Below are 139,793 nucleotides of genomic sequence, written 5' to 3'. Positions count from 1 at the left end.
GCAGAGGGGCTCGGATTTGCCGCCTGAGTTTTCATTTGACCCCGGGGGTCTTGCAGCGGAGGGGAGGCGGGAGACTTCCGCGCGTGGCGGGGCGGCGGAGCGGGCCGGGGCGCTAGGTGGCAGCGCGGCTCCGTGGCCGGGGGAGCAGGTGCCGCCCCGGGGGGCGGGGGCGGGGGCGGGGGCGGCGGCTCCGCCCGGCCCGGCCCGGCCCGGCCCGGCCCGGCGGCGCAGAGCCGCGGAGGCTGCCGGCGGGCGCTGGTCGGGGCCATGGGCGCGCTGCGGCTCGTGCTGCTCCAGCTGTGCGCGCTGGCCGCCGCGGCGCAGACCCGCGCCCAGGTAGGGGGGCCGCGGGCGCGGGCGTGGCCCCGCCACACCGGCGGCCGCCGCGCGGAGGGGGGGGCGCGCCCGGCTCCGCCGCGGGGAGACGCTGCGCACCACGCGCGGGCGCCGGGGGGACGGGCCCTTCGCCGGCGCGCGGGGAGTCCGTCCCGGCCCGATGGGCGCGGCGGAAGGGGGCCGCCTGCGCAGGCTGCGCCAGGAGCCGAGAGCCGAGCCGGGAATCCTGCTGTCAACACGCAGCGGCTGCGGGCCGCGCGGAACCGCGCGGTGGGCGCTTTGTTGCGGGGCTGTGGCCGCCGCAGCACTTAACCTCCCTGGCAGCCGCACAGGCTTTAGCTAAAGGAGGGCCCGACCGCCGGCAGCGCCGGGGCGGCGTGAGACCGGCGTCAGACAGCGTCCTGGCTCGGGGGCTCGCCCCTGTTTGCTGGGCTGACTGGGCAGCAGCGTTGTAGTTTGTGTCTGCAGAGATCTCCAAGCGAGCGAGGCTGCCCACATGGGGCCAAGGCTTCCCTTGCTCTTTGGGGAAGGACTTGTCCTCAGGGGCTTTTTGCCTGGGTCCCCAGCTGTAGGTGCCTGCGCTGCGGCGGTGGCTATTTCCATCGCCAGGGATGGGAAAATCTCCCTCCCTTGTGCCCCGGGCTCCTAATGCTGCCCCTTGCAGCCGTCCATCCGTGGGCTCCCGGCGCGTCAGACAGCAGGTGTCTGCACGTCTTTGGCAATCCAGGGGAAGGAGAAGGCTGATTCCAGCGTCTCAAGCCATGCATTGCTGTCAGTCCGCAGGACATGGGATTTTTGGCTCACTTAGCGCAAGCGTCTGCGGAGTGTGGAGGGTGGGAGTTACTGCAGGGGAAACTGAGGCAGAAGAGGCTTACCCAGGGCCATGTAGTCAGGTACCAAGCCCAGATTTCTCTGCCCCCTGCACTGTGAGCCCTGGGATGCACACAGCTAAAAGTCTGCGTGTGTTTGGACTTGCGCTTCCCCCCGGCGCAGGGATGCTTGAGTTGCTTGTTGGAGAGCACCCAGCATTGGGCCCTGCACTTACCAGCCCTATTATTAGACTCCCTTTACATCAAAATAGAACGGCCTGCGTCCCAGGACACTTCCTTTGTGGGAGTGCTCGCTCGGGGGAGCAGGGAGGAGATGGCAAAGGTCGGCGTGGGAAGAACGGAGCCTCTCCCACGCACGCCCGACTCCCAGGCTTTCCCACTGACTTTCACTTGGGAGGTGCCGGTCTCAGGGTGGTGCAGTCCCAGCCCGCTCCCCGGGCCTGGGCCCTAAGCAGAGATCCTGCCAGGGGCTATTAGGAGCAGCAGACTTATTTACCAGAACGATTGCAGATGCCAGCACTGTGGAGGAGGAGCGCAAAAGCCAAGTGCTTCCCAGCAATGAATGCCAGAGCACTTCCACGCAGCTGGCCTTCGCTTCTGCTCTTAGAAGGGCCTGCAAGAGTGCCGCTCCCTGCGGACGAGCCGGGAGACTGGGCCCAAGGGCTTTGGTTTAAGGGACAGCGACATGGGGTGATATTTCTAGAGGAGCCTCTGGGATTTAGGCACTTGCAGAGTACTGAGATTCAGTGGAAGCAAGGCACCTAATCCCCGGGGCTCCCTCGCGAGCTGCAGCCTGCTTTTTTACAGGACTTTAGTTGCTTTTAATGTGAAGTTAGTGAAGTTGAAAACGGCATGCACGGGGACGTTGTTCAGATGCGTTTGGACAGGCGGGTTAGGATTGCAGCGTGGTCCTGCTCAGGCCCCCGCCTGGGCGTGCCTCGGGACACCTGCAGCGCTCTCCCGATCGGGGCCATCAGGTTGCCCTCTCCAGCTGCACGCACGCCCGCGGCGGTGCCCCGCTCTGCCTAGCACTCACGTGTGTTGCCTTGGGCACCGTTCCCAGCCGTGCCCTGCCGCTAGCCGGGAGAAACGTGGTTGTCTGCGCTGCTCCCTGGACAGCCTCATCCTCTGCAGCGTAAATCAAAAAATGGCAGGTGTTTACCCGGGGATGTTGTCCAGACCCCACTCACAGAAATCCAGGCCTTTGGTGGCACCAGAGTCTCCGTCTCCATCACGTTTGCCTTCCCAGCCCCTGCCCTGGCGGGGCTGCGAGCGAGCACGAGGCGGGAGCGTAGGCCCCCGGAGCCACGGCCCGGGCGCAAGCAATCCAGGCAGCTCAGCGACCCCCTGACAGGCAGGGCTCGAGCCCCCGTTGCTTCTCTTCCTGCACCGCGGGTGGCTTGTCCCTCCAGGCACATCCCCTCCTCTCTGCTGCCTCCGGTCCAGCCTGTCCTCCTTCGCCCATCACCCTTGCCTATGACTCCCAGAGAGCGCAGGGCGAGGTTCAGCAAAGAGCATCTCCACCGTGCTTGGACCCACTCGACTTTCCTATTAGCCGCAGACTAAAGAAGGGGGATGAGTATCTCGCTCTGTGTATTTGTGGCTGGCCAAAACCGGCCCGGGCCTTTAATGCACGCACGGGTCTTGTAAGGACTGGGGAGCACTGTTGTGAGCAGACGCGGGAACGCGCCAGGGCTGGGAACAGCATCCGCGACTCCCCAAGCCGCTGTTGCTGCAAAGTGCTAGGCGAACCTCGCTGGCCTGCAGCAGAAGGGGCTGGGGCCTTTGCTGGCTGCCCTCACGGAGAAGGGATGCTTTCGTGCAGCCGTCCTCGCGCAGCCCTGGGGCGGGGTGCAATACGCTGGCGCCGGCTGAGCGCTGCGGCCCTGCGCTGCCTGGGAGCCTGCGGCTGGGGGGAGCCGTGCCCGAGGCTGGTTTGTTGTGCCGGCACCATGTGCTGCAGCTGGGTGACCTTTGGGGGAGAGGGCCGATTTGTTTTAGGACTTCCTTGTTTACAGTGCGCCCGGCACGGTTCCTGTTTAAGGAAGCCAGGGAGGAGGTGAAGCCTTGCTTGGACTTTCCTTTTCTAAATGAAGGCAAGCAGCCCGCGGGGGCAGCCCTGCCGGGGTGCCTCGGGCAGCAAAGCCCAGTCCAAATCAGCCCGCGGGGATCTTTGGCGCTGCTCCCAGCGCCCCTAACGCTGGAAACCCGTGGCCCCATCGGGCTGCACTCTCCGGGGCAGAGATGAGCAAGATTTTCCACTGCCGCCACTGGGATATTGTAGGCAAGCGCTGCTGCAATCTGCTGTGACCCTTGGGCAGCTGGCAAGGCGCCCGGCGGCGCAGCAAGACAAAGTCTGTGTGCCCTGGCTGAGGAAGCAGCTGGCTGAGACTAGCACTAGGGGAAATGCTTCGGGGCCAGGGCTGCCCCTTATTCACCCTCTCCTTGGGGTCTACAAACAGCAAGCGGTACAATTGGAGAGGTGGGTGCAAAGCCTGAGCACCGCTTGGGTCCCACCAAGGGGCTGGGGCTGCCCTGCACGGGCGCGAATGCGTGCAAGAAGAGCCGGCTGTCCAGCACAACTGCTAGCCGACAAGCAAAGCCCGGCCCAGCTGCGGGAGCCCACGGCTCGCTCCTGCGCTCTTCTTCCGCTGGGAGTGGGTGGCTTCGCGCAGGAAGCCGCGGTCCTTGCTCTTGGGAGGTGCTCGTTGAGGGGCTGCGTCAGTCCTGGCGAGAGGTGGGGACGCGCTTCAGACGTTCCTGGGCGCGTCGGTGTGACTTCGCTCTGTTGCACTTGGTAAGCCGCAGCTCTGCGTGTCACTGGAAACCTGAACTCCAGGCAGGAAAAGCCACAGTGCCCCGGGCGTGCCGATCCCCGCCGAGCGCTCCAGGCCGGTCGCTGGGTGTGACGCCCGGGCAAGCTGATACACCTCCGGCAAGCCCCAGCTTGAGGCCTGGCCAAAATCCATGGAAGCGAGACCACGGGGAAGGGGGAGCGGGCTGCCGGCGTGAGGGGGATGAAGCGGCCCTCGGTGGGGCGACGGGTCTCCACGGCTGTCTGTATAAGCTGTCTGCATTGCTGCGGGGGGTCAGAGGGGCCGAGCCGCGGGAAGCGCGGGAACCTCGAGGAGCCGCGTGCACTTTCCAGGCCTTTCCATATGAAAGAGGGGAGGGTTTTCTGAAATGCAAAATGTGGGGCACGTTTTGCTGAAGACTAATGCCTGGACTCCCCCGGCGCTGCCATGTCTCCCTAAACGTTGCGGGAACCCTGCCCGCTTGCTCCGATCTAGCAGGCCTGGGATGGAGGGGAAAAGTGATCCTGTGGTTACAGCGTCATGGTCATAATGATGCCAGTGGTGAAGCAGACACGGCGAGACTGGCATGGGGAGGAGGACAGGAAGGGGCTTGCGTCTGAGTCACAGGGATAGGGCTGCTGCTGGCTTCGATGTGTCGGAGCGTCGCTGGGGCTGAACTAATGAGCCAGCCTGAGGTGGGTGGAAACTGTCCCGGTGGACGGAGGCAGGTGGAGGCTTGTGTCCTGTTCAGGCGTCTGCCTTTATGCCTGGCACCACACCTGCTGCTGGGAGGCCCAGACACGCAGAGCACGTCCTAGCACCCGGCTCTCACCCCCAAGGGTGCACAGACACACACAGGGAGACAGAGCCCAGTTTCAAGTCCCTGCTCTGCCACAGGCCCCCTCAGTGTCCTTGGGCAAGTCACTTAGCCTCAGTCCCCGCTCTGGAATGTGGAGACATTGGTTCTTCCCCACCTCACAGTGGCCTGGTGGGGACAAGTCGATGCACTCAGACGCAGCAGTCGCGTGGCTGTGTAAGCCCCTGAGATAGTGTCTAGGAGCAAGGAGGTACTTCACCTCTGGTGTGGGCGAGACCCGCAGTGGGACACTGCATCCATCCAGTGTCCCCACTTGATAAAAAGTGTTCAAAGACCAAAGAGGGAACAGAAAAGAGCCACAAGAAGGGTCAAGACCTGGGGGAGGGTCCCAAAGAGGTCGACCTACTGAGCTTAACAGGAAGGAGCCCAGGCGGTGTCCTGATTACCTGGAGGGATTTCCTTCCCGGGGGCTGTGTCGACACGAAACGCTGGCTGTGCAGGTGTTACAGCGCAGTCACTTGGTACTTGCACCCCCAAATACTAAATAACTGTGCAGTAACCAGCGTTTCTGCACAGTAGCGTCCCCGCGCGGCTTCCTGGGGGTGCTGGGTGCGCAGTAGCTCACTACTCCTGTGCAGCAGCGTCACGTCATCAGTCAGGCTCCGCAATGCTGCTGTGCAGTAGTAACAAGCAGCCGCGCAGTAGTCACGGGCTACTGCGCAGTAAGTGTCTCGTGTGGACGCGGGCAGGGAGAAAGTGCCAGACCCTAATGGGCTCCTGGCTGCAGCACGGGACGAGCCAGCGGCGGCCGGCTGAGGCCAGTGCCTGGAAGTGAGAAAGCAAGCACAGATTGCTCGTGGGCACTTTGCCACTGTTTGCTCCTCAGGGTACTATTGAAGTCTCCGGTTTCTCCATGAGGTTTCCATGCAGAAGCATTTCCCTCTTGCCCTGCTTGGCTCCCAGCGTGCTGGGGAGTGCCCATGCTACAGCCTGGATGTGGGACATTGGCATATTCATTGCGGCTGTCGGGTCGCTGCGACCAAGCCCTGCTCAGCCTCTTCTCATGCATCTCTCGTGACTTGCAGGCTCAGACCTGCAGCTACCCTGCCACATCTCCCCATGCACAAGCACAGCCCGTAACGCTCACACCGCACAGGCACAAACGCGCGCCAGACCCAGCGTGCACAGACAGACGCAGCTGCTCACTCCAGCACCAACATTAATCTTGCCACCCGTGTGCCTAGGCACGTGCTTGTGTGCATGCACATACAGCTGACAGCCCACAACTCCAATGTCTACCCCAAACATTGCTGTGGAAGCTGCTCAGCCATCACAGTCTCCGGCGTGCCAGGGGCACGAGAGGCCAAACAGCTGCTGGGGAGACAGGTCTGCGCCTGGCTGGCAGCTTTTGGCCTTTGCATGCTGCAGACCGAGATCACAGACGGCTGCGCTCCTCTCTGCGCCGCGCGGCACACGATGCAGCGATGGTTGCGATAGCACCAGGCCGGAAAGCTTGACGCTGCACGATTAGGCTCAAGCTGGTCTGGACCGTGCTGTGCCCAGAGCCCTTCTCCCCTCCCAGGAGGAGACCTGACACACCTGGGGAGACCTCAGCCCCTTGTGGGGCTTCATCCGTTCCCTGCGCAGAAGAGGCAGGAAAGCCTCTGTCTGTGGTGGGTGAGTGTGAGCGGCCGGGTCGTTGGCATGGGGGCAGACGCAGCAGGACGGCGGGGGACGTTCCTGCTACAGCCTGGGACAGGCGGCCAGGGTAGCCCAGATGCTGCCAGCCTCGACCACGGCCCCCAGGCGAGTCAGGCACCAGGGAAAGGCTCAGATTTCCCTGCAACCTGGGGTAAGAGGCAACCCCCTGCAGATACCAGCAGTGAGGCCTCCTGCAGAAAGCAGCCTGAGCACCGCAGTGATGCCCGGGGGCAAGCCCCAGGTCCGGGCTGTGAGCGGGAGCGCAGGGGCCAGGAAACACGCGGCAAGTCACTGGTGACGCAGAGGCGGTGGCTCCGGCAAGTGTTTGGAGGCCAACGTGCAATGCTCACGAGGGCTGAGCCCTGCCTGTTTACGCCCGTCGGGGGATGGATCTCCCGCTGGCTGCCGCGCGCCTTTGCTAAGGCTGCTAACATGAGTTGGGGGCCGGTCGCACACATAACTTGGGACGAATGCGGAGATTTCTGCAGCGCGAGGTGCGGCGAGCGGCTCGGGGGAACTCCCTCTGGCTCACCGTGCCCCGAGCGAGAACAGCAGCCTGGGCAGCCCCGACCCCTCGGCCTGGGGGAGCTCCGTGCCGCAGCCCCACGGCGGTCGCGCTGGCAGGGGTGTCCCTGACTCGCCCTAGGCAATGCTCGCTATAGGGAAAAGAGCAAACGCCAAGGGCATTGTAACTCCACCTGCTGCCAGCTGCTCTGGGGCCTGAAATCCCCTGGCCCAGCAGCTGGGACGCGGCGAGCGGGCAGGCTCCGGTGCCCGCCAGAGGCCGCGAGCCAAGCAGACCTGGAGGAGAAGTGGCTGGAGGTGAGCGTGGGGCGCCAGCGAGCAGATGCCGGTGCTTAGGGATAGCTCCGGTGTGGAGGATTGGGCCCAAACCCCGGTGACCCCTTCCCCCGTGCGTGTGCACGCGTCGCTCCCAGTCGCTGGAGGCAGCTCGGGCCTCAGGCGGAGGCAGGGAGGGGCTGGCAGCAGAGCACTGCAGGGTGGGCCTGCGGCATCTCCCTTTCCCACGCAAATGGCAGAGGGGTGAGGAATCTGGAGGACACACGGTTTAATGCTAATAATGAACGGCTGGGCATTTTCTAAAGCAAGCGACACAGCGCGCTGCGGGAGGAGAGGCCGTTCCTCCCCCAGCCGGGGCCCGGGGAAACGATTTCACGCGATGTCGCTACAGCACTTCTTCATGCCCCGAGTCCCCCCCGCGCTTCGCGGCCCGTTCAGAGGCGCACGCCAGAGCGAGGTTGCTCCCCACTGAAATGCAGCCCCCCCTGCCCGTCGATGCCCGCTACGTGGCAGGGCAGGACCGGCAGTGGTGAGGAACAGTGTGTCCTCTCAACAGGGCAGGCGGAGCCGGGGGGGGGGGGAAGTGCCCCCATGTGCATTAGAAATCTGGCCCCAAAGCACCATCACCTCTGTCACAAGCAGTATCTGTCAAGGATTAAATAATCCTTGAATTTCTGCCTTGAGAGAGAAACTGGGATCGTGGCTGGAGTAATCCTTGACTCTCTGTCATGTGACATTGTTTGTGAGCAAACAGGTGCGGCGTCCCACCCCAGAGGTGGCCGCATTGTCGTGGCAAGCAACAAGCTTCCTGTGCATGGTTGTGTTGGTTTAAGTTAAAGGGTTTTCAATAGCGAGAGACCCGTGGGAGAGGAAGGCCGATGTTGTTCTGCCTGGGAGCCGCGGCACTTCCCAGCTGGGTCGTGCCTGGACCTTACCGCGGACAGAAATCGGCTGGTTCAGGTGAAGCATCGCAGCGCCGGCAGGCACAGGGCAGGGGTGGGGGAGCTACGTGGTTTTAATTGCTGCGCCCGAAGGACCGGGGCGCGGGGACTGTGGAAATTTCTTGCGGGCGAGAGAGGACGCACCGTGCTCCTCGCTCACCGGAGATCGAAGGCGTTGCTGGAGAACCGGGGGTCTGCAACAGCCGCACGCGCCCCACGATTACACCGACGCTGACACTGCGTGCCGGCTGCTGCCTCGGTCTTGGCCCGGCCCAGCCCAGGGCCTCAAGTGCAGTCCAGGGCCACCCACAGCCTCCCTCCGCTCGCGGGGCGAGAGTGCACCCGGGCCTCCCGGCGAGAGCGCGCGGGGTCGTGACGCAGAAGCAGGCTCAGGCTCGCACGCAAAGGCCTGTGCGCTGGAGCTGCTTGCCCGGCCTGACCGTGTCCCAGTCCTGCCCTTTCTCCTCCCCTGAGACACCTTGCCCCTTTCTGTTGCCCCATTGCAGACAACTCAGGGCAGGGCTTTGAGTCCCCGCTCCCTACTCGCCCGCCCCGCAGCGCTTGCTGCTGCAGCACAGGGGTTTGTGCGCCCCGCAGGCAGAGAGGTTGTCCACAGCAGCCAGCAGTGGCCTGGACCGGCTGTGCGTGGCGCAGCCCAGGGGCCGCTCTGCGGAGACGGGGGCCCCAGACCCGGGCGCGGGGGCGCGGGGGCTCTGGGGCCGGCTAACTCCCCGCTGGCCGCGGCTGCTGTCGCCCGCCCAGGTGTTCGGCGACACCGAGCAGGTGCGCATGACGTCGGAGGGCTCGGACTGCCGGTGCAAGTGCATCCTGCGGCCTCTCAGCAAGGACGCCTGCAGCCGCATCAAGGAGGGCAGCATGCGGGTAGAGGACTTCTACACGGTGGAGACGGTGAGCTCGGGCGCCGACTGCCGCTGCTCCTGCGCCGCGCCCCCCTCCTCCCTCAACCCCTGCGAGAACGAGTGGAAGATGGAGAAGCTGAAGAAGCAGGCGCCAGAGCTCTTCAAGGTACCCGGGGCCCCGGGGCCGTCGCCTGGCCGTGCAGCGCGGCTCACGCCCGGCCAGGCCGGCCAGCCGGCTCCGGACCGCAGGTGGGGACAGGGCAGAGCAGGGGTGTTGCACAGGACGAGCCTGGCTGCCCTGCCCTGTGTGGGGACCCCCACAGCCACCGCACAAAGGGCCCTTCCCCGGGTGCCGTGCCGTGCGAGCCCACCCGCAGCCGGGGGCCGTGGCGTCGGGGGGCAGGGAGAGCCCGGGCCCGGCCGGTTCCCGCGCTCCCCGACAAGAGCAGATCTGTGCTGCGGCCGCGGGCCTCCCCCACCAGCCCCGGGGCAATGCCTGCCAGGCCTCGTGCGTGTGACAGAGAGCAGCTTCTGCCGGCTAAATGTCACCCGCCAACAATAGGCCGTGTGTGCCCGGCTCACTCTTTCCACACAGCTGTGCCGCCCTCGATGGCAGCGCATCCAGAGGGCTGACCCGACCGCGGGGGCCAGGGCAGGGAGCCCGGGGGCAGACAGCTGCCCTTGGCCCCGCGCGGCGGGCGCCGTTCACCGAGACAGGCCCGGTGCCCGGGCAGAGGTGCCCCGGCTGCTGCCCGCGCAGTGCTTGCGCTGCTGATGCAACCCTGCTGCATTGGACCCGCGGGGTCCGGCCGCCCCACGCACGAGCTGCCCTCCCTCCGGGGCCCCGCGTGCAGCGCGGCTGCCCCGTCCCCGGGACTGAGCCCCAGCACTTTCCCTTTCCCAGCTGCAGTCCATGGTTGACCTGCTGGAGGGAACGCTGTACAGCATGGACTTGATGAAGGTGCACTCCTACATCAACAAGGTCGTGTCGCAGATGAACACGCTGGAGGAGGTAAGAGCGGCCGCGAGACCCACCGCCCCTGCGCTGCCCAGGGACCGGGTGCAGACGCTGAGACCGGCGTGGCACAAGGCAGGGCAAGAGGCTGGGAACATCCTTCCTCTGCTCCCTCCAGCCAGTGACCGAGGGTCCCCCGAGCCCCTGGGGGAGAGAACTCGCTCCTGACCCCTCCGAGCCGGGGCAGCGCGTCCATCCATGCAGGACACCCGAGTCTGCTATGAACCGCCCCTGCTGCACGGGGCCAGCAGGCCTGGTGGACGTGGGGGCGACACAAGCAGAGGCCTCGCAGCCCCCTCAGCTCCAGCCCCGGCACAGAGGCTGTCTTCAGTCTGCGCCTCGGGCGGATGGAGACGCCGCCTGACGCCCTGTCGCCTGCCCCCACACAGAGCATCAAGACCAACCTGAGCAGGGAGAGCGACTTCATGAAGGAGAGCGTCCTGCGCCTGTCGGACCAGATGAAGCGCTACGAGAACTACTCCGACATCATGGTCAGCATCAAGAAGGAGATCTCCAACCTGGGCTACCAGCTGCTGCAGAAGGACGCCGCGGCCGTCCCCGAGAGCAAGGCCCAGGTAAGGCCCCAGCATCGCCGTCGCGGCCCCGCCCCGCCGTGCCCCTCCCGTGCAGCGCCGCCACGTCCCCGAGGAGGCACCGCGGGCTGCCCGCCGCGGGAGCGGTTCCCTTCCTGCCGAGGGATTCGCTGGCCCCGGCCCGTCCTGACCTCCAGGCCTGCACACTGGCCGAGCCCAACGGCCGGTGGCTTTGCTGGGGGCTGGCAGCTCCTGTGTGTGCGCTCTCGGTGCCCAGGGCGCGGCCAGCACGTCGGGGGCCCCGAGCCCTGCTGTGTCTCCCCCGTGCCGCTTGCACCCCGCGCGCTGCAGGCTGCCCCTGAGCCCGGCTCTGTCTCCCAGGACACGGCTGGGGGAAAGGGCAAGGAAGCGAGCAAATACCCCAGCAGCCGGAAGAGCCTGGGGGACAAGGCGGCCGTGCGGGCCGCCAAGGAGAAGCCGCCGAAGCCGGAGAAGCTGAAGAAGGAGGGTGTGAAGGCCAGGGCGGGGGTGCTGCAGCCCACGCCCAAGCCCAAGCCCAAGCCCAAGCCCGCCGGCCACCAGCAGACAGTGATCCGGGGCATCACCTACTACAAGGCCAGCAGGCGGGAGGAAGCCGAGGGGCTGGGCAGCAGCCGCGGTGAGTACCCGGCCGCGCGGGGCAGCTCTGGGCTGGGGGGCACCTCGCTGCCCCCAGACTCGGCCTCTTCCCAGCGGGCTTTGGGACCACAGGACGTCGCATGCTCAGCCAGGCCCCTTCCCCCGCAGGATGGGCAGAGCCCTGCTGGGCTGCGCTCTCAGGGTTGCCTGTCCTGGCCCCGGCTGGGAGCAGCAGGGCTGCCCCACGCCGCCCGCGGCGCTGGTGCGTCGGGCCGGCAGGAGACAGGCGGGCGCTGTGCCGGCGTCCTCGGCCCCGTGCGCTCGGCGCTCCTCCGACCGGTCCCGCAGCCGGCGGGCTGGTCTGCGAGCGCGGCGCGGGCGGGCGGGCCAGGGGGCTGGGGGCTCTGCACGGTGCCGGCGGGGCTGCCACAGCACGGCTCTGTCTCTGCGCATCTCCCGGGACCGGTGCAAATCGGCGGGGACCGCGCGCGGCTCGGGGTGGGTTTTGCAGCAGAGCTGCTGAGTTCTCCGCACCAGTTCGATCCCTGGAGGATTCGGTGGGTCCAGGCGCACCCTGCCCTGCCCCCCGCGCCCAGCGCCGCCTGGGTGCCCTCGGCCCGGCGCTGTGATGGCTCTCTCCTGGGGGGGCCTGCAGCAGAGCAGTGAGGCAGGGGCTTCTTTCCTCAGAAACCCCGTTGAAGGGGGCCCCTCGGGCGGACCGGCTGGAGGAGAGGAGCCCGGACACTCACGCCGCGGAGGAGGCCCAGTCCAGAGTCAGCGAGCGGGCAGAGACCACAGCCACGACCACGGCCCCCACCACCGCCACCACCCCCACCACGGTGCCCAGTACCACGCACCCCTCCAGCACCACCTCCCGGGCCTCGTCGGTCATCGTCTTCTCCATCGGGGGGGACAGGCCTGAGGGCACCGAGGCACCTAACCGAGGTGGGCGGGGGCACCTCACCCCCCGGCGAGTGCGGGCGTGCGAGCGGACCCGACCCAGGGCTGGAGCAGGCAGCCCCCTCGCTGCAGGGCATCTCCTGCAGCCCCCCAGCTGGCACAGAGCATGCCCAGCGCTGCAGCCCCCCGCCCCGGGGCAGGCCAGAGGTTTCTGGGCATGGAGGGAGGCTTTACAGCGGGAGGAAGAGAGGATGGGCTGGCGGGGCGGCAGAAGCCAGGAGGGAGCAGTGTCCGTGCCTAGGGAGCGGGGCAGGGGGGGCTTTTCTGTCTGAGCCCTGGGGGCCGGTGAAAGGCAGGGCGTGGGAGCGCAGACCGGGCAGGCACGCAGGGCTGGGCCGCTAAAGCCTCCCATGGGCTCTGCAGTGAAGGAGGCAGACTGCGAGGGCACCATCGGGTCGGTGGAGCCGCCCGTCAAGCACCACAGCTACGGGCGCAACGAGGGGGCCTGGATGAAGGACCCCACGGCCAAGGATGACCGGATCTATGTCACCAACTACTACTACGGCAATAACCTGGTGGAGTTTCGGAGCCTGGACAACTTCAAGCAGGGTGAGGGGCTCTGGGGATGTGGCGGAGGGGGAGTGGGAGGAGGCTCCCCTGGGTGCCACGGGGCACAAAGCGCAGCCCAGGGGGGACACGCTCAATGGACAGGGCAGGGGCAGGAGAGAAACCGAGGCAGAGGGAGAGGCAGGGACTTGCCTGGGGTCACGCAGCAGGTCAGCGCCGAGCTGGGCATTCAGCTAAGTCCAGCGTCCCCGTTGCTGGACCCCCTTCCCCCCACGCACTCGGCGGGGGCCGGTTCCAGCTCCCAACGGCGCGAGCAGCGTCGCCGTGACAGAGCACGGACCGTCTCCCATGCATCCTGGCACACGTGACGCTGGACACGGCTGTCCCGAGCATGCACAGGAGGGCCGGTCACAAGAGGAGTCCTCTAGACTGCTCTGGGCCCTTCGCCAGGCTCACGTGTGGGGCCGGCAGCAAGCGGGGGCATGTGGGGCAGCTCAGGGCCAGGCATTGCTGGGCACTGGGGCACTGACATTTTGCGGGCAGCCAGAGGCCCCTGTCAGGTCTTAGGGTTAGAGGCTCCCTCGCAGTTTGCCCTGGGAGCCCAGGTGCCCGGGGGAGGGCAGGAGCAGGGCAAAGCCTCGTGTGTGCGCCGCTGGGCACAAGACGTGGGAGGTGCAGGGGGATTAATGGGCTCCCGGTTTCCTGCCAGGCCGCTGGAGCAACCTGTACAAGCTGCCGTACAACTGGATCGGCACGGGACACGTGGTTTACCGGGGAGCCTTTTACTACAACCGAGCCTTCACCAAGAACATCATCAAGTACGACCTGAAGCAGCGCTACGTGGCGGCCTGGGCGCTGCTGCACGACGTGGTGTACGAGGACACCACGCCCTGGAAGTGGAGGGGGCACTCGGACATCGACTTCGCCGTGGACGAGAGCGGCCTGTGGGTCATCTACCCTGCCGTGGACTACGACTACTCCCAGCAGGACGTGATCGTCCTGAGCAAGCTCGACCCCGGGGACCTGTCGGTGAGGAGGGAGACCACCTGGAAGACGGGCCTCAAGCGCAACGCCTACGGGAACTGCTTTGTCATCTGCGGCATCCTGTACGCCGTGGACGTGTACAACCAGAGGGACGGGCAGATCTCCTACGCGTACGACACCCTCACGGACACCGAGGCCGACCCCAAGCTGCCCTTCCGCAATGAGTACTCCTACACGACGCAGATCGACTACAACCCCAAGGAGAAGGTCCTCTACGCCTGGGACAACGGGCACCAGGTGACCTACAGGCTCCACTTCGTGGTCTGAGCGCCGGCCAGCTCCCTGCGTCTCGCTGCAGGCAGGTCCGCGGGGACGAGGAGCCCCCGGGCACCGCGCGTCGCTCCTGCACCCGGGCTGCCCACCCCTGCGCCCTCCCTCCCGCCCGCCTGCTGCCACCCACAGCTCAGCCTCGCGGCGGGGCTGCCACCTGCAAGGACGCGTTGCGGAGGCGCTGGCTGGATGCACCCGCGCTTTGGCCAGGACCGGCGCCTGCTGCAAGATTTCTGCCCACCCAGCCACGCCCAGAGCCGCGCCGACGGCCGCCCGCGCTGGCCCCGGTCTGGGGGGGCCGGGAGGGGACGCGCTCGGCGTCTCGCCCTCCCTCCCTCCCGCCCCCCGGTGCCGCGCCAAGGCACCGGGCGTGCGGGGTGGAGGCGCCAGGAGCCCGCGCTGGGGCTGGGCTGACTCCCACTCCCGCGCGCTCCGCTCTAAGTCTTTCTCGCCACGCTTCGAGCGTGCTTTGGCCTGCCGGATCCACTGCCGCGGGGCGCGCGTTGGACCAAGTGGCGCCGGGCTTGTTCAGCCAAAGCCGCTTGTCTCCTGTAACCCAAAGCGACGTGGCGCGGGTTGGCCTTCTGGGGTGGCAGCTCGGTGCCCAGGGGTTTCCAGGCTGGAGACCGGCCCCCCCATGCCTGACCTGTGCTCTAGCTTCCCCTGTACGCAGCGCACAGCACACCTCATGCCCGCTCTGCCCGGCCGCGCGGGGCAGGATGCTACCAGGCCACGCTCAGGAGCGTGCGGGGGGCAGCCCTGCTCTTGCCCGCCCCTGGAAGCCCTTCTCCCAGGCCGACGTGCCCCCCGTCCGAGCGAGGCGTGGGGCGGGTTGCCCTGCTCTGCGCGCCGGGCAGTCGGAGGAGTGCGAGGGCTGGAGCAGGGGGGTGGGGACCTCGGAGCTGGGGCCCGGTTCGAAGCGGGGGTCTCGGAGGCCCCCGCCACGGGCACGAGTGGCAGCACGCGCAGCCAGGCGGACGTCACGGATGCATCATCGGAAACCCCTGGCGCTGGCTCCGCGCGGTCCTGGGGGCCGTCTTCCCAAGCTATCCCTCGCGTTGCTGCCTCCCCAACCCTGCTCTCCCCAAGCCAGAAAGGTGGGAAAGTACGTCCTGGTGCTCCCCGGGCGTTGGGGAGGGAGAAGCTGCCGGGTCTCCTTTTCCCAGGGCAGGGATTCGCTCCCCATGGGCCCCCGGCAGAGCCGAGCAGCCCTGGTCGCAGCCCCCCCGCTGCGACCCCCTTTCCTTGCCTCTCAGCAACGGGCAGAGGTCTCCGGGCAGACCTTCCAGCCCGGCTGCTCCGCGGGCCCTGCCGCGAGCCGGCGGTCACCACCGAACGGGCGCTTATGCTGCTGTCCCCGGGGGGGCGAGCGCCGTACCACGATGCCTGGGGAGGCCACTGCCCTGCAACCAGACCTCGCTAACCCCTCGTGGGGCAGGGCTCGAGGGAGAAAGGGTTTCGTGGGTCAGAAGCAACCACCACCCGCTCTTTCAGGGGTGAGGGAGACACCCGAGAGACCGTTGGTTGCTGCAGGTCATTAGTTCGTTAACTAAACACGTCCAGGGCTGCAGTCCAGAAACCGCTCGGTTGGCAACCCAGGCCTCCATACACCCCCGCAAGGGCAAGGGCAAGGGCCCTCCCGCGTCGTGTGCAGGAAGCGTTGGCTTCATTCTGGGGTTCCCAGGCCCCCGGGAAGGGGCCCGAGGCCAGGACCGAGGGGCGCTTGGCTTGATTCCCAGTCTTTTTTAGAAGTGAACCATATTAAAAAATAACGGGTTGAAAACCAGAGCCTGTCTGCGTTGTTTTCCCTGCGATGCCGCTTGCCTAGGAGCTGCGTTCCCATGCTCGGGTGTCCCTGCCAGGGCGGCGTGAACCCGCACCAGCCCCTGCTCTCCGCCCAGGGCCTTGCCTCCGGAGGGGCTGCTGCATAACTCACTTGTGCGAGGGTCCCGCGCTCCCCTCGAAGCCGCCGGGCCGCAGAGCTGCAGGCAGCGGAGGAGGAGGAGGCTGCGGCCCCCCTGCTCAGCGCGGGGCTGACCGGCCCTCGTTAAGCTCCTGCTGGGTTTTGCCTTCTCCTCCCTGGTGCAAACATCCCTGTGAGCCCCAAGGGGCTGGCCAGCGGCCGCGCAGGCACCCTCCGCGGGGCTCAAGCTGCTGGCGGCCCCCGTTGCAAACCCCGGCCCGTGTGCCAGCGAGCGTCGCAGGAGCTCACGCCCGGACGCGTGCAGACGATGCTGTCACGCCGAGCCAAGGGCGACGTGCTGCCTCTGGGATGTGCCCGGCGGGAGGTGACAGCCGCGGAGTGAGTGCCCGCACCGTGCGAGGGGCTTCGGCTTCAGGCTGGACGCCCCGCACGCCGCCTGGGTTTGCTGCACAAAAATGGGCGCGTGCAGCCGTGCGTGGCTGGTGCCTGAGTTTCCTGTGGGGAAGGAGGGACATGACAAGGGCCGTGCTTACAGGCCCCGTGCGCAGCCCAGCCTCAGGGGCCTTGCCAATGTGGGCTGTTCCTCGAGCGGAAAGCCGGAGGCAGGCAGACCCTGTAGGAGCCCACCGTCCTGCCGGCTGGGAGACGAGCAGGGCACAAAGCCTGAGCCCCCAGGAGACGCGCTGGTTTGGCTGAGCCTGGGGCAGGCGCGGGTGCAACCCTTGCGGGGGGGCTTGTGAGAGGCAGAGCCAAGGACCTCGTTCACACCCCACGCCCGCTTCTACGCCTGCTCTAAGCAGGACTGCTGCCGTGCCCACAAGCACCGCTCAAGGCCCAGGGCGGGTCTGTGCCGCCCCGTGCGGGGCTGGACGACCCCGGGGAGGCATGCAGCAAAAGCACCGGGCACGTGAGGGTGAAGGGAGCCGGTAGCACGGGTCCGGGCCAGTGACCTCGCTCGCGGCACCGACCGCAGCCACATCGGCACTGCGGCTCAGGCCAGGTCCCCTCCCTCGCGGCCACGTCCAGCAGGGCACCGGGCACCCCGGCGATGGCCCGCGTCCCGCTCTCCCGGCGGGAGGCATGTCGCAGGCTGGCTCCCTGCCGCCGCGCGGATGTGGCCGAGGTGCGGTGCCTGGGCAGCGGGGCAGGAAACGGCACTCTTGCCTGGGGGGCGGGAGCCGGGCACAGGGGTCCCAGCCTGGTCCTGGCGCGCGGGCAGAGGGAGCCCCGGCCCCGGCTGGGCTCCGGCGCGGGTGCGGGACAGGGGCCCAGGGAAGCCTGTGACCCCGCAGGAGGGATGCCCTCGAGGCCTCTCGACTCCACGGCAAAGATGCCCTCGGAAACACCCTAACGTGCCCAGACAGGAGTCCTGCTGGCAGGGACGTGCGAGGAGAGGAGCGAGCCCCGCGGCACGAAAATCCACCCCGACTCGCCCCACCGGCAGGCCAGGCACCCGCCTCCGCCCGCCACCGGCGTTACCCCGGGCTGGGGCTGCGGCCCCGCGGCAGCCAGGCCGCTCCCGGGGGAAGCTGGCTCCCGAAATCCTGCGTCAGCAAGAGCCCGCCACCTTCGGAAACAAACCCCCTCTCTCTGCGACTTAAAGAGGGGTTGTTGCTGACATTCCTGCCTCCCACTGGCACCAGGAGATAGCATCTCGCCTGCATAATCGGAGCCCAGCCACCATGGGAAAGGCTCTGCCGTCGGCGTGACCCCGGGGCTGGGCGCGGGAGCCCGGGGGCCAGCCGCAGCCCTGGTGCTGCCGGTTACGCACGGCCCCGCTGGCTCCGGCTCCCCTTCCACTGCCTGGGCTGCGGCAGGTCCGGGCAGGGCCGGCACGCTTTGTCACTTTCCCACTCGGCTCACCGAATCTTTTTTCGGCAGGGTAGACAGGGCGAGGGCTCCTGCTCGATGATACCCCTGACGCGTGGGTGCAGACGGGGGCAGCACAGCACACGCGGGGCCCAGGCATGGCAACAGAGCTCAGGCACACGTGTGTCTGGCATGTGCCGGTCTGTGGCGTAGCTGTGCATGCACGGCAGAGTCCCTTCAACCCACCCACTGGGGCCTGCTGAGTTCATCTGGGGAAACCAGTAGCTCCAGGAGCCATCGGGCCAAGCAGAGCGGTTGCCCAGTTCCCGACCGAGCTGCCAGCCGGACCCCGTTGAGTGCTTTCCATGCCGTCGCATCCAGCCTCCTCCTCCTGCCCCGCCGGGACTCCTGGCCCAGCAGCTGGAGCTCGGGAAAGGCAGAGCCGGGCTGTGGCTCTGGACAGACGTCTCCTGAGTGCTCGGCGTAAAGGGAAACGGGGCGGTAGATGACCTCGGCCAGCTCTCCAGGGGAGGGAGATGTTTTTGCCGTTCCTGGGTCCCCCTTTGCTGCGTGAAGAGGAACAGCTGGGATCTGATGCTGCCTTTCTGGGGAGGTCGCCGCTCACAACAGCAGAGTGGAGACCTGGCGTAACCGCTGTCCGTGCGAAAGCATGGGTGTGCGAGAGCCTCCCGCTTGGTCTCAGGAGGCCATGAGCCCCAGTTACAAATGCACGGGAGCGGCGACGAGCGGGGAGCGCGCGCTCTTGGCACGGACCAGGGCGGCGCGGGCGGGTTGGCAGAGCACTGCGCCCGTCATCGCCGCCACGCGGACAGACGGCAGCCCCGGAGGAGTCCCCTCGGGGAGGACAGGCCTCTCTTCTCCCTCACCGGGGTGCCTGGGGGAAAGCCCAGCACAGGCAGCTGCAGCCACGAGTCCACAGCAGTCCTCATGCCTACCTGCTGCGTTTCCAAACCCCGTGTGATGGGCCAGTGCACTAGATGGGAACCAGACCGCCCAGGGCTCCTCCGGCATGGGCGGCAGGCCAGCGAGATGTAGACGAACATGGGGATGCGTGGGTCATTAATGCAAATTCTCCTGTGGCTTAGGTGCCCAAGGCCTGAGTTTCGGCAGGCGAAGGCCCGTGCTCTTGTCTGGGACCCAGGCCTGTGTCTGCAGATAACACGTGGGGCAGGGAATTGCCCAGCAGCCTAAAGTGGAAAATAATGCACCATTTTCATGTCTGCCGCTCAGGTGCTTTGCTAATTATCAGTGCTTCCTGAGTGACGTGGCCAAGGCCGGGACAAGGAGGGTCTCCACTGCCCGTCCGGCCAGAGCTGCCTGCCGAGGGCTGCTCAGTGCATCGGCCCTAGGCCCCCGAGCTGGTTTTGCAAGCGATGTCCCGTTCCTTGTGCTGGCGAGTGCATTCACCAGGTGGCTGACAGCAACACCCTGCCGTGACGGAAAGTCGCCTCTACAGAGCCAGGCAGGCCGAGTCAGCGTCACAGGTGGGCTGAAATACTGTTTCCTGCTAAAAGCCCTTCCATGTGGGTACCAGCCTTATTGGAGAGCGAGCGGGCAGGGCAGGCTTATGGAGGAGCTCTCCTAGAAGCGTGCCCAAGGGTCTGAGCGAGTGGGTTACTGCACCCCCTCGGCAGCAAGGGGCAGTGACAATGCGGTGGCCTCACAGACACGTACCCCTGCTGCATCCCGTCCGCGTGGAAGGTCCCCCACGGGCAAAGCCCCCCTCTGCGCCAGCGTGTTGACTCGAAGGCGAGTCTTTCAGGAGAAGGAAGGGGTCTGGCATGCCTTCCCCCAGGCTGGGCTCATGCCAGGCTTTTATCTGCATGTCCCCAACAAAGCCCTGTCTAAACAATACATATTTCTGACATTTTTTCTGCACTAAAATAAACTCCCAGCCCATCTCCCATTCCAGGGCTTTGTTGTTCTTCAGCAGGGGCTGTAGTTTTGACTTTGCTCGGCCTGGCTGTGATGACTCCAGCAATAGAGTTAGGGTTAGGAACATTCCTAAATTCTCTCTCGGAAACAAAACATCGGAAATGAAGTAAGACCCCAGCTGAGCCCCTGCTGTCTCTGTTTGCATTCCCCATGCCCTGCCATGCTGGGGTCCCGCGCGGGCCTCCCAGCAAAATACACAGACGGGTAGCCTTGGCTGAATAAGCGGGCCAGACCAGTGTGGGAATGAAGTGCTGGAAGCTGCGGTCGAGCTGGACCAGCCCCTGCGGAGCATCTCTCCCCCACGACAAAGGGGGAAGCGCCGCCACTCCAGACAAAACCACCCACACCCACTTCCCCACACCGGCTAGGGGGCTGCGGTGGGCTCCCGGGGCAGGGAGTGGGCAGTCTCAGAGTTTACAGCATCAGTAGGAGGGCTGTGCCGGGCCTGATTTGCCCATGCACGTGGGGCTGGACTGGAGCAGCGCTGCCCTCCCTGCAAAGAGGAGCCTGGGGCGCGGCTGCAGCTCGAGCGCTGTGCACCTCCCAGCCTTCAGGAAGGCAGAGCAAGCAGGATGGACATTCTTGCTCCTCATGGACCATCCTCTCCTTGGCCCCTTTTGTCTGGCTCCGCTAGCAGCCGTGGACGTACATGCATATTCAGTGACTCGTGCATTCCTCGTGCATGCAGCCTGAACACGGGGCAGGGCAGGAGGGGCGGCAGCCTTGGGACTGGGGCCTGCGCGTGGCAAAGCCACTCTCTCCTTTCTGGATCACCCCCGCCGTGCCTCTGATCCCTGATCTAGGAACCAAGCTCCTAAGGCACCTCCCCGGTCGTAGGGAGGTTAATTAAATAAACTCCGTGCACTTGGGGCCTCAGAGGAGAGGGGCAGAGAAGGCCATTTGGTCTATTGCTCTTGAAAACATAAACTTCTTACAGGGAAGAACTTTGCTTCCCAAACCTCAAAGTTCCTTATTTTGTCTTTTGTTTTTCATCCCAAACCTGAAGAAATGCAGCGGGGAATCCCTCCCACGTGGTCTAGAAACTCGTTTGCAGCATTAGCTCTTCTACAGCTTGGTTGGAGCCTGAGCTTTCGACGAGATCCCTTCAGCAGCTGTCGTTGCACCCCCAAAAGTTTGGATGTTGGCTGAACAATGGTCTACAGAGCTGAGCCCAGAATCCCATCCATAATATGTGGGTTGACACCTCCAAGGACGGGCTCCTGCGGGTTATTGTTTAATGGCTGTTATCCGCCTCTGAGAACAGGGGGTTTCTAATGATGGGCCGTGTTGGCCCTTGACATCATTGGAAATGCATTTCTGCCTGCCAGAAGTCAAAAAGCAACAAGCCACTTGTCTGCCGCAAGCCCCAGGGCTTATAAAGGCAGTCACTGTCTGGGACTAAGGCCTGTGCAATGGGCAGGAAGTGAAAGGGGGCTGGGGCTGCCCTCCTGAATGGTGGGTATTCATGGGCTCTCCTAATTGTTCCACTGCAGGAGACCCCCCCCGCCCCCCCGGTCCAAGCGCGGTGGGAATGGAGCAGGGTGGTCCATCGCACACTGCTGTCCGCGCTCCGCGGGCATGTCCATCAGCTGGCCATGCAAATAGACCCCCCGCTGGTCCACGTGAGCCCCCCTGTAATATGCTCACAATTTCAGGGTCCAAATCTTCATCAGTGAATAGCTGACAACGCCCACCCTCCCCTCTGCTCAGTGCTGATGGCTTCAGGAGGTGCTCGTGGACCACCTGGCTGCTCCGTATCAAAAGCTGCCCTCTCGTTAATGGGGAAAGGGACAGAAGAATAAAGACCCTGATGATGGGAGGTGGCTCCAGCTCAGGCTGGTGTCATGTCGATATGCTCCACGATGTCCCAAGCCGTGAGATATGGATGAATTGTCATGATTACATGTGTGCGTGACAAGGATCCTTAGGAACCGCTGTCAGACACCAAGACCAGGCCCTGTACCAGCACACAATGCTACCTCCTGCGACTCACACAGATACTTCTGTGCATACAGTGTTTAAAATCACATAAAGGGGGAAAAGATTATAACACTGGGCACAGCAGACTACAGCAAAATACTCCTGAACTGGCTTTCAAAAGCTGCCCCTCCTCTGTCTCTTAGTGCTCCAGGTGACCTGCGACAGGATCCTGCACCGAGCGTGACTCTAGCGGGACTTTTTCTTACTCCTCTATGCTTTCTATGGAAAAGACCCGACCATTAGTGCGTGACAGAGGTGTTGAGCAGTCCAGTGCAGACAGGTGTGTACGTGGGGTGGGGGCGTTGGCTTCATCAGAGCAGCAAAGACAACGGAGTTTCCTGTGTGCTTTCCAGGACAGCGGAGGGTAGCATCGGTCACCACCTTGAATTAATTGTGCTGCAGGAAATGCCACCTCTGAAGATTACGGGGCTTGCTCTCCACCGGTGTTATTAGCCCCAGCTCCAATTATTTCCGTGGGGTTTCACCTCTCTGCCCCCCGAGAGAACTTGCAGCAAGCCTCCAGGGGTGACATCGCAGTCGGGGACAAAACAGGAGCATCAAACCTGTGACACCCTCCGGGACCACGTCTCTGTGACAGACACCCAGGGCCCCTGCACGAGCGGCTCATGTCTGGAATAGGCACGGTCGCGCCTGCAACCGGCTTCCCCAGCTGCGTCCAGGGGACAGAGAGTGACTCTTTCTCCATCCTGTGCTTTAGTGCCCTTGAAATGTGCTGGGTCATGGAGCCGGTTCCTGGGATGAGAAGCACAGGTCACAGACCAGGAGGTGGGAAGGGAGCTCAGGAGGTCACGTCGAGTCCAACCCGCTGCCCAAAGCAGGACCAGCCTGACCACATCATCCCAGCCAGGGCTTTGTTGAGCCCGGTCTTCAACACCTCCAAGGATGGAGAGCAAATCTTCTGCAGGATCCCATCACACTGCTCTTGCCCAGTATCTCCACCTTAATGGGGGGGCTGTCCCTTGGGGCAGGACTGGCAGAGCTGCGCCTCCATGGCCCCTCAGCCCCCGGGCCGCGGGCACGCAGGAGGGTGGTCGGGCCATTGTCGCCTCCCCGTGCGGCGCACGGGATGAAGCCTGACCCACCTCTCGGTGTCTGTTCCCTGAAGCTGCTCCCTCTACAGACACAGCCTCCTTTCAAAGAATAAACAGCCATCAGCGGTGGCCGTAGGGTTGTCGGGGCCCTGGGCAAGAGTCATTTGGGGCCCCGTAGACGCGTAATGTTGATGACCTCTGAGCAAGTCGGACATCTTCGATTGCCATTTCACTTTGCCCTACCTGTGAAACTGCAATGAAAGTCTCTTAATACAATAGTGATAATACAAATATTCACTGTAATTCATGTTTATTTTTATAAAGCGCAGGGCCCTGGGTGGTCACCTAGTTTGCCCTCCCCTAAGGCCGCTACCGGCGCCATCTCTTCACCGCATCAGCAGCTCCACCAGCGCAAGGTTTAGGTCCCACTGAAAATGCCTCTGGCTTCCCCTTCCCAGATGATTATTTGCCCGATGAGGCGACTGCAGGGGCATTTGGGGGCCGACTTTGTTCGGCTTCTTCCCCGAGAGGCCAGGACACGGGACTGAAATCACGAGCGCGCTTGGAGGCCTGGGTGTTGGGCAGCCGTAAGAAAGCAATGTCAGCAGGAGCTGGCCCTTGCTCGTGGTGCCAGCCAGGCTGCCAGGGCAGGACATGGAGAAGAAAACGAGCTTCAGTCGTGACCTGCAGCATGTCAGCCGCTCGGGGACCGAAAACCTTCCTCCGCCTGACATTCAAGTCAGCCTCTCAGTCCTAGCCACCTCCCCCGGCCCAAACAAGCGGTACCGCCGCGCCAGCCGGCAATGGGAGAATGGGACGTGAATCCACATCGTTCTAGTTTGTTTTCAGTGGAGTTTTATTTGCCTTCGGTGGGTTCGAGTCATGCCACGCTTATAATCGCCCCATTCTTGTTGTCTCAAATCTGCTGTTCCACAAGTCGGAGGATCTGGGGAGAGAGTGAAAAAATCAGCTAACGGCTGTACACAACGGGTACGATCTGAAAGGGAAATATTTGTTTGTACATGTGTGGGTTGAGTCTGGGCAAACTGTGTGGGGAATGCACAAAGGGCCATGAGAAAAGTCCCTTGTTGTAGCTCTGTGCTGTCTCTACCACCTAGACCTAGGGTGGCCGTCATCAAGGACAGTCCCATTGTCCTCTGTCCTCTAGTGATACGAAACCCAGTGCCTTTATGTCCTCTATTTCCCTCTTGAAGAGAAAAATAGAAGGCATAAAGGCGTCGTGTTTCATATCAATTGAGGACAGAGGAGCAGAAAACCTGGCCTAGTTAATAGTGGTACTGAAATACTGGAAAGTCCTCTATGACGGCCACCCTAATTGCATCCTAGACCAGTGAAGGTCTAAGAAAAGATACCAGCCTGACCCGAAGAACTGTGTGCGTTGTACCGAGGGTGGCTGTCATAGGGGACAGTCTGGTTGTCCTCCGTCCTCTAGTGATACGAAACCCAGCGCCTTCATGTCCTCTATTTCCCTCTTGAAGAGAAAAATAGAGGACATAAAGATTTCATAGACATCAGGGCTGGAAGGGACCTCGGGAGATCATCGAGTCCAGCCCCCCGCCCCAGGAGCAGGAAGTCAGCCAGGGTCATAGGATCCCAGCAGGATAAGCATCCACATTTCTCTTGAAGGCGTTCAAAGTGGGTGCTTTGGGTTTCGTATCTCCAGAGACAGAGTAGCAGAAAACTGGCATGCCCCCTGTGATGGGCACCCTACCTCGACCCCAATGTCTTTATCATTGTTCCTGAAGACAGGATACGTGACCAGAGAGTCGTGACAGCTGCCCTAGGAGAAAGATTTCAGCCTGAATATGGGACCTGGGCATCATCTCTGCTTATGCATACTCAGCCCTCTTCATCCTCAGCCTTCTTCGTCCGCTCCCAGTTCGGCAGGGTTTTGCGCTTGCTGCAGCGTGAATGAGATGTCAGCGAGCCTCCTAAACCCTGGTGCTGGAAGCAGCCAAGGGATTTGCTCGCAAAGCCATGTTCTCCTGGAGAAATGTTGGCACCCGTTGGAAAGCTCAAGCTTTCTTCTCAGCACAGCAGCACGTTTTCAGACTCAAATCCCTTTTCAGAATAAATGTAATGGGGAGGAAATGACAACTAGTGCTCCAGGCAAGGAGAGAGAAAAAAGGGAAGGAAAATAAACCAAAAATAAGAGTGTCATTGAAATCAAATCATTTTTCATCCCCAAGACAGACTGTTATTAGCAAGTCTAAGAAAGAGCTTCCAGTTTGCCATCCCTGGGGACAGCCAGCTGGGAACTTGGGTATTTACTGAGAACTGGATGATCACACGCTCCCCGCCTACCCTGCTTGGCTGGAAAGGACAGGAGATGAGTCCCTGCTCTACGGCGGTGGGAGTCCCGGCAGAGCTGCCGAGAAGAGAGCCAAGCTCACGGCACATCTTCCTTTTAAAACTTTTGCACAAAGTTGTTTCATCCTTTCTAAATATCTAGCCCCAAAGCTTCAGAGAAAGCAAGGACACCAATGAGGGACAGGACGTATTTAGAAGGGGCATAGTTAGAATCTCTGGGGTGACATTATTTAAGGAAAAATGCATAGGGTTATACGGCGATAGGTCTTAATATTGGAAGCCATTCCCTCTGGGTCCTATGCCCATTGCTGTCATAAGCACCAGCGAGGCTGCGAACATGGCCAGTGGACAATAGAGCCTTTAATTCCCTGCAGATGAGAGCCATTACATGAGAGGAACCGTCTCAGCCAATTTGGGCTGGGAAGCCCCCCAGCACCCCAGAGCCACTTAAGGTGATTCAACCCTGCACTGAGTCCACCATGCTGAAGGAACAGCTTCAGATACACATTGTGTGTATCACAAACCTCAGGCAAAGTGTGCACAGTAGCTGCCGAACGGCTGGATCCAAATTCCGGTCCCAAGCTTCTCGTAATAAGCAAACTTTGACCCTTCCCACATCTATTTCCATCATATATTTTTTTCCATGTGATCTAAGTGCAATTAAAACCACAAATAGCCTAGACAACTTCTTTGTGTAGCTGCCTCTTGTGGTTATTTCAGATCTAACTTGACATTTCTCACTGCATTACTGGGAAATTTCATCCAACGACAGCTGCTGAAGGCGCCCATGAAGAGCACCAAGTACATATATCCTAGCCACCCCCTCTCATTGTGTCGGGGCTTCTGGCATGTGGATGAAGACATCCTACCTCCCTGACCTTAGACCCACCTGTTCCCATCACCCACACACGCTGCTCACTGCATTTCTCTGGTCTCATATCAACCCCCAAAGTGCTCACAGGGGAACAATTAGGTGAAAATGAAAAGGGGAAACAGGATAAACTGTAGGATGAGATGTATTACATAATCACCACCAGCACCTGGCTCTACATGTGCGGAGTACACTTGAAAGGGCCTAATAGGAAGCCTGTCGTGACCACTACAGTGTATAAAAGATATCGGATTTACCCGAAGAACCTTGTCTGGCAAGAGGGAAGCAGCCTAAACTGGCCGAAGTGGGAGGGGACGGTTGTAGAGTGGTTTTTCATCTCTGATAGCCGTGGCTCTGATGGGGTACCCAGATTGTGTTTGGCTGATGCCCCACACCTCCAGTGTGTAGGAGTACTTTGAGATGTTATCCTTGGCTTGCAGCTCAAGTGAGTTTGCAGGCCTTGGCCTCTCTCTTGGAGCCCCATGTCCCAACAAAACCACAGACTCAAAGGCAAAACCAGTAGCTGCCCCCACCTTGTCTCGCACTGGGACCTGGGCCTCTGCTCAGTTTCTGAAGCTGTAACGAGGCCGGCAGCCCCTCGCTTTGTGCTTCCTTAGAAGAGGTTTTGCGTTTTCCCACTGTTCGGACCTCTCCTTCAGACCATGCAGGTACAACTCCTAGCACATGGAGACTGGCACATACCTCCTCATCCTCCCGAGCGCTCACTCACTGCTTCCTCTCACTCTCTGTCTAGCTAGGCAGCAAAGTGCAAAACCCTGCTTTGAGTGTCTGGCAGCTCATTTTACTGCAGCGGGGCTATTCCCTGGGATCACTCAGCTTCCCAGCCTGCCTTGCTCGAAATGACTCTGTAGCCTTGCTGCTTTGAAAATAATGCACTCCTGCAAGAGCCCCGAGATTTATAAGGGATGTTATTAGAAACCAGCACAAATCATATTTTCTACCCCACATGGGTCAAAGTGAAAGGACACTGATTGAAACCATCCTGGCAGTTTGGCAAACTCAGGTATACCGGATATATATTGGAAAGTGGTTTGAATAGGTGAGGACTAACTCACCGATAACCTTCAAGTGCCTTACTAGAGTTCTGGGTGGAGGGCTGTTGGGTATCTAAGTTGGGGGGGGGCGGGGCGCGTGTGTTGTGAGCTGTGAGAGCACTCTTAACCCAGAAGTGCTAGGGGAAGCTGTGGAGTCATGGCTTGGATGCACATGGGGCCATTTTCCATTGCACATTTTTCTCCTCCTTTGGATGGGGTCCAAGGGAAATCAGGGAGCAAGAAGAAAGCAAAACTCCACTCCTGGCCCATCCTTTGTATCTCATCCTACCCGCGACATCCAGGGTGTCAGCAGGATGGTAGGGCCTGACCAGTCAGGAGTTAGCGGGGGGCTTTAAATGATACAGCATTGCGCAGGGCTAATTTGAGTGTTCTTGGAGGAAGCGGGGGCATGAGTTGTCCACAGTCAGCTGCAGTATTTCAGAAAAAATCCATATTTCCCCAAATTGTCAATGGCTTTGTTTAAGCTGGGATCTGTTTTCAGCCCTTAGAAGCCAGAAGTCATTTAGACAGATGCCACATAAATGCTGCATAGGATTTCGGTGAGCCATTCTCTGTGTGACCCACCGGTTCACCTCTGCAGGGCGCAGAGAGAGCTGTACCAGCTGTATCAGTGCTTTACTCCTCTCCCTGTTGTGTGTACAAGGTCATGGCCATGTGTGCTGGCCCCTGCGGTTCTCCCAGGGTGAGACTTGTCCCTTGGACTCCAGGCAGGCTGACTCCTGAGAGTTTCCTGAAATGCAGAAAACTCAACAGCACAATTTTGTGGCAATGGGGGATGGTGTTCACACTCCCCCACCCTTGCTTGTTCTTGGGCCTTTTGACTAGGTCCTCAGTTCACTAGCAGCAAGCAAGACTAGGGGCATCACATACAATGTCTGCCATGGAGCTGCGGAGTATCCGACGCCTCAGACTGATGGCCAGGAAGAAGGATGTTCGCCTGGTGGTAGAGCCACATGCGTAGTCTTAAACAATTCAGCTCTGCTCAGTCAAAATTTGGAACTTGACAATGGGGCTTTGCCCAAGTGAATTCAGAACTGATTTGGACCTTGAAAAACAATTTATACACACACACACACACACACACACACACACACACACATATACACACACACACATATACAGATAGATAGATAGAGATAGTAATATATATAGGTATATATAGAGAGAGATATTTAGTGATAGTAATATATATAGATAAATAAAGTTATATATATAGTTATATATATAATCCTCTATCATAAACTTTTCTTCACATGTCTTCAACCTGGTTAAGCAACCCGTGCACAATACAAGTCCTGCCTGAGTGGAAAGGAGCTGTCCTTGCAGCAGGAGTGAGAGGCACAGCCTGTTTGCATCTAGTCTCCTGACGCTCGAGAGAGCATTTATTAGGGGCTGCTCAGCAGTCAGGAGCCAGTGCCGCTGAAGCCGTCATAAAGAGCAGCAGCGGAGCAGGCTGGTTTCGGGTGTGGGCATTATGAACCCAGTCCAGTTCATTGGCTGTCTCTGCTCTACGTGCTACGAAGCCTGCTCAATGCCCAGCAGCAGCAGTTACTTTGGCTCCTGATCGACAAAACACCAGCACTGAGCAAAAACAAAGGGCTTTTGTTTCCCAGCTGGGTTATTGTGTAGGGCTCTGTGAGCTTCCAAGACCCCCCACCGCTGCAGGCCTTTTTCCCAAACTAAAGTCATCCCGATTCTCTTTGCTCAGGATTACATGTCAGGGAATTACACCCAACCAATTGGATCCATGGAAATGCCTTTAAAATCCAGCTGATGCTCCCACCCACAGGCTTGGAGGAAGGTGGGCCGCTGGTGGGAGCACTGCTCCATGCGGCGTCTGCAGAGACACAAGTGCCCCTCTGCCCCTTTTGTTTCTGGTTTTCTGCAGTGGTCTTTCTATCTGACTCGCACTTGGGGCTGGGAACTTCAGCCCAAATACAACTTAGCACAGAGCCCTCTGCGGAGAGGCAGGACCAGGTCCTTGCGCTGGGGTCCGTGGTTTCTGCCACTGCCCCGCCTGCTGCCGGAGGGCTGTGAGCAGGCAGGTGAGCACGCTGCCGTCTCCAGGTCGAGCTGCTGGGTACTTTCAAAGACCCGAAGGCCGAAACCAGCCTGAGGAGGGGAGGGGAATGGCGGGGTGCATGCTTCGCTCCCCTTTCTGGTGCTAGGCAGACGTGGTTTCTAAGCAGGGCCACCTCATTGACACCACAGCACCGCGAGGAGCCAGGGGAAAGGGTCTGCCTGGCTTTAAGAAGGGAGTTCTCCCTCTCGAGTGCGCCAGCGTTTCTGATGAAGCCCAGACACGTGCTTCCTTTTTTGGGCTTACATAATTCCTGATCATAAAACGATTAAAAGATTAAGATCATTTGCTCAAGAAACAAGCACCCCTGAAGCTTGTGACTTTGAAATTAAGGGGATTGCAGATGCCTCTGCCCTGAAATGTCCATAGAGCTGGAATAGAAAATCCAGATGCAAAGGGACTGAAGTGAGGGTGCCCTGCCAACCCTGCTCACACGCTGGGCACCACGCTGGTCTGGCCAGGCTTCAGGTGGGGAGTTTCCTTGCAGACTGCTTGAACCCTGTAATGCAATGCAATGTGATGCCATGTATCTTTGCAGCCTGTGTCCTTCCACCGCAGATACTAGGATCACAGCTTCAGATTTAAAGGCCAGAAGGGACTATTGTAAGCACCTAGTCAAACCTCCTGCATAATGCAGGCCTTTGGGCTACTCTGGATTAACTCCTGGTGGCCCTAGAGCAATGGTTCTCAAGCATTTAGACTCAAGACATCCCTTGCTGGACTTGAGGCACCCCTCAGAAAATGCCAGCTCTTAGCTGTTACTCATTTTTGGCTATGGAAAAAAAAAAAAAGAACAATTCTTCTATTACAAAGAACTCAGAAAGGCTACAACAAGCCCCAGAAGGTTTTGGTACCATGGATTCCTGATTGAAACCTCTGGGTTTATCTTGTGAACATGTGTAGGTGTTTGCACATCTAGCAGTGCTAACATTGAGCGGCACCCCAGGGCACCCTTAAAAGGCTCTCGAGCGTTGCAGCACCCTAGTCAAGAATCAGTGCCGTGGAGTATCTATCCTGGCTAGACAATCATCCCATCTAGACCATTCTCCAGCGATGAAGAACCCACCTCGGAGAGGCATTCCAGTGATCAGCTGCTCTCAGTCCTTAAACATTTACCCCTTCTCTATTTTCCTAGTGTCGGCTTCCCGCCATGGGGTCTTGTCACCCCTCTGTCTGCCAGCCTGCTCCCCCCACCGCAGGCTGGAGCCGTCCGTGCATGCAGACCACGGCTGCGATGCCAGCGAGAGAGTTAAACCCGAGGCCGGCTCGTCCCCACCTGCAGCTGCGTGAGGAATGTGCGGTGCAGCCGCAGAGCAAGCGCTCCCCTCCCAAACACAGCCGCGTGGCTCTGCTCCCACTCCCGGACACTTGCGCTCGCTGACTGGAGCGACCTTACCCCAGGCTGCCTCTGATCCCGGCGGAGGAGGCGCTCCCAGAGGGAGGCAGGCGTAACGTGAACAGGAGCGGGAGGCCGGAGTCACGCGGGAAACCCTGTGAGCAGAGCCGAGAGGGTGGGTGCTCCGGGGTGGGGCAGACTTGAGAGACTTAGCACGTGGGGGCCGTGTCTGGCTCAGGGGGTGTCCCTCTCCAAGCTGCCCCTGGCCATGCCCCAAGCCCTGCAGAGCTGCACCCCTTCCCTCCAGCCTGCAGCGCTGGACCAGCGTCCCCCGGGCCTGGCACCCTCACCCGTCCTCCCACGTGGAGGGGCAGAGAGGCCAGGCACCCGGTCGCCCTTGCAGCACAGCCCTCCCGGCCACCTCGCCCCGCGGGGCCCTGTCCGCAGGCGAAGGGCGCACGCCGCTCGCAGGAGCCCCGGCTGCGCTGGCAAAGGGGGGAAGCGAGCGGCTCGGGAACAGCCTGATCCTCGGCTTCGGGCCAGGCTAGCCTGTCGAGCGAGTCATAAAGCTGCAGTTCTCCCTCCACCCGCCGTCTGCTCCTTTCTGGATGATTTGTCGTTCTGGATTGTTCGCGGCCGCTTTGCCGGGCCCGGAGCCGCCGGGCCTCGTAATCAGCCCGGCTAACCAGGCAGGTTTGAGCCACTGGCCTTTGTGTTCCCCGCCGCGTGCCGGCGGCTGGAGGCCGTGCCGCCGTGGGAGCACCGTCACCGCAGCCCTCGATTTGCCCTGGGCTGCTTCCAGTGTGGCCCTTAGGAGACCAGGAGAGACCAGCACCTGCTCCGGGGAAGCCCGGCCCCCGGGATGCGACGTCTCAGCGCTGGGCAGTGGTGGCGGCAGGGGTGCGCCGGCGCGACGGCGTCCGCGATACCTTCCCCGTGTGTACAGCTCCCCGTGGCAGGGGAAGCCTCTGGTACCCCCGTTTTTCTGACCCCAACACGGCCCTCCTCGGCCAGGTGAGACATTCGCTCCCACCTGAGGTGTCTGGGGGGGGGTAGTGCAGGCGTGCTGCACGGCCCAGTCACGGCATCGGCGGTCGTGGGAACGCAGCAGCAGTTTCCCGGGCAGCCTCCCCCCACGCTGTCCCAGCTGCCGGGGGGAATCGGGGGGCTGCTTCTGCCCATGAAATCTGAAGCAGCTGCCTCCCATAAAACCACGAGCCGCAGGCGCGAAGACAGCGTGCTGCCGTAACTCGAACAGCCTGTTTCCTCTGACTTCATCCTCCCAGGCGGGGTGTGCCCTGCACCCCTGGGACGCGGCAACGAGCCTGGGAACAGGCTTTAATCTCCTGGATAATTCGGCCCCGGAGAGATAGGCGGGGGCCTGGGGCCCCCCCTCACATGCAGCACCCACACCCCTGCTGCGGCCTGTTCAGTCGACCCGCTGTGCGGGGGATCTTGTGATGGGGGCGGCTTGCCACGGCCAAGCGGCTTGAGACCCAGCAAGCTCGGGTCACGTGGACAGAAGTGGCCTCGCAGTTAGTGCCACAGACGTGAGAGCGTGGTGGTGAGGCCCGAAAGCAGGCACCCGAAGGGGCTCCACGCCAACAGCAGACGGCCCCGCGCGATCCAGGAGCACGGTGCCCACGCTTACGCCTCGCCGAGCGCCTGGAAGGGCCGGTCCTAGCACCGGTCATGAACTCACCTCCATTTTAATCACTGCTCCGGAGAAATATCCCCGGAGGAGAAGGATCTCCCTCCCCTCCTCTCCATCCCTGCCTCCTTGCGAGAGCGAAGCTGGCCCTGCAAGCAGACGCTCCCCGTCACCCCCCGAGTTGAAGGTCAATTGCTTCCTTTGGTTTCGCTCATTATTGAGGAATCATATTTGCCTCTGGCTTCTCATTGGCACCAGCAAGGGGACCCCGGGGCTCGGGACACGGAGCCAAGCCTGACAACAAACAAACAAGGAGCCGGAGGCCGGGACAGCTTCCAGCCAGCCCTCCGCAACGCCGCGACTCCGGTTACACAGCTTCACCCTCGTCCCAAGCAACCGGCACGGGGTCCAGAGAGCAGTGATTCACGTTCCTGGCTTAGTGACCCCCTTCGCTGCTCCAGCTACCCCCAAGACCGGGGTGCTTCCCCCCACGTGGCAGCAGTTCAGAAGGTCATTATACGCGCTGGGTAGCAATGGCTCTAACTCCCTACCTGCCATCGGAGAGGACAGACCCTTCCTATAGCCCTCTCCGCCACTCCCAGGGGCTGGTACCAGGGGCTTCCTTCTCCATTAAGGCCCAAAGGGCTTTCCCAGAAGCGCACAGCCTGCGAGTAGGGTCAGGCACGGCCTGAAGCCATCGCTCACTGCGTAACTGCGAGCGGGCGTTGCGAGACACAGCTGGAGCCAGCCTGGTCCAGAGCCCCCATCGCCTGGAGAGGCCGGCGCAGGCAGAGGATGTGGACTGAGAAGCGCTTGTGGCCCCGGGGGCATGCCTGTGCAGGGGATGTGTGAGACTGGGGGGTCCCGCCGGCAGCTGCAGCTGGACACAGCCTGCCACCCTTACGTGCACCCAGAGCTGCTTCACCCCGCCGCGGCGCTGGGCCCAGGCTGGGACGGGGGTAGGAGCAGGGCCTGGTCCAGCGCCAGAGCTGGGCCCCCGCCACTCTTCCGAGGAGCAGAGCAGGCCGTGGGGATCCCGGTCGCACGTGCTCGGCTCCTGCCCCTTGGCCAAGCTCAGCGCTTGCGCAGGCCCCACAGGGCTTGGCTGCGTTCGTTTCCAGAGTCCACCACGCGCCCCGGTCCCTGAGTGCAGCTAGCAGCAGTGTTTGCAGTCCGCTGAGCTGATTGATGGAGGCAGCAGCTCGCTGGCAGCCCTGGAGGGAGCAGGGTGGACGCTGCTCAGCAGCTGGTTTGGCTCTGCAAGCGGCTGCTCTGAGCAGTGACGAGCCATCCGTTTTACACGTTGCTCTGCCTGGGATGCGAACACAGCCCCTCCGCGGAAAAAGGGTGTCCGGGGCCTGGCTCTGTGGTCCGGGATGAGCCTGTAACCGAGCGGGGCAGGCCTGGCTTCTGCACGACGCTTCCCTTCTCCTTTCCGACTCCCACGCTCGGTTTCCAAATGGAAACGCCAGTGCCACGAGCTGCTGGACCCGCACGCACGGCTCTCGGGACCCGGACCCGGACCACCTGGAAGCAGAGGGCGTGGGAGCCGCTGGCGGATCTCCCAGTGCAAAGAGCCGCGGCTCCTGCGTCATGCAGGAAGCCTCCGCAGATGCAGACTCGCATCTGATCAGCGCCGCAGGCTTGGCAGTGGGGGTTGTGGTGGCTTCAGGACTGTCCTGCTCACTTCCCCGTGTCCCAGAAAACGCTTTCCCGATGCAGTTTCAGACAGGAGAGCAGCCGGAGGCTTGTTTCTCCCTGCCCGAGGGCTGGAGGCTGCTGGCAGGCACCAGGGAGCAGTGGGGGTGGATGGTACCCCGGCCACCCACCAGTTTCTGCCTTTCAGAGCCAGCCTGGCCGACCTGCACAGACGTGCACGTATTGGCTCTGCAGGGAGGGACTGTTTCCTTGCCACCCTGGTGACACCCCTGTGTCCACAGCTTCAAAGGCAGCACGGGAGATTAGCAGCATCCCGTCTGATTAGCAGAGCCTCGGCTTTCCCTCCCAGAGCCGGGGGAGCAGCCAAAACAAACTCTCACATCCTCTTGCTAGCGAGGGTGCTGCCAGCAGTGCCGCCGGCCGAGCCTGCCCTGCGCAGCCTCCGGAGGGGGAGCTGCCTGGATCCAGAGCAGGGCGGGAGCGGGCCGCAGCTCTGGCCTGACGCCTGAGTCGTGCTGGCGTCGGGGCTGGCCTGGGCAGAGCCCGTGAGAGCCAGGACCTGTGGGGAGGAGGAACAGGTCAGGGCGTGCCGCTCTCAGCGGGCATCTATCTCCGGGGCGGGTGGTGAAGCGGGACCAGGGAGACGGCATTTCCTGCCCTTCCCACTGCCACCAGAGCCGGGCAGCTGTGCGAGGGGCCGTCACGCAGACACACGACGTCCGCGCTGCCTGCTTGCCCGGAGAGGCGGCGCCGTGCGCAACGGTCTGCGGCCGTGACGGGTGGCCCAGCCCTGGGAAGCAAGCTGAGGCCGCCGCGTCGGCTCTGGACGTCTGTGGGCGTCCTGCTGCTCCCGAGCTGGACGGAGCTGCCCGGTGCCCGAGGAGCAGGCCGCGTGCCGTGCGCCACGTGCCTCGCACAAGCCTGCGGCGCTGATCAGAAATCTGGTCTCCGGGCAGGTCCAGGACACGCCCCCGGGCAGACCCCAGCGTCCGCAACCCATTCAGTCCTTGGCCCCGCTGCTGCCATTGCCAAATAGGCGTTTTGGATGCAGGCTCGCTGAGAACCGGCTTCAGGCTCACCAAAGTCCCAGGGGGCTCCCAACGCCGGGTTGGATAACAGGGGTTTTGGCAGCTGCATTCAGTGCCGGCCCCCCCCCAGACTCCCCAGCCCCATGCGTGGGGTTGTTCAGGTGCTGGTACTTCAAACCTGTTTAAATATTTGCCTTTGGCTGGGTCTGTTATTCTAGCAGGGAAGGTTTCTTTTGTAATATTGATCCAGCAGCGCAGGGAGCCCAGAGAGCGGCGCAGGATGCGAGAACTGACCAACACAAACAAAGTAGGAAGTGCAGAGCAGCAGGCGCTTCCAGCTCCGCGTGCGTCCTCCCTGGCCCCCCTACGGCTGCTCTCACCGGGGCTGAGCCCACGGGGCCAGGGAGCAGGCCTAGAAGTGCCACGCTGGGCAGCAGCCCAGGGCCAGGGCAGGGCGCGACTCAGAGCGGGGAGGGGGCTGAGCATGGGCACGGACCCCCCGGCTCGCAGACAACAAGCTCTCTGCTTAGGAGGGTGCATGGGGCGAGGAGGGACCATCCCCAACTGTTTCCCCCTGTCTGGTGTTGGATTAAACGGAAGATTTCAGTCTGCAAGGCTGGCACCGAGACCTCTTTGCCCAGCTACGCGGTCATCCCGACCGGGGAGGAAACCGTCTCTGATGCAGCCGATGCTGCACCAGCCTTGCCCAGGCACCCCCGCTGCAGTCACGGCTTCAGGGCACCATTGAGCGATCCCCGCAGCAGATCACCCCTGCACCCCAGGCAGTCTAGGGGGGCACGCGGCCTGGCACGCGACGGCCTCGGCCTGGGAAGCATTGGCGCGCACCAGCACGCACCACGCAGCCCAGCAGCGGCCGGGGGCGCGCTATCCAAGGAAAGGGAAACGTCCCCTCTGTTCAGGCCAGAGCCGCACGGCCGGGCTGTTGCGACTCTGCACGAGTATGAGCGAGGTTTGGAGAAGGGGGGAAACGCTGGAGGAGAGAACAGCGTAGCCGTGCCCAGCCGGAGGGAGGGGCTGCGGGCTCGCCATGCTCCAGATGTCTGGCTCGGTGGGAGCGGAGCTGATCTGTGTTTTAATGGGTTACAGAGAGGCAGGGGGCTCCGATCCGCCCGGGCTTGCGGCGGTGGCCTCGGAGGGGCAAATTCCAGGGAACGCACTCCCCGCCGCTGGAATGTCGTCCCGGAGCCAGGGCAGATCCAGCCAGTGCCCGGGACCCTTCCCCGCCCGGCCCCAGGGGGCCTGGGTAAGCCTTTCTCGCCACACTGCACATCAAATCCCCCACTAATTAGAAGTCTCCTGCCAAGGAGGCAACAGTGTCATTAGGCGTCTGGGGCATGGGCCTTGGCCTCTCTGCTTCGCTAAACGCCGCTGGCCTTCCCAGAAGCTCTGATGAGACCCGCCGGGCTCCGGGAAGGGGAGAGGGGCAGGCCGGGCTTCTCCCTCGCCCCGTTCTGGGTTTCTCTATCCTCCGCTTCGGCCCTCCGTCATTCAGGGGCGCTCGGATCCGTATCTGCTGTAAAAGGCCCGGCTGCCGTCTGGGGTCCGGGTGCCCTGCCAGACGGTCTGTCCACAGCCCGCGTGCTTCTCCAGAGAGTGTATTGCAGTCAGTGCGGAGTGCTGCGGGGCTGTCACCCTGGGGTAACCCTGGAGCCGTCAGCTCCAAAGCATGGAGCTAATGGGGTGTGCGTGCACCCCCAGCGGCTGCCACCGCACTGCACAGCCTGCCTCAGTTTCCCCTTGCACCAGGGCTTTCAGGGCCCCTCCCTCTCTTCATACCAGGGCTTCAAACTCGGGCTCCCCTTCCCTGCTGGGATACTTTTTGCAGCCCCGCTTCTCTCTCATCGCTGCCCACGCAGGCCCTCAACAGCTCCCCAGACAGCATCAAACCAGCCTTCTGCCCCTTGGGGCCACCCCACAGGCTGGCTCCTAACCCCCAGCCTACTGCCCCAGAAAATAAGGCTCACGACCACTACTGAGCACAAACAGGAAGCAGCCCCTCTCCCGCAGGTCCCTGCCCCTTATAGGAAAGCCACAGGCTCCTTCCCAGCAGAGTCAGAACAGACCCATTTGATCCCAGCTAATCCTGATCGGCTGGCATGGGGGCAGCCAGCCGGCACAGGCAGGATGAGGCTGCTCTGGGCAGCCTGGGATCGCACCGAACCCGGAGTGTGGGAGAGCAGGCAATCGGCACATGGGCTGCAGGTGTCACGCTGGCCTCTACGGCCATCATGTAGTCAAACATCATGCATTAACCCTCTGTGCACGATCGAGAGGGGCTGCAGGAAGCGATGGGACAGCCAGTGGGGAAGCAGCAGCCAGCATGAGCTGAGCTAGGCCAGGCTCCCTGCTGGCTTATTGCCCCATGTCCTGCGCACATTGCACAGGCACCACTGCCCGCATGTACCCTGGGAGGGGAAATCTGCTGGGGCCCTTCTTGGGTTACTGATTGACCAAATGTAAGCCAGGGCTGCGGCTGCACTGAAACCTCTTCACAGGATTTTACAGCCCCATAAACCCAGCAGGGACCAGGGCACTGAGGCACCATCCATGGAAACCATCCAGAGGTGGCAGTCCCAGAGAGCCAGGTCCCCCTGAGCCACTGTGGAAGGTCAGGGTGATAAAAGGAGAGGATCACTGCAATGCAATCCAGCTGCTGAGCAGAAAGTGGTCCCATCTGGAACTGCTTAGGGCCGTGTTGGAGAGACAGCAGGCGTTCCCACCCGCCGTTCTCAGAGCCGACGCGGTTCGCAAGCCCCGCCAGCAGAAGAGGCTCGGTGCGGGCAGCCAACACCTGGCTGGGGGGGACGGTGCCCCGGCTCCCTGTGCTGCACGGAAGAGCTGCCACAGCAGCAGAAGGGTTAAAAGAGTCAGGGAGGAAGGACCCTACCTGCTCCTGTTAGACAAAAACCACCACTGCTCCACAGGAGCTAAACCAGGCCAGGGCGCAGGACGGTCGTCCTCTTGTGCAGACAAACGGCACCATGACATGGGGATGGCAGGGCCCTGCCCCACGCATGGCTGTGGCTCGCTGGCAGGAAGGGCCTTGGGGAAGGATCCCGTCCTCACTGCTGCTTGCTGGTCATCAGGGAGGCACGGCAGGCTCTGCACAGTCCCGGGCTCCTCTGGTGATGGAGCAGGGAGGAGAGCGCCTGGATCGCCACTGTCTGCTGTGGGGCTGAGTCTGCAGCCCCTTCCTGCCCAAGAGCTCGCCCTGGGACGGGGTCTGCAGCACAGCCAAGGCAGGAACCAGCCCACGCCAGGGGCCACGACGGTGCCTACCTGAGCACACGGGGGGCTGGGCACGGGGGCACCCGCCACGCTGCCCTCGGCTGTGGCCTGGCCCCCTGCCCGCTCCCTGGGGTCCCGTGAGCTGCCTCGTCAGCACTGTCTGCTCCAACACTACTTTCTGGAGAGAGCTCATCACCCCTGCGGAGTCCAGCGGGACCTGGTGGCCTCGGCTTGGCATCTGCATCTGAGTCATCACTCGGGCAATTAGTGCTGGCTCCAGAAAAATACAGCTGGGCAAACCCCACGTCCCTGTGCCGCACGCCGCGTGGGCGCAGGCCAGTTCTCAGGCCAGCCAGGAGCCGGTGCGGCTTGAGCCGGGGGAGCAATGAGGTGCGGCTGATGCTGGCTCCTCCGAGCTCCCCCAAGGACTGTGGCAGACATCGTGCTAGCGCGGCCGTTGCCTTCCCAGGGCTCGGAGACGGCTGGGCTCCTGCTTCCCACGCCACCCCCACAGGCACAAAGGCCCCTTGGGAGCTTCCCAGGCCCAGCTTCTCCCAAAGCGCCTGGCTCTGCCGGGGGAGCAGGGAGCGGGACGTGCAGGGGCCCCCGTGGGAGGGTGGGAGAGCACCCTGCCGCTGGCGGAGGCCTGGAGCAGTGCCGGTGCCGGTGTCGGTGCCTGGCTGTGCCCGGGAGGCTGCTCCAAGCACGCCCGGCATGGGCTCGGAGGCAGGCAGAGCGCGGGCGCTGGCCCCCTTCCAGCAAAGCACACCAGTGGAGCCACCCAGGTGATGAGCCGCTAGCCGGGAGTGCAGAGCGCTCCCTGTTCCTCGCCGCGTCCAGCCCAGTTCGCAGGGATTTCATCAGCTTTGCCCACAGGGCCCGGCTTGCATGCAGGCGCTCACCTGCCCTGCCCTGCCCAGCAGGCTCCCACCCCACCACGGCAGCAGGTGAGCAGAGCAGAGCAGAGCAGAGCAGAGCAGAGCGGCTGCCCACCCTCCTGCCCAGCCCTGAACCCAAGGCCCCTGCAGCCGCATCCCAGAGCCGTGCAGGGAGCCAGGCTTGCTGTGCCTGGGTGCTGCAGCGGGACCAGGCCGTGCGCCCTGCCCGTGGGGCCGCTCTCCTGCGTCTCCTCTACAAGCCGGAGCATGGGAGGGCGACCGGGTCCAGGTCGAAGCCACTGTCAGCCGGAGCTCGAGGGGGCTGAGCGACGGCTTGGCTCGGACTCCAGCCCCCGCTGTGCTGAGCTGGGCAGGGAGCCCACGAAACACCTGCTTAAATGTTTGCCTTGCTCGAGGGCCTGACATGCGGAGGGGCTGTCCAAGCTGCCGCCCAGGGGGCAGCCAGCCCTTCCCTGCTGCTTTCCCACACCGCAGAGATCACCGTCCCCTCGGCTGCGCTTTGGGGAGAACCCCCACGCCTGCGGCCCTTCCACCTCCGGCAGGTCTCTGGAGGGTCCCAAGGGGGGCTCAGGAGTGAAAGACCCCCCAGTGCAGGACAGAGGGGAGGGGACGCAGCTGCCGTGGGAGGGGGAGCTGCAGTGCTCCTTCCCAGCTGCTGGCTCCCAGGGTTCCCACGCACGGACATCAGTCACGGCTCTGTAAGGAGCACCAGCCGCAAGGCTTCCCAGCCCCCTGCGAGGGGGGATAGGGAGGCAGAGAGCAGCTCAGAGACTTGCCCACGAGACACGGCGTGCCCTGCAGCCCTCCCACCCGCTCCAGCCACGCATGCACCCAGCTCTGGGCGGCACAGGGGTGCACGGCGCTGTACACCCCCATCCCAAGAAGCAGCCGCCAGCGTTTGACGAGGGCTGTGCTAGCGAGAGGCACAAAGGCCCGGCCCAGGAGCCCCTCCTGGGCCCAGTCCCCATGGGCCTCATGTGAGGTGCAGAGGAGAGAGAACAGCCGGCCCCAGGCTGCCAAACGCTGTCTTCCGGTTAACTGCAGCTGAGCTCAGGGATGCCTCTCAAATGGCTTGAGGCCAAGCTGCTCCAAAACCTGAGGCACTGGGCCACCCTGCTCTCTCCCAGCTGCCCCCATTTCCCAGCTGCCAGCCCCATGCCGGGGAGCCCCCCACAAGCTGCAACACGCACGCAGGGCAGCAGCCGGCTGAGCCTCTCGCCAGCTCGTGGGGTCCCGGGGCAGGCTGGCTCCCCTCGTGGGGCAGGGCGGCTCCCAGGCCAGGCCAAGGCCGCCCATCTCCTCAGCAGCCTCCCCATGCTGGGACCCAGCTGTGTCTGGCTGTGGTTTCCAACAGCTGCCAGGGCGGACACGATGCTGGACGCAGCCCAGCTGCTTCGCTGTGTTGGGAAGCAGGCCTGGTCAGACACCCGGTGTGGACGCAGCCCGTGTCCTGCTGCAGATGCGGGTACCTCAGTTCAGGGGCGCACGTGCTTCCCGGAGCCCTCCCACCCCGCAGGCAGGGGAAGGGGGAGCCCTCTGCCCAGGCCTGCCAATGGCTCCCGCATCTGTAGGAGGGGATCAGCAAACAGGGCACAAGCAGAGCTTCCTGCTGCCAGGGCCGTGATTCTGCAATGGACCAACCTTTGTGACCCTGTCCCCACGCAGCCTGCGTGACCCTGTCTCCCTTCGGCGCGTTCCCAGGCGGCGCTGCGTCGGCTGATGTGGTGAGCACGCCGCGACGCCTCTGCTGCGCTCGCAGAGCCGCGCCTGCTCTGCATTATCCATCAACACATGCACATGGGCCAGAATTAGAAAAAGACCGTGGGATGCAAAACTTTTCCAGATGCTGGGACTAGCTACTGTTCTCTGGAGCTGCATTGGCCCTGCCGTGCTCTGGGTTGCATGCTCCTGGGGAGCATGAGGAGAGGGTAATCGGTGACCTGGGTCTTTGTCCAGGTGATGCTGCCACTTCCCCACATCTGCAGGGACTGACCAGGGTCCTCTGACTGCAAAATGGTGCTGGAGCTCAAGGGCCCAGCACTGCAACTGGCTCATCAGCCTGCCACGGGCTCTGCAGCTGCCTTACAGTAAAGGGCGCAGAGAGCCACGGGCAGCACAGTGCAGTGACCCTCTGGGAAAGGGGCACAGCAATGCCCAGGTGACGTCCAGACACCTCCCCCAGCATGACTTGCCATGAGCCAAGGCTGGTACCTGCAAACACCTGCGAGGCCCATCTGTGATGGGGTCACGAAGACCCAGCACGGGGATATATATCCCTCGTAGCACGGGGGACATGTGCAGGGAGAAGCTTCCCCTGCCCTGCTCACTGGCAGAAACACCCCCGGGCACCAGCCGGGTCCTACGCACCACGTTGGGCTCAGCCTCGCCTGTGTGGGATCAGTGACCCCCCTCGCCTCTTGGATGATCCTGATCGGCGGAGGGGACAAACGACTTTGATCCCGTGCCTCCCTGTTCCTCTCCCGGGGGCACATTGGGTGGTCAGAGTCTCCCCGGGCACCTGCAGCCCCCGCAGCTCCAGCCTCCTCGCTGCAGCTGGGCTCCCTCCGCAGCCAGCTTCCAGCTCTTCCCCAGGCTGCCGCCAGGCACCGCACGGCCCCCCAGCATCGAGGGCTGAGTTGGGGCAGGTCTGAAGGAAGAGCAAGCTGCCTAGATGGGAGTCACCGCTGGAGCAGGCCTGGGCTGTGGCTACAGTTGCTGGCACCGGTGGATGTAGCCCCCGCGTCACGAGCCCCCTCCATGGACCCCCTCCAGGGCTCGGCAGCCCAGAGCCCGTGGGTGAGGGTCCCCGCTGCTGCCAGAGGCCGGGGGCTGGCTTTCCTTCTAAGTCATCGACCAGGCTCCCAGCGCAACGCGAGGCCTTTCCTCCGCCGGGGGACGACGCAGGAAGGTTGCTGCATGAACATCCCCCGCACGACGCCCCGGGCTGGCTTCACCGGCACTCCTGCCCAGCTGGAGCCCGGACAGCGGCTGCAGCCCAGAGCCTCCTCCAGGCTGCGTGGCGGGTAGGGGAGCTGCTCGCTGTGGACTCCCGTGGGGGTGCCCGTCACATCCCCTGGCTCCTTCTGGACACAGCCTCACGGCGCTGCTGGCCTTGGCCGCCTCGCGCTGGTGCTTCAGGGGCCTGGGCCAGTACCTGCTGCTCGCCCTCCGCTGCCCAGAGCTAGCCCCCGCTGCCCCCAGGCATTCGGGTCTGCTCTGGAGCGCTGGCCCTGGGGGCAGGGGCCGCCTCCGCAGCCTGCAGGGGAGAAGGAGGGGATGGAGGCACCAGGGAGTGGGTCTGGGGCAGGCGTTCAATCGGATGCGGGAGTTACGTGGTAAGCGGCGTGCGCTCTCTACTGCTGTGCTCAGAGGCGCTGCTCCTCCGCAGGGAGGCTCGCTGGGGCGGCCCAGAGCGAGGTCGGAGCAGAGCAGAAGGTCTGGTTGTTAGAGGCAGAAAGCCAGGTTTCAAGGGCATCTTACGCCCTTGTCCCGGGGTCTCGGAGCATCTCACCAACGTTCATCCAGATGCACTTCACCTCCGCGTCGGCATCCCCAGGGGAACAGGGCCACAGGGAGGGACCTGCCCCATGCATCAAGCCCAGTGACAGGCGGGGCAAGAAGAGACATCATTAGCCTCTGCACTACAGCCCTCTCGGGGCCTGGCACCCAGCCCAGCTTTCCCGACTCCAGGCAACCCCCCCACTCCCCGGTCCTTAGAGCAGAGGACGTTCGGTAACGTCTCGTGGAGCAGGGAATCGGCAGAATTGCTCACAGCCTTTGTGCGACCGAGCCAGTGGCACCTTTGTCCTGCGAGCTGCAGCCATGGTGGGAGCAGTGGCCAGCTGAATAGTGAGGGAGGGACAGAACACTGATTTCATTCATGGCCCCAGCGGGGCTCAGATGATGCACGGGACGCGTCCTCCCCCAGCAAGCTGCTTTACAAGCCCCAGGAACAGAACGAGCCATTCAGGGAAGTGACCGGGCTGCTGCCCTTGGCAGACCTGTGACTCCGGGGCTGCACGGCAAGCAGGGCTTGACATTTATCCTTCCCAGGCTGGATCCAGTGACAACACAGGGGCTTGTTGTGAGCTGGATCTGTCTGGGAGGAAAATGATATGCCGGCCATGTGCATTCCTATACCACTGCTTCCCCTGCTGCATGTGTTCAGTGCCACCAGCGGCCCGTGGTGGGTGAGAGTCACTCGCGCGTGTACCAGAGCTGTCAGCTGCTTTCTCCCTTCATTCCCTACCTTGTGCGGCTGCCTAGAAGAGTGCTGAGTACTGCGAGAGTTATTACATGGGGGGCCGGTGCAAAACCTTCCAGCCTTGGAGGGAGTCACATTGTGCCCCCACTTTCCAGTCCCAGTTCTGGGTGGAAAAGGTGGGGTCTGGCTGGAGGTGCTGAGTTTCCAGACCCCGCTGCCTTTCGCTGGAGGCTCAGCTCAGGGGGCAGCTGAGATCAGAAGATGCAGGGAGGCCTCAGGGTGACCTCAGCTTGTTAAAATCGCCCTGCTGCCCCTCACCTAACAGATGCCCACAACCAGCACTGCAGGAAGGTGGCACGGGCCCGGACAACCCATCACAGGGGCTGAGGCTGGCAGCAAAGCAGAGGCAAGGGCCTTCCAGGTGCCTTGCAATTGTGGGAAAGGAAAGAGCTCCTGTGTGGCTCCTTTCAGAGAGGAGGCTGTGGGTCAGGTCCAGCCAAGGCCCTCTGGACATATGGACACTGCTGTGCTTCTAGCAAGTGCCATGGGCAAAGGGAGTGTTTAACCCTCTGCATTTACACAGCAGTTGGCAAAGCCTAACAGAGCGGAGGCAACGAGAGCAGCCCCAGGCCTGAGGTCTGCCACAGCTCCCAGGCCACGCTAACCAGGACCCGCTGCTCCGGACAGCACACTTGGGGAGAAGACTCTGCATTTCTATGGCGCTCTTGAAAGCGCTCTGCAAACAGAAGGCAAGGGTTTCTTACGGTCACCTCTCCTATTGGACCAACTCTGCAGCTGGGATGAAGTTAGACGAGCTTTTGATGCAAAACTGTCATGCTCAGGTCTGAGGAAGGGAAGTTCAGGAAACAGACAGGAGCCAATTCAGCCTCACGCCCCAGCATTGGTAGTGCCCCCACACTGCTCTCCCCCAACACGACAGCCCACGGGCAGTGCCTCTCCCCACTCCACACAGAAGCGAAACACACCGTGGGGTCCTGCCCCTGCATCCTTTTGGGGAGCTGTGGTAACAGGTACTGGTATCCAAGTCGGAGGGGCTCTGGGCCAGGTGTACTGGGACAGCCACACGCAGCCCTCCTCCAAACGTGGGGTCCTGCTCAGGGTGACATCAGTCTCAGTGTGGTCTCAGAGGTCTGAGCAGTGTGACTGGGAACATCACCTTCCGAGCAGGGCCCGGCCTGCTACGAGCCTGGCGCTCCCCGACGGGGGATCCAGAAGAGCATTGCTGAAGCAGGCCCATGGGAACTGGGGCTGTTTCTTTACCAGCACGAACCCGCTCTGGGCAGGGCAGAGGGCAGCCGGGCACTGACGGAGGCAGGTGCAGCTCTGACTCACCCCATCCGCCCCTGCGGAGAGAAGAAAGCCTGCCTTTCCCAGCACCATTCCCGAGATGCATGGCCACGGCCCCCCTAGGGTGACCGCCGCAAGCGGCTTGTGGTTGGGGCCGGGTCTGCCTGCATCTGGTTCAGATTCCTGTCCCACTCATCCTGAAAATGGCTGATTTACTGGAGAAGTGTTTCCCCCAGGAAATCTGCTTCAGGCTGTGGGATGTCTTCAGTTACAAGGGAAAAACAAACAGCTGCATCCTTGGAAACCCTGATCTTTTGGAAACGCTGGTGCCAGGTCCTGGGCCCTGAGCGACTAGCCCGCAGGCACAACGCAGGGACCCACCGAGAGTCTGTGCTTCAGGCCCCACTGCCCCGTGGGGAAAGGCTGCTGGCAGCTGCCCGTGTCATCTTTCTGCAGGCATCGATTAATTAGCAGGGTCACTTACAAGCCGGGGCCAGTGCTGGAAGGGTGCACACCTCACGGGAAGGGGAGAACAGGTCAGATGCTCTAGTTTAGGAATAAGAGAGCCAGGAGCTGGAAAGGAGGAAAGAGCAAAAGGGGGGACAAGTATCCCGCAGTTTCCAGAAGCAAGAGTTGCTAGGTGGGAAGCAGCGAGCTATATCCCATGGGGGCGGGGATTGTGAGCACTGGGCCACCATGATGAAATGCCCATCCTGCCACTGCTGAAAGCATGGAGCCTTTAAGTCCCAAGCATCGCTGGCGCACGGTTGCTCACAGCTCCTGTGCTATGCTGGGTAGTCCCGATACACTCATGCCTTTAGTGCATGAAGGACAGGTGCTTTTCCTGCACAGCGAGGGGTCTGGATGCCTGCTGCTTTGCTGTGGGTTTCCTGCCTGACCCTGGGGGAGGCCTTTTCCTTTCTGTGTCTCCCGTCAGCAAGACAGGAGGTGGAGCTGCCTGGGGGTGGAGGTGGAGGTGGAGCTGTCCGGGAGGATTAGAATGAATTCAGAGGCATTTGCAGGTCCCAGTGGAGACCCCCTAGCGCAGCTGGCATTGGACATGCTTGGCTTGGACTTTCATGGCCAAACCCCTGGCTCCAGCATGGTGTGGGAGTGTCTTGACCTCCATCCCTGCACAAGGTGTGTCTGACCTGGGACCCAGAGCCATCCACTTCCCGGTGCCTGCCTGCACTTCCAGCTGGCACGTGCAGCCGTGACCCGCACTGTGACCTGTCCCACATCTCCTGCCCGCGACCAGGTAGGGACCCACCACTGCAGCCAGGACAGGCCCCCGAGCCACACGATGCTCAGGCCTCTCATGCCCCCTCGTGCATGCTCCTTGAAACTGCAGCTCCTTGCACTGCCCCGGGCCAGCCCCATCGGGGCGATGGTTTTGCTGCCTGGATAGTGTTGTCCATCGTCCTGGTGAAGCAGGTGCATTGCCAGGAGTTCACCCCTGTGCTGCTGTGAAAGTGCACGAGCTTCGCGTGTGCAAATGGATGGGCTCCATTGCCTGAGCACTTACACTGACCTGACGCTGAAAACAGCAGCACGTTAGCACTGCTCTAGGAGGGAAGATGCGCTCCTCTGCTTTACAGACTGAAACGGTGAAGCGACCCTGCAGCAACCAGCCGGTGTAGGTGGAACGAACCTCCGAAGGTGCTTCTCTCAAGGGGTGCAGAGAAGGGCAGGCATGCTGTGGTTGCTAATCCACCCGCCGGCCTGCAGAAGAATGCAAACTCGCTCCTGTGTCACCAAGGAGACAGCCCGGCGTCTCTGTACACAGTGTCTGTCCCGAACACCAGCCGACCTAAACCAGCTCTTGACCTCCTGGAAGAGGCTCCTGCATGAGCTGAGACCCTGCTGCCACGCCACGCCACCCCACCCCGCCCCGCGGCAGGCTGGGCGGTCTGGGGAGAAGGAGCAGGCTCGCTGGCCAGGCAGCAGACAGCTATTCCTCCCTGCCGCGCCTGAAGCCAGGCACAGATGTGGAGGAGCCTCTCCGAGCGCTTTGCTGTGCTGGATGTGACATACTTTGTGAGGCACAAAGGCGAGGTAAGGCCTGGCTGGCAGCAGCGCCCGTGGGCCTGAGCTGCTCTGGAAAATGGATGCAGCGCTGAAAGAGTTAGAGCAAAGATTTCCAGAGCCTTCCCCCATCCGTGGGCAATGCTGGATGCTCTCTAGGAGCTCCAAGACACGCACTGAAAGGACCGGTTGCCTTGGTTGTTCCTGTAAAGCAGCCATGGCTGCTCAGACTAGGCTCTGGGATGCTGGCTGGGAGCAGTGGTCTCAGCCAGAGCAGGGACCACACAGGAGGGTTCCCTGGGGCATTTGCCCTGGCTGCAGATGGCACTTCGGCTCCCCCCAGCAGGGAGTGAATCGCTGTTCGCCTCGGCGTGCTCATGTGAGTCACCATGAGATGAGGGTAGGGGATCTTCAGGCTCAAGGTCCCCTAGGCGGGGGGGAACTAACAAAAGGGATGGAAGGGGAAGGTTTGCGATGCTCGGCGTGCCTGGTAACTCCCCATGTCTCACCAAGCCTGGAAGGATGGTTTTGGTTCAGTCGCCCCTGAACTCAGGGTCAGATGTACCAGGGGGAGCCCCAGGGTACCACAAGGCCATCTCAAACCAGGTGGAAGTGGCAAACGGTCCTGGCCTGGTCCTGGATATGCTTGTGGTGGTTTCCAGAGCTGACCCGAGTGAGCCCGTGTTCCCGCCGTCCACGTACTGTCCCGGAGGAGTCTGCTCAGGTGGTTGCAACCCCATTACCTCACAGCCACAAACAGCGGGTGGCCTGTTCCTGTCCTTGCTCCATTTCCTCCGACTCAGACCCGCTGGAGCCCACTTGCCCTGGGGCAGCTGTGCACAGCACCTAGGGTCCTTCTTGTCCCTTCCCAAGTCAGCTTCTCCCTTCGGTGGGCCACTCCAAGGAGCTCGCTGCTTGCTCTGTCTCCCCAGGTCAATGCCTGTGCTTTCTCTGCCGACTGCCGGCACCTCCTGACTGCCTCGGACGACAGCAGGCTCTTCCTCTGGAATGCTAAAACTGGAGAGCTGCTCTGCAAAGTCACCGGCCACGCAGGTACTGAGCACACACGTACGCAGCCTGGAGACAGTGGGTAGCACCAGAGAGCCAGGGATCTGCAGTGCTCAGGCTGCCTCTGGCCCTGACTCACTGCCAGGTCCCAGCCCACGCAAAGACTGCAGGTACATGATGGCAGGGACAGTCCCTGCACCGACCCCACTCACAGGGAGACAGCAAGGATTAATGTTATCTCTGTGCTGTGAAGGCGCCAAATACCTCCAGGTGGTTTCTAATGTGTAAAAGACCCATTGCGTCCACTGAGCAAAAACCCGCTTTACACACCAGCTACATTAGGATGCCCAGCACTGGGGTGGTGTCAGTTTGCATGAGGGTCCATGGACCAGCAGTAACTTAGCTCATATATGTGCTACCCAAACCATTCATCCAACGAAGAAAGAAAGGGCTTTCCAGCTGGGCCTTCTTTTTGTGTTCTGCTCTCTGCTTTTGCCTTGCTTTGCTCTTCCCTGTTACCCTGTGGTATCTGGACTGCCAGCAGCAGCCTGACCTGCCAGGGATGGAGATGACCTTCAGAATGAGAGGCATGGACAAGCCCAGTGGGGCTCCTCTGCAGGCAGCGAGGATTTGCAGGGAGCTGCAGAGTTGCACCTTGCCTGAATGAAGTGGAGTGGTTTGCAGCCACAGTCCCCTTCAAAGCCAAATGGAGCCTACAGCGAGTCCAGGTCTAAGAGACGACTGCTCATCCTTGCCACCTCCATGTGCTGGACTTGTCATCCCCAACGCTTTGCCTTGCAAAGAGGTCCAGTCTGCAAAGCAGCTGTGTGGACCGCCTGGACCCAAACACGATCCCATGGATCTCATCCCCTTCTTCCCTCCTCACAGGGCCAGTGAAAGACTGCAGGTTCTCTCCAGACTGCGCCCTCTTTGCCAGTGCCTCTCACGACTGCACGGTTCGAGTGTGGGACACGGCAACCGCTGAGTGCATCCACGTGCTGGAAGGTGTGTGAAGAAGAGATCTGGGGCTGCCAGTGTCAGGAGGGAGCTGGAGTGCCCACAGAGGCTGCAGCAAAGGGCAGGGTGCTGGGCTGATAGGGGAGTGAACCCCACACTGCTCAGAACCCCAGTGGCCTCTGGGAGAACAGCAGCAGTGCATGCAAGGCAGGATTGGGCCCTCTGCAGCCAAACTGGGTTCCCAAGGACAACTGTATTCTCCAGACCAGTCATGGAGCCAGACAAACACCAGCCCAGCCAGGGGCAGCTCAGCTGAGTCCAGAGGCAGGGCGCGGCTGCAGCAGACAGGTAGGGGAATGCTCCCAGCCATCAGTGCAGGCATGGACAGGACAGAGGGGCCTGGAAAGCAAACCCAAAAGGCTGCGGTACCAGAAGGGAAAGTCCAAGCTGTTTCAGAAGCCGAGAGGCTTCAGCTTCCCCCTGGTGCTAATGTGGTTAATTACCATGACATGAGCTCCTACAGAGCTGTCAGCAAACCCAGCTGCCACCCTGTGCTCAGAGCTCCTTTGCTCCATTCACGTGACAGCATCTGGCTTGTTATATGGCCCACACAGTTTCCCCCTTGATGTTCTCCAGGTCACTGCAAGAGCGTGGAGACCGTGCGCTTCAGCCCCGATGCCCGGCAGCTCCTGTCAGGAGGCTGGGACCACATGGCCATCCTGTGGGACACGCAGGTAGAGTGGTCTCCAATGCGGCTCCTGTGCCCTGCCTGCTTCATACTTGGAGGCCACGGAAAAGGCCTCCTTCGACATTGATTTCTCCTACCTGCACCCACAGAAGGAAACTACCTCCGTTACCCCAATCCCCGATATTCCCCATTGTATAGGTCTGGGCTGGACACAGGAGGGCAAGACCTCGGGGGGAGTGAAGTACCCATCATGTCACTTGCTCAGAGGGCAAACCCTGAGCATCCTCTGCCCTGTTCAGAGGCGTTTCCCAGGCATGTGGACTACCACTCAAAACAGAACGCAGTGCAGCTCAGCTCCCTGGGACACAGCCGGAGCTCGCAGGGCCAAGCCAGCCCACGGGAGGCACAGCTCGCCCCCTGACCGATGGCACAGAATGTTTTAGAGGCGCCACTTGCCAGCTGCTGCTCCCCTCTCGTCTCTGCAGTTAGGTCAGATGTTAAGGCTCTTCTCTGGGCACCGTGATGTCATTGAAAGCTGCGACTTTTCCCTGAACACGCAGTACCTGGTAATTAATTTTAGTTTCCTGTCATCTTCCTCTCCCTACTGACATGAGTGGTATATTAGCGATTGACAGCATGAAATCTTTCCAATAGAAGATTCTGCCCACTAGGTACTTAGCTGCATGTATCATCAATGATCTGACAGCTCTAATTTCAGAGATTTTGCTATAAGCCCAGTTTCTGTTCTTGTCTGAGGCTTCTGCTGCATCCGGGTGGCGCAGATTTGGCAGGAATTACTGTTTTTAATTTCTTACCAGGCAACTGGCTCCTGGGACCGTACAGTTAAAGTCTGGAGTTTGTGTACAGATGGAGATAACACTCTGGAAGGACATCAGGGCAACGTTAGCTGTGTTTGCTTCTCCGCATCAGGAATGCTGGTAAGAGCCGAGAGCCCTCTCTAGCTTCCTTTGCTGTTCTGAATGACTGCAAACATGAGCACACTGCAGAGAAGATGCTTTTAGAGCACATTCCCCCACCTGTGCAGAGCAGATAAAATCCAGTTAGAGCCTGCCTGCTCATCTCTGGGTTTATCACCTCTTATGCCACATCTCCAGCACCTCTTATTCTGCTCTTTGACTTTCAGGCATCAGGCTCGTGGGACAAGACCGTGCGGATCTGGAATCCATGCAGCGGGGTGCTCATTTTCCTCCTGGAGGGGCATTCATCCTGGGTGAAGAGCGTGTCCTTCTCCAGGGATGGACTGCTGCTGGCCACTGCAGGCTATTCAGAAAGTGTGGGTAACCCCAGCAGAGGGAGCAAGCAGAGAGCTCTGCTGCAATACTGCCTGTCCTGATTACTAAATATGGGCTCTGAAGACTAAGAGGCACATCATACAGCACTCCTTAACGCATGCACCCTGGCTGCTCAAACCCTGGGCCTCTGCAAAGCTAGATCCCTTTGTTACAGAACAAAGCAGGGCCAGACCACTGGCTCCTAGCAAGCTAGCAATGCAGTCCTCAGATGGGCAAAGGTGGGGTATCTTATTGTCCCTCTCACAATGCCACGTCACAGGACTGCTTAGGAACTGGCACGCATTTTGGCACATGCTGAACCAACCCTCTCTCTCTGGTTAGCATATTTTAAGCTACAAAACCTCCACAAGCAGTGAAACCAGCTTGCACTGAAATTAATTTCTCTGCAAATTAGTCATTTTCTGTCTGGGGTGTGGGGGTGTCTCATGAAATCCAGAGTTCCTCTGGCACACAGTGTTAAAGCTGCATTACTGCCCACAGCATTACTTCCACAGCACCTTAAGCCTCTTCAAATACTTTAGAGTTGAAGGAACCTCTCTAGTGGCAGGTGCAGCTCACTGCTTTGAAGATCAATTGTTTTTGTAAAGCAAACTATTAATTGGCTCTGCATTTTACAGGTGAAAGTGTGGGACTCCAGAACAGGGAAGTGTATAGAAACTTTAGAGGTAACATTTACTTCTTTAACCCAGTCAACTTTCTACCGACACTTGATGTCACTCAAACAAAGGCTAAACTTAATTTGTTATGACATATAATATCAACCCATCTTGCTGCCCATGTTCAAACTGGAAGATGAGAGTTGTCTCCATAAGCTCCTGATGGTTGAGTTGGAATAAGTAGTTTTCTCTTCCCATCCTGCAGCATCATGCTGTGTACTAGCCAACAACTGCTGCTTTACTGCAAAGGCTACACCTAAAAGTGTTTGTGTGCAGCTTCCATGCACAACTCACTCCAGAACCGCATGATCAATAATGCACCCTCAGTCACCAGGAGGTGGTAGGGCAAGAAACCCAGCAACAGAATTTCACAGGCCAAGACATGTTTCTAGCTGCAAAAGGCAATGCTTTAAGCTCTAGACCACAGATCATTACAATGGCCCTCCAGATCCCCTAGAAATAGTGCTTTAAGGAACAGGAACATATCTCTGAATCTGAACCAAGACTTTATTGGCAGGTGATGTTGGATCAAGCCTCTAGCTGCATCTTCAGCCCAGATGGTGCTCTTCTAGTCTCAGGAGCTGCCGCCCAAGATGAACAACTGCAGGAGGGGAAAAGGGAAACCTGGAGAACAGTGTGAGAGCTAAACCATCGTGCTTCAATAGGGAAAGGAAATGGTCAAGTGCCGAGTGAGAACTAGAAAGGGACGTTATCAGACATGGCCAGTTCCTGAGAGCAAATGATCAGCCTGCCCATGGCAGGTTGGTACAAGTCCACCTAACAGTGATGTGCTGCTACCCAAATGACCACAGCTCTGAACTCCAGGATAATCCCCTGGTGGCATTATGACATCCCATAGGTCCTTCTCGAGTATCTGGGTCCAATGTCTCCTCCTACTCGGGGATACACAGGAGTAGAAGGGCACTGAGTAATAAAAGCACTAAGGCTTACTAAAAGTTGAACACATGCCCGAAACCTGGACCAACTGGGACTGACTGCACTGCATATCAAAAAAATGCAATGAGAAAGCAACCTGGCAACTGCCTCTTAGCTCCAATTTAACGTTTAAAGAGGACCACTAGCTTCTCAGTAGATGAACTAATGCACCCAAAGTGGTAATTCAGTACAAAACACTACCAGTTATTCACCTGGGGAACTACATTTAGGGGTGAAAAGCTGAAGAGTGGCCTTTCACTATCAGATTGCACCATAAACTGTAATTGTCTTCCCGTAACTTCACAGTAACCAGATACAAGCCCAATCATTCTTCTCACACAAGGACCTGAAAGCAGCATGCAAAATCCCTCCAACCAGCATGCAGAGCGAGGGACTGGCAGAGGGGGTGGGCAGTGTGTACAAATCAGGACAGAAAGGAGCCTGCAGATGGCAGAGAATACATGATCTCAAAGAGTCTGGTTTTCACATCATACCTATACTTTTCATCTCCCGCCCACCACCACCAGGTCCACCCAAGCGTGTGCGTAATAATCCACAAGTTTTGAAAATAAAAAATGTGATGGAGAAAGGCTGCGGTGAATCTCATGAAAGGTGAGGCTCAGACAACTTATGTTACAAGGCCTCAGTACACAACGCTCAAGTTTCAGATTATCACATCTTCACAGGACTGAAGTTCAAGGTAATGATAAATTTTGTCAAGCCGAAAAAGCAAACTGAACCTTGTATAAAAAAGAAAAAGAAGAATAGCTTGCTGGAGGCTACAAAGACCTCATCAGCGTGCATTATTCTCTCAGAGGGAGGCCGTCCCTGTAAATTGAAGATTAAGGCTGCAGAAAGCCAGCCAGCCCAGCAACACTTCAAACACCTGCTGAAAGAGTCGTACTGGTAGTCCAAGCACTACTGATAATGCTGTCATCACTAGTGATCATCTGTAAATGGGTCTAACTGGGCACCAGATGGCTTAAAGTGATAAATACAGCATTGTGTAGATAACGAGAATGACAGTGCAGACATTTTTGGTGTCCTAGCAGTGGATCTAGAATCCCTTGTCAAAAAAAGAACTCAGATGTATAAAAATCACTGCTCAGAATAAATTTCTGGGAAAGAACAATCTTCAATTTCAGTGAAACCCACCATGCACTTTGCAAGGTTTGTCTACTTTCCATGCACAGTGGGTCGGTGTTGTTTGGAATGGAACCAGAAAAAACCCAAAGGTAAGTTTACTGATTCTAGAGGGTCCGTCTCCCCACCACTAATATGATGATCTGTTTAGTACACAATCTTTATGCTGAAGTTCTGAAAGAGAAATCTGAATGTAAATGCTTGTCTCCAAAATAAAGTGTAGCAACTTAAGATATTTGCAAAAACTTACTTGCTTAGAGTATAAGGCTGCACTTTAGAATAGCTTTCCATGCTGTCTTTTATAAACTGAGCACTATAATGCAAATACTGACGGCAAATTAATGCCAGCATCTTCAAAGCTGCTTAATATGGCTTCCATGGCTTCTACGTGGAGTTTCCTCCCATTCAATGGTACCATAAACTGACAAGCTCTTAATCTGACTAATAGAATTACACACAAGCATCTATATCCAAGAGTTGCTCAACAGCATGGTGTTTAATATGGACTAATGGACGCCAATATAATTAACGAATGTTTAGCATACAAAGGGTTTATGCCTTAACAGCATACTTCCGGACTGGGTATAAGCGTTCTTTTCTCTGCTGTTTTTTGGTCTTCAAATGTTCTTCATGCTTGTTTAGTCTGCGGCGCATGGCACGAGTCTTCTTGGGCCGCAGGTCAAGAGGCTTGTACTTTTTGCCCTGTTTGCAGAAATATACAAGTTAGCCTCAGAACTTTTGGAACAGCAGGGATACACGAAGTACAGTATAGGTAATCTCTAGCGCTAGGCTTAAAATGGGCAGGATCACAGAGCTCAACTGCCTATATGCACAAGAGACGGCAGAAGGGTAATCTTCTGCCAGCCCTGGAGTCTGACCAAGCTGTATTCTGACAACATTACTGCATTCATGCCCATTCATTTCTAGCCTCTTTGCTAGAAGTCATGATATGCACTTTAATGCATTAGCAAGCAGGTGTGTCCCACCTACCAATCACTACTGCTTTCATAGTGGTCAGGACTGCAATGCAGAAAACCTGACTGTATGAATCCCAAGCCTGCCTGTCCTTCTCAAAACATTACCTGAGCACCTGCTCCAAATAAGCCCATTCAACAGTGAAGAACAAGGCCCCAAATGATAAAGCACCTCCCAGCCTTGGAGTAGCCTGCTTTAGTGTTCCTATGAACTTTTAAGACAGGAAAATAAAGGCTAGCAAGCAGCACACACTTCAGAATCAAGGGTCTACAACTGTACCTGCTGGAAAGCCCACTCAACCAGGTAAGCGATATGCTACCCAGCAGAAGACTTCTTTAGCAAGAGCAGATTCACACTGCCTCTACCAAGTTCAGAGCAGTGCTGGGTGTTAGCCTTGCAATAAACAATACCTTGACAAAGGACCACTATACTTAACGAAAACTACTGAGACAGAGTTTGTAGGCAGAGGTTCAGTTCTTCCTACAACTGGCTGGGTTTCACCCAACCAACCTTGATGTTGGAAAACAACAAGAAAGAGGCTCAGCATTGAGTACAAAATGGAACTTGCCTTGTAGAACTTCCTCAGGTTCTCCTTCTGGGTCTGGTTGATGACAGTCAGCACTCGGGCAATGGATTTACGGACAACCCGGCTGCACAGGGTGAAGACAGATTTCAGGACATAGACCATAAAAGACTAAAAACGGACGTATCTGTGGATGAGTGTGGAAGAGCTCAAATGCATACCATGCAGCTCTGTCACCCCAGCAGTGCTCCTGACTGTGCTGGAACCTTACCAGCAATCTCATAGTGATCTACATCTTACTGGGCTGGAACCTCCCCTCTCCCCAGAGAAGCAGCAAACTCCCTCCCCCTCTTCTTTCAAATCCATGCTGATTACATCCAACCAAGCTCCTCTTCTGGCAAAGGGACGTAATAAGCATCTCACGCTGCAACACAGAGGGGTTGCAACATGACAGGAGTAGGTTTAAAATGAACTCAAGGAAGTTCTCTTTCACCCAGTGTGGAATTAGAGGTGGGACCAGAGATGATGGAAGCTGAGAGTTTGGCCAGATTCAAGAAATGGTTGGACACATCCTTTAAGGAAAGGGGCATCTGTCACTACGGAGCCTGGGCATGAAGGGCATGGCCTGAATCCAAACTCCCTTGACTCTTGAGTCTGCGGAAGAGAAGCCTGAGGGGGACTGGATAGCAGCCTCCAGCTCCCTGCATGGTGGGTACAGAGAGGATGGAGCTGGACTATTCTCAGTGGGGGGCAGATGACAGGACAAGGAGAAACGGGCATCTGTACATATGCACGCACCGCAGCACTGGACGCTTTTAAAAACACTTAGCACGTCTATTTGTACAAATGGCGAAATGCACATCAGCGCTGAGAAGATGGTGGCGGCAGGCTTCTGAGTGAACATGCATCGAAGGTGTTTTAGTCCGCTACCATTTTGTACACATTTTGCTTATACAAATGCACATGCTGCACCACCAGGTGCATTGGCTTGCACACTCTGCAGACTCGATTAATCAAGTCTGCTCCAACGGGCTGGATTTCGGGATATTGGAGCAGAAAAAGGGACATCTATAAATGCCAAATGGGCTCAAGCTGCAGCAAGGGAAATCGAGGTTGGGCATTAGAAAAAAGCCTCTCATGAGAAGCAGGCTTCCCAGAGAGGTGGGGGAGTCTCCATCTTTAGTGTTTAAGCCCCCGCTAGGCTGGGATGATGTAGGGGTCTCCATCCTTGGAGGTGCTGAAGACCCAGCTCCACAATGCCTTGGCTGGGATGATGTAGACAGGTCTGGTACTGCTTTGGCCGTGGGGCTGGACTAGACGCAACCTCCTGAGCTCCCTTCCCACCCTCCTCATGTAGGGTTCAAGGTACTGAAATAGTGGTAAGCGAAGCTGGGGCAGCACAGACCCCAGCATCCGCCCCCTGCTGTGATGCCCCACCCCGCGGATGGGGCTCACGATAGCCACCGAGGGACACGCGAAGCGCGCAGGGAGGGGAGCGAGGCCCCAGGCAGCCCCAGGCGGGTGGGCTCCCATCCGCCCCGCCGGGCCCCGCACTCACATCTTGGAGAGCTTGGAGGCGGCGCCGCCGGTCACCTTGGCCACGCGCAACTGGGACAACTCCACCTTGAGGTCGTCCAGCTGCTTCAGCAGCTCCTCCTTCTTCTTCCCTCGCAGGTCGCGGGCCTTGATCTTGGCCTGCGGGGGGGAGCAGGGTCAGGCCCGGCCCGGCCCCGCACCCCGCTCAGCACGGGGCTCTCTCTTCCGCCCGGTCTCCCCACCCCAAGAGCGGCGGCGCTGCGGGCGGCGGGCCCGCGCTGACCCCTACCCACCGCGCCCCACCCCCGCGCCCCGGGCCCGCGCCGATGGCGGCGGATGGTGGCCGACAGTGGCGCGCAGCTCTACTCACCATGATGGCGTCGGCGGCGGAAAGGACGGTAGCCGCGCGCGACCACTGCGCGCAGGCGCCGCCAGCGGAAGCGACCAATTCGTGCCGAGGAGGGGGGAGCGGGGAGGAGCCAGGGGCGGCACTAAGAGCCCTCCTCCCCCCGCGGGCGGCACAGTGGTAGCGGCCGCAGCTGCAGGTGCGAGGTGAAGGGAGCCGCCGGTCGCACGTGTGACGTTATACTCGTACGGGCACACTTATGAGGGTGTGCCCAGGCGTCCACGTGTGTGAGCGTGCCCGTGGGGGGTCACACATGAGAGGGTTTGCCTAAGGGGGGAGCCCAGATGGTCACACGTCTCAGGGTATGCACGAGGGGTCACACATGAGGGCGTGCACAGGGGGTGACACGCATGGAAGGGGGTGTGCCCAGTCACAGGAGGCTGCACACAAGGGCATGCCCAGGTGGGTGACATGTGTAAGGATGCGTACGAGGGGTCACACACGTGAGGGTGCACACGAGGGTATGCTCGGGGGAGGGGGGGAGACACGTGTGAGCGGTCGCACACGAGCGGCGCCCGGGGTAACGTGCGCAGGGTGCTGGGGGCGGGACAGTTGGTGGGCGCAGCGCCGCTCCTGGCCACACGGTGGCGCCGCCGCCCCCGGCACCGCCGCGCCGCTCGTATCCAGGCAGCCGGCGCCGCTCAACCTACGCTGCTAGGGCGGTGACGGCAGACTGGCGGGCGCTGAGGCCAATCCGTGCGTGGCGTCGCCGCCCCGCCGAGCGCCTGACCAATCGACGCGCCACGGGGGCGGGGTGAGGCCGCCCCCAGCCTGGTGCGAGGCGGCACACCAGCGCTCCCGCAGCCGGAGCGGTCGCAGTGGCAGCGGTAGCTTCGCCCAGGACCTGGCGGAGGCGGCGCGGATGGTGAGAGGAGCCGCCCGGCAGCGCCTGCCCCGCACTGGCCCGGCCTCCAGGTAGGCAGCAGTGGGGGCGGGGCGGGCACCTGAGGCGCCCCCCTCCCCTCGGCCGCCTCTCACCGCCTTTCTCTGTTCGCCCGCAGGACCCCCGGCCTGGCCGAGAAGCCTTCGCGCAAGCGCAAGAGCAGGTGAGGCGATGCCGGCCCCGCCGCTAGGGGGTGCATGTGCGCTGCTCTGGCCCCGCCGCTAGGGGGCGCATGCGCGCGGGGCTTCGCTGCCTGGCAGGCGGCTCATGCGCATTGTGAGGCCTGCTGGAGGCGGGGTGGGGCCCTAGTGTCAGGGTGGTGGGTCTCCTGGCTGGGCCATGGCCACCCTGCACCAGCCCTGGAGCACCCATGCCAGCATCCTCCAGGGCTCCTGAGTCCCTGCCCTTGTCCTGTCCAGCTCCCCATGCTTGTCTATGGGTGACAGGTCCCAGAGGCACCCACTTATGATATGTGTGGAGCTGTCCTTCCGGAGAGGGAGCTGAGTAGGCTGCCCACAGCTGGGGCTGGTTTGCAGCCAACCTGCATGCTGGCATCACCAGCCCATCCTTTGTTTTGGATGACAAGACTGGGTAGTGGAGGGTTTAGCCAGACTGGCTCCAATCTCCCGCCATTCACAGTGGAATGGCTTTCCGGGATCTATCTGGAGGTGCTGGTGTATGCCTGGGGCCAGCAGCAGGCCCCACTAGCCTATACTCATGTTTTGTCTCCTTCAGGGAGCTCTAGCAGAAATTCCATGCCGTCCTTACCCTCGTTAGTGTCTGGGGTGGGAGATCTGGGGTGGTGAGGGCAGGTGTTTGAGGTGCCTTGCCGTGTAGACCTGCTGTGCTGTGGATTAGACAGCAAGGTGATTGAGTGCTGGAGTGTACAGGGAGCTTGTCTGCACTGTCTCTTCCACCACTGCTACCAGCAGCATAGCTGAGATGGTGGTGGCAGCAGCTGGGAATCTTAGCCAAAGCATCCTAGTGTAGACGTTGCTGTAGTGGCTCGCAGATGCAGCTACTCTAGAATGTGCTCACTGACCTTATGTGAACCTGCTTGCATAACAGTTGTTGCTTTCATTGCTCAGTCCATCGAATGAGTAAGTGATTAAGATCCTCAGTATCACACCTGACTAGATTAGACTTGTAGAAAAAGACATTTAATTTCTCACTAAGATTAATCTGCTCTCCCTTCACGCTCTGAATGGTTTTGGTGAACTAAGTAGTAATTATTTTAACCGGAAAAAACACTGAGTCACTGAATGACAAGCAAAGAGCATCCTTTTCCATCAGTTGGTACTGCCAAAATAGGGCAGATAGAATTTGCAAGCATAGTAGCTAAAGCCTCATGCTGTGCACTACAGAAAATGAGGCATTTTTTACAGAAACCATTTGTGAAGAAGGGAGAGTCTTTCTACTCTTTTGCTACAGAGAGAACCATCTGACTTTGGAGCAGAGAAGTAAAAAAAATAAAATACTGCAATTCTCCTGAGGATCAATTTCCTAAGTAAAAATTGGAAGACTTCCTGCCCTAGGGCACTAGGGTGGCCTAGGTGAAATTCCAGCTGCAAGGAGAGCAGAGGTAACAGCACCATTGTGAGCATTCACAGTGCCTCATGTGAAAGGTAGTGTCTGCATTGGGGTAGCGATACAGGTGTGTGGCACTTGGAAGAAGAATCATAGACTCAGTGGAGGGACCTAGACAGATCATCTAGTCCGAAGAAATAACTTGTTTTGAGTTATTCCCTAAAAGAATAATAGTGACAACAGAGATACGTAAACTTTGTGTACTTAACGCTTTGTAGACAAACCGCTAGGAGCTTATATCCTGCAAACATTCATCTGAAAAATGGCAGTAGAAAAATAACTTTGCCAAAGGATTGTGCTGCATAAATATACCATTTACAATGTGTTGGATTCCTACCAAGCTGCAAATTGTTTCCTTGCTAAGTAAAACAATTTTGATTTAAATCTAGAGAAGTTGCTACTAGAAAAATAAGCCTAAGAGCAAAGATGAGCAGATAAACGTAGGGCATGACTGCTGTCACTTTAATACCTTCTGTCAGAGCAGCAGGTATTCCTGACAGTCGCAATGAACAAGGAGAACACTGTGCCTAGACATTCATCAGGGTGAAGCTGCTCTCATTTCTCAGGCTGCAATGTTCAACTCCCTTGTTCTAGCAAGTAACAAGAGAGGGGTTTGGTTGCTGTTCTGTTCAGTTAATGTCTGCAACATGCTTGTGTTTGTCATCCAGAGGACACAAAAATGTGCAGCCCTTATTCTGTTATGATTCATACAGTGTCTGGCACTTCAGAGCTCTGGTTTGTCATGGGGGCAAGGGCAGTTATGGACTGCTGCAGTACAGTTATAAATATTCCATTCTTGCTTTACACCCTGTTGAGCTCAATGGAAGGAGTCCTGAACTGAACCAATGTGAATGAGTGGAGCATTGGGTCTGTGCATAGGTACGGATTTGATCATCTGGATTCATTGTCTTGTTGGCTTATTGCATGCTCATTATGCTGTGGAAGAAGAGTTCCAGCATAAAAGTCTGGAGTCTCCTGAGATGTTACACATCCCCAACTGTTTAATATAATCTGCTGAGGCTGTATTTTTTTTAAGTGAACACTACAGTAAAACTTGAGAGGCTCTTTACAGAAATGTGTGCAGTGATGTGGCACTTCTGTGTCCTAAGCAAGACTGATGGAAAGAAAGCCAGGGCCTGTGTAGGCAGGTCTCCTGTGCATTTCTATGGGGATCTGGTCTGAGTGATGACTGCAGACTAGGGCCTTGCCTGTAATGTAGGCTGCTTGCCATGAGCTTGCTGACTCCACCCTGGGAGTGTGATTTCAGACAGCCCTCTCAGCACCTCTGTCTTTAGCCAGTCTCTTGTAGCGCACAGGAATGGACTGTGCCTGTGTGGGAGCAGCAGGGTAAGGGTCAGGCAGAGGTCTGCTTCTATAAAGTACGGTAGCTAGTTGCCAACATAAATATCACCTAGCAGTTTACATGTGCTGAGGGAGCTGAGTGCAGCCCTGGAATAAAAATGGCACAGAGTAACCATCAATCTGGTTCCCTGAAGTGAAGAGTGATGGCAAAAAGCTTGGGGGGAACAACAGGTCTGGATCCTTTGAAGTCTTGTTAATTATTGCTGTTATTACAACAGAACAAAGCCCAAGAACTGAATTACTTGATATAATTATAGCCTCCCTTTGACTGCCGAAGCCAGCATAGGGATTTTCCTGCCAAGTGATAAAAGAATTGGTCCAGAAATGATTTCTATTCTGGAGGGCAAAGCTTTGGGACACTGATACTCTGCACGTAATTGCTGCCAGCATGCCTTGACCCTGACTTGGAGGGAAGGGAGCAAACAAACCAAACCAATCAAATGGCTCTCTCTCAGCTAGTACTGCCTTCTTGCTTATCAGAGTAAGTTCCAGTTGGAAAGCAGCCACCAACACCCTGGCTGAGAATGTTAACAAGATGTAGAATGAGATGATTACTGCCCTCTGGTTCAGGAGCTGGCCTCAAGTGTTTTTTGGGCTATCCAGTCAATAAGCCCACTTGCTTTAAGTACATCTTGTTAACTCTCATGGTGCCAGTGCAGCAGCATCTCTTTGGATTGAATTGGTGTCTGCATATCAAAGGGTTAAAAACATCAGTGACTTTCGGAGGAAGAAAAAAAACCTATCCTGTAACTCAGATGCTTTCCAGGAACTTGGCTGCTCTAGATGCGAGAGGCATGTGCTTTTCCACACTGCTTTAGGTGATGGCTTAGTTCAACAGGGCCCAGATCTGGCTCAGTCAATAGTTGTGTTGGCAACTTGCCACTGAACATGCATAAAATGGAGCTGACTGACTCCCCCCTCAGCTCATATATTGAGGGGGCAGCCCAAAAATACCACGGGTCCCATATGCCTTGCTGTAGCTCAGCTTGGCTGCTTGGGTCATACTGGGATGTATGTTATTCGCATCATGAACTGCTGTGTTAAAGCCCCATGGGTTGTATTGAGCCCCTGCACCACATTTTAGTGGTTTGTCATGTTAGCTCTTATATTCAACCCTTGCTGTGCCTCTTCCTCCCACATCTTTCACTTTCTCACACTGGCTTCTTGCAGTGCTGCAGACCTGTGCAAAGTAACAGCTCATTCGCAGATTGGTGCCGTGATCCTGTTGTATAATCAAGCCGACACACAACTAGCAAACACTGACTGCTGCAGACAAATTGTGAGCAAGTAAATCATTAAGTACCGTATTTTTCGGACCATAAGACGCACTTTTTTCCCCCCAAAAGTGGGGGGAAAACGAGGGTGTGTCTTATGGTCCGAAGGTGTGTGTCCCGGGGAGACGGGGCGGAGCTTGCCCGCGGAGGCGGCGGAGCCCGAGCGGGACATCCGCCACTTGTTTAGACCGGAAGCCGGCGCCCGTGCCGGTGGCCGGGAGCCGGCAATAAAAATGGCCGGCCGGAACAGACGGGGCAGGAGTCCGAAGGAGGGACTCGCTGCCGCGGAGCCTGAGGCTCCAGGAGGGGTGCGTCTTATGGTCCGGTGCGTCTTATGGTCCGAAAAATACGGTAGTTCAGCTTGTGGAGTCTCGCGAGCTGGGTTATGTGTACCCTTAGGGACACGTGGTGAACTCCTAGAAGGTATGCAAGAGGAAGAAATAGGAAAGTAGAAAAAGGGCAGAGGGGAAATATGAATGGAAGACAAGGAAAAAAAAAAAAGAACAACTTCAAACAACCGAAGAGAAGCTTGTACAGTATCTTCCTTTTTCTCCTGTTTTCAGAGGAAAAAATCAGGAGATTTTAACACTCAACTTTCTTCTGAGCCACACCTATTGATGTTTCCTAGTCATCTGTGACTCATAAGCTGGCTGTTGGATGTTACTTAAAGCTAGTTAAGTTGGTTAAGGAGCAGAGCAGAAGTACTGCTGTGGTGACATCCATTTGCCTTTGTCCCTTGTCCAGCCTGGGTGCAAAAGGTCATGAGCTGCAACAAAAGAGGGACTGTGGAACACGCAGACTAGCCGAACACAGACCAAATGCTGGAAGCAGCAGCTTAAGGGAAGTGAAAATGCACAGTGGAGAGCAAGTTAACTCCTTAACGTGGATGTAGCCACTCCAGAAAGACATGTTTTTAACATGGAAGGTAGGCAGTCCCATTCCATTTAAGGAGTATTCCAAAGTGCTCAGCTCTGTCTGCTCTGAGTACTCAAGGGATTGGAAATACATGAAGCAAGGGGAAAGGGTCTGGCTCAAACGAGATGCTAGAAGAACACTCCAGGGGGACTCCCCATTGTTGAAATTCACTTTTGTTCACACTATGAAGATGCATAAGGGGCTAACTGGGTCCAGCCTTGAGTTGTTCTGGCTCTTGAGACAAATAAAGCTGGATCTCCACTACAATTTTCCTTTGGTGGCAGGCTCCAGTGGTTGTGCTTGTGGGGAATTAGCCCTCAGCATTGCTCTTCAGAATGCCTGGGGTGGTTACCTTTTACCCATCTTACGCAGAAGAACCAGTTTTCCATTTGGAGCTCTCCACAGGATCCATTTCAGGAGTGGCAATCCTCAATCCTCCTGGATCATGGTGTATGCATGAGGGCCATCCAGATGGATATGTCCGGGCAGGGATATCTGGAGGAGTAGAGGCTGCCCAGACCTTCCGTCCTCCCTTTGGGCCACTGAGACAGAATCCAAAGACTAGACTGAGTCCAGACATTTAGCGCCTTCATGGCTATAGTTGTATAAGTATCTGGGAATCAAACCCAGGTCTCCTGTGTAGTAGACAAAGATGCTACCACTGAACCACAGGGGACTCCTCAGAAGTAGGTAAACTTGAATGTAAAACTGGTTGTATAAAACAAAGCCTAATGGATTTGGAGACACCTGCAGCCTTGTACTGCTTTTCAGTAATTATTTCAGTTCTGTATACTGAACCTTACTGGTATCTTATCTTCATCATGAGAGACACTAGGAAAAGGGGAGAAAATCAAGTCTACAAACTGCTGAGTGTATGTGAAGGAGAGAGCAATGTTTTTTTGCACTAAGTCTCCTAAAGAAGGCTTTCCTGTTGGATTGAGGGATGTCCTTTTTTGGTTGGGGGCCTTTGGTGACATGTGAAGTTCCTGGAAAATGGGAAACATCTGAGAAACACTTCTTGTAAAGCTCTGACAGGTGCTTGCAAATATCCTTGCTACTTCAGTCAAACTAGAGGAAGGAGGAGTCATCTTTAAAACCAGGCAGGTCAAAAACCAGTTCTCCTTTTTGCTCCCTTCATAGCAGCTTCTCCTGCTTTGTGTTGAGTTTGGAGGTTGTATCTGATTTCAAACATAGCCTCTTGTAAGGTGACACATACAATTTTCCATGTGGGTGAGTAAAGCAAAATAATGATTACAATACTAGATAGCAGTAATTATAACAACAAAGTCTCCATGAAGCCTCTTTAGTGGCAATATCTTCCCCCAAAAAGGTAAGCCAGAAAGAGAATTGTACTATGTCTGCACTGGAAGAAGTGAGCAAAATCAGCATCTCTCAAATACCATTTACCCCTCCTACTGTAGTTTGTTTTCATGACACTATATGAAAAAGATGCATAACCTGGGGAGGAGATTTCCCTTTGGCTTAGCTAATAATGAATGAGGAATTTACAATTGTTCAGGTCCATATAGCCCTCATGCAAGTGCATCCTTGCTGATGGGAGTTTGAATCAGACTCAATATTGCCATTTCTTTGGGCCCCCAAAATGTTATGTAATTTTAACTTCTAGCTAAAAATAGCATTCCTCTTTCCAGGATGAAGTGAACTGAAAGCTTTGGAGGTAACTTTAAGTGATTCAGCTGCCTATAAATAGACTTATAATGAACCTTGATCACAAAACATGTAAATATTTCTTGAATGGGAAGACCTCGACAGCTCTGGAAATAGACTGCCTATCTCTCTCTGCTCAAGGACTCTCTGTCTTTCCCACAAGTTCCATTGTTGAGCAATAGAAATAAAAAAAAAAAAAAAACCCAAAACGGAGGACACTAGTGCTCCAGGGAGTCAGCAGTTCTCTAGTCTGGTAGCAGCAGTGCATATGCAGGGTTTTGGGTTTTTTTTATGTAAGGACCTTTGTCTGCCAGGGTCTCTGCATTTAATGTGGCTATCAGATGAAACATCCAGAAGGGCTATTCCAGCTAGGCCACCCATGCCTACCTTTCCTGAAAGAGACTCTCTGTTTCCATGTCCAGTTTTAAGGATTCTGATACCATTTGAACACTAGTGCTGTGACCAGGCATGTGCTTCTTAGAAGAGAGGATTGCCAGGTATGGGTCTGGGGCACCCATATCCCTTTACTCTTCAGGGTAATCAAACTAATAAAGCTTCCTCCAAAATGGCATTGTCCTCCTTGTGTCCATCCTATGCTGGGTTCATGAGACTTGCCAAACAGTCCCTTTGTGCCCATATTTTCAGTATGGCTTTCCTTCAGTGCTCTTCTTGATTACCATTGCAGCTGTCAGAGAGGTATCAACATGCAGTGCTCTGTCCATGCATCTCTTAACTCTTAATTCCTTTATCTCCCTCACTTGCATACAAAGACACTTAGAAGCGCCCTTTTTCTTGCAATTTTCCAGTTGGTCCAATAAAAGGTATCATTTTTGGAACCAAGAGTTTTAGTTTTTTGTATGTCAGAGTTTCTCTTTAATTCATCTCATCTTCAGGTTTCTATTTCTGATTGGTTATGGGGTTTCTCCCCCCATTCCTACCCCCACACTGAATCAATAGATGAATTTAAAATGAGTTTGAAAGAAGGTGGTACAATATGTATGGAATAAGAGGAATGATAATTTTACATACATTGTTAGTATATATGTATATGGTATGTTCTGTATAACACGTACATAATATTGAACTGTCAAACTCCAGTGCTCTAAGAGACAGCAACTTGTACAGTACCTTCTGCAAGAAAAGGGGGAAAAAAAGCCTTCCTGTTAGATGCATGCATTGGATACATTGTTGAAATGGTGGTTCCTAAATCTCGGTGGCAGGGTTTTTTTTGCATTGAGTTTACCCTTCAAATAATTCAAGATGCTGTGTTGAAAAGGGTAGAGTACACTTGCCCAAGGTGGTAGCAAAATGGGATGTACTAAGGGGTAGGGAATGTATGGAACAAAATGATTAAACACCAAAGGTCAGATTACTCTTTTTAAAGCATGGCCTCTCTTCGCTGCTGACTGGTCCTTACTATATTGGTTTAATTCCCATTAGTATACCAATTTCTCACTGTAAATTGGAGTGATTCATCACAACTTGTGCCTGGCTAAGGGAGGGATGAACTCCTGCTGCTTGCCAACACGTTTTTAATCTCTCTTGTGGAGTGTTTTAAGACTACATACTGAAACCGTGGCATAATCTGAAATGATTGGCAGTCTGATTTTAATTTCCATAAAACTAGGATTCATAGGCAGAGCAGGAACCAGAAATAGGATAGTTTCCTTTTTGGCCAGTTTTAGGTGTATATTTAGGTTTCTTGCCTTTTACAATTTCAGTATGCCAAACTTATAACAGCCTCAAAGGTGATTTGGAAAGCATATAGAGATACTTTGAAGACATGACTATAATAAGCGAATCCAGTTAGCTACTACAAAAAGGCATATCTCAAACTTTTATTACTTGCTCAGTTAGCCCACACTGAGCTTCCAGCCACTATGGCTAGTCTGTCCCCAGCACCTAAGCTAGTTAACTGGGAGTGAGTTTAGTTTGTGCAGGCTATTGTCACTGCAGTGTAGTAGATGCGTCTTCAGGTGCCTGGCTTGTGGATCTGGCTTATATGTACAGTTAAACTGATCATCAGATTTGGTGTCAAGTTGGAATTTTCCCCAAAGTCAGATCAGCAGGGCTACTGTGTAGGGCTCTCCCCTTCCCTTCCCTTCTGTCCTCAGGAACTGTGGTGCCATATTCATTTCTTGGGATCAGCTGGACATTGATTATCAAACAGCTGCCACCCCTCCCCCCCAGTAGCTACCAAGGCTGAGGACCCTGTACACTCATCTTCGTCTTTCCTGCTTTCTTCCTGTGGCACGTTGTAGCTTGCAGAATCTTTAGTACAAACAACTCTGAGTTTCTCAAGGGGTGCATTATGGCTGTGGCATATTGGAGGAGAGGATGCTCTTGGGGATGCCTGGAACAAATATGTGATTACACTGTTGCCTGTCATTGCAAAGGTCTGGACTCTGACATACTTGGTCCTTTCCAGTTCTGTGCCATTTCTGCCTGTCCAAGACAAGAGTGTTGGAATAGAAGAAATTGGGGGAAGAAACCACAGTGGTCCAAGAACAGTCTCTGGTTTACATGTGCCGCTGTCTTTCCAGAGTGTGACTTTTAACAAACATCTAATACCTTGCCTATTAATCTTCATGGGCAGCAATTCAGCCTTCCCCTGCCCTGCTTCCTGTGAGAGTCTAAGTTGGGGAAACTTCTGGACGAGTAGAATGGACTTGAGTATTTTGGTTGATGTCATTTGGACAAGGCCTTGTGCTGTGGGTAAGAGGTAGGAACAGAATAAAAAGAGTTGGGAACAATTGTTAAATTTTCGAGCTGTGCTACCTACAAAGCATGGCAGAGGCCAAATGGCAGAGCTGTCGTAGAACTGTGAGACAGGATACAGTGGCCTCCGGCTCTGATCATGAGATCACATTTCTTCCTACAGAGTTATAGTGCAACCTTCATGTGCAAAATTTTGATATTAGAACTCCTTCTGTAAACCCTGGATAACTTGAGAATTGATTTTTGTGGCTTGATGCAAACAATGAATTTGTTAAGTCCCTGAGAGTCAGGACATCTAGTGGTACAGCGATTAATGTTGTGTGCTGCATCCTACCACAGCAAGACGAATACTGACACTCTTACACTAAAAGCTAATCAATTCACCCAAAGTAGTCTGCTTCACTGCTTCATTTTGCTTATTCCATGCCCATGTGCTAGGCTTCAGGGGTGAAACGTAGGCAGGAAACAGACCCCTTCCACATGGAGAACGTCTCTCTACTACTTCCCACCCACATGCCCCAAGGAGATTGGATCCTCTATATTAGATTTGCATCCGCTGTTTGTCCTGAAGGTTGCTTGCAGGTTATTAAGGGACAGTGCTGAAAGCTCAGTAATCGAAACTGCTGGAGCCTGAAATAAAATACAGATTCTTTTTCTAATTTTAGCTGAAGAAGCTTCCCTGGGTCACATTGATCAGTTCTCTGAGTCATAATAAGTTTATGACTGTTCAGAGTTTGGCTGATGTTCAGTATTTTGGATTCTAATTAAATTGGCCTTTTAAAAAGTTTAATGTTCAGTGTGTGGCTTACAAAATACCACCCACAATTAGGTAGCTGCAAAGGATGAACCTTTCTGACATAATAAACCCTAGGCTAAAGAAAAAGCAGCAAGGCACTTGTTCACAAAATAGTGAGTGCCTTGGGAGAGCATGTCACCCTTTGACTTTCCCTTTGGCTCTTTGGGCTTGGGAAAGTGCCTTCTGTGTCTACTGACTTGAATTTCTCTCTCTCTCACTTGTCTAGACCAAGGAAGGGAAAAAATATCTTAAAAGGACTAAAAATTAGCTGAGCCAGGCCTTCATACAGTGCCCCCAGGAACCTCTGAATTCCTTTTCTCTGTGTACGTCTCTGATTTCACCTCTCCTGATTTCCGGGCATAGGTCAGTTGCTTGCGCCTCTTGTTCAGTGCTGGTGGCCCTGGCAGCTTCTGCCTTCTGAGGGTTAACGCACAACCTCTGTAGTAACACCTCCGGTACAAGGCAGAAAGTGCCTTTCCCGTTTCTCTGGCAGGCTATTTCCATGGTAGGAATGAGGTCTGTCTGCCTTTCCTCGAGGCTTGACTGTGATACTTGGGGCTGCTCTTGCTGTTTAAGTTGTCCCTGGCGGTATTCTTATCTAACTGTTGGGCATCCTAAACTAACTTAAGTGTTTAGATGTTGCCTCCAAACTGAGCTCATGTCTGCCTTTGTGTGGCTTCTAAACATCCCGTGGCACTTTATGTAAAAGTAGCCATTTGCCCTTAAGTGTCCTTAGTATTCAAATCCTCCACTGCCCTCACTGTTGTGACTCCTAACCTCCACACTAAGGGCAGCCAGACCTCTGATGCTTTGTGCAGAGCTTAGGATCCTTAGGGCTAAAAGGCACTATAGAAATCTCATGGATGATAATCTTAGCGTAAGTCTGTGCTGACCAACCAGGACACGCTTAGGAAATCTGTCAAACTGAGTGTCATGTATGGATCTAATTTTTATCTGAATACTTGTGAATGGCAGTGTGGCTTTGTTTGGGCAGTGTTCACAAACACTGCTTGGTGAAACCAGGAAGGTTATATGACCAGGTACAAGGGGTTGTTCTGGCTAAACATATCCTTCAAGATTTGGTTCTTAGTGAAATCAAGTAGCATTCATTAGGCTTTCTTTCAGTGGTATTCACCAAAGGGTAGCTTGGAGATGCTTGTTCTTTCCTAATATTGAGGATGACATGGTAAACAAAATCAAGAAGGCAGAAGAGCTGGAATAAACTAATAAACAATAATGTGCAAACATTTTGTGCGTTAAAGAGTAAATCTTGAGCTACTCATGCCATCCAGGATTCTGTTAGGAACAATTCAGGAAATGTTCAGTTTAGACTAATATTTAGTGTGCTGCTCTGGTGCAAAGAAAAAGCTAATGCTGAGTCCCATTTGGAATGGGTTGAAGTGGAAGGGCAGTGGAAAATGCTGCGGAAAAGAATTTGTTTTCATATAATGTATGATTAGGAGCATATTAATTACTGTTAAATGAATCCAGGTTGTAGTCTCATTTGGATAAATACCGTGTAGTCACCCTGCCTCAAAAGGGATATTGCAGAATTAAAGAGGGCTTGGAGAAGAGCAGTAAGAATAGGGGGGCCTGGGAAAACTTCTGTTGAGAGAGAACATTTACTTTAGAAAGGAGGAAGAGGCTAGGCTATCATTGAGGCCAGTGATATAACAAGATTGACAGAAAGGTTGGACACTGACATGGATATGCTATCCCGAGCCGTAGTATCAGTACAGACTTTTGGAAAGGAGAGAACTACTTACTTGAGGCCTCAAACAAATCTCTAGCTATGAGGATTAGGAGGCAGCAAATTTTCATGTCTGCCTGTGAGAATTTTTGCACCTTTTTCTAAAGCCTCTGGTTCTGGCAAGAGTTGGAGGCGGGATATTGGTCAAAGAAATCTTGGGTCTGAGCCTGTGTGGCACTTCCTATCTATTAATATGATTGCTCATTTAGTTGATTGTAAGTGGTGTCTATCCAAGTTTAAATGGTGTGGATTCTGAAACCCATTTTGTTAATGCACAAGTTGCCAAATAAAGATTAAAAGAAGAAATGCTAATAAGATGGGAAAAATATAAAATGTTACTTTTAATTTTAAATCCTCAGATGGCTTCTTATGTAAACGAAATTTGGGAAGATAAGCTAGCTCAGTGGATGACCCAGTTAAGAGGGATCTGTTATAGTATTTTGCATCTGTTGACAGGTGATCTCAAAGTACTTAATATTCTATCCAAATAATTAGGAATTCTTGAAGAAGAAAAAATATGGCCGACTCCTGATATCTGAATTTAATCGAAAACTAAAACTTCTTAGGAAGATTTTGAAGGAGTTTATTCCCGAATCTTTCTGTTGAGCAGAACTTCAGGTCTTTCACTGGTACTGTCATCTTAGCACTCTCTCAATAAACATCCTTCTCTTAACCCTTTAGCTGTGGGCTCCTGGCTGTTTTGTAGCCTTTTCACTAATTTCCCAGGGTCAACAAGTTTTTGAGACCAGTCCCAGTGGATTGAAATGCAGTTTGTTTTCACTTCCCTCCCCTCCTGCTCCTCTTAAAGCCTCCTTGAGAAGCCCTGTTGTCAGGAAGAGTTATGGGAGAGGAGCGTCTTGCAGAGTTTGGATTGTCGTTCCAAAAACTGCTGTAACCGTATTTGAAGGGGGGTGGAGAGAAACAGCCACCGTGACTTTACTCTTACCAGGTGCGTGTCATTGGATATTGAAATGTTAGTAGAAGAGAAATGTACCCTAGACCACTTGTCAGACTGGGTCAGCTCACTACCCGCTTCAGCACTGCATCTATGGTCTCATTACAAACTCTTGGGCTTCAGCCTACTATGCTAGGAATGTGTCAAACACTTCAGTACATGAACTGCATGCACTGGTTCATCACACACACGTCAGGTGGGAACAGGTGCCTTGCTCCATATGCAAGATGGACTAAAATAAGGTGTTGGATTTTTTTTTGGGGGGGGGTGCATGGAGGGTGGATTAGGGCTTTTTGCCTACCCCATCTCCAGTGCTGATACACTGATTTGTTTAAAGCAGAATGCCGCGGGCCCTTGAGTTCCTTGTGTTGGCTGTCTCCCTGGTGATCCTGCCTTATTCATGGAGTGGAAAGTTTGTGGTGTTCCTTGCTTAACCTGAAGATGCACAGCTTGATTAGCAGCTGGTAAGTGCTCTAGTAGGAGATGGGTTTTGTTTCCTGGGAGACTACTCCTGAGACCTGACCTTGGTTAGCAAATGAGATCTTTCTGGTGAGTGCTGTGCAGTACATGCTGATAGTTGAAATCACGCAGGTGCTGAGAGTAGATTGGGAGTTCTTTGTGGCAGACTTGTGACTAGGTGATTGTTTTCAGTTCTTTTGTCCATAAAATGTTGGTGGGATTTATGAATAGGATTAATCCTCCCCACCCCCCCCAAATTTCTACCCTGCAGGTGTGTTGAGGATTAATGAGGTGAAATTGGCAAAGCACATGGCCAATAATGACTTGGTGATTATCCTTCTAGATATCTGGGTACATAATCACTAATTCATAGGTACTCTGAGATCCCCTGGGATATCTGCAGATGTCATTGCTTTCACTGGGAGATCCAGTGTCTCTGTGCTAATCCCTATGGCCCCATTTTCCGTGGTAATGTGGCCGCCCCTAGATAGTTTTCTGTCTAAACCACTCCTCTACAGTCTTATTTATAAGATAACAATAGCAGAAGCTGCATTAATGTAGTAAGAGTGTATCTGTGGCTTTGCAGTATATGTTTGTGAGCTCTCTCCTCATAAGTATATCAAAGATCAGTGGTTACTTGAGGCTGCATTTTGAGTAGCAGGATGTTTAAAAACAAAACAAGACACCTTGAGACCAATGTTTGTACTTATGAAGACACCTGTCTTGAATCACAGAGCATGAGTTATGGGTTCTGGATTGTGAAGAAGTCATTTTCTGAAAGATTCGTAATTTTTGTAATGCAGATTATCAATAAGGTTTTCTGAAGAGCAGGATTTTAAAACCTGAAAGCCTCAAGACTTGATGAATTTACTGCCTACTAAGAAGGAAGCGTGTGTTTTTTACCATTTACATGGGGTGTCCCCACTTGATGCTGCTTACATCTGTTTTAATTCTCATTGTTGGGACACACACGGAGCAGATGAGCAGTTAAGTTGTCAGAGGCTGGCTGGCAGTTCACACTTCCAGAAGTGCAAGATGAGAGTATTGCACCTGAGGACAATGCTGTGGAGAGCAGGACATTTTCAGCTGACCATTCAGAGACCTAGATAAAGCATTGCTAATAAGCACAAAAAACTCTTATCTTCTAAATATGAGTATGTTGAAACTGCCTGAGCTATTAAAGGGTGAAGGTAGGAGACTGATTTCCTGGCATGGCATGCTTCCTTGCAGGCTGGAATTTGCCTGAGATTTATCTGTGCTCACTCCAGTCTGTCACTTGAGTTATACAGGTCTAGGAAAGCTCTCCACTTCTCTCTGTCCTTTTCACTCACTAGAAACATTCCCAATCCCGACTTCCATCTGTGGAAACGCAATTTAATATTATAACACCATGAACTCCTCTGTGTAGTGAGCTGTTCTCTCTTGAGCATTAGGTGTGAGGTAATGACCACTCTGTTCCAGTAGCTGGATTGCTGGCTGCTCTAGTTTTGGTTGGATAAATCTGGTTTAAAAATGGTACTACATTTAAGAAAGGGGAAAGATGTTTAGTCTGTTTGGCTTGGGCTGTTCTGGCTAGCCTGGTTTTCTCTGGTTGGCGCATTCCCTTCCTCCGCGCACAGAGAGGCCTTGCATTGCAAGCTTGATCTGGAGCTCCCTGGCCACAAAAAGCATATAATGTTGACTTCAGCAGTTTCTGCCCCTTCCAACAGAGACTGCAAAGCATAGCCAAAATAGAGCAAACCACAGGGAAGTGGAACTGTGCGCCGTGCAAGTGACATGCAACCTTTAAAAATATTGGCTGGCATTGTGAAACTGTCCTGCTCCTCCCTTCCCCATCCCAGACACCGCTTCCTCAAGCTGAGCTGTTTAGCAGGGTTTTGTCACCTCCTGGACGCCTGCAAAAACCCTTCTGCCCTGGTAGTTGCAATGAGCAAACACGGTGAACTCAAGAAACTTGCAGCACTGTGTGTTTTGAGGCCTGGCATGTGCAGTGGACTGCTTGACGAGCTGGATTTTTTTCTGCCTCATAGAGCCTGAGGAGTTAACAGAGATTTGAAAGAATCGTAAGTCTTTACTAGCTGACTGGTTTTCTCAGTGTGTTTAAGGTAATGTTTCAGTAGGTCTCTTTCTCCTCCTCCTCCCCACCCCATCTGGTTTCTGTATCATCCGTGTTATAACTGGAGGAACAGAACATTTAGAAAATAAATTTCTTTGCCTTCTCTTGACGCCACCTTTCATTCTTGTGGTTCATCCTTTTTTTTCTACCCTTCCCCCCCCCCTTTGTGCATAAAAGAACCTCTATCTATTTTGTGTCGAAAATATTTCTGATGTGGCTGGCATCTCAAAGCCAAGAGATGCCCATTGACACAGCAGCTGCCGAGATCTGAAGGGTTACCAATGGCATTAAGAAATAAGGGCTGTGCGGCTGCCTGGTATAGTGCATTTTGCTCTTGCCACCCTGAAATCCATGAGGGAAGGACCTTGCTTTTTAGTTCTGCTTCTCCCTTTGCTGGGTCCACTCGCTGTTTCTAATGATAATCCTTCCTCCAGCCTGGCTGCGGTACTGCAGCTCACTGCCTTGGTAGGGGGAGTCATTCCTCCCTCCTGAGCATCTCATGATAGTAGCTCTGTCTCTGCACAGTACCAAACGCTGCTGCCGTCTATGAATGGGAAGACAAAGCCAACACACACTGTAGTAGGTGGCTCTGGCATTTCCACTTGGATTAATTCTCACTTTTTCCCCCCACCTACTTTTCTTCTCTCTCCTTTCCTTTCTTTAGTGCGTTCTCAGGCTTTATGCTATGGCTGAGTGAAAGCAGGGCTACGACTGCAGCAACAGCAGCAGCACCCATTTTGTGTCTATATGAACTCAACCTGGATCCGTGAAAGAATTCTCTTTTGGCAGCTCTTCCAGAAATATCATGCAGATGGAACTTGTCAAGCTTGTCACAACCCCACTTTGCCTTAATTCTCCTCTCATTTGTTGCTTTCTTGGCTTTAAATCTCCATTTGTTTCCCTGTTTTGTATCTTTCTGTTCATTTGTAGAACTGAAGTGCTGCCTGCTTGTCCCTCATCCAAAACTCATTTTTGCAGGTTTTCTGTAGGATTTTTCCCTGTACTCTGTATTAACTATAATCATCATCTTGTTGCTTCCTAGTGCAATATGCCAGGCAAAAACTTGTTGCTAATCATCCTAGGCATGAGCATCAAACCAGGTCTCTTCCAATGCCAGGTGCCATGATGTTAGATCGTCCTCATTCCACTCCAGAACTGGCCACATTCAGAAGTGAATGAAGTGAGCTACCTAGTCACGTAACTTAAAGTTCTGTTGGGTCATTGGGAGGTGAAAGATTGCACATTCAATCAAATGACTTTCTACTTGGGTCACTTGGGCAAAGGAAAAATGAAGCTCTTGTCAATCACTGAGAGATTAGTGGAACACTGTATACATTAAAAGCTTTTCACAAACATCAAGTGCTAAATGTCAGGTCTGTTTCTGTAAGATTAAACATGAGATTTTAATACTTACCTTCTGAAAAGGGCATCCATAGGAAGAGAGCAGTTGCCTAGTTTAGTACCTTATGAGCATTACCTAAAAACTATAAGTGTGTTGCAGTACATTGGATCTAATAAACCCTAACTGCCTGGTAACTTTGGTTATCATCATCTTTTTAATTGAGAATCCATGTGCTTGATTCAGGGTCCAGTAATGGGGGAAGGGGAGAGTGTACTGTCTTGTTACTCCATTTGGAGTTACAAATGCTCCATTAAAGTCTCAAAACAACCAGTTGCTCAAGATGAATAGAAACTTGCCTTTTTCTCTCATATGTCTGTATTGGGAATACACAACGGTTACTTTTGTGCTATTAGAGCTTCTGCTAATATTAAATTGGGAACATGCACTGTGGTCGGGGCCTCTTTGAATCTGTGTATGAGGGATCTTGCTACTGAAGTAGCCCCTCAGCTTGTGAATGGGTAATGTCTTCTGTATTTGAGGTCCCCAAAGTAGTCCAGACTCTTTTTAGTATTTGGAGTGCACTACAAACTTCCATGCCTTGTTAGATATGCTCACAGGCCATGAATCTGACAAATTGCTCATTTAAAATGTGACCTGCTGCAAGCTTCATCTTGCCATGGGAATGTGTATTCTGAGTTAAACTTTGCTTCTGGCAGCTGTGTCAAGGGCAGCTACTTCACCTCTTTTTTTTTTTTCTCTCCTTCCTCCCAAATTAGAACTTGAACAGAGCACGTTACACAGATCTTTCTTGTCTTGTTGCAGATCCTTGTCCTAATTAAACAAATATCCTGGATAAGGGCACTCATTTGTGTTTGTTTCATCTTAACTCTGTGTCCTCCAGCTTTTCCTTTGGAAGTACAGTAGGTGTCCCATTGTTTACATGAGGAAGACAAATGGCCTTCTTCCTTCTCTGTAAGAAACTCTCAAGCTGTTAAACTGGGTGAAAAGGTAAAACTGAATAAGGGCAGTGCTTCTTCCCTTCGGTCATCTGAGCTGTGTGTCTTATTGTTTGCTACAATACAGACTGACTGCCTGGCTAACTGGATAGTAAGACTATGGATTCCTTTTAAGTTATTAATGGAGGACCTCTGATAATTAGGAAGAATTCAAGGCTCTACCAGGTTGCCTAGCCTGTTGGCTTCTTCAGGCAGGTTTTGCTCCCAGAGGACCTTCTCAGCCTGTCCCCCCTCTCCCCAAATAAAACAGTCTTTAAGTACCAAGCAAGCCAACCAAACCCTTCTGCTCCATCCCAAGCACTAGGAGAGGACATCCTTGGCACTAACCCCTCCATGTAACCCGGATCTGGAACAAACTCCCCCCAGAGGTGGTGCAAGCACCACTCTGGGCTCCTTCAAAAAACGGCGGGATTTATTTCTTGCTGGGGTCACTTGATCCCAGCTGACTTCCCACCTATGGTGGGGCAGCTGGACCCGATGATCTCACGAGGTCCCTTCCAGCCCCTAATGTCTATGAAATCTATGAAGCTATTCAGCTTCCTTTTTCCAGCTGTTCCCTCAGTTTGTCTCCTCTCAGCTCTTCTCAGGGTGGGTTTAAGTTCCCATTGGGATGCTCCCCTGTTACCAGTAGGCTCCCCAGCTGGGTACCCTTAACAGGGTTGCTATCCCTTCTTAAAGGACAGACCACCTTGTTACATTGATTCTGTTAAAACTTGACGTGAGTCTTGTTTCTGAGGTATCCCATAGAAAGTATGTGAGTAGGGGCTGCCTGGCCGAGTCTGTAATCTAATTAACATCTACAGGTTCCAAAACCATTTGAACACCAGCTGTTGGGTTCTGCTCTTTCTGACAATCAGTTGGCTCTTCAGGAGTTTTAAAATATTTTACAGCACCTTGTAGGAGATCAGTTGCCAAGCACAGACTTGGGAAAAGTTTGAAAGGCTGTAAATGAAAGCTCAAAATAGTTTGTTTTAAAGAGGTGAGGAAGACCTGCTGCATTCAGTTTCCCAGGCAGGTTTTCTGTTGATCTCTCAGGAACTGAATCTGTTCCATCCCAGGTGGATTCTTCCTTTTTTGCATACCACACGTCTCTGGCTGTGTTTGTGTGCATGTGTATGGCAAGCAATATCTGTGGGTAAGGAACATCCTGAAAGTATTCCAAAGCATGGTTAAAACTAAGCTATGCTTCTTGGAAGGTACGTTAGCCATGAGTTGCTCCCAAAAAATCCAAAAATGCTGTCATCTTTCATTATGGACCATACTCCAGAATAACATGATAATGTTTTTGGTTCTTATTGTCTAATGAGGGAGTGTAGCACCTTGCAAGAAACAGGCTTTAACAGAGTACAGGTACAGGAGCAGAGGTGCTCCAGGAAAAGGATCAGGAAATGCAGAGCTCTAACTCAGAGTGCAGTACAAACTAAAAGAGAAATCTGTTATGCTAGCTCCCCACAGGAAAGGGAATGGTTACCACCACTTTAAAATGCTTGTCTTGCAAATAGAACTTAACCTTGTTATAGGAGTCCTTAAAAGGATGCAGCTATTGACTGGCTTTTCTATTAATCAGCACAACCTGTAATTGATATATTGGTGATTGAATAAATTGAGAATGCTTGGATTTATCATATTGTCAAGGCATTAAGGTCCTGGGTAAAATCCAAGATCTCCAGAAAGGTCTAAAGAAAATTACTCTAGATTGATACTATGCAGCAGTTCCATTTCTTCAAGTCCTAAGTTTATATGTGAGATCTTGTTTCAGGTGGGCAACAGGAAAGATATACAAGAAGAGTCGCGTTTTACATATCTGTGACTTAGAAACAACAAACTCCAAATCCAGTCCTTTAACATCCAGTGCAGACAGCAGCATCTCCCTGGCATTCTATGAGGTAGGGCTACTGCTAGTGACCTGGGGGGAGAGTTTTGAAAATGAATTGGGAACACATGATATTCAGAGCCATAGCAGGGCTTGAGCGATTCCATAGCAGGCAGCAGACATTCATTAACTGGTTGAAGGTAGGTCTGGCAGCTAGATCAGCAAATGTGAGATGTTTCCACAGTTTGAAGGGGAGCAGCTGATCTGTTAAGGGTAGGCTCTTATCTGCTAAGCAAGTAGAAGTCCAAATTTGGCATAATTTGATATGTATGCTAAAGAGAGATGGACTTTGTACATTTTAGACACTACCTCACTACTCTCTTGGTGAATGTTGTATTCTTGTTCTGTTCATAATTCACAGCAGGCAAGTGATTCATTATTATGAATTGTGAAATAGTGGTTCACATTTCCTAACATCTGAGCTGAGGTATTTAACCATCAATATCATGGAAGAAATGTAATTTTGTTTTATGCAGTCTGTCTTGGGGTATAACGTTAGAGAGCTTTCTCATGTCCCAATCCTGAACGGTGCTGTCCGATTATTTCTTTATTTCCCCCTTTTAAATATGTTTATCCTCTTCCTTCTCCCCTATTACTACAACATCATGCATGTAGTATAAAGGGGACACGTACTGGTATGTGACCAATATACTTAAATACTGCAAGGGGTCCCTTTCATGAAGCATGAGCTTACTCATTAAAACTTAAACTTTCTGTGCAAGTATAATCTAAAAAAAGGTCTACGAGGACTTACTTTCCACTCAAGTGTTTATTTTACTAGAAAAAGGTGTCTCTCGTGAAAAATGAAAACCAGGTTTCTGCTTTAGAGTACATGCTTGCTGTGTTTCCTCACCTGGTGTCCATGAAATTCAATGGCAACGCAGTGTGTTGATGGAGGACAGCATTGTAAGAGTGGGGAAGTAGATACCCCTGGGATCTTTTACGTCATTGAAATGGCTAGGTTATAAATTTGTACATAGGGTGAATGTATCCCAGGCATGCTGCTCTTACTTCTGTGCTTGACAGCTGGGATGGGGAAGAAGGCCTTGCTGGCAATTGGTGTTCAGGGAGCCATTGCAGCAGAGGATCAGTCCAGCAGAAGAATTAAAAGGGAACAGGCTGCACAGTTGTGTTGGGAAGGCAGTGCTGGACTGGACATTAAGGAGTTCTGGTGGGTGAACTTTTTTCTGAGACTGTGAATTTCATACCAAACCTCACTGGCTGTTAGAAAAAACAGAAAGGGTTAGCTTGTGTTGTAATGAACACAGAGTATGTTGTCTCAAAAACTGACTGAGAAAAAGTTTGTCTTGCCTTATTCACTTGAACTCTTGTTTGCGTTAGTGCTAACTTGGGGGGCAAAGAAATAGAAACAGATGAAATCCTCCAAACAAAAGACCCTGTTTCCATGCAAATACACCTAACAATTAAAATTAAACAGTGCTGAAAGATACTTCAAGCCTGTTTCCCACAAGATGCAAGAGGCTCTTCAAAGCTTTTTAGAATGGCCCTTTGATGTCTTCGTAAGACTCCTGAGATGTTTTCTGTTTTGTGTGTGTGGGATCCTGATCTCTCCCTTCCAGTGCATTATTCTGAATGATCTGGTTTCAGCTTTGGAAGTGTTCCCAGTTCTGGATGGTGAAAATAAACCTGGATATTTCCAGTTCTTCATTTTATTTGACCTTTTGTGCTTAATTGTTTCTGGATTTTGATGGACTTGTGACTCCTGGTGAAAAAAAAAAAACAAGCCATCTTTGTGAAGACCAGAAATAACAGTAGATATTTTCTAAGCATTTGCTTTTTCATCTGAAGAGAGAGGCTTTTGGATCACCAAAGTAGACGTTATCATTTGAGAAATTAACTCAGACATTGGAATGCAGTAAGACACAATTTTTATGACTTCATTTAATCTGTATTGGACTTCAGATTAAGTTTAACTGTTTCACCAAATTAATCCAAAAGGGAATGGGGTTTACATTTAACATGGAGCATATTAGTATAATGCTTTTTCACAAAGAGTTTTACATTTTAAAAACAGTAACGAGCATGGCCTCAACTCGCCTGTAAGTTGGAAAAGTACTGGGTTTTTTTTATAAATGATGATGAAATAAGGCAGAGTTGCATGTAGGGTGGCCATCATAGAGGACAGTCCAGTTGATGGCCACCCTAGTTACATGTGAAGCCTGTGGAATTGCCAGATATCAAACCCAAGTATTTTGATTCCTTAGGTCTCCAGTCTTCATTAAATGTCTACATTCAAAAGACATTTTGTAAAGTTCGCTCATGTTTGTTTTTTCACCCTATAGACTGTATGCGTTATATGGGTAGCAAGTAGAAGAACATGCACTGAATTCTTGGGTGTACATTCTTCTCCCTACCACTGGGTTGAAATGAGATTTCCATCTTGAGTGGATTTCCATTTAATAAAGTCCCAAAGACACATTTTAAAAATAATGCAGTGCAGTAAGCCATTCATGCTCTACTCACATGTGCTGTAACTTAAACCCCTTGGAGTGACTGAAACACTCCATAATCTTCTTTAAAAACAAAAAAAGCCTTGCTTGACTAACTAAAAGCTTGACTTTTTGACTAGTTTTCTGCTTGTTGAGCAAACCATTGAATAAGGAGTTGGTGTTGCAGGATCAGATGTTTATAAGTACCATTTGACTGGTGTATATGTTAATTGGAGTAACAGTAGTAACCAAGCATGAATTTGAGTGTAGTGAGATTAAGGTTGCAGCCATGAAACTTCTTTGCTGGTAAAGCAAAGGTTTTGCCATTTCCTCCACATTTATTATAAAATACAATCATTGTTTAAATTTATTCAACTCCTACAGACTCTGTTTGCTTCTGATGTTCATTTTCATCTAAATGATCACATTTAATTTAAAATAATATGAATTTCACCTTGTGGTTGTTAGATGGCTTAGCAGGAAGCAAAAACTGTGGCAATGAGGATAATCATTAAAAGATGGAAAAATTAAACTCCAGACAACCAAATGTAGGTCCCTCTCTTTGATTCCTATAGGCTCTTGGACTCTTGAGCATTTTGATTTATTTACCTGTTCTTGGTGAGCTCTGTGGCAGTCATTTATCATTACTCCCTAAATCTAATGAGTCATCAATTCCCTTGCCCCCAACAATGAATCAACTCTTGTTATGACATCCAAGCGCTCTGTTATCGTCTGGGAACTTTTTTGAGTCTGCTTGGAGCATCCAGATAAGCCAACCACAACAACCAGCCATGTGCTGGTATGTTGAGTGTAGCCTGAGGAAATGCATCAGGATGTATTATTTTGCATTTGGTATGACAGAACGTGGCTTTTGTTAGGGGCAACTGTAATGTCATGTTGAAGTACAAAGTGCAGTTTAATATTTTGAAGGTAAGTGAAGAGAAGCTTTTAAAATATGGATTTTTGGGGTGAATTAACTTGTCTGAAATCTCTCCACCTTTGATGAATTGTAAATTCTGGATGCAGTAGGGAATCTGGGAAAAAATGGGAGTCTTGTAATAATTTAAAAAAAGAGAATACTTTTTATATGTCATTTTGGTGTTATATCAGACCCTTAAAAGACCAGGTTTTTTTCAGTATTTGCCCTTGCATGTCACTGTGAATGTAACCGTTTTCAACTTCCTTAATCAGGTGCTAGTTTCACCTGTGTGCCAGTCTCATTATTGCCAATTAACTTGCTTTAAACTGGCTTTCTTTCTTGGTATTAGATCCTTCCTGACTTGTGTGAGCTTTTATTCCCCTCTCAAATAACCAAAATTGAACTGTAGTTCTCCTGCCTACCCTAGGAAATTAATCTATCATTGACCAATCTTAAACACGCTTTGTGTTGAAAATGGTTTTCATTTGTCTGTATTAGTAGCTGAACTTTTCTTGATGCCAACTCAGATGAACTCCTTGAAAACTATTAGCAGTAGGTCATTCCTAATGTTAAGAGCCTTTTTCAAACATTTTAAGGCAGCTTAGAAAAGAGGTTGAATTTCATAATTGTTGCTGATATGCAGGTTGAGATTTGCCTTTTGCAAGCTGTTTTCTGCATGAAGCACAGGTATGTGTACGAGGCACAGTGAATGCAGTGCTCTGCACAGGGGCCCAAGGCCAGCTTTGAACAAGAGACTTGGGTACCACCAACAGTCCAGCAGCAGAGCTCAGTGCTAATCAGTTGTTTCAGGTGATGAACCCAGGCCAAGTGCTGTACATACCCAGTTACACTGCTGCAAATACTCAAGCTGCTTGGCTTACAGCGCTCCTCGGGTATTTCTGCATGCCACTGTATTGTGCCCTGGTGACGTAGGGCTCTGCAATTGTCTGTGTAGGATTTCAGCTTGCACTATAAAAGTTCTGTATTTATTTATGGTGATTTCAAAAGAACACCTGGGCCTGGAATTTGCTAGCAGTGAAACTGAGCTGCTTAAGTGCTGGAAGAAATTAACCAGTGATACTGGGCACAAAGTGATTTTCTGCTGGGGTCAGTATGTGGTTAAGGAAAGCAGTGTTCAACAACCCTGTCTGCTCTGGCCTATACAGCATTTGCTCTTCGGGATGTTTTGGTGACGCATTGTTTTTAAAGTTTTGTGTTGTGGAGAATAAAGCATGGGCTCACAGTGTTGAGGCTTTGAAATACTAAACTAGCTCTACTAGGCATATGTGGGATGGCTGTAGGTGGACCCCATTGAACCAGTGGAGGATACTTGACCCCGTATGCTAGAATGGAGGGCCTTACCAAGGAAAGAAACGCTTGGAAACAGTAGTGTCCACAAACCCCATACTTTAGAGCAGTTGCTGTTCGATCTTCCCATTCCTGAAGTTTTCCTCCTCTGCTGTTACACCACTTAATTTCCAGTAGGCTCTGATCTCAAATTCTTTTGCATTTTCAACTGGAATTCTACAGCATGTAAATGGGCCTTCTGTTTGAATTATGGTGTTCTATTGCAAGGGACAGATTTGTCCCCAGGAGAGGAAAACGCTGTCCATGTGGGGAATTCCTCATTAGCTATGGTTTGTGGATTAGCTCTAACAGAAGGGACCCACTTAGAGAGGGGGGGAAAGCAGTTTGTTAGCTCAACAGGCTGCTGCTTGTTGAGTGTGTGATACCAGAGCACTTGGTGTCTTGTGCCATGGTCACTTGGCTTATTTTCTGAGTGTTCACTTCTTACTAGGATTCTTATTTTTAAAACCGTCCAAGAGCAGCCAGCAAATTATCTACAAATGAAGTGATAATTCTCAAGAAAAGGAGAAGGAAGTTGGAGGGAACAGAAAAAAGTCAGTGGATCCCCTTTGAGGGTGAAGGAGTGGCTTTGAGAAGGGACAGGCTTTTTGTCAAGTTGCATTAGCAGATTCTCCTGCCTGAGCTGAAGTCTTGCTTGTGCAAGCAAGGGTATGTATGATGGTCAGACATCGTTTTCTCGTATTCAGGGTCTCTCTTTCTTTTTTACCAATATCTGGTTTTGTAAACGTTAGGGTGCTGAAAGGGAAGCAACAGGTAGTGTGGGGAAGTGGGAGTGAGGTGCTAAGCACCACATGGAGCAAAAGGGTGCAGAACTGGTAGGGAGAGGAGGTTGTTATATTTGACAAAAAGGGCTGTGCAGACCTTGCTTTCTACCAGGCAAGTTTGCAGATGGAAATTTTTCCTTTGGCTTCCTGCAGTTTTGCTGAAGTGTCACACACTGTTAGTCTAAAAAAAGAAACACCCAGAAGCTCACAGTAATATTTATTTGGTAAAAGCTTCAAATGTGTTGCGTTCCCCCCCTCTCCCCTTTAAAATGTGCCGCAGCATTGTGTCAAGTCTTGGTTTCATTCAGCGAGTTATTTGGTTATTGGATATAAGATTTATTATGACGTAAATGGAGGTCAGTTAGACACAAGCTAGGATACATATGCCAAATGGCAGGCTTAAGCTAAGAGCAAAGTAGACCCCAGCCTGTTCCCCAGATTGGTGGGGAAGGATATGTTAGATCAGCTAAGCTCTTTTTTTAATCCTATTTACACTGTGTAATTTAGACCGCATGTTAGCCTTGTAAAACTGGATTGTCGGCAGACCTGAGGAATTCTGTACAGAGCTGCCCAGTGTGCTGCTGCTGTGCTTGCAGGCTTGTGAAAGGGTTTTGAAGAAAAGAGTGTACTAAAGAGCAGCCCTCCCACATTTCCCCCTGGATAAAAAAGGATTGGGCTGAAGACTCTTTTCAACACAGATTAGGACTGAACCTGCTCTGGAGAGAGACATGTCCAGGGATGGGAGAGAAGCTTGGTTTCTACATCAGTTAGTTACCCAACCTCTGTGCTGGGACTGCCAGCAAGAGTGGGGTAGCTAACTGTTCACATCTAAAAATGTATTACTACAAAGTTTCTCCAGGTGCACCAAAAACAGTGACTAAGCTTGCGTAAACCACCAAATAGATGAGCTGATTTGGCTATTAATGTCTACTTAAGATGGTCCCGTTGTTGAGCAGTTCCATAGCTGACAACTATTCAGTAACCCAGAATGGAACAGGGTATAGATAGCTGGGGCCATCTGTTCTGTCTGAAGAGAGGGCACTTGCAAGAGACTATTAAGATAGTCGGCCTCTGAACAAGTGTCTCCATTGCATGCTTTAGTGACCGTCCCCAAGCTTACGCTACCGCTGTTGGAGTGGCGGTGCTTGGACTGTCAGTAAATGAGTGGGCTGTGACCTGGGAGCACACAGAGCATCTGTGATCAGGCTGCTGTGGAGTCTGTTAGGTGGTTTAGGCCTGTGGAGGTTCGTGCACAAGACTTTACGAAGCTGAGAAAACGGCTTTGCTCGCACCTCCACGAGAACATTGCACCACGGCTGCTAGGGAATCTGCCATTTTGTGGCTGAATAAGGACTCTCAATGTCAGGTAGAGCCACGTTGCACTTGGATTGCTTGAGCATCCTGAAAGGCTGGCACGGAAGTACTTCATAAGGAGTGTTTTGTTCAAGGAAAGAGCTGAGGGGTCTTTTGTGTTAGCACCGGGGTCCTAGCTGCATCAGCAGAACCTGAGATTGAGGCAGCTGGCTCCTCCTGGTTCCACATCTTTTTTCCATGGCTGTGAAATACAGGATAAACTTTTTCCAGTTAGCACTAGAGGTTTTTTAAAATTGTATCCAAGCACTCCTCCTCCCTGCTTCATGAAGTTATACCTGCCTTTTGCATGTGTTTGTTTCTCCCCCTCGCCTGATTGGCATCACTAGAACAAATGTAATAATATGGTAATGAAAGCCTTCAAATGTGGGTGTCCAGGTACTGCTGCTAAGGATGTATTAGAGAGAGTAGGCAGTACCTTCCAAAATGCAACTTGATGTATTGACCAGAAAGGTTTTCCTAGTCTCTCTTCCTCTCATTCTACTTCCCTAACCACTGTTACAGTTGAGAGATCAATGGGTTTTTCCTCACATGAGAAATGTTTTTGGTGCCTTTCCACTGTGATGACTTTGCTTGTTTCTCAAACTCTTCAACTTCATGCACAGTCCTGCTCAGAACAGCTATAAATGACTGTGTTAAATACAAGGACTGCAGTCAGTGTAGAGTTCGTTGTCCATAGACTTAAACCAACGTTGCAGTAGTTGGGAAGTTGCTTTGCAGATTTCCCTGAAAATTTGAGGTGGCATAAAGTAGACCAGATTCACCATTTGCATTAAATAGGAATGCTGCACAAGCTGTGTCAATCCCTTTCTGTGTCACTCAACAAAACCCTCCATTTTAAAAATTTATCTGAAGCTGCTCTAGAGTATCCTGTCTGCCACAGTGGAGTGCTGCAGAGTCCAGGGGCCTCGCCACAGGATTTAGGTCAAGCTTGCTGCGGAGCACGCAGGACCTGGGGTATAGTCCCTTCTGAAATACCTGAATGGCATCTTGGCTGCTTCCCACGTCTGTTCCCAGTGCTCTTCTCACCATGTGCTTTGCTGGGTGACTTTCACATGTTGGTGCTCAGAATACGTATTGTCTTGTTTCATGCTGTGTGAACATTGCGTGTTTGGAGAACTGCTTTCTTTGTGTGTTTTTTATTATTATTATTTTTTTTTTTAAAGAAAAAACAAGCTGGTACTTGAGTGCACCCAGCCCCTGCTTTTCTACATTCACACTGATAGTCATCTGGTTGGTTTAAACCCTTGCACACTATTGCTGGCTGGCATTGCACAGCAGTGGTTATTGGAAAATTGGCTAGACAGTGTTCAGCACTTGGCCTGTGCAGTGCAAGCTGTGCTCCAGGGTTAATGCCACGGCGCATTAAGTCGACACGGGAGAGTAGTGAATACACTCTGCCTCTTGCCAAACACAGCCAGGCGTGATGTTCCTTGTTTGCTAACTCACCCCAAAAAGGTGGAGGGATCTGCCATTTTGTTCAGTGCTTGGTAAGCATGTTGAATGGCGGCAAAGAGGAAACATAGCCAGAATCTGGCTGATTGTGGTAAAGGTTTGGAACGACAATTGACAGAAAAATCTTTTGCAGTTTTACTTTCTAGTGACTGCACATCATCTCTAGTTCTCAGCTTTCTGAGAGGAGGCTGGCCCTGCCACCTTTTGGCCTGAATTGAGAGCTCATGCATATGTTCACCAAGCAAGCTTCATACACATGGGTGGTGTTGCTCAAGAAAAATATATGCCAGATTCCCCAGAGAAAATGTCAGAAATAATCTATCCTTTCTCCACATTTGGTTAATAATGGGGTGATGTGTCTAACTTGCAGTCGTTACCAGAGAGTAGAGCTGAGCCCAGAGCTGTTGGCCTTCGGAGTACAGCCCATTTCCTTGCAGGTGTTTACAGCCTAGTTTGCTTTTCTCCACCAGATGATCATAACTATGATGCTGTAGCAATCTTGCTATGTATGGATTTAAAACAGGCAACCTAATAATCTGCCCTTGCTGCCTTTCCACACCCTCACTCAGTCTTCGGCTTGCCTACCTTGCAGATCTGTACCCTATTATAATTCTGTTCAAGCAGTTATTGTACAATGGGAAGCTTACTCATGTAAACAATAAAAATCAGCATGCAGATGTTCTTTGTATGGGTGCAGGTCTTGGGGCTGACTGGTGTGAAGAAGCGCAGTGGAACAGTTTCATTGTTTTTGGATGCATTTTTCTGGATGTGCAGCAGAATCATTGCATTGTCATACAGTGGCGAACAGCAAACTAGGTTTCAACGGCTGCAAAAGGAAATAAAATGTGCTAGAACACATGTAGCAAGCAGACCTTGGGCTGTCTCTTATCTCTGTAAACACTGGTACAGGGCAAATGCATCACGTTGTGAATAGAAAACCTGGAGAGAGGAATTGCTTTGTCTAAGTGTGAGGGAGGTTAAAGGGATTTTACATCAGATTCTTTTTGTTGGCAGTGCTGTGTGTTTTTAATACAGTCCTCAGTTGTTTTGTTTCATAGTGATTATGCCATTTTGATTTTTCTTTTGCTGTGTTAACAAAGTGCATCATGCAGTAAATATTGCTTTGCTAGGGCTTCCTGATGGAGCTGATATTCCTGTTTGTGATGTTAGTGATCTTCAAATAATGAATAACCTGTGGGAGAGCTGCATGTTATGTTTTGTTGTCATCTCTGTGAAACTGTATATGCCTAAGACTTACCTGATCCTTTGCTAACGGACGTCTGTCCTTTCTTCCAGGACTGAATTTGCCCTAAAAGAAATCATGTCATCAGGAGGAGCTGAAGATGACATTCCTCAGGCAGAGAGGAAAACAGTCACAGACTTTTGTTATCTTCTGGATAAATCTAAACAGCTCTTCAATGGCTTAAGGTTAGTGAGTTTATGACCAACACAAATGAATAGCACATTAACCTCTTTTCTCTTTATGGACTGCATTGTTACCTGGACTTTAGTGTCTGAAAGATTCTGATGTTTGCAGCAAGCGAGTTCAAAGCCTGCTGTAAGTGAAAGAAACAAAGTTGAAACAAAACAAAACCCCCAGAGAAACGGAGATTTTTTTTAAAGCAAAACCCAAAGGTGTAAGTAGGGTAAGAAAAGGGCCATGTGATTTTGAAGTGTAGAAGCAGAGAGCATTTTGTCAGTCCTTCTTATCATGACTTGGTTTTTATAAGAAATCTTTTCCAAATGTCTGCATGTGGGTGCAAGAGGGAAACTCTTACTTCCAGACTTAACTGTTCCAAGTTCCTTTGCAGAAATTGTTATGCTTGCTTCTGTTTCTTTTGCATTGCCAGGAATGGAAAAGACTGAGGCATTGTGGACCAAGGTGGGATTCTACTCTCGTGTGTGTATAACAACTGCCTTTCATGGCTTGGCTTTATGAATGAAATTATACTGAGGAAAAGTAGTGACTGGGAGAAGAAAGGGTGCTCCTTTTTCTCCTGAACTTACCGTTATCTTCAGGGACACTTCTTTGTTTCATTCCCTCGACTTTCATACATAAATCAAGTATAAGGATATTGTGGGTTTGGTCTGCTGTAGATTTATTGCATTATGACGATTTTTTACCTACAACCTTGTTGTAATACTTTTCTAGTATTTCCCTGAAGGTAAGGGTATCCTGTACGTTGCCAGCTGTGTGGCTGCAGAACAACAAACGATTAACTTGGGAGGCTTCAAGATGCTTGCTATGTAAGAAGTCACTAGGCTGCCTGGAACATACTGACATGCACCCAGGAGTTTTTTCTTGGGGGCAGAGGCTTGGGAAGGGCCATGGGTTGCTGATGGAGTTTGGGAGCTGCTGGGCACTGAAGAACTGCAGTCTGTCGAGGTGGAATCGAGTACTTGTTCCCTATTCAGCTCTAGGAGAAAGCGTTATTTCAGGAGGGAGCAGAGAGTCTATGGTCCATGGAGATCTTGGCCCTAGTGTGAGCATGAGCTGAGCAGGAAGAGGATAGGGCACAGGGATGGATTCACACCTATTCACATGACAAGGAAAGGAGTGACTGCTCACACCACTGCTCTTTCCAGCACTGAAACCCACTTCCAGGTTGCACCTTGCTAACCGCAAAGCACTGGCTTAGGATAAGGTGTCAGGGAACCAGGGTTCCCTTCCTGTCTGTGTAGACTTGTGCAGAGCGATGCACTGTCTCATGCAACACTCCACTGCATGGTTCCCTCACCTCTAATAGAGCAAATGTGTCACTCACCTGGGTATCCCAAGTGCCTAACAAATGCCTTTTAGCAACTCAGTATTTTAGATCAGGGGTTGGCAACTTCTTGCCAGTGCAGGCCACCCTTTGTGACCAGCCCTTCCCTGCAGGCTGCAAGTCCCTTGGAGCAGGCAGCTGTCTGCTCTTGATCTTACCACAGACCCCTTTCCCCTCTGCAGCGAGGGTAAGCACAGACACAGCAGAACATCAGGCTGTGCAACAGAGGAGACCAATGGCATGGTGCAGCTCTATGATCTGGAGCCTCTGTGTTAGATCAGACCTCCACTAGCTGGTGTGGATTTCTCAGGCTGGATCCAACCCACTAGTTGTAGGTTGCTGAAACCTGTTTTTTAGATGCCTTTTTATGATGACACAGAGGATAGTGATTGCACAAGTTTGCCTCTAACATGGAAAAAGGGGTTTTATTGCTTGTATGTTAGGCCAACAGCAACCACTAGAGGAGGTGGACTTAGGCAGCAGAGAACCCCAAGGGTAACTGCAGTCAGCAGCTCTGCTAAGAGAAGTCAAAATGGAGAAGTAAGTAGTGTTAACCTTGAACCCTCTTAGTTGGAGTCTGCCGTGCAGGACTCTGAATACCTGCAATACTAGTTATGCTTCCACTTTCTGGAAGATTGGTATCTCAGCTGCTTCAAAGTAGAGGAAGTGCAAACCCCAGGATGGCAGTAAAATTGCTCAGCTTTCATATGTTTTTGGCTAATATTTCAGAAGGGGTGTGTCGAGTTTGACAGCGAGTTGAGTGAGCTTTATGGGATTGTAAGTTCCCTCCAATAGAGGGCAATGTGAGAGCAGCACACTAGTCATGTCATGGAGCATTTGAACAGCCTTCTTACAAAACTGCTGTTGGATGTGTGGTTTTACCTACAAGGAAAATAACTCTGAAGGTATGTTTTAAGAACAGTTAATATACTGAAAAAAACTGCAAAACTAATTAAACTAAATGAGAGTAGAAATAGAACTGATCACTATCTAGCTTCACATGAATTCAGCTCCAGCTTTATTCTACAGCTATAACACATGCTCAGTGATTTCCTTCTTTAAAAGACTTTATAAGCGTTACCTTTACAGGAGGGAGCAGAGCAGGGAGGTAAGAACACAAATGCCATTGCTCTTGTTTTACCATTTGAAAAACCAAGGTACAGAGAGGTGAAATGACTTGCCCAAGGTTAAACTAGAAGTCTGAAAAGCTAGGATAAAATTCCTATTCCTGTGGTCATGCCCTTAACATTCCAGAGAGGCAGTAGGGTACAGCACCCACAACACACTGCAAAAATGCACCTATTAGATTCTGGGAACATACATATGCAGCACTATATGAAGTTCTTCCCAACACACTTATTGATACTGTTTTTAAGGGGTAGCATGCCAGAGCAGGTTTGTCGTACTTCACTGTGATGCTTCTTACTGTAATTTTGAGGGGTGCAGACATGCCCTTGGCTTCCCAGATCCTTTTATCCAACTGCAAAGGATTGTGGAAAACAGTGGCTTGCCAAGGTGATTTCAGCATTATCTTGGTTGTGGAATCATCATATGCTGAGAAGCACTGCATGAGATTGTTAACACCTCTCTGCTTCTAAGCAGAGCAACTCTCAGCTTTCCTCTGTTTCCAGACTTGAGAGCATGTTGCAAAGGGCCACCTGTGTCTGGAGGTTTTAATTAAAAACAGAGTGGATTGTCTTTACTGAACCTGAAGGAAGGTATGTTTTTTGTTTCCTGTGTATCTGGTATTTGGCAGAGGCATGCTGTATTTAGAAGTCCAGCAAATCATTGCTTCAGACAGTAAATTATTGCCAGTCATTTTGGTGCCTGTAGGAAAGATGTAGAACGTCTTCTGTCTTGCTGTTTCCTCTCTGTGCCTCAGTCTTCCTATCTGCACAGCAGCAATTAGATCAAAACAAGAGGTTAAGTGAGGCTTGCTTTTCAGAGGTGCAGGGTTATTGCTTGCTTCTAGAGGCTGCATAGGACAGAACTAAAGGCATTTGAACAAGCTAATGTGTAAACAGCACTGGAAAAGGCCAAATCCCAAATTATCCAATGCAGTTTGTACCAACATTTTGGAAGTTTTGCAGCCTTGTCAAAGCTAATGAGAGGGGTAAGGTGGCTTCCAAGATGGATGGCTTGAGCTCAGACAGTGATGTAGGCATACTGCTTAGTTCAGGATAGTCCCTCTAGGCTAATATTTGTCATTTGAAGTGTCTTGTTCCTTATTCTCTCTGTAGAATCCCTTGAGCTTCGCTATTAACAGCCAGTATCTCTCCCTGGCAATTCATCCTCTTGCTGGTCTCTGAGTAATGCTGTGTTTAGGCCTGTACGGCCTGCTGATATTCAAACACAGATGGTGAGCAAAGATGTTCTCTTCCCTTTTTCTGTAAACTATTGATGATCTTCTCAATTTGCTTTAGAAGCTGGAGTACCAAACCCAAAACAAACAGCCTGTGCTCCAAAAGCTAAATGGTAAAGCAAACAGGAAGCAGAAAGGCAAGAGTTCCTTTTGACCTTCTGCAGGACTGTTTGGAAGTGGGTCTAGTAGCAAGACCATGAGAACTTGAATCTGAGGGTCTCAGAGGACTTCTGACACCATATGTGCCATCCATCCTCTTGTGTTTTTGGTAATATGCTGTTTAGGACTGTCCCCCCCAAGACCCTGTAGAGAGTGAAGCAGTACTGCTTATGTTTGGGGTCTTGATGGCCAAGCCTGAGACCACAGATACTGTATGGGATCTGCCTGAGGGTCATTAAATGGCTGTCTGTCCTCTCTGAAAAAGCCTTTGTAGTTGTATGGTGTGTCAGATAACCTGCTGATACATACAGATGCTGGATTTCTGTGTTGTCTGTCTGGTATTCTGGGAAAGAGAATACCTGTTATCTGGAAAGTAATGGAAAAATACCAGTGGATATGTGCAGTAAATGTATGAGGTGCCAGACTCGCTGTCTCAGAGTGATCATTGGCCATGTTTCAGTGTCATGTCATGGGCCTGTCTGCCTGGTAATATAACCTGATGTGACCAGTGCAGTCTCTTCTTGCAGTGAAATATAGCTGCTCTTTCACCCACAGCATTTCTGAGAGCTGTAATTCCTACCAGTGGAGCAACACTGTGTAAAGGCATTGTGATTTCCTCAGCTAATATTTGTCTTCCTCCAGCTCATCTGCAAATGTTTGGTAGGGCCTGACTCCTAGTTTCAGCACCTGCTTCCTCCTGTAGGATAATACATACAATGGCACATACTGTCAAACTGGGCAGGCATGCATAAGATTTTCCTGCCCACACAGTGGTTCTTGCCGGGGTGCAGAAATGGGAGGGTACCTCTTCTGGGCACTTGAGCTTCTCAGAACTGAGCCAATGGTGTATTGGCAGCTGCTTAGCTGTTCCTGCTGCCAGAACTACAAGAGCTGAGCCTGCCACGTCTTTGTTTCAGTAGCATTTCCTTCCTTTCTTCCTAAGTCAGTTGCCAAATACAGCATCTGAGGAAAACACATTGTAATCTGCCAAGGTTGCTGCTCCCAAATGTGTTTCACACTTGCCTCCCCAGTGGGGCTACCCTTTTCTGACCATCCTACAGTATGGAATGAGAGGGTCATGTTTCCAGGACTTCCCCTCTCTTATTTAAAAAACAACACTTTACATTTAGAACTAAAGTAATTGCATGTGTCTGCCATTTTTCCGTTTGCTTTCCTTTATTTTGAAACAATGCATGGTGCATTCCATCTCCTGTGCTAAAAAGCCGTAGCCATGGCACTGTCACCAGTCTCTGCTTTGCTTCTGCTATTCACATGTTAAGTGGTGTTGTGTGTAATGCTGTAGAAAGGAGAGGATGCTTCCAAAGGCGCTTGCAGTCGGATGCACTGTCCTGCTGCTCACCAAGAGGACTGTCAGAACCAGGTCTGTTCTGTTTCACGGGAAGAAATGAGAACACTTTCCTGCCAGACTTCAGCGAGCTGCAGCTGAGCTTTTTGATTTTGTCTGCTGTTGACTATTCCTGCTATTAGTATTAAGCTTGCTCAAATTTCCTGGGGACTGTATAGACAAAGGAAAATGCAGTCCTTGTCGCTGAGTACTCTGTCTAACAAGGGTTGTGGCACAAAACACCGGAGTTACAGCAGTGGGTGGAGGAAGTAGCAGGGTGGGTGGATAAGAGTTGCAGAACTATCATGTGGCTGTCATACACAAAACATGTTTTCAAGCGTGCACAATTTGGAAACCCACTACAAATCCTGCTTTAAGAAGCATGTCTACCTCCGTTTGTTCTACTTCCTACTCCATTCCTACAGTGCACTCTCCAGTTTTCCTCCAGAGCTATCTAACTGCCCTCTGTCCTTGCACATCCCCTTGACAACCAGACCCTCCTCTCTATGTTGCCCCTGAAGTCATAGGTTAACAGGATTATTTCAGGTTACTGCAATCCCGTATCCCCTTTCAAATCTCTCCACCTTAATCACCTGCCGGAAGAAGCTGATGGACCCTTGGGCAGAGGGTTCTTTTCATACATTTGAAGTAAACTGCAGGACAGGAACTGTGGGGAGATGATCCATGGTGGTTTAGAGATACTAGCACAGTGACTATAAAGGAGTTTAGAGGCTAGAAAGCAACTAGCTGAGAGGCTTTCCTCCTGCCTTCTTTGGGCATCTGCATGTTCATGAACAAGAGTAGACTAAGCCCCTTCCCCAGTCACTTCCCCAAGGCAGGAATTAATTTGAGGCTCCAGATGTTACACATCATTGCTGAAAGCTTTCCAGTTAAATCCAAGTGCAGCTCTTGCTCCTTGCATTGCTGCTATAGACCTGCTAAAAGTCTCTGGATCTTTTCAGGTCTCCTCTTTTTGTTTCTGAGCCATGTCTGAGTGTGACAGTTTCTACCCAGTGCTGTCCAAAAAAAATATTCCTTAACTTGGCTGTAAGCCAATGCAACTTTGGTCTCTGCCAGATGCACTATGTATTTTCTCTCTACCTGGATTGTGCACTCCATCTGCTTGGGTGGATAGGAGAAGCTGCCCAACAGCCCCACTGTTATATAAGCATGATAAGCTTTGCAATACTTTGGGACCATTCTCAGCAAATAGGGCTAGTTTGCAGGCTTTAAATCCACAGGATTCAAAGGAGGGTGATCTAATAACTGTGCATTAAATGGTACTTCTCCCCCCCTGCCCCACCTAGAGCGGTGGTGATGTATTGTCATAAATGAAGTGCTGTCAGGATACTATCAAAAGAACAAGTCTGTTTCCATGGAGACCCTCCGTGTTCCCAGGGGAGCCCAGAAACAGCATGGTGTTGTGCAGCTATTCTGGCTGCAATTAGGCTTGCATGCTGCTTGAAATGTGTGTGCGGAAACAACGGTTTCTATCCACAATAGTGGTCCCTTCACGTGTACTGCAAGGGCAGAAGCACTGTTACTGGTTGTTAATTGTCTAGCCTTGTTGGAACGAACAAATGCTGAGCTGGCTTGGAAATGGTGAATTTTGTAGATGTCTTTTGGGCTTTCAGAGTGAAGCAACAGGCACAGAATAGAAGGGGCTGAGTAGGCAGGGTGAAGAGGTAGGGAATGAGCGTGCAGACAAAGGACCTTCCCCCAGAGCTACAGTGCAGACAAAATGTGAAGAGTGTGTGTATGCTGGGTAGGAGGGCTTTTTGTATGACCTCCCTTTTATCTTGCTATAGAAGAGCATAATTACTGCTCCTAGAGTGGGCTGTGTTACATGGCCAAGTCCAATAATCCTACTTTATGTATAAATCAGCTTCAATATTTGTATTTGTACTTAGTTTAGTTCCCAAAAGTAGCAGAGTCTAATCGCCCATTAACCACTGAAACATGTTGCTCTCTGGGTGTAATGTGTGATTTACTAACCAGGAAGACTCATTCTTATCCTTACACATATATGTTTCAGCATTTATCTCTTTTAATGTACAGTGTTCGGTTCCTTCGTTTTTACGTTTTATGTTAGCAAATGGTGCATGCGGTATTTCTATTTAATTAAATAATTGATTTCTACTTGGTTTTGTCACACTGTATTTGGAAGAAAATTGGAAATGAATCTATGCCCAAAACAAGGATTTTTATTAATGAAATAGGAGCAGGTTAACTATGCTGAATAAGTTAAGGAAATGGTTCTAAATGCAAAGCATGTTTTGCATTGAAGCTGATGTATTTGGGTATTTGTTAGTGAGGTGAATTGATTGCTTCTGATTGCTGTTCTACAAGGCTTTAGAACACACATCACATCCTCTCGCACCTAGGTATTATTCAGAGATTGGGAGGGGAAAGCAAGCTTTTCTGCTTCTCTTTTTAGCTCCCAGTCATTTTCTCAACTTTGAATGGACTAGTCATTTCAGTGGAACTAGTCATAAGCTGAAAGAAAGAAAATATTCTCTGTACCTGCAGAAGAGGCCATTATTGTCAAAAGCTGGCATTTAGCATTTCTAGAACCAGAATTGTTCGATGCTTAGCCAGTGATTTCTGCCAGTTATCGGGTTGATTTTTCTGTAAAACTTCAGCAGTAAACTTGCAGACTAATATATTTATTCTAATAGATTGTTGGTAGTTTTAACTTTTTACATTAAAAAGTCAAGACTTTTACATAGTATAAAGTTAAACGACCTACAATTCTTATAGCTTATAATTCTTACAGGCTGTAAGAATTTCAGACTTGAATTGTATGTAGGATTTTTAATATATAACTTTTAATAAACCTGTTGGATTTTACTTCGTTTGAACTTGATTTAAAAGAATCCTTCTTGTTTTGTCCCCATTGACCATTGTGCTATCACCTTTTTGGAGGGGTAGGGATGAAGGGAGTGCATCTATAGGGTAAGGAACACATAATCTCCACCCTGCTAGATGGGCTAGAGAGGGAGCCAGAGAAATCTCTGGAGAGCAGTGTGAGGAGTGTACTGAGGAGGTGGGCACAGTGCCTTCACACCTCTCCTTTCACAGCATGGCTACATGTTTCCTGAAAAGAATCATGTACAGAATAAGCTTCTCAATGTGGAAGAACTGTGCTGATTCCTGAACCAGAGTTGTCCTCCCTCTTGTGTAAGATGCTCTGAGGCTTGTGTTACTTGGTGTAGTGCTCCTCTCTCATGCGCTATGGGCTCTGGACCGTTTGGAGTCCCACTCGTGCCAACTCTGCAAGCTGTTCACAGGGCACAGAACGGTAATTGCAAGCCTTGCGGGGAGTCACTTTTTGGCAACTTCTTTCCCTACTTCTTTGGCATCTGTATCATAGTATTAGCAGCAGCCATGGGAATGGCTTTCCAGGCCAGTATGGGGACAAGGCCAATACTTGTTTCCCTCTATAAAATAACTCTGCTAGTTTCTCTCTAGGTGCATGACATGTGTACTTGACTCGTAAGCAAAAGGAGTATTAATTTCCTACCTTGTATGGAGCACAGTTTTAAAAAAATTACAGCCATGGTGTACTGGAGATCCCTCTTTGCCACCTTGTTCTTTCCATTTCTTCAGCCACCGTGCCATGCTGTCTCCTAGTTGACCTTTCTACAGCCCTTCCCAGCCTTCATGTCTTACTGGGGGCTTTTCTATAACAATTTAGTCGCACACAACCTATGATAGGGGAGAGGTCAGCAGGGACTGGTTTTCTGTTTGGACAACCCACCCAATTACTGGGTGCTTTTTAAAGAGCTTTGGTCCTTGGAGCTTGCAGATGTCTCTCTCTCATCCTTCCCTCATTTTGAAGGGGGAGCTTGAGGCTTCACCTGTCTGCTTCTAGCAGATGTAGCTGGCTCTTTCTTGCATAGGGTTCATGAACCAACTCAGTGACTTGAGACACTGTTCACAAAAGAAACTTTTTTGTCTTGAATCGGGAACAAATAAAGAACTGAAGTAACTTTTCACATGGGCAGTAGACATGCCTTAAGAACCTTTTTGTTCTTAATGATTGTGTGTGACCTGCAAGGAGGAGAGTATTTGGAGGGTTCTTTCTTTTGTGCCCAGCACACTGTGATCTCAAACTAAAAGCTTTTTGTTCAGGTTGAGAGTGGGAATTGGCAAGTGAGATGCACACGGACAGTCTGAGTGCAGAGTCTTTCTGTGTATGACCTCAGTGTAACATGGCGTTTCCAATACACTACCTGTCTAGTACAGCAGTGCCATTAGCAAGTGTGAAACAAGTCCTGGTCCAGTGTTTGAACCCAGGACTCCTGCCCAGATTTCAGTTGCTCTAGCTACAGGGAAACGTGAATATGGGTCTGCAGGTGTTCTGACAAATAGAATTTTAATGAATTGTTCAAGGCTGTGTCAACTCTAAATGGACAAAACCCCATTCCTTCTCTGAATTGGAGTCTGCCACCCTCATTCTGGGCTGGTTGAGTACTTGCAGGGTGTTCTCTGCATCTGTCACTTGTCTTTTTCAGGGATTTACCTCAGTATGGACAGAAGCAGTGGCAGTCCTATTTTGGGCGAACATTTGATGTTTACACCAAACTGTGGAAATTTCAACAGCAGCATAGGTAAGAGCACGCTCTAGAGATCCATCACCACTGGACTCTTTAGTATTTCTCTCTCTTTCAGTATTGTGTAGTGCATGAGGCCCTAGTCCCAGTGGGGATACAAGGATACAGCTGGTGCTATATAATCTCTCCTTTTGGCATGTGGCCCTGCTGTTGTGCACATAGTTGTGCCAGAGCTGGTTTGTAGTCATGGAGAATGCCAGTGTCAGTAAGAAAAGCAGGCTGTAGAATGTTTTTTTTGGCTTGGATGGTGTGTTGCTCTAAGAAATGAATGGGATATGCTTAAATTCTCTTCTTCCTTCTCTTGATATAGGCAAGTTCTGGACAATCGGTATGGCCTAAAGCGGTGGCAAATTGGGGAAATTGCCTCCAAGATTGGGCAGCTCTACTATCATTATTAGTAAGTGAATCCATCGACATGCACAGTGGGGAAAGCAGTCTACATGCACAATGCAGGACACCTTGGGAATAGGTTAAATTACCAGGTTGGGCATTTCGAGTTGCTCCTTTGACGCTCTTCTGAATTAGCCAGAATCTTGGTTCTAGCCAGATCTTGAAGACATGGAGATTTGGTTGCTCTTATCTTTGCTGGCTATCTTAAATGGGCAGATAAAATCCAGCCTTTGGAATCTGTCTTCCCAGCATACACAGAGAGTGGGAAGCGAGCTTTCATTGAACTCACCTGAGGAACCAGGAAGGGTCTAGCATCCATCTCTTCTTGAAGCAGTGAGCTAATGTATTTTCTCTACAGCCTGCGGACATCTGAAACCAGCTACTTGAATGAGGCCTTCTCTTTCTATTCAGCAATTAGACAGAGATCGTATTACTCCCAAGTCAATAAAGAAGACAGGTATGACTTTTGACCTGCTTTTTTCAGGACTAGGGCAGTGGGCAGACACAGCAATTAATTGTAAACTGATCAAAGGAAAAAAACGAGTAAGGGGAATGTTGTTGGAGGAAGTCTTTGTTAATCCAGTAACGATTAAATGGGCAAGTACAAATGGAAAGTTTTGTCAGAAGACGAAAAGGATTTTCACTTGCCTTCAGCTACAGAAAAAGGGTCTTGCTGCTCAACTTTGTTCTTCTCAGCCCTTGTTATCAGTGCTGTTACTGGGAATTGCCTCTGGTGTTCTGGAACTGGGAGATTATTTTGGTTCTGTCTGAGTGAGTTGAGGGAATACAAGAACCTGTTTCTAATCAAAGCATCTCATAAGTGCAGTGTTGCTGGCAGTTCCCCAGCCCCAGCACAACTGACTAGAGAAACATGGTCCTGTCTGTGCATGAGTGATTCCTGAAAGTAACGAGAGAGGTGCCTCCTTTGGGTATGTTCCTCAGGTGGGGCTAGCTTATAGGGATGCTGTGACACATCAAGGTTGCCCTCAGTCTTATGTACTGGCCAATAGGTCACATTTCTACAACTGAGGAAGATCCATAGAAGTGATATCTTCTTTTAATGCTGAGAATCTCTGAGGTATGGAGTTACATGCCAAGTTGGCGGGTTGGAAACACTTGAGGGACTTGGCCTTGGTTGGCTGGAACCCCATAGATTTCTCCTGCTTCTGAGTTCTGCTAGGTTCTGTGTACTACAATGGTTCCTGCAGGCCCTTTCCCACAGCAGGTGGAATTCAGAGGCAGGAGAGAATCTGTCCCAGTTTGCAGTTCTTTTTCCCTTTCCCGGTGAAACCATGCAGGGATGAATCTTACTGTATGTCATGGTAGTGGTGAAGAATATAATGTTCTTTAACGACGCTTCGATTTACCAGTCTGCCTTTGTAATCCTTTCCTATAACAACTCTTTAAGTGTTCTTCATTTTTTCTTTTTCAGGCCTGAACTGGTGGTCAAAAAGCTTCGGTACTATGCAAGGTTTATAGTAGTTTGTCTTTTGCTCAACAAAATGGATGTTGTAAAGGACCTTGTAAAGGTAAATTATATGTATGAGGAAGAGGTGCATTTTGCATACATACAGTATAGCCACTAGTGTGTATATCTCTTCCCTTCCTCAATCCAGGGGAGAGCCTCACTCATTTGAAATATCAGACGCAAGATTTCGGACGTTTCTGCTTTTCTTGTCAGCATTACACCTGCAATTCGCTTGCTTGAATTTGTCTTCAGGGACTGCAGGGCTGCAGGATAAGAGAGACATCCTGATATGTCTATTCAGTGCCTCGTAAACATAAATGACCTATGGTTTTGGATAGCAGATGTTCTTTATTGGCAGAAGGCAAATATCTTAAGATTGGTTTTGCATAAACCCTTTTACAGTGTGACTTCATATCACACGTTTCAGCTAGCCGAACACTTTGGGGCAGTGCATCTCTGAGCCTTATGCCTCTCACCTCTTCCAGGTCACACAGAGGCTTCCACCATGCTCAAACCCGCAGATCTTCATGGCCTTCCCTTTCCATGAAAATCAAATGCCTCCCACTTTGATTTCACTGCTCAGCAAAGTATTCTACTTCTCCCCATTCTGGTATTGGGTTGCCCACCATCTACAAGAAACACCCACCATGTATTTCACACCTCACAGAAGACCTACAATATGCAAGACCAAGAGAGACTGTAGACACTATCATGGGATAGGGAAAGGAAGGGACCTGTGTGCCTCCATATCACCAGCTAGGGGAAGGCTTACTCATCTGAACTGCTGCAAAATGGGATCTCTGGAGGGGCCACAGGTAGGACTAGTGTGCAGATCAGAGTAAGTCTTTGGGCAGTGGATTTTCAATAGATTTGGAGTTAAGGGAATAGCTTAGACTGTAATAATTGCTTTATAATAAAATACTAAACTGAAATGACTTGCTGGTTCTCTTTTGAAAAGACTTGAGACTCAGAAAATATGCAAGTAGTCCTGCTGTCTGGAGCTGGGGAGTCTGCCAAAAAAATTCTACCCTCCAAGGGATCACCCACACTCCTTTCCACCCCCCGCCCCCCCCCCCCCCCAAAAAAAAACCCCAACCAAAACAAAGCAAACCCAAACCCTGCTTTCTGTGATACTGTAAACAGCCTCTGAATGTTGGTATTTCTGTGCCAGTTGTATTGCTTTCTAGCTGCCTGTATTCAGTGGGATGAGCACCAAAAATTATACCGCATGAACTAGTGGAGACAGCAGCCAGAAAGAACGTGCCATTCACTTCCCAATCATGTCTTAAGTTATCTGTAACCTTAAATTTGAGTCCTATTAACAACCTTACAGTAACAACCAATGACAGAGCTGTGCTTGTCTTTATACTTTTGAACTTGATTTAGTCCCAAGAGCAAGGAATGGCACTTGTTTTAATTCATATTTTGTGTTGTCAAAATACATAGAAATGGCTCAGGAAGTCTTGGCTCCTGAAGCAGCATATGTTAGGCTGATTTTTGGCCAGGTTCTGTTCGGGATGTGGTTCTGCGGGCAACAACAATCAATACTTTTTAATTTGATTGATGAGATGCATCAGCCCTAAAGCAGAGCTGCCTGCAGCTCCCAAAAAGTCATTTATTATTCTGCTTCCTTTGGACTTTTTGCACATAGGAACTGTCAGATGAAATTGAAGATTACACCCATCGCTTCAATACCGAGGACCAGGTGGAATGGAACCTGGTTCTGCAGGAGGTGGCAGCTTTTATTGAGGTGAGGAAAAAAAGGAAGCATCAGTCTCTGCTTTTTCACATGGAAGTTTGTGTATTTATTAATTTATTTATTTAAAGTAAAGCATGTTGGACTCCTCAGACTCCATTGTCTAGGTCCCCCGCCACAGTGAGGGGGAGCAGTGAGAATGCTGTGCCCTGGCATGACACACGCTTCCAATCTGAAATATTTTGTACTAGCTGAGCTGTGAAAGCTGTTAGGAAGCACAAGTACTTTCAGCATCAGATCTGCTCATGCAGAGCTGATAGAAACATGCAGATGAAGCCTACTGACTCTCAGCAGTTCACCACTGCTGTTCTTTCACCTGATCTTTAAGTAACCTGGAGATTGAGAGCACAATTATTCACACCAGCACTGTTTTAGAAAGACTGGTATCTGAAGGTTCATTTTTGAGTGAGAGTAGTTGATGGAATGTGATGTTTGGATTGTATTTGTAATTTCCAAGTACATTTTGATTTTGGGGTGCTGGCATAATCCTTTGGTAATATTTAAACAATATTAGAAAGTACAGTGTAATCTTGGCAGTTATGATGACAATAAATCTTGGCATTGTTAAAATGTTACCCCTTTTATGGGATGTCATGATAAAAAATAAGGATTTCTTTATCCTTTAAAAACTGATGAGAGTTTCATGCTCCCTTTGGTTTGTACGACCTGTGTGTGTATGTACCTCTGTGCAAATATGCATGCAATCTTTAAATGTTGCTTGGTTGTAATGCAACATTAGCATTTGCTTATCTTCCTTATTCCTCTCCCAGGAGGAAAGTGGAAGTAATATAAGACTTTTTTCTGTCTTGCTGTAGTATTACAAGACATCTTGTATGAGCTGCAAGATTGTTAGTGGTGCTTGTTTCCCCAGCTAAAACAGGAGGCTTATGCTGCATGGAGTACATTCTGCTTTGCAGCTTGTGACACTTAAATACAGTGGTACTTGCTTTGAGTCCCTAAGATTAGCTACTTTGCCAATTTGGAAGTCTGTATTTTGTAGAGCTTTAAGATACATGAAAGGTAAATTATTACTGAGAAAGGGATTGGCCAAATTATTGGAGGAAGGGGGATCAGTAGCTTTTGCGTATGGGAGCTGGAGATACAGCCTCTGAATTAGAACCTCTTATACTTTTAATGCTGAGGACTGCGTGTGAGAATAACAATGGGCGTGGAAAAAACCCTGGTCATACCCAGTTCACTCTCCCTTTCAACATCCAGTTAGGCTCCGGAGCGGTGAGAGACGCGCGGGTGAAGCCCGCTGCGCCCCCGCTCCCCCGAAGCCCCCCAGACACCCCTTCAGCAGCCGCAGAGCCCCCCGCCGACCCCCAGCACAGCCGGAGGTAAGCGGGCTCGTGGTGGGAAGGGGTTAACTCCTCGCTCCCTGGGAGGAGGCTGCTGCCTGGTGCCGGTGGGGTCAAGCCCCCGCCCAGGCCCCTACTTGGCCCAGCCCCCCAGGGAGTGACAAGAGAAAGAGTGGGGTACTCACCAGTCCCCCTCCTGTAGGGCAGGGCCCCCCAGATCCCGGGCAGGGCCCACCTGGCCTGAGAAACCAGCGTTCCCCGACGGCAGGCCCACTGTGCATGCACGCAGTTTAAAAGGGCCTGCAAACAAGGGGGGGGGGGAAAAAAAGGCTCAGTTAGGCTCCAAAGTGGTGAGAGATGCGCGGGTGAAGCCTGCTGCGCCCCCGCTCCCCCGAAGCCCCCCAGACACCCCCTCAGCAGCCGCAGAGCCCCCCGCCGACCCCCAGCACAGCCGGAGGTAAGTGGGCTTGTGGTGGGAAGGGGTTAACTCCTCACTCCCTGGGAGGAGGCCGGCTGCATGGAGCCGGGCTGGGTCAAGCCCCCGCCCAGGCCCCTACTTGGCCCACCCCCCAGGGAGCCCCGCGACCGGAGCCGCGCGAACAGGCTGCATAAACAGGTGCTCGAGTTAGCGCGGAGTTCGCGTGGGAGAGGGCGCGGGAGGGCACGAGACCCTGCCTGCGACCCCCCAGAGTAGTCAGCTCCAGCCGTAGCCAGCCTACCAGAGGCATGACACGGATGGGCACGTGCCGCACCCCGAGGGTCCCCTCGGGCTCTGCAGCCCCTCCACTGGGCACCTCAGAGACGGCCGCCCAGACGGAGCCCATGGTCCCGGGCTCCACGCAGACGGAGCCCCTGGCTCTTGGCTGCGGGGGCTGCCTGTCCCTTTCTCAGGCTCTGGGGCCCGGGAGCATGGCCACCTCCCCTTGCGGGGTCTGCTCCCTACTGGGGTCTCTGGCGTGCCAGCTGGAGGAGCTCCAGGCCACAGTCCAGAGACTGCGTGCCATCAGGGACTGCGAGCAGGAGATAGACTCCTACTGCCAGGCCCTTCTCCCCCGGGAGCCGCAGGGGAGAGCACCGTCTTCCTCCACGACTAAGGAGGACTCTGGGACCTCCCGCTCTGCCCAGTCAGGGGCATGGACCAAGGTGGTCAAGGGCCCGAAGGCCCGCCGCACCAAGGCCCCTCCCTTGCCAGAGCTTAGCAACAGGTTCGCACCTCTTGCAGCCCCAGCAGAGCCTGCTCAGTTGCCAGCTCCCGCAGGCAACCCAGGCTCAACTGCAGCTACCGCCCCCGCTCTCCCCAAGTCAAAACGAAAGGTGTTTGTTGTGGGAGACTCCATCCTGCGGGGCACTGAGGGGCAATCTGCTGCCCTGACCCCTTAGCCCAGGAAGTCTGCTGCTTCCCGGGGGCCCGCATCGGAGACATCACGGAGAGGATCCCGCAGCTCCTCCGGCCCACAGACCACTACCTCATGCTCCTTATTCACGTGGGCACCAATGACACGGCTCGGAGCACCCCCAGCCAGGTCATGAGGCGCTACAGGGAGTTGGGAGCGGGGCTTAGGGGTCTGGGAGCTCAGGTGGTGTTTTCGTCGATCCTCCCAGTCTCGGGCTATGCGCTGAGGAGGGAGAGGAGGATCCACGCGGTGAACCAAAGACTGCGGCGCTGGTGTTATCGGGAAGGCTTTGGCTTCCATGACCGCAGCCCACTCTTTGGAGAGAGAGGCAGCGAGCTGCTGGGAAGAGATGGCCTCCACCTCTCTCCCCTGGGGAGGAGGCTCTTCTCAGCCAGGCTGGCTGACCTGCTCCACCGGGCTTTAAACTAAGCCCGCTGGGGGATGGGGGGGACTACTGCCACTGCTGGCCTGCTGAGTGACCCTTGCAAAGCCAGCAGACCAAGGCACTTAAGGGAGCCCACCCCTGCCCCAGCCCTGGCACAATCTGTGGGCAAGGCAAGAGCCCCTAAGGGCACGCTTGCCTGCCTGTACACTAATGCCAGGAGCCTGGGCAACAAGCAGGACGAGCTCGTCCTCCTGCTCAGTGCAAAGAATTATGACGTCATTGGGATAACGGAGACCTGGTGGGACTCCACCCATGACTGGACCACGGGTATAGAGGGCTATACCCTGTACAGGAGGGATCGTGTTGACAAAAGGGCCGGGGGTGTAGCTCTCTATGTAAAGGAAAGCTACATGTCCCTGCAAGCTGATGTTGGCGACCAGCATCGACAGCTAGAGACCCTCTGGGTAAAAATTTGTGGGGAATACGGCACAGGGGACACAACGGTGGGAGTCTACTACAGACCTCCCACTCAAAGTCCTGAGCTTGACCAGGAGTTCACCTGGGAACTGACTGAGGCCGCTTGCTCCAGGACCTTGGTTGTCATGGGCGACTTCAATTACCCGGACATCTCGTGGGAAGATCACTCAGCAAAATCCGAGCGGTCGCAAAGCTTTCTCTCGTGCGTGGATGACCTCTACCTGACTCAAGAAGTCTGTGGGCCAACGAGAGGCAAAGTGCTGCTTGACCTGGTACTGGCTACGGGGGACGACCTAATCGGCGACCTAGTGATCGATGGGAAGCTGGGTGACAGCGACCCCGAGCTGATCACCTTCACCATCCGCTGTAAAGCTGGCAAGTCAGTCAGCAACACAGAAGTCCTTGACTTCAGAAAAGCCGACCTTGACAAGCTCAAGAGGCTTGTCGGTCAGGCCCTCAGGGACCGTGACCCCAGGGAGATGGGAGTTCAAGAAGAGTGGTTGCTTCTCAAGGAAGCGATCCTCAGTGCACAAGCTAAATCTATTCCAACATGGAGGAAAGGCAGCAAGAAGGCACAGCAGCCCTCCTGGCTCTCTAGGGACCTAGCGGACCTCCTGCGGCTAAAAAGGAAAGCCTACAAAGGATGGAGGATGGGATTCACCTCCAAGGAGGAGGATTATTCTGCGCTGGTCCGGTCCTGCAGGGAGCAAACCAGGAAAGCCAAGGCTGCAACTGAACTCCAACTAGCTTCAAGCATCAAGGACAACAAAAAGTCCTTTTTCAGATATGTGGGGAGCCGGAGGAAAAGCAAGGGCAATGTTGGACCCCTGCTAAACCAGATGGGGCAACTGACGCCCGGGAAAAAGCCAACCTATTAAATAGGTACTTTGCGTCAGTCTTTCATCAGTCCCGTGGGACGCCCATGCCTGCTATGGGACAGGGAGATCCGGGTGATGGGGATCCCCTACCCTCCATAAATGCTGACCTCGTGAAGGAACACCTTGAGAAGCTGGACATCTTCAAGTCAGCTGGCCCTGACAATCTGCACCCCAGGGTCCTCAAGGAGCTGGCGAGCGTCATAGCCCAGCCCCTGGCACGGGTCTTTGAAAACTCCTGGCGCTTTGGTGTAGTGCCCGAAGACTGGAAGAAGGCCAATGTGGTGCCGATCTTCAAGAAAGAGAGGAGAGTGGATCCGGCTAACTACAGGCCCATTAGCCTGACTTCTATCCTGGGGAAGATCTTAGAAAAGTTTATTAAGGAGGCCATCCTTGATGGACTGGCCCAGGCTAACATCCTAAGGGACAGCCAGCACGGGTTTGTTGCGGGTAGGTCTTGTTTGACCAATCTTATTTCCTTCTATGACCAGGTGACCTATCACCTGGACAAGGGAGAAGAGATTGATGTCATATATCTTGACTTCAGAAAAGCTTTTGATCTAGTATCCCATGATCACCTCTTGGCCAAACTGGCCAGTTGTGGCCTTGGCTCCACCACAATCCTCTGGCTGGGAAACTGGCTCCGTGGTCGAACCCAGAGGGTTGTAATCGATGGCAGTCACTCATCGTGGTGCCCTGTGACCAGTGGGGTCCCTCAAAGCTGTCCTGGGACCCATCCTGTTCAACATCTTCATTAATGATGTGGACATTGGAGTCAGAAGCGGACTGGCCAAGTTCGCCAATGACACCAAACTTTGGGGCAAAGCATCCACGCCAGAAGATAGGCGGGTGATCCAGGCTGATCTGGACAAGCTCAGCAAATGGGCAGACGAGAACCTCATGGTGTTTAACACCGAAAAATGCAAGGTTCTCCACCTTGGGAGGAAAAACCTGCAGCACCCTTATAGGCTCGGGAGTGCTACGTTGGATAGCACTACAGAAGAAAGAGACTTGGGGGTCATCATTGACCACAAGATGAACATGAGCCTCCAGTGTGATGCTGCAGCTAGTAAAGCGACCAAAACGCTGGCTTGCATCCATAGATGCTTCTCGAGCAAATCCCAGGACGTCATTCTGCCCTCGTACTCGGCCTTGGTGAGGCCGCAGCTGGAGTACTGCGTCCAGTTTTGGGCTCCACAATTCAAAAAGGATGTGGAGAAGCTTGAGAGAGTCCAGAGGAGAGCCACGTCCATGATCAGAGGTCAGGAAAACAGATCTTATGATGACAGGCTGAGAGCCATGGGACTCTTTAGCCTGGAAAAGCATAGGCTCAGGGGTGATCTGATGGTCACCAATACGGCACAGGTAAGGAACGAGAAGGTAAGAGACAAAGAGCCCTTTGGGACTTGGAGCGGGGGGGCAGCAAAGGCACCAGTCGCAGGGCTCAAGTGCCTATATACTAATGCTAGGAGCATGGGGAACAAGCAGGATGAACTAGCGCTCCTGGTTGCACTAAACGCCTATGACTTAGTGGGGCTGACGGAAACCTGGTGGGATTCATCCCATGACTGGGCGGTACATATCGAGGGCTATAGATTGTACAGAAAGGACAGGGTGGGGAAAAAGGGAGGAGGGGTTGCGCTCTATGTTAAGGAGCAATATACATCAACCCTCATCAAGACAGAATCAAAGGATGAGGAAGTAGAAGGACTGTGGGTTAGGCTAAATGGGGGGCAAGGAGAAAAGGATTTGGTGGTAGGGGTCTGCTACAGACCCCCACATCAAGGGGAAGAAATAGATTTGGGGCTCCTGAGGCAACTCTCGGAGACCATAAAAGCTAAAGAGGCGGTGGTCATGGGGGACCTAAACTACCCGGACATCTGTTGGGAGACACAGACAGCAAAGTCCCACCGCTCACGCAGGTTTCTAACCTGTGTACAGGACCTCCACCTGACGCAGGAGGTACATGGTCCCACTAGGGGGAATGCCTTACTGGATCTGGTATTGGCAACGGGGGATGACATAGTAGGGGACCTACAGATCGGTAGCCATCTGGGGGACAGTAATCACCTAAAAATACAATTCCACATAAGGCGTCGAGTGGGTAAGGTAACTAGTAGGGTGAACGTGCTGGACTTTAGGAAAGCTGATTTCAGTGAACTCAGGCGATTAGTGAAGGACACACTACAGAGTAGTAGTTTTGAAATGATGGGAGCCCAAGAAGGGTGGCTGTGCCTTAAGGAAACTATCCTTCGAGCACAAAGCGAGACGATCCCCGTGAGAGGTAAAAGAGGGAAAGGGGCCAGGAGGCTTCCCTGGCTGACCAGAGAAATCCAGGGCAGACTAAGGGCCAAAAGGGGAGCACATAAAAAGTGGAAACAGGGAGAGATCACCAAAGAGGAATATACCTCTTCTGCTCGTGCTTGTAGGGAGGCAGTTAGACAGGCCAAAACTACCATGGAGCTGAGGATGACAACCCAAGTAAAAGACGATAAGAAATTGTTTTTTAGATATATAGGGAGTAAAAGGAAGGCCCAGGGAGGAATAGGACCTCTGCTAAATGGGCAGAAACAATTGGTGACGGACAGAGGGGACAAGGCTGAACTCCTCAACGAGTTCTTCGCCTCAGTGTTCCTAAGCGAGAGGCATGACAAGTCTCTCACTGGGAGTGTAGGGAGGCAGCAGCAAGGCACCAGACTTCCATGCGTGGACCCTGAGGTGGTGCAGGGTCACTTGGAAGAACTGGATGCCTTTAAGTCGGCAGGCCCGGATGAGCTCCATCCGAGGGTACTGAAGGCACTGGCCGACATCATTGCAGAGCCACTGGCGGGAATATTTGAATGCTCGTGGCGCACGGGTCAAGTCCTGGAGGACTGGAAAAGGGCCAATGTGGTTCCCATTTTCAAGAAGGGGAGGAAGGAGGACCCGGGCAACTATAGGCCAGTTAGTCTCACCTCCATCCTTGGCAAAGTCTTGATAATTTTTTCAAAGGCTCACATTTGTGAGAGCCCGGCAGGGCAAGTTATGCTGAGGGGAAACCAGCATGGGTTCGTGGCAGGCAGATCGTGCCTGACCAATCTAGTCTCTTTTTATGACCAGGTTACAAAACGCCTCGATGCAGGAGGAGGGGTGGATGTCGTATACTTGGACTTCAGGAAGGCCTTTGATACGGTATCCCACCCCATACTGGTGAACAAGTTAAGGGGCTGTGACTTGGATGACTGCACAGTCCGGTGGGTGGAGAATTGGCTGGAGGGTCGCACCCAGAGAGTCGTGGTGGAGGGGTCGGTTTCGACCTGGAGGGGTGTGGGCAGTGGGGTCCCGCAGGGCTCGGTCCTTGGACCGATACTCTTTAATGTCTTCATCAGCGACTTGGATGAGGGAGTGAAATGTACTCTGTCCAAGTTTGCAGATGACACTAAGCTATGGGGCGAAGTGGACACCCCGGAGGGCAGGGAGCAGCTGCAAGCAGACCTGGACAGGTTAGACAAGTGGGCAGAAAACAACAGAATGCAGTTCAACAAGGAGAAATGCAAAGTGCTGCATCTAGGGAGGAAAAATGTCCAGCACACCTACAGCCTAGGAAATGACCTGCTGGGTGGCACGGAAGTGGAAAGGGATCTTGGAGTCCTAGTGGACTCCAAGATGAACATGAGTCGGCAGTGTGACGAAACCATCAGAAAAGCCAATGGCACTTTATCGTGCATCAGCAGATGCATGACAAATAGGTCCAAGGAGGTGATACTTCCCCTCTATCGGGCGCTGGTCAGACCGCAGCTGGAGTACTGCGTGCAATTCTGGGCGCCGCACTTCACGAAGGATGCGGATAATCTGGAGAGGGTCCAGAGAAGGGCCACTCGTATGGTTAAGGGCCTTCAGGCCAAGCCCTACGAGGAGAGACTAGAGAAACTGGACCTTTTCAGCCTCCGCAAGAGAAGCGACCTGGTGGCTGCCTATAAGTTCATCAGGGGGGCACAGAAGGGAATTGGTGAGTATTTATTCACCTACAAGAAATAATGGCCACAAGCTAGAAGAGAGCAGATTTAGATTGGATATTAGGAGGAACTTCTTCACAGTTCAAGTGGCCAAGGTCTGGAATGGGCTCCCAAGGGAGGTGGTGCTCTCCCCTACCCTGGGGGTCTTCAAGCGAAGGCTAGATGTGTATCTAGCTGGGGTAATGTAGGCCCAGCACTCTTTCCTGCTTATGCAGGGGGTTGGACTCGATGATCTATTGAGGTCCCTTCCGACCCTAGCATCTATGAATCTATGAATCTATAAGTTTATCAGGGGTGACCACCAGGATCTGGGGGAATGTTTGTTCACCAGAGTGCCCCAAGGGATGACGAGGTCGAATGGTCACAAACTCCTGCAAGACCGTTTCAGGCTGGACATAAGGAAGAATTTCTTTACTGTCCGAGCCCCCAAGGTCTGGAACAGTCTGCCAGCGGAGGTGGTTCAAGCACCTACATTGAACACCTTCAAGAGTAAATTGGATGCTTATCTTGCTGGGATCCTATGACCCCAGCTGACTTCCTGCCCTTTGGGCAGGGGGCTGGACTCGATGATCTCCCGAGGTCTCTTCCAGCCCTGATGTCTATGAAATCTATGAAATCCACACTCTGCCACTATATGACACAGGGTCCTGGGCAAGATGGACCTATGGTATTACCCAATAAATGGTAGTTCTTATGGTCTTATTAAATAAATTCCTTTTCACAGCTTTGCTTCAGCTACAAGATATCTCTGTTCTAAGTGACAGGCCATAGAGCTCCTTCTGGTCTCCAGTTGTGGACCCTGTAGGTCTCCTTAAAATTCATGCTGTGAGTTGATTGTCTTTCCAGGCAGACCCTGTGATGGTTCTGAATGATGACAATACCATCGTAATCACTTCCAACAGACTGTCTGAAACAGGGGCTCCGTTGCTGGAACAAGGAATGATTGTGGGACAGCTTGCTCTTGCAGATGCACTAATTATTGGGAATTGCAATAACCAGGTACAAGCAATTACAAAGGGCTGTTTATATGTCTGTCTTCAATTTGAATCGGAGGAGATTGAGTTTTGTATTTGGGTTTTTGTTCATTTTGTTTTTTCTAATTTTGTTAAAGGAAATTAGAGAGCTCAGTGGAAATTAATAAAATCTTTCAGCAGGGATAAGAGGGAAACTAGATAAGCTGAGAGTTTGGCAAAAATTAAGTGACAGCTGTAAAGAGTTGTTCTGATACGAGCCAACTACGTTTGTCGCATGTGTTTGTTTTTCTGTGGTTGTTTTAACCACGCATATTCATTAAAGAACAATCTCTTCTACTGTCTCAAGCTTTGAACGTGTTCAGAACAAGCAAGAGGCAGGATTTTTGTAAAAAGTTGTTTGGAGAGAGTCTCATCTATTGCATTGATCCTAATGAAATTCTCAGTCCAATATCTAATTAAATGGATATGTGTCTTTCCAAGGAGAATTGGGAAAATTTTGGTCAGGTGGCCTTCTCCTCTCACCTGTACCTCTTCTAGGTACTCAGTGGTGCATTTCAGACATCATATAGTCCTTCATTTACTCTCTTCAATATGCAGCTCAAAGATCTTGCCCAGATAATTTCTGATAAATCTAATAACTGTTTTCTGTGGCAGGCAAAAAGTGTTAGTGATGGCAGTGTTTCTCTTGCAGGTCAAGTTCAGTGAGTTAACAATTGATATGTTTCGAATGCTTCAAGCACTTGAAAGGGAACCGATGAACTTGGCTTCACAGATGAATAAACCTGGAATGCAGGTGAGTTTCATTTCTCAACTGCAAACTTGGCAGCAGAACTCAGTTCATTTCAGTCTGTAATCTCTCTGCCCTGTCCCTGTGTGCAGAGCAGGGTAGGTATGCTGTCAGAACTCTTGTCCTGATACAGAACGTTTTAAACTCTAGACTTTACATGGGTGTTAGCTTTTCAGTTACATGTGGAAGCTTCAGTTACAAGTATTTCTAGATGGTAAATAAAAAAGTAAATTTTGTTTGTTGTCCTCAAACCCCTTCCTTTCCCGCTAGCTAAGTGGACTCTTGCATTGTCCCTCTTGCTTGGGTCATAGCTATTAAATATCTATTCTAGACTAACCTACGGCAGATTTTGTTATTTTTAGATCAAGAGGAAACGTTCAGCCTTTTATGTTTCTTCCACATCCACAGCGCAGGCAAATTGTCTTAGGTGATTACAACGGAAGAAAATATTTCTCTTTCAGAGGAGTAAAGTACAAAGCAAGGAAAGTAGTACCAGAGCTAGCTTGTGCTGTTTGTAGGGAGCATCTTTATGAATATGGCCAAAGAGCTTTCATAAGGTATTAAGAACCAACTGAATGGGAGAGTGAATTTGCTCACCTTGCTGTGTAAAAGTCACCTGTATCTTGCTTTTATCTTGGACTATAAATTGAACTGGGGGTTAGCTTGTAGACTAACATCTTCTGACACGAGGTTCATTTGTCTCATTTTCCTTCACAGTAGTGAATGAAACATGGACAGACTATGTGTGGGGGAAACGTGTTGAAGGTGAAATATTCTGATAAATGGAAAATTGAAGTTAAAGATGTTTATGAAGCCACCTTAGCTTTATATAGCATGTGATTTTTGTTTGTTTTAATAGGAATCAACTGAGAAACCAGCCAGGCGGGAAAATCCCCATAAGTACTTGCTGTATAAACCAACCTTCAGCCAGCTGTATACATTTCTAGCAGCATCATTTAAGGTTTGTAAAACTTGATGTAGTTACCACATGTTGAAATAATCTCCAGAATGGAACATCTTACTAAATAAAAAAATAATTGAGACAAGAATTCCCATTTTATATGTCCTAAATATGATGGCTGGTTTCTGTTTAACACAGTTGTAGGGCCCAGTATATATTTAACTATGACTGCACCATCAGCAGCCTGGAGGTTTAGTTGCTAAAAACAGAATATGCTTCCTCTGTACAGAAACAGTTGTCACAGTTGATGAGCCTAAAATGATACCTTCTGTGTGTCTGTGGTGGTGTGGGTGCCTGGAGACCCAGTCCGTTCTCCAGTGGGCAAAGGTCATTGGTATTGGTGCCCCTGAGCAGACAAGCAATAGAAAGGCTGAACATTAGCGTGCCTGCAGCTCTTTCTCAGACCTGTGCAGGATCCAGCATCATGGGTTTGCTGCAAATCAGTCTGGCCCTGTTTTGTTTTGTTAAAGAGCAAAGAACAACTTTTAGGATCCTGGAACAGTTGAGAAATCCCTTTTTTCTAGAGGGACATGATCTTTTCTGGGTTCTACTTTTTTGGGAAGGCTCAGGGCCTTTTTAGGTATCCAGAGGGTTGCGGGGAAACTGATGCACTCTTACAGCTCCTGAACCTGATGTGCCAGTCAGACTTTAAAACTCACATTTCAAAGAGCCTGCACACCTGCAGTATGGGTTCTGTATAATATAGAAACATGAAAAGGAGCCAGAGGCAGGGGGGCACGCGCCTTGAAATGGCAATGATTTTATCAGGCTGAAGCAGAATATCTGTGACCTATTACAATAAATATATGCATCTCCTTCCTGCTCCCCCTTTTCCCCCCCCTCCTTGAATTTCAGGAGCTGCCCGCAAACAGCGTGCTGCTGATTTACTTGTCTGCTACAGGAGTGTTCCCCTCAGGTCGTTCGGATAGTGAAGGTATAATAAAGGAATGCTCCCTGTCATGAACAGGGCTTGAATTCTCTTTCTATTCCAGGGCAAGTGACCGAAAAAGGTGTCACGCAACTTTCCAGAGGACAAGTCCAATTTCATGTGTCCATCTGTGTTACAATACTAGCTTTTCTTTGGATGTTAGAGAGCAGCTAATTCCATGGATTTAATTAGCATACACTGACCTGAAACCTTTTCTGAGGACATGTCCAAGATTTTAATGCATCGGAGTTGTTTATAAATTCATCAATATTGAAGACATTGCTGGCTCAATTGGTCATTTTGCGTACAGTTAACTTGATACAGTTAGTTAAAATGGCATTTGTCAATTCTTGATGAGTACAATGAAGGTAGCGGGTCAGGCGAATGGTGGCAAAATGGCTGAAAGTCTCTGCAAAGGTTGTTGTATTTGCACGTTTGTTGATGTGACAGTTCAAGCCCTTGTCATGATTTTGACAACTCCCCTCACCTCATCTTCCCTTTCCATCCATCCCAGCAGAAAATACAGCTGCAATCTAAAAACCTAAGTTTGGCCAAGTGGGGTAACTGCAATTAAATGATTTGGTTACATTTATATAATAAACTTTAAAAGAAGAAATTCTTTCAAGCATCCTAAACATTGTATGCACCTCGTCTGTTGGAGACTCGCATTCCTTTATATGATGCATGCCTGTTCCATCCTCCATGCATGAGTAGGACTTTCAAAATGTTTTTTTTTTTTTTTTAAATCGTTGCTGCCTTTCTGTTGTGGCAAGGATTTTTTTAAATTGCTTTTAACATTTTTTTCACTGGGCTATAATCCAGTGTATTCTGGTCTCTCAGCTATGTTCTATCCTTTAGAGCCTGCATTTTATCCACCACGTGTCTTGTTCTAGCTTCCTGGGTTATGATAGAGGCCCCCAATGTGTCTTGCAAAGAACCACGTAGTCATTGCTTCCTGTTCCCAAGAGGTGCATGAAACACATGGGCTAGTGGTTACACTTTTCAAATAAGGAATGTGGATTGCAAGGTTAGCACTCCCTGTGTGTTATGCTCCGTATTAAAGAGCAACTGCAGGTTGTAACACTGAACTCCATGTTCTGGTTTTGGCTCTATAGTCACAGAGAAGACCCTGTAACAGTACTGAATGAACTTGCGCTCTGTTCCTGATTCTCCACCCTAAAGCTCCCCTTGAAGATGATTGATGACTTCTCCATTTTGAAGGAAGGGTTTTTTCTGTATTTAGTTATGTTAAAATCCAGTTACGTAGATGCGTAGCAGGATAAGGAAGATGCAGTACCTGTGTTATCCCCCTGTCAGTGTTAAAGAGGGTTGATTGCCCAGACCAGGGTGAAGAACTTGCTGGGGTCTTGCACACTTTTGTAAGAACCCTTGGCATTTTTGTGGCAATCAGATTTTGTTTTTTATTTTTCTATCTGCTGTTCGTTGGCCAGTTAAGAAGTTAGCCCAGATATACTCACTTAGCAAATATTCCACTGAGTTTGCAAAACTTGGGCTGTCTAGTCCTAATGTAGCTTTGAAAAATACAGAATTTCAGAAACAGAAATCTCAAGAATGACCGTTACCATGTGTCTGGCATTGCACTAATAACAATGGGAACTTTGAAGCACTGAAAATAAACTGTCTTCATGTACAAGCTTTCCAGAGTTTCTCTGCTCCCCTCTTGCTGCTCCTTGCAGTGCGCTGATTGTAGACATTGGTGTTTATGGCAGCCTGGGAAAGGCTCAGGTTTTGAAACTGGTTGATCTTAATTATCTGAAGGCCAGATTCTGATTCTGGAATACATTGATTCATGTAGTAATATAAATACAGTATTAACTTGCTTGTATAAAGTGTCCCTGGAGATGCCTCCAGATGAAACCCTTTTATTACAAAGTCTTAACAGGGTACAATATATTTGTCTTTGGTCTCCTTTATACTCTGTTTTAAAGACTGAATAAAGTATAAGCTCTGGAGCATATTGCATTACCAAAGCAGTTGATAGACACTGAAATGACTAAAATGGCTACAACTTCAATTGCATGGCTAGCAAATTGCAAGCGTTCCATGATCCTTTTATTCCCAAACCATAATAGTTCAAATTCACTTACTTTTGTCCAACAATATCGGTAGCTCTCAGTTGTGCTATGTCAGCTGATCTTGATGTTTCTTTGCCATTTGTAGGTCCATATGATTTTGGTGGTGTTCTTACAAACAGTAACAGAGACATTATAAATGGGGATGCAATCCACAAGCGAAACCAGTCTTACAAGGAGATGCACTGGTAAGTTTTCATAATCTCAGCAAGCAGAAGAGGCATGCTTTCTCTCTTTCACGGGGAAAAAGGCATCAAAACCGACTGGGCTCTTTTCTTGAAAAAAGTGGGTTATGTTGTTTAACAAATACTTGTTACAAAACTTCAGAGATGTGTGGGTTTCCTGTATGAACTAGGGGTTGGGGGATGGGGTGGCAGAAAGTAAGAGCAGACAAGGATCTTTGGGTGATTCTGATATCTTTTATTAGACCAACTTAAATAGTTGGAAAAAAAATTTTAAGCAAGCTTTCGGGTTCAAAAACCCTTAGTCAGGCTGAGGAAGTTTCAGTGTACTTTCATCTCTGCTTCTGTCAGTCTGCATTCACTGTCAACTCCACCTGCATTCTAGCAAAAGTAAGAGTAGGAGATAGACCTCTGCCTTCAGTACTGAGTGGGGCCACTTGTGCAGCACATGCCATCTTGAGCACATACAGCTATTGGATGTAGTGTGATGGTTATAACATATAGTGTGATGGTAATAACATTGCTATATTTTGCTTGAGGAATATAGCTTTTGGACCCTCTGTTTCAAAACTTCAGGTCTCCAGCTCAGCTTAAGGTTAAACATAAATAAATGGATGTAGTATGTCCCTAATCCTCCCTCCACTTCCTTCCGAGTTTTCCATTGTTGGAGGCCATGGGTGGGCACAAGTGAGTTAGACTTGAATGCTAGCAGTCATTTGAAAGTGGGCACATGGGTGTCTGTCAGCTCTGAGTGCAAGTGCTCCGTGATCCTCTTGTCTGCTCCTTCCATTTCCAGTGTGCAGGAGTAGCAGTCTGTCTTAGTACTCCCCACCAGAGCACTTGGCCATTGGCTCCCCATCTCTTCCACACTGCCCCTGCGTGGGGTCAGTGGAAGGGAGAGGACTTTTGGGGTGTTCTTATGTGTGCTCCAAGGGTGTAAGGGGAGGATACTTTAAGAGCAGCTCTGAGAGCTGCTCTTACACAAGATGCTGCATGCACTTTAATTATCAGCATCCCTGCACTTCAAAATGGCAGTGGAGCACCTTAACTGAAGCTCATCAAACAAGCTTTAGTTAAAGCACCCTCCCACCACCATGTTGAAGCACAGGGCCACTGATACAAGAGACACGGAGGCTGCTGGAGTGTGCTAGTTAGCATTCTCTAGCAGACTTGATTAATTGATTAATTACAGCACATCAGAGCATCCTCCCTGCACAGCTACAGGCACCCTTAGTTTCCCGTGGTACCCCATCCTTTCGGGCCAAGCAGAGATGGCACTAACAGCTGTTCTGCCCAGTGAACTGAGATGCTAAGGTAGGGGAGCATGGAGAAGTACATTCAGCACTGTCTGAGGACTCCACTGGAGCATTTTTAAGCATTTCAGGAAATATCCATGTTAAGATCATACAGATTGTTTGGCATCATTGCCTGAAATCATGGAAGTCTTGTCAATAGCTGGAGCCCTGGCTCTCTTTCTTAACACTTAGGGAGTAAGTCCACTTGAACCTCTGCTAGACAGCATGATAATTATGAACTGATGAAGCATATGTGGAGGGTCGTATGTGAGAAAGCAGTGGTGGGTGTACAGTGCACATGCCCTTACCCACTTTCCAGAAAGGCTAGAGAAGAGGATGTTGGTTTGTACTGACCCATCCTGGAACTTTTGTGTGGTGTTCAGGTGTTTTATACCCATTTGTTAAAACCCCTAATTGTTTTTAATTTTGGGATATTATTCTCACTGCAAAAGACACCTATGCTAATATGATCCTGGAATGTAAAATCATGGGAATCCTGAAGGAATATGAACATGTTAGTCTGTATGTGACACAAGTGTGACCATTCCTAGAATGTTACGTCCCAGTCTGGTGTCTGCAGTTCAAGAAGGATGTTGAAGAAAAGCAAGTGAGAATGTTTTAAAGCATAGAAAAACCTAAGCTGTAGTGGAGAAATTAGAGAAACTCAGTTTCCTTAGCTTATTTTAGAAAGCTAAGTGATAACGTGATCAGTTTGTAACCATGTGTTTAGAAACAAAACCTTGATGATGGGCTCTTTGGTTTAGCATGTACGAATATAATGAAAAACTACTATATCACTGTAAGTTGAAGGGCTTGAAATTCAGCTTAAAAATAAAGTACAAAATGTTAACATCAAAGGGCAGTTTAACCCTCTGAACAACTCACCAAGGGTTGCAGTGGGTTCTCCATTGCTGGAAAACTTGGTATCAGGATGGGACATTTTTCTAATAGGCTGTAGTTCCAACAGGAATTAATGCAGGAGAAACCTATGGTCCCTGCTGCATGCAGGCTCAGACTAGCGATTGCATTGGTCCCTTCTGGCCTAGTCTCTGACTTGGACTATTGGGCTTTGTTGTTTTCTTCTGCTTTCCCTCTCTTGATGTGGGCAGTCATATGACTAGAAGTTGTGTGTCCCCATTGCAGCTTCACAGAAATTCTAGTGCTCTGTGAAGTGTCTCTTTCTCTTTCCAGCCTTCACCCTGGTGATCTCTACCCTTTCACAAGAAAGCCCCTCTTTATCATTGTGGACTCTTCAAACAGTGTCGCCTATAAGGTAAGGCTTTGGAAAGCAGCTGCATGTACAGCAGGATACAGTGTCAACTCCTAGATAGCTTATTCTTTTTATCAGGTTATTTTTAAGCGCTTTTGTATTTAGTCTTTTGAGGTTTTGCATGCTAGTCAGGATCTGATCCTATCAATAGGAACAAGAGGGAGAAGCATGTGAACAGCTGCTCATTGGAAAGTAATAAATCCTTCTGGAGGAAAAAACAGTTAAAGATTTCCAAGGTCTCTGGTGGGAGGTTTATTTTTGTTATATGCCAAAGACAAGTTTCTCTTTTTGGCTGGTGGTTACTTAATCTGCTATCATCACTTGAGCCATTCTTCACTGATCTGCTTTACTTGACACAGACAAGTTAACCCACAGAGCTTTGTGTTGTTAATTGTATACATCTGAAAAATAACTTGAACAAGAGAAAATAACAGCAGTAAATTCAGGCAAAAATACACCATAAACATAAAATATACATTCAGCATCTTCTAGTGCTTATACCAGCTAGGAACAAAATCGCTTCTGACTGGATGCTGTGGAAACAGTCAGGGTAGAATTGTTTCATGCCAAATCAACATTGGTAATTTGCAATTCAGGTAACATGAAAGTAAATTTGATTAATTCCAAAGCAACCAAGTACATTGAGATGACATTGATATTATTTCAGTAGTGAATGGGCTGTTAAAATATGTGCTAGGTACGGGAAACTTTCACTTCCTGATGTCTTCCTTTTGCAGCTCTTTTATTGGCAATCCAACAAATGAATATTTGAGACTGTATTTCTGAGGAACAGTAGGGACGTCTAGTGGCCAGATGAGCTCATGGTCTGTCCTCTGTGTTGCTTTTTCAGAGGCATGCATTGGCTAAGAATAAGCACAACAGTGATCATATGATTCAAGATGTGTGTATCAATTTGAGGACCCTCTGCCCTAAAAGTCATAACAAAGTGTTGCCTTTTGCCTAGTTCCTTTTTGTGCCATTTAGAATAACTTCTCAAATGCCAGTAAATTTAACTTCATTGGGTTTGTTAGTATTACCCCAGTTTACAGAGAGGGAAATGCAGATGCCGGGAGCTTTCATGACTTGTCCACAGCCATGCGGGAAGATTGTGGCAGACTCTGAAATAACTCTGAATTTCTTGACTCTTTTTCCAGTTTAACCACAGAGCTATTCTTTCAGCTACTGCAGTAGGAAATGAGGAATATGTGAATCAGGCATGTTCTGAGAGAAGGCATTATTAGACAGTTTTGTTCACATGCGTGGTCTCTTTGGGCAGGCGGGTGTCTCACAGGCACAAGTCCCAAAGGAATCCAAGAGTCCAGTGCATGAGCAGTGCTTTCAGTAGAAAGCTGTTTTAAGTTTAGCTAAAAATAAATCAAATACTTTAATCTGGTCCAAACTATGCCTAAAATTTCCATGCAGTGAAAAGAGCAATGACTCTAATCTCAGCCTGGCTCTCTCCTTCCCTTCTCCTTCCCCCCTCCCCAGTTATTTTTTGCTATAAGCCAAACCTTGATACCAGTTACCCAGTCCCTTGTTTGTTCCCCCCCCAAGCTCATGAAACAGCCCATCTTGGTTCATGAGCATGGGTGAAATAACTGCTTTGGTAGTCCTTGGTATTGTTTCTTGATCAGGTTCTGGAAATGGCTTCTAGGAACTCTTCTGATGTTAAGAAATTGGGGAGGCAGGTACAGGCGTCTGTTTACAAAAGTGTTTTTTCAGCCTTAAGGTACTTTTAGGAAATCTGTTACCATTCACGTGTGGGTGTAGCATGTTCAACTAGAAGTAAATACTGTAGTGCTCAGTCACAGGGTCTTCCAGACCTTACATGTAAGTCTGTTCTGTGTGTGCTTGGTTGCCTAATACGGCAAAAGTGTTGAAACAATGTGGGGTGAGTCTAGTGAAAATGAAATGCTTCAGAGGCAGAGCGCATCAGTGCAAGCAAAGGGTTTGTGCAAGCGTGTGAAAACTAGGAGCCAATGCTTATTCCATCTTATGCTGCTATTCCAATTCTTTATGATAGAACAGTAGCTAATCTGATATTCAAATGGAACTGCTAGCAGTTTTGGCATTAACAAACGCCTCACAGCCCTTCTCCTAAGAGCTGCTTTCCACTCTTGTGTGCATTCTTTCTTTCTTTCTTTCCTCCTGAGCACTTTAAATGGTGATGACAGAAAGGGAGCCCTGCCAGGAAGTGACTTGCAAATTTGTCAGACCAGCTGCACTTTGTTATAGAGTCTCATCCTTTATCTTCCACCTTCAGCTAAATACATAACTGCAAGCTGTGTTTGTCTATTCAGACTTCTCTGCAATTTCAGGCAGCCTGGCTTTCAAGCTCTTGGAGTGGTTTTACCCTTGGAGCTGCTGCTGCTGCTGTTGCGATGCCATTAAAGGTTTAATGGTTCTGCATTTAAGTATTTGTGCTCTCTCCTTCTGTTTTAGTGCAGAGAATGTCATTCTTGTACCCCTCAGCATGACGGTGATCTCCTTCCGTTGCAGTGCTTAATGGCCATGTTTGACATCTTCAGTTCAAAGCAGCAAAAAGTTTTGAACTTGAGCTGTTTTAAAATGCTCATAGTCTAGAGTGGTCTTGGACATCTTAAAAGGATTAATACTGTACTACTAGGGCCTTCAGAAGGTGGTTCTTGGCATTGCTTCAGTAAATTGTTATTTTCAGCAGTGGAGTGTAAAAACATTTGTTCTGATTTTTAACCAGGTCACCTGCAATATTTAACCCCAGCTGTGACAGTTTCCTAATGCTAAACAGTTGTGCTGCAGGAATGTTCAAACCCCTTGGTGCCAGTAGCAGTTCTGGGATTATTCTGTTCCTAATGGGCCAGAATAGTAATGGTTGCAGAGACACCTGCTAGCATTTAAAATTCTCCCTATAGTGTTCAGTATTATCAATTAGTAGTTTGGCTTACAGCTATTGTCTGTGCAGTAATGGTTTTTGACTGGAGACTAGACCTATAATATTTAGCCCATAAATCTTCCTGGATCACTTCTTGGAACAGAGCTTTCAAGCCTAATCAGCATTTTGTTATGCATACAAAATGCATTACTTTGATTAGACCAGGCCACCATTTTCAGTATTTTAACAAGTTTAGAATTAATTGTTTTAATGAAACTAATTGAAATAAAGCACAATGGAAGGAATGGAAATCTGTTCGAATTGGGTGAAAACAGAGCCCAGCTGCATAACCATTTAATTTTTCAGCCCATTGATGATTCTCCATGACCTGTAACTAAAATTCATAATTTGTACTTTAGGAGTATAAAATCTGATCTAAAGGGACTGAATTGCATTCATCTGACCCCTGTTGCACGATGTGAATACATGCATTAGAGGTGTACAGATGAATTAGTCTGTCCTTTCTGACTTCACAGCTCTTCAGTTCTGGTAGTATTACTAGCTTAGGGCATGAGGACAGGCTCTAATAGTTAATTGAAGAACCTTTTTCCTGTTTTGGACCTGCGCTATGTGCTAGACCAGAAGGACTCTTCCTTTGGTATAGTAGTGCTGTCTGCTGGCTTTCTTGTGCAGTTTGGTGCATTTATACTAGTACTGAAGGAAAATAAGATATTTCAGTAAGAATAAGTTTTCCAATAACAGGCTTTGTTTATTTTAAAACCAAACTCCCTCTGGCTCTCTTGTTCTAGTAGGAACAGTCCTATTGCTTGTTAAACAAAAGAAAATTGCAGTTACTTTAATTGAACAATCGAGCTAGGGACATTGAATTATTGAGCTAGGGACAAAGAAGGTAACTTGCTTTTGTGTCTAAAAATAAACGGCTTCTACTTCATATCATAGAATATAATTTTTAAGTAATTCCATTATTCTAGTGGGTTAATAGGTTATCTGTAGAAGCCCTCTTTCTGTGAAACTTGTGCCGGTTGTTGGGGGTGAGAGAATTTAACATTTTTTTTAAAATTTGTTTTTTTTCTGTTGGGCTGTGGTATATGAAGAATTGAATGTTAGCCTTAGTGGCTCCATTTTTCTGGTATGCTTACCTACCTCAATTAGTAGCCTTAACTGTATCAGTTAAACAGATTGGGGTTCTGACCTAAGGATGTTTTAATTATTTTCTATTGCAGAACTTCACAAATTTATTTGGACAACCACTGGTGTGCTTGCTTTCTCCAACAGCATATCCCAAAGCATTACAAGGTATGAAGGTGTTCTTTAGCAGCTTTCAGTTGTATCACTTGTTTGTCTGTCTGTCTGCATAATTTTTGGAGCTGATGGATGCTATATGGAAACTTGTCTGCTTTTGGAAGACTTTTTCTTTATGTGATGATCCCAGCTGGGGTGAATATTGCTGGACCAGTCTGGCATGCCCAGAATTTACTTGAAGTTCACAGTGAATGACTTCTTTAACGTGGCATGATTGGCAGGAGACTGTCTGATCAGCACCAGCATGTAATATCTCCTCAGATGCAGCAAGGTGGAAATGTCCTGGTGCTGGTCTTGTAGTTCATTTCTTCTATGACTAGCACTTGAGAAAAGTTTCACTACAATAGAAATGTTGCTAGGATTACACTACCTACTCCCTGTCCTAGCCACAGTCCCGAGACCAGGACTTTATAACCAGTCTGCAGTCTCTGTGACACCTGTTGCTGCATTTTGAGGGTTGCTTAACAAAAAAATGTTAGATTTACATATTACAGAGAAGATGCAATGATTCCTGTAGGGACAGCTCATGGACCAGAACACTTCTGAAATCTTCTAGGTTAAAAATGACCCAGGACTGATTTGCCATCTGCCTCTTCTGTTAGGAATGGAGGATGCAGTGTGGACTCCAGTGTGTTCAGGAGATTCACTTGTCAGAGCTTAAAAGAAGTTTGCAGCAATTAATTGCTCTAATCATATTTACCTTTATAAAAACTTCACAATGCCAATAACTGTAAATGGTTCTGGGGTATCTTGGTCAGGGCTGTCATTTTACTGCTACTTCTGAGCATGAAGTCCAGTCTGCTGACATAGTTTGTGGCACAAGAATGGTGTTCATCAAGTGAATGCATGGGAAGCTGGAGACTACAATTGCTTTAAGGTAAGTTCTATTTAAATGAAGCTTTTTTTTAGAAATTAAGAATTGTTCAAGTGAAACTATTTAATTCAACAGATATTCTAATCAACAATAGAACTTACCTTTTAAAACAGTGAGTGTCTCCAGCAGAGGCCCTAATTTTAATGTACATAAACTGACACACTGTGACCAGAGTCCTAAGGAGATTCCACATTAACTTTTATCTCTGCTTTCTTGTCTTAAAAAATTCTTAAATAAAAGCCAGAAGCCCTGCCAGGAAAAGGAGTAGATTTCTTCAGAATTAAGGAGAGGATGAATAGAAGGGGGACGCTTATGTAGATTTTGGGTTGGAGACCCTATGTCTCAAGTGTTATTTGTTCATCTATACAGACATCTTGTATACCCTTGTCCAGTAATGCTTCTATTAAAACCTAAAATAGGGAAGTATTTTGAGACAGTTTGGTCAGTTATGACTTCATAAACACATTTTATATTCTGTGATAACACAAATTGCAGTAAAACTGTTCACAGATTTGGAAAAACATAAGCACCGATGCAGTCTCTTCTGCACCTGGCTTGTGCACATATATGCTACGATCCTGAACTGCTGTTTTCCTGATAATGCATGTGATTTAACCCATCATAAGGGCAGGGAAAACATTATTAGACAGTGCAGCGAGTTCAAGTCTCTGTAACAGATGAATGAGTGATGGGTTCAGGATTTTGTTCTGCAGCAAGGGCAGCTCTTCTGTTTGACATGCCAAATGCATCATGTTGTTATTTATTATTGGCTTTTAGATCAGTCTCAGCGGGGTAGCCTCTTCACCCTCTTTCTGAACAATCCTTTAATGGCATTCCTATTTGTCTCTGGATTATCAAGCATGCGCAGAGGATTGTGGGAGAAGTGTCAAGATTACCTTAGAAAAATCAACCGGGATATTGCCCAGCTGCTGACTCATTCCCGCTCCATAGGTATGTCCTGAAAGATCTACATCTTCTACAACCGACAGCTCAATAGACAACCCAAGCTGATTTTTCTTTTAATTGTTTTTTGTATTCCTCAACTTGTGTAAAGGATAATGCAGACTGAGTGAGAAATGCACAGCTATTCCATGTGTTTCCTCAAAGGTTTCTTGCCTTAATGCTGTTCTTTATCAAGTTTTCTTTAAGTGTTACCTTCTTCCTTTCTGCAGATCAGGCTTTCCTTCAGTTTTTTGGGGATGAATTTCTTCGCTTACTTCTAACAAGATTCATCTTCTGCTCTGCCACCATGAGGATGCACAAAATTTTCCGGGTATGCAGGGAAAGTGATCCCTTCATGAGAACAATTCACTTAGCATATGCTGTTTTCACAGAGAATTGCACAGGCTGGGGATAAAAAGGTCTCTTCTGTAGTTCTTGTGGTCACAGATGGCACTATTACCAGTCTGAAGGGCTCCTGAAATTCTCAGAACAGTATTCACCAATATGTATATGGAGTATGTATTGGGTAATGTTCTTAATTCTTACTGGTGATAAAGCCTTCCTGTATTAATGCTTAGACCTGATTTTAACAGTATGTTGCATCTGTCTTCTGATTATGTGGAAAGCATGAAATCTTTTAATTCTGATCCCTTTTAACTGCACCATTTCTGAAGGAAATGCTGTCTAATACTGACCACACACATTATTTTATAAAGCATTATAAATTGTGCACAGGTTTTGAATGGTAGCTGAACTGTGCAAAAAGTAGAGAGAATGATTTGTCAAAAATTAACAGAACCATAGAAAGTTGGGAGAAAGTGGTCTTTGACTGAGAAGTCTCTTGGAATTTGTGGGATCTGAAGGAGCTTTTGGAAGGAGAACAAACAGTTAGAGGGCAGGAAAGTGTTTTCCCTGCTGTTGAGAAGTGTCACAAATGAAGTTTGCTTCTGGGCTTACACCTTTACGCACACTGTGGGTGTAGGCATCCAGATCTAGCTTGCCTACTTAGTGTTCAGGCATTATAGAAAACCTGAAAAAGTAGATGTACAGAAAGTAAAATATCTCAGCAGTCTATTTTAGCATGTGTGTGCGTGTGTGTCAAATTTCCCTTTTCCTCATGGTTTCCATGAATGTACAATAAAAATGGAACACGCCCAGCCGTCTTAAGTTACTGAACCTATGTATCGCCACCATGACCAGTAAGGCTTGAGCTTCCCTGCAGCTTTGCAAATTAGGATATGACCTTGTGTCAAGGGAAAATGCTCTGAAAAGCACTTTCATTACTTCCAGTGAAATCCTGTCTTTTGTGTGGCCTATTTATACAAATCGGCATATTTTTAAATGAGTTTGGTCTTTTGAGTTGTGTACTTTTGTTGTAAATATTATAAAGAGTAAATATACTGTTTTTGTTTTCTTTTTGTCTAGCAGGAAACTCGAAATTATCCAGAATCTTATCCCCAGTTGCCAAGAGACGAAACAGTGGAGAACCCTCACCTCCAAAAACACATTTTGGAGTTGGCTTCCATACTGGATGTTAGAAATGTGTTCCTGGAAAACACCCTCGATGACTATTAAAAGAAACTTTCTTATTGCAATGGGGTTTCCCTAGCCACAGTTTTTGAATGGTGCAGTTTTCTAATGTGAAAATCCAGAAAAGGAATTACTTGATTTTTATTTTTAAATTTAAGACCATTATTAAAAAAACCAGCTGTTAGCTTGGCTGTTCCATTCTGTATGGGGTCAATTTTATAAACAAATGTTTTCATGTCTTTTAAATGTTAACCTAAGGAATCCCTGGAGTTTTATTTTTGTTTTGTGGCTGAAATTAACCACATCTCCAACAGATGATCCTAAGTATAAGTATTATTGGTCACTTTTAGCCCACATTTGTGGAAAATCTTTTATTTTTATACAATTTTAAAAAATTGGATAGGAAAAAAATAGGGAAAAAAACAATATTTTCTCCTCAAAGAGTTTGGATTTGAAATGATAAAGTTTGAACCATACAGTGCAAACCAACAATAGCAATAAGAGTCCTTCATAATAAATATATATTTTTCATTCTTAGGTGAATAATTGGACAGAAATGTTAGAATGCAGTTGGAGCAGCAGGGTTGAAGTAATGTTGTCAAGGACTCCCCTGCAATCTAGTGTTCCTTGTAAATTTGTCACTTAAATCTTGCACTGCACAGCGCTGCTGGCCAGGGATGCATATCCCATTCTGCCTGCTTTGGGTGTAGGATAGCAGGCTGATGTGCATTGAATAAAGCTGGACCTTCCCCCTCCCCCACCATGTCTGAGGTCAGAGCCCACCACTTTTCTGTCATGGGAGGACAATGTGTTACTCCTTTTTTGCTTATTGACAGCTCTTCTGAAATCACCAGGATTCCCCATCCTTTTCTCACATGAATGAAGAAGCTAACGGGACCAGCATTTCTGGTACCTGGGAATTTAAAGTGTGTCCCGTAGCAGTACTGAGTACCAGCCCTCCCCAACAAACACTTGGCCAGAAGCCTCACAGAACTGGTGCAGTTACCTACTTGTAACCATGAGATGTTCTCTTCATGCATCTTTTTGACCCCAAAAGCCCTGTTTTGTTTTGTTTGATTTTTGTTGTTGTTATGGTTAACAAAAGTAAGTTCTGTTACAAAGCACTGCGGTCCTACATGTAGCAAATACCTATTCTTCCATCATGCTCCCCCACTTCCCTGGTCTGGAGATGCTCTTGGAAGGGCAGACTGGCTGAGGAGTGAGAGGTACATGATAACAGCTAGCAGGGCTTGGTTTATAGGTTCTCCAGCCTCAGTTGGGACCCTTTTAATCAGATATTTTTGCTTGAACATAACATCTCTCAGCAGGGTCTCATGAAGTCTCCATTTTGGGTACAGCGAAAGATGGTTATGATCTGTGTGAATGTGTTTGCTGAGAAAGCGGGAGTTTGTTGCTGGCTGGACAAATGCCTCTGGAGTTCACAATGGCTGCAGGAGCTCTTGCACTTGCTGACAGAGAGGCAGCCTGGAGCAGAGAGGAGAGAGCGCTGAGGAGCATTGAAGTAAATGTTTCATATGTCCAGCCTAATAATTATTGTCACCCCAGATTTCAGACAGCCTTCACTTGGGTTAGCAACAGCAGAAAATACAACTCTTCCCAAAACCAAGCTGAAGGCTAGCAGATACTGGTGTTTCAACGTTTGGCTTCTATAAAAATATAAAAGTGAAGTGCACTTTCTGAGAATATTGATGCTGCTCAGAAGGTGTTGTTCATGCTTTTAAATCCAGGGCAGGGTTGTCCTTGTAGAAAAGAAGCATAATTTTATAAAAAATTACAAAATAATTTTTCAAATGGACCGAATTGACATCTGGAATAATATTAACAAATCAAACTGAAGTCATGCTGCTTCTGTATGGGTATAATCTGGCTGGTATTGGAAAGGCTGCCTTCTAGCTTTTGTTATTGTGCATGGCTCTGCTGTCTGAATTAAGTCCATTAGGGTGTTCCAAGTACCATATTAATTTAACCGCAGTAGAGCAAGCACAGTGGATCATGACCGTATGAGTTAGCAACATGGAGCGTTCCAGGCCGTTAAGAAAAGATTTTGGTCTCTGTTCCTTTCTGATACTGGAACAGTGAAAGGGGTGGGGAAGGAATTTAATTAGCCCCATGACTCAGGAGTCCAGTCAAATATTGCAGTTTTTAAAAGAAAAGCAGCTTCATTAATTTGATGCCAGCCCCAGTGGGCCTTATCACAGGACTGTTGCATAGTACTGTGACCTTCTGTTCAAGAGAGGCTGGACTATAAGGGGTGGAGAGTGTTGCAGGCTGGGTTCGGTCTCCTTCTACTGGCTTGGGGCTCGGGGAGGAGTACAGTGCAGAACAGCCAGGGCTGTTGCAGGCAGGAAGCTTGTGCCACCTTTGCTTGCACTGTCTTAGGCCCTGGCCAGTGCCATCAGTCATTCATGTCTGAGTACCAAAAGTTCAGGTGAATACTAGGAACAAAAATGTTTCTTCCTATGAGCAGACTGTGAGTGGTGACCGGGCTGCCTCTGCTTCGTCTGCAGTTCTCTTCTCTTGGATTGTGGTTCTCTGTCACCCACCCATCTTTAGCTGAGATGAGATTATTTTAATGACTGTGTATATACAAGGCGTTTGTGTGTGTATGTACAGGATGCACAGACCCACTGGTTGGGTGTGCTTGTAAATATGTATGTGGGTGTAAATATTTGTATATAGGAAGATGAGCGATAATACAAGTTGTATATACAAAAATTATATATACACACAGACGCCAATCGGGATGCATTCCAGGAGGGTGTTCTAGAAGCATCATTCAGGATGCTGTAGTTAAGGTTGTGGCTGTATTCCCATGGTAATCCTCTATTTTCAGGGGCTCATATTTGGTTCTGTGAAATTGTTTGCAGCTGAAACTAGGTATAGGAGGCCTCATCTAGTCATCAGGGGCTTTTCTTTTATAAATTCAAATATTCCAGTTTTCACTGAGGGGACAGTAACATTGTGAAATGAACCCATATTTCTTGCTGCAGTGATAATCTACCCTCCTCAAAGTGCAGGAGGTCCCAATTGCTACAGCTCAGGATGGTTTAACAGTTAATGCTGTTATTTCTTTCATTATAACTTCCATGGAGCATGCTTTGTCCTGGGACATATGCTAGGGAAACTGTAGAAGTAGGAAGATCTTCATAGTTGCAGGACAATGACGAGCAGCATCCATGCTGCTCTGTCCCTCATGTTTCTAAGTTAACTGGGGGAGAAACTCACTCTTGTCCCGTTCACTTCCTTGTATCTGAGAAAAGCATGCTCTTCTGGACCTTTGGGAATGCCCCATTTGTGTCCTTGTGAACTCATGTGAAATGTCTTGGAAGCTGACTGGAGAAGCCCTGGCAGGACAAACTTGTCTCCTGCTCAGCCAGGATGAAAGGTAGAGTCTTTGCATATGGTGCATCTGTCCGATTCCTAAGCCTATCTCTGTACTGTCAAACAGTGTGATAAAGTTGGTCTTAATGCCCCATTTAGCTGGAGTCTGTTATGGGTCTGGTCAGATGGGAGCACCCATACAGAAGTGGTAGAAGAGGCTTGTGAAGAAAACAAGAGAACTTGAAGCTTGGATCAAGATCCAAACATGTTAGTACCACTGACTGAATCCAGAAAATCAATAATGTGCTTGTAAAGAAGACCTTGTTCTCTTCCTGACTATTCTGTCATGTGATTACTTTGTTCAAAATATTTGCTGTTAGTGAAACTTGAAAACGGGGATTTTCAAGACATGAGCTTCACTTCTTTTGTCTCTCCGAGGATTGTATTTGTAAAAATATAAATACATAAAATAATACCCCATATCTGTTACAGACAAGATCAAAAGGGATCTCTCATTTTTTCCAACAAAATCAGCAGTATTCAAGACCAGAGGATTAGAATTCTCTTTCCACTTTGTACTAAGTCCTCATCAACATGTGTATGTACTATATGCATATGTATATGTCTGTAAATACCATTCTCTGTGTACACAGCAGGTTTGTACATATCAGAAAAGTGTTTCTCCATTGGTTTCATATTCAGCAATCCTCAGTTTAGAAGTGGGTAGCAGTGATAGAAAGATCTGGAGGGGGAGTGGAGCCCCTATTTTCAGATACAAATGGGTATTTGATTTCAGGCACCCAAAAATGAGAGCCTGAACACTCAAAAATGAGTGTTTTCCTTACAACAGTAGAGGGGACTTGAATTAAAACCAATAGGTAGGTCAAGGTCATGAATGACAGAGGGAAATATGCAAACCTGACTAAGTGCCTGCTTGGCAGACTTCTGCCATAGGTCCTGCCTTCTGCTCATGGTAATATAGCGGGCCTGATCAAATACACTTTTATTGTCATTTGTGGCATCTCTCTTGCCCTGTACTCCTGTACCATTTAAGCTTTAAACCATCTGGCCAAGGTTAACACTTACTGCTCTTCTTTCCCTTGGCATCTTGGATTAGCAATGAAAAACAGAGCTGTGGATCTTCCTTTGGTTGTACTTTATAACCACTCTCTGGATAAAAAAGGGCTTCTTGTGCAGCAGATACTAATGCTCTCTGTTCCATCAGAATCGGAGACGTGTGACAATTGGACAAACTAGGCTGGAATGAATGCTGAGCAAGTCTCAAAACTGTTTGACCTGACAGACTTTGGAATAATAATCTTTGGTAGATAGCAGCCACTTTCTCAGCTAAGCATGCTAAGAAATTCTTAGAGAGAGTACCAGGACCTCTCTCCAAGTGTCAAAGAAAGTATGAGAGTATGGGGATTTAGGATTCAGAGGAACACACATTCATCTTTGGAGCTCTTACTTTTATAAACTCTGGTAAAACTGCCTTTGTAAAGATGGGAAGAAAGCCTGTATGTGAATCCTACTCCATAAATGGAGAATCAAAGAGAGTCAGGGTTGCAACGGCAGTGCGATTTTTCTTCTCCCAGACTGTGCAACAAGTGGGAACAATTGTCCAATTAGATCACTTAAAGGCGGTCTAAAATCAATCCATGCAGTGACCCCTGAAATCAATTGAATGGTTATCAAATTTGGATATTAATCTATGAATGTTGTAATCCTAAAATGGCATATGAAAGATGAAGAAGAATCCAGAGCTATTTATTTTGAGGAAGAAAACAGTTCAAATCTACCATCTTTTGAAGTCAGCTCCTTCTTTAAAATAATGTTTCTGAAATACCTGTTCTCTTTTTAAGGCTTCTCCTACAAACATTCACTAGACTCTTTTAATAATCTTTTTCAGCATCACACCTCACTGCTGGTAGTAACAGTCAGAGCTTTAATGCAGAACAGGCAGGAGTAGGCAACATAGTTGTTCTAAATACTGGTTGATCAATAGCTATTGATATAACAGCTCCTTGAGTTGTTGTGTCAAGGGAAGCTGCACTCATACGAAAAATATTGGCAATCTGATGGGGAAAGGTCTGTAGATAGCTAAGAGCTGCACCTGGACTGGAGCAGTGCTGATCTGTGGATAAGGATGCTTCTATGGCAGATTGGGAAAGAAATACCCCAAGTGGGAATCATGCAAGTAACTAAGATCACCCACATTTCTGAATAACTTTGTAGAGGAATATTAGATCCATCTATGAAGATCCAGTGCAGGGGCTCTGGATATTGGATGTTTGAATGTGGGAGGGAACTGTGAAAAGTATATCTTTAGATTGACTTGCTTGCTTTTAGAATAAGCCAGTTGCCATCACCGTTCAGCTATTTTCTCCTGAGAAGACCCTGCCTTCCATTTAGCTATTTCTTTTTCTCCAAACCACTTCTCTTCCCAGTTGCTGAGAGAACCTGCTGAAGACTTCTGAATTTCTAAATGGTGTTTCAGAAGAGTGAAGGAATAAATCTCTCCTCTCCTTCTTGACTTATTCTTGCTGTGAACTCAGTTGCCCAGATGTGTAAGTGCTTTTACTCGGATATTCTTGCTTCAGTTCATGCTTTGAGACTTGAGCAGCTGATTTCCAATGCTACTCTTCAAGTAAGGCACTGACAGTTTTCAGATCTAATTAGGTTGTTCCCCTGCACATATTCCTGCAGGGCTAATGAAACCTTCCATACAAGTTGAAACTGCAGAAAGGCTGTTTTGAATTTCCTGTTCAGACCATGTTACTTGCTCCCCTAATATTTGCTTACAAAAAGAAGGGACCCCATCTGCTTTGCAGATTTCTTCCAGCCTCTTTCATTACCACTTCTCAGTGAAAATGGTGAAATTATTTTTCTCCCCCCCCCACCCCGCCACCCCCCCCCCCCTCTCCCCTCTCCAGGAGCAGGGCACTGCCTAATACACACAAAAGCACAAACGTGCCTCTACCTTCTCCTGCCCCTCCCCTAGGCTCCCCAAGTAATAAGTAGAAGAGATGGGGTTGGAAGAAGGCAAAATCTAAGAAACCCAGAAAGAGGATCTGTGCCTCTGGCAGCCCATCCTTGGAGGAAAGGAGAGCTTTCTGCCTCTGTTTGGAAATCTGATTATTTATCACCAAAAGTAATTTTATATTGAATTGGTTTAAAGTTATTTTACAGCCATGTGCCTGTATATCATATTTTGGTAAAAACAGATATTTTAATTAAGATAGAGATATATAGATGAACTTTTTGAAGCAAATGGACTTTTCTTCAAGGCATCTGTAAATCACCAAAACTATGTAATTGCCAGAAAATATTCTGCAATTTTGGTGTCCTTGGGAGGAAAGAAGTATGTTTTTTGTGTTACCACTGAACATTTCAGGAATAAAAAAGAGCTAAGATTAAAGTGAGAATTTAATAATGTTAGTTTCCACCATGATTCTTATTAGTAATTAGAATTAAGTAGTATGCAGGCCTGCTTACTGCATCCATGATCAGTTTCAAGCCTTCATCTGTGCCATTTTGCAAAGCAGATTTCTAGTATGCTTTTGCTTCTGTCAGCTGGCCGGTTGTTAATGAACCACTAGCTCTCCAGATTTTTCTCTTGTTTTTGCTGTATAAAAACCTTAGGAGTTATCTCTTTTATGGCTGTTCTCAATTCTTAGTTGTTTAGTTGTAAGGTATGTTGTATAATGAAGGTGCAAGGCATACTTAAGCTTCTGTAAATGAAAATGGCATGCAACCAGAATGACTATGCCACCCAACATAAATGGCTCGATCCACTAGTTTACATGGTATATAAAACAAGCTTTTTAATCAGGCAGCAGCAGCAGCAGCAACTGTAGGTCAGGAAGGGCTATAAGTATGTAGATCTCTGATGTATTTGGGCTCCTTAGCACATCCTAGCTGGATGGAGTCCTTTAATTCTAGTGAGTAACCATTTACTCACCATTTCTTACAATCCTAATGAAACCTGAAATCAGCCAAGTGTGGAACAAGCATGTCTGCACCTGGTCTCTGACCCTTCCCCACAGAGACTAATAACTATGTAAATCTTTTTCTAGCCTTGTATTGTTGTTAGAAAGTAACATTCTTGTTTTTAATGTGTTATTTGGAGGTCATAAATAAATAAATAACTTGCCTTTTTAGTGGTATGAAAGGAATTTTAATAAACTGTGGCAAATGCTTGTATGTAACTGAAATGTTGTTGAACTGTGATGCCATTTGTAGGGAAATATACAGCTATATTTCTAATAGGAGCCCTCTCCTGAAGAGATGGAAGCACAAGTTTTACATGTACCTATCCTGTTCCAAGTGCTGCTAGTCTATAGTGCATGTGATGATGCTGTTTGGTAACAAACCTCTGTGATGGTTCAACAAAGCCACTGTTTACCTTTGTTACATAACAATGTCTTGTCGCCAGTTTGTCTGTTATAACTTGAGTTTTTAAAACAAAATAATAAATAAATATAGATATATATATACTGAAGAGAAACTTATCTTGATCTGACCGGTGTGGTATGCGGCCTTTCTACTGCTGAGGAAATCTCAGGCCACCTTTTGGTTTTACAGTACATCAAAAAGGACATCTTTCTGCAAAGACCTACCAAGAAATGTGACACCTAAAAACCGGTTCGCACAGTTGATGTGGAAATCTTATGTCTGTCTTGTGCAATACTGTATAAGCTGTTGTCTGTCTTTTAATGCATCTAAATTACTTAAGCCATAACCTCAACCATGGACGTTTTTCTTATTTTTTCACTCCATCTAATCTCTCTTCTCAGCTTTGAGTCTAATACTAATACTTCATGTTGTAGTTAGTGCAACACTGTGTGAAACCATGTTGGGTTTGATGGAAGATAACCCAGCAAGATAATGGTGGGTATTCAATGCCTAATGGCCATCAAATGCATTGTGGTTCTTTATACACCATCCCTTTGCTTGCTGCTGCTGGGACGACTTTACTCCACTAAGCAGTTTCCAAGTTAACACTGTGATTCTGCATAGAGCTGACATAGCATCAAGGGAACGAACTATTGTAACAATGTTTATGTTGCTTCCAATGACAAAAATATGAAAATGTTTGTTTTTGATGTTGGAGTGTTGATGACATTTCACATTGATAAATGTTCTCCCAGAATGTGGCTACACTCATCAGTTGTGAACTATTGTACATGATTTTTGTATCTGAAATCCACTCATAAATTATGTGTATTACCAATATAAAATAAACATATTTGCTTAATTATTTGCTACTGCGTATTGACACACGTTGGTGCTGTGTTACTCCTGGTGCTGGGTGATGATGTTCTTTCTAGTACTTTTGATAATGGAAGGGAAGTTAATCTTGATTGACAGCTCATACGTAGTCCAGCTTTTAGAGTACCAGTTGTTTCCTTTATAGTTTGTATTAATGTTGTTTGTGTGTCAGACTTGCTATTGGTGATTGTGTCCTTTTCTAGCTTGTGGACATGGGGTTTCAAAACTTGTCTGATGATATAAGCAGAGCTGGTAGTAGCTGTCTAGTGAAGATTACATAATAGGACTTCCTTTTGGTTGTTCATATTTTTCCAGACTTACCCATTCAAGATGAAATTTCCATCAGGAATGACTCTTTCCATGAGTTGACTCTTTAAAACAAGTTATGCTAAAACAGTTGAGCTGACTGAAAGGAAGTTGAGGTAAAATACATTTTGTTAGGTTTTTTATTTTTTGTTTCTGTGAGGAACAGGAACTTCCCCATCCTTTGAATCGGAAACTTGAAATTTAGCAAGATGCATTTTTGCTGCGCCTTCTCAGGTGGTTCTGACCACACTGAGAATGCACAAGCTGCAGACACTTGTGGAAGAAACTTGAGATTCTTGACGTCTTTTGAAAGCTTCTTCATACCAATCAAAAAATGTGTCCCACTGAGTCTGGTATATTACTACCTCTTAACTCAAGGTCTCTGCAGAGATGAACAATTTTACTTGAATCAAATGTTCCCTTCAGGGGAAACTGCCGGCTAAAATCATCTCTGGTATACCAATTCCATTTGTCTAGAAACTTACAACTTTTATGGCCATAGTGTGTATACATGTACAGTGCTGGAATCCCTTTTGACAGAGCCGGTATGTCTTTAGACTATCCGCTCCCCATATCTTTAAACTCAGTTCACGCAGGTCTTTCATACAGGAATGGCTTATTCAGGGTGTCCAGTCAGGTTGTGAGATTTGCTAGCGGCACAGAGGTGCTGTGGCTAACGTCCAAAGACAAGACTCCACAGCAATAACGGCACACAATGCAGTTACTCACAGTTAGACACGGCTCATTATGAGGGTGGGGAAAGGGTAAACCTGTCCACTGGGTCACGAGGTTCTGGTTGGGCCTCCTTGCATTCAAAACTGCCCTTCCGGACAGTCTTGGGTCGGCTGAACCCAACCTTAGTTTCAGACCTGGTCAGCGGCTCATATTTCTCCATTCATACTCCCAATTCACACAAGGGAATTTCTACGTTGAGGCACAAGGTTCAAGAACATTTCTTTAGTCTCAGCCTTGGTCAACACTTATCGCGGAAAACACTCACACTCTAAGAGTTTTCACCTTGCATCCTTGCTTTTGAAGACCACACAGAGCAAATCTGTTGTCTTTGGGGCAGCTGCACAAGGTTTCCAATCCTGGCTGCAGACAGACCTCATAGTTCTTTACAGAACCTAACTCAGTTCACATGGGGAAATACTTTCATTGACAACAGCAACACAAAAGAGTCTTTAACCTTAACTCTTTCTACTCACAGTTACTACTTACACAGTGGGTCTGACAGTTCTGGCAGAAAAAAAAGTTCAGCTAGGGTGAGCCTTAAGCAGTGAATCAGGAAGACAGAGAGAGCCTCTCACTGAAAAGCCCCAGTAGAGATTTCAAAAGGTCTCTTACCTTGGTTTGGCACCAGGCCTTCAGTGAAGAGATGTCTGTGTCCCAACTGATCACTTCGGGCGTCTCTATCCAAGTCACGGCACCAAATTGTGGAAGAAATCAAACTGTGTTGTGGTTGAATCAGAACTGACAGAGCCAGCTTTTCTTTATTTAGGGCTATTCTGTGATCACGAGAATTCCATACAGCAAGGGGAATCACCCACTTGTCTGTTTCAAAGGATTCCTCAGACTCTCCAAGTTTACAAGCATATTTATACTTAAGACAGAGAAAGAGGAAAAAAATATAACCTTGAAGAACCAAAACAATAGTAAATTACACAGAAGTTTACTTACCCTGTGCACAGATGGTTTGTTTAATATATCAAGACAACCAAGACATGCAGGATTCCTTATCTCAGAACATGTAACTGAAATAAGCAGTATCAGCACTTCTGGTCTCTCTCTGTTTTTCTAGTCAAGTAGGCCAGAAGCCGGACTAAATTTACTCCTACACACTGAACAGGACTTTCTTGGCAGTCATTTTTTTTTCTGGCCTCAGCGCTGCCAAGCAGCAGAACTTAAAACAGGGATGGTGCTGTGCTTGGAGTTCAACCCAAGAGTAAAACAGCAGTTGGACTTGACTGCAGATAGGAAGGAAGACTTGAGCACAACAGAGGCCAGTGCATTAAGGGAAAAGCAGAACTGAAGGCTGCTGAGGAATGTTTCCGTTGTGGACTCCTGCCTGGCAAGCACCTGGGGAGATGGACTTGGTGCGCTATGGCCCTCCAGCAGCCCGTCTGCCTTGTGGCTAAGCTGCTGCTCCAGTTAAGCAGCAAAGGCAAGGATGGAGCTTATGGAGCAGTTGGGAGCCTGCATGTTCATTGTGTCCTGGTTTTGTGTTTTGGAATCTCTCAGCAGTCCTTCTCATATGTTGGATTTGCAAAGATGTAATAGCCGAGTGAGGAAGTAACCCCCCCCCCTTTTCTAATACAGTGCCCTTGTTTTGAGTCCTGGCGGTGTGTTTCCAAACCATCTTTGCTGCCTTCCCTGCCCCTGACTGGAGGCAGCGGGGTCTGGCCTTGAAAACTTTTACCTTGGTCATTACAGGATTGGAAAGTGTTTAGTGAAGGGAGCAAGGGGTGGTGGGAAGAAGAGAGTCACAGAAGCGGGGGTGGAAAAGCCCTCCAAAGGACATCTAGACCAGCCCCCTCTGAGGCAGGATTGTCCCTGTCCAAGCCGTCCTCTACAATCCACGATCTAAACTGAACGTAAGGTTAGGGCCAGCCCTGAACCGGCCCAGGTACAACTCCCGTCCCTGTCTCGCTGCTGTGAAATGTTTGATGTGCTCGGGAGGTGCCGGAGAGGATGTGCCTGCTTCGTCCGTGCTAGCCTGATCACCGGGTAAAATTTCTTCCTGACCCCGCGTCCAGCAATGGGGCAAGACCGGGCACGGGCAGCTGCTGCCTTTGCCAGAAACCCAGCCCGCGTGCGGCCTAGAGTCCAGCGTCACCCTCGCGCCCTCCTGGCGTATCCCGGGACAGCGCAGGCCGCTGCCTTCTCCCTGGGGAAGCAGGACGCGCCTACCCCAGCGCACGTGTGGCTGCCCGGCCGCGCCCCCTCCTTGCCACAGTCGTCCGCGCATGCGCCTCGTGCTCTCCTTCGCTGGGGTACCGCTTCCGGCGGCCACGTTGCGCTTCCGGATCGGCCTCGTCCTAGCTGGTGGCGTCACGTCCGGCTCCGGAAGCGGCGGGTCGGGTTGCCGGCAGGCCCCACGGTGAGGGCGGCGGCCGTTGCCAAGGGGACAAGGACTAAAGCGGGGAGGGGGGTGGCGTCTTTGTGCTCGGGAACGAGCCCGGGCAGTGGAGCGGGGCCTTCAGCCCAGCCCCCGGACGAGGCCCTGCCTCTCCGTGTTACGAGGTGGCTCCCTGCGACGGAGCCAGGACTGGGTCTCACCGGGGTTTCGTCCCCATTTGCAGGCTTCAGCGTCGCAGGCCTGGGGCCGGGCCCCTCATGCCCCCGTCGTGCATGGAGGGGTCCAGTGTCTTTGCTACCAAAATAACTGCGGGGGGAGGGAGGGTGTTGAGAAATTTTTCGCTTCCCACTTCTAAGAGTGGTTTTTGTCGGAATTGCCATCGTTTCTTTGGCAGCGACGTTTGTCATCGCAGCATTTGATACTACAGTTTTATATCATTGACCACAACAAATCACTTAGCTGAAGTCGAAGATGAAAATTAGAGACCGATGCTCCTCAAAATAAAGAAATGGAATAAGGAGAACTGACATGCACACTGCTGTCCTCACAAAACTCTTGTTGGCAGCTTATCTCCGGGGCTGTGTTAAGAGAAGCTGCGTGGAAAGTCAATAACACTTTTCTGATGAGGAGCTGGCGTGCCTCGCCCGCCGCCCACTCTTATTTGGCACAGGTGATTAGTTTGAGACTCCAGTTACAAACGATGAATCGTGGTTTGGCTCCATCGAGTAGGTAACGTGGCTTGATAGAAGTAACAAAATGCCCTTTGGGCTTTATGGGTGTAAATCTATTGGGTTTGGCTCTGAAATTTGATCTCTCTTTAATTTGTAGGCATGGCTTGGTCGTGAACTCTTCTGGATTAGACCTGGAGTAAGCTGCTTTTGTGGACGGGACATAAAATTAAATCTTGACTTCTGGAACCTTTTCATTGAGCATCCATATATTAATGGTTTAATAAGGAGTGGTCGCATCTCAAAACAGCATTTCGTTGGGTGTTCTAGGACTTCAGCTTCAATAAAATGTTTGCAAAACTGAAGAAGAAGATAGCAGAGGAGGCAGCTATTGCTCCTCGACCAGGAGGGGCGGCCAGGATTCCTAGATCTGTCAGCAAAGAGTCAATCACATCTGTGGGAGCAGATTCAGGAGATGATTTTGTAAGTAACATATGTTGCTCCAGAGGAATTTTACTTCTTAATGTAATGTTCTTAGCACAACGTTTGGTTTTAGTCTTGCATGGCTTGAATACCTGTCTTTGTATGGGACTTACGTGGATGCACCTGTAACATCAAATCTGAACCTTTTTTTGGAGATTAGAGAGAGGGTGTGTAAAACGTAATCAATTTTTTACATATTAAGAATATAAATGACACAGTTACCTCCAGTACAGGGCATTGCCAAATTAAGATGGACGGTACCAACAATATTACAGCAAAACAGAAGATAACTATGTCACTGTAACAACAAGGCTTTCAAGAAAGCAAGTCAAGTCTTAAGTTTGTAGTGACCAGGTTGTATGTTTACTTCTTTTATTTCACACTGCAGTTCCTGCTTGGAAATAGCATTTGAACAAGTGCGTAGAATGAGTACGTGTTATGGTTTTTGAAATCACAATATAAATATATAAGGTACTTCCAGGTGTGTTTAGGTTAAATAGAATTTGATAATGCTGTGGCTGAAACCGTCAGGTCTCCTGAAGGTTATCCAGTCACCCACAGCCTGGATTAGGTTACAAGGCAGCATCACCTAAGCCAGCAGGCTTTGTGTGCTGTGTTGCTGCAGACAGCAGGTTCCTCTTTGCTTTCATTCCCCGGATGAAGGGGATATTTTTCATTGAGAAATGTTGTAAAATCTTTCCAAGTCTCAAACATGTGGCCAAGCTAATTAGGAAACTGATCTCTAACAGGTGTTTTCACATAAGAATTGAGAATAGTGGGTGTTTACTGAGCATGAGTGTTTCAGATTTTTTTTCCCTGTACTCAGGTAAACTACAAAAAAAAAAAAAATGGATCCAACTTACACATAGTAAATGATGTGAAGTTAGGGCCCAGGGCATCTACAAATTGTAGGTATAAACAACAGAAATGGTGGTGTAGCAAGAGATAACTTATAAACATATGATCAGCCACTTGTCAGGAATGCTGTGCTCTGGCAGCGTAAACATCTTTTCTTTTGACTTCCTAAGGAGCAAAAATAGAAGGACTGCAGTGAAGTAAAACTGATGGCATGAACCTTTTTTGCCAGAAAGTTCAGACAAGGCTAATCCTGTCTTGAGACGTGTGGACTCAGTGGGCATGTCTACATATTCGTTAATACGCCAAAGTTTAATGTGCCGTAATTGGCACTACTGCACATCAGTGCTGGCACATGTTTTTTTGGCGAAGCTAATATGCCACAGACTAATTCTACTGTGTGTCGGTGTATTAGCACTGGTTTTGCCTGTCATACTAACGTGCAGAATTTGTCTACTGCGCTCAATGCCTTTCATGTAGATGCGCCCAGTGACTCTCTGAGATCTCTTCCAGCCCTGTCTTTCTGTGATTCTAAGTGACTGTTGCTAATTAAGCTTTTTAGATAAAAAGCTTTAGGTTTCCCTTTTGCCACCGCTTATCTTTCTAAACTAACTCCTCCCTTCTAGGATCTCTGATGTGTAGCTTGACTTTCTGGTTTCCAGTCATTTTGCCGTGCCGTGCCATGTCATGCCTCTTATTTTCTAACTGACACTGGCTGAAAGTCAGAATAATCTCTAACATAATTACAGCTGACTATTTAAATGCTATTTTTCTCTTACGTGTCGTATGCAGTCATTTAGTTGGCAGAACTAAATGTATGTAATGTTATGTAAATTTATCTTC

The 139,793-nt window shown here is 50.9% G+C and overlaps 5 protein-coding genes across 18 annotated transcripts in view; 4 read left to right on the top strand and 1 right to left on the bottom strand.

Annotated features, from left to right (window-relative positions):
* The first annotated feature begins 189 nt into the window (after positions 1 to 189).
* OLFML2A (olfactomedin like 2A) lies at positions 190 to 15,809 on the top strand. The gene is made up of 8 exons (XM_090022077.1): positions 190 to 336; positions 8,984 to 9,247; positions 9,986 to 10,093; positions 10,486 to 10,671; positions 11,011 to 11,287; positions 11,935 to 12,192; positions 12,571 to 12,756; positions 13,424 to 15,809. The coding sequence occupies exons 1-8, from the start codon at positions 268 to 270 to the stop codon at positions 14,023 to 14,025; spliced, it is 1,950 nt and encodes a 649-aa protein (XP_089878203.1). The 5' UTR covers positions 190 to 267; the 3' UTR covers positions 14,026 to 15,809.
* Positions 15,810 to 46,427: 30,618 nt separating this feature from the next.
* Positions 46,428 to 53,776, top strand: WDR38 (WD repeat domain 38). Its single transcript, XM_090022557.1, has 9 exons — positions 46,428 to 46,496; positions 47,399 to 47,519; positions 48,363 to 48,479; positions 49,068 to 49,165; positions 49,605 to 49,685; positions 49,938 to 50,057; positions 50,264 to 50,413; positions 51,050 to 51,097; positions 51,606 to 53,776. The coding sequence occupies exons 1-9, from the start codon at positions 46,428 to 46,430 to the stop codon at positions 51,726 to 51,728; spliced, it is 927 nt and encodes a 308-aa protein (XP_089878683.1). The 3' UTR covers positions 51,729 to 53,776.
* Positions 53,637 to 56,718, bottom strand: RPL35 (ribosomal protein L35). Its single transcript, XM_090022513.1, has 4 exons — positions 56,572 to 56,718; positions 56,224 to 56,360; positions 54,711 to 54,792; positions 53,637 to 53,869 (listed from the first exon to the last, which is right to left on the bottom strand). Exons 1-4 carry the CDS (start codon positions 56,572 to 56,574, stop codon positions 53,720 to 53,722), a joined length of 372 nt encoding a protein of 123 aa, XP_089878639.1. The 5' UTR covers positions 56,575 to 56,718; the 3' UTR covers positions 53,637 to 53,719.
* Positions 56,719 to 57,378: 660 nt separating this feature from the next.
* Positions 57,379 to 133,059, top strand: SCAI (suppressor of cancer cell invasion). 6 transcript variants are annotated; one of them, XR_016438454.1, is made up of 19 exons: positions 57,379 to 57,522; positions 57,609 to 57,653; positions 86,945 to 87,076; positions 96,797 to 96,892; positions 97,206 to 97,292; positions 97,644 to 97,742; positions 98,718 to 98,814; positions 100,405 to 100,503; positions 109,783 to 109,935; positions 110,602 to 110,703; positions 111,557 to 111,658; positions 112,514 to 112,592; positions 114,768 to 114,867; positions 117,348 to 117,429; positions 121,522 to 121,594; positions 123,252 to 123,425; positions 123,647 to 123,747; positions 124,842 to 126,468; positions 130,736 to 133,059. XR_016438454.1 is itself a non-coding variant. In XM_090021604.1 (19 exons), the coding sequence occupies exons 3-19, from the start codon at positions 70,957 to 70,959 to the stop codon at positions 124,989 to 124,991; spliced, it is 1,749 nt and encodes a 582-aa protein (XP_089877730.1). In that variant the 5' UTR covers positions 57,431 to 57,522; positions 57,609 to 57,653; positions 70,856 to 70,956; the 3' UTR covers positions 124,992 to 133,059. The 6 variants fall into 6 exon arrangements, 3 of the variants coding, with proteins under 3 accessions (XP_089877729.1, XP_089877728.1, XP_089877730.1); XM_090021604.1 differs by adding an exon at positions 70,856 to 70,979 and having other exon boundaries at positions 57,431 to 57,522; positions 124,842 to 133,059; XR_016438456.1 differs by lacking the exon at positions 130,736 to 133,059 and having other exon boundaries at positions 123,334 to 123,425; positions 124,845 to 124,882.
* A 3,838-nt stretch (positions 133,060 to 136,897) lies between these two features.
* GOLGA1 (golgin A1) overlaps positions 136,898 to 139,793 on the top strand; it is a 24,221-nt gene continuing 21,325 nt past the window's right edge. For 5 of the 9 annotated variants that reach the window (XR_016438506.1, XR_016438504.1, XR_016438505.1 and 2 more), the window contains exons 1-2: positions 136,979 to 137,673; positions 137,773 to 138,095. Coding sequence is in view for 6 of the 9 variants with exons in the window: in XM_090022254.1 (XP_089878380.1) it covers positions 137,961 to 138,095 (135 nt within the window). In the remaining 3 variants the exon portion in view is untranslated. The other 4 variants (XM_090022250.1, XM_090022255.1, XM_090022253.1 and 1 more) reach the window with 4 other exon arrangements.

The sequence above is a fragment of the Crocodylus siamensis genome, chromosome 11 (assembly GCF_052110815.1).
Source record: "Crocodylus siamensis isolate JL-2025a chromosome 11, ASM5211081v1, whole genome shotgun sequence".
NCBI lineage: Eukaryota > Metazoa > Chordata > Crocodylia > Crocodylidae > Crocodylus > Crocodylus siamensis.
This window is presented reverse-complemented; position numbering and strand designations above follow the sequence as displayed.

Bases quoted from the DNA above. Each gene is read 5' to 3' on its own strand.
- SCAI (XM_090021602.1), top strand. From the start codon at position 57,470: ATGGTGAGAGGAGCCGCCCGGCAGCGCCTGCCCCGCACTGGCCCGGCC. The intron at 57,654-86,944 runs GTGAGGCGATGC...CCTTTCTTCCAG, and splicing joins TCGCGCAAGCGCAAGAGCAG to GACTGAATTTGCCCTAAAAG. The intron at 123,426-123,646 runs GTATGTCCTGAA...TCCTTTCTGCAG, and splicing joins GACTCATTCCCGCTCCATAG to ATCAGGCTTTCCTTCAGTTT.
- RPL35 (XM_090022513.1), bottom strand. The intron at 54,793-56,223 runs GTGAGTGCGGGG...CACCCTGTGCAG, and splicing joins GCCTCCAAGCTCTCCAAGAT to CCGGGTTGTCCGTAAATCCA. The intron at 53,870-54,710 runs GCAAGTTCCATT...TTCTGCAAACAG, and splicing joins ACCTGAGGAAGTTCTACAAG to GGCAAAAAGTACAAGCCTCT.
- WDR38 (XM_090022557.1), top strand. From the start codon at position 46,428: ATGTGGAGGAGCCTCTCCGAGCGCTTTGCTGTGCTGGATGTGACATAC. The intron at 49,686-49,937 runs GTAATTAATTTT...ATTTCTTACCAG, and splicing joins CCCTGAACACGCAGTACCTG to GCAACTGGCTCCTGGGACCG. The intron at 50,414-51,049 runs GTGGGTAACCCC...TGCATTTTACAG, and splicing joins CTGCAGGCTATTCAGAAAGT to GTGAAAGTGTGGGACTCCAG.
- OLFML2A (XM_090022077.1), top strand. From the start codon at position 268: ATGGGCGCGCTGCGGCTCGTGCTGCTCCAGCTGTGCGCGCTGGCCGCC. The intron at 11,288-11,934 runs GTGAGTACCCGG...TTCTTTCCTCAG, and splicing joins GGGGCTGGGCAGCAGCCGCG to AAACCCCGTTGAAGGGGGCC. The intron at 12,757-13,423 runs GTGAGGGGCTCT...GTTTCCTGCCAG, and splicing joins CCTGGACAACTTCAAGCAGG to GCCGCTGGAGCAACCTGTAC.